The sequence below is a fragment of the Pecten maximus genome, chromosome 1 (assembly GCF_902652985.1).
Source record: "Pecten maximus chromosome 1, xPecMax1.1, whole genome shotgun sequence".
Lineage (NCBI taxonomy): Eukaryota > Metazoa > Mollusca > Bivalvia > Pectinida > Pectinidae > Pecten > Pecten maximus.
Window position 1 is genome coordinate 8,713,649 of NC_047015.1, and position 140,377 is coordinate 8,854,025.

General features: G+C 38.1%; 7 protein-coding genes and 1 long non-coding RNA gene across 12 annotated transcripts; 5 read left to right on the forward strand and 3 right to left on the reverse strand.

Moving 5' to 3' along the window:
• Positions 1–3,548: 3,548 nt before the first annotated feature.
• On the reverse strand, positions 3,549–4,277 carry LOC117343784 (vegetative cell wall protein gp1-like). Its single transcript, XM_033906673.1, has one exon. The coding sequence runs from the start codon at positions 4,275–4,277 to the stop codon at positions 3,549–3,551; it is 729 nt and encodes a 242-aa protein (XP_033762564.1).
• A 774-nt stretch (positions 4,278–5,051) lies between these two features.
• Positions 5,052–21,749, forward strand: LOC117344611 (chymotrypsin-like elastase family member 2A). The gene is made up of 7 exons (XM_033907768.1): positions 5,052–5,195; positions 6,710–7,103; positions 9,877–10,012; positions 10,737–10,743; positions 10,966–11,109; positions 15,698–15,858; positions 21,214–21,749. Exons 1-7 carry the CDS (start codon positions 5,066–5,068, stop codon positions 21,397–21,399), a joined length of 1,158 nt encoding a protein of 385 aa, XP_033763659.1. The 5' UTR covers positions 5,052–5,065; the 3' UTR covers positions 21,400–21,749.
• A 1,048-nt stretch (positions 21,750–22,797) lies between these two features.
• LOC117324021 (germ cell-less protein-like 1) lies at positions 22,798–59,438 on the reverse strand. Of its 2 annotated transcripts, XM_033879620.1 has the most exons (14): positions 59,228–59,438; positions 58,360–58,483; positions 57,251–57,347; positions 56,543–56,640; positions 53,218–53,264; positions 45,009–45,140; positions 44,272–44,356; positions 43,893–43,989; positions 43,282–43,425; positions 36,284–36,353; positions 34,946–35,024; positions 31,731–31,876; positions 26,969–27,056; positions 22,798–24,075 (listed from the first exon to the last, which is right to left on the reverse strand). In XM_033879620.1, exons 1-14 carry the CDS (start codon positions 59,365–59,367, stop codon positions 23,773–23,775), a joined length of 1,650 nt encoding a protein of 549 aa, XP_033735511.1. In that variant the 5' UTR covers positions 59,368–59,438; the 3' UTR covers positions 22,798–23,772. The 2 variants fall into 2 exon arrangements, with proteins under 2 accessions (XP_033735511.1, XP_033735521.1); XM_033879630.1 differs by lacking the exons at positions 58,360–58,483; positions 59,228–59,438 and adding an exon at positions 57,011–57,134 and having other exon boundaries at positions 57,251–57,337.
• A 1,011-nt stretch (positions 59,439–60,449) lies between these two features.
• On the forward strand, positions 60,450–64,545 carry LOC117325950. Its single transcript, XR_004532401.1, has 3 exons — positions 60,450–60,553; positions 61,123–61,220; positions 64,499–64,545. It is a non-coding gene; the product is annotated as an uncharacterized LOC117325950 (long non-coding RNA).
• A 14,621-nt stretch (positions 64,546–79,166) lies between these two features.
• Positions 79,167–88,208, forward strand: LOC117324033 (nodal homolog 3-C-like). Its single transcript, XM_033879643.1, has 2 exons — positions 79,167–79,495; positions 87,030–88,208. Exons 1-2 carry the CDS (start codon positions 79,240–79,242, stop codon positions 87,863–87,865), a joined length of 1,092 nt encoding a protein of 363 aa, XP_033735534.1. The 5' UTR covers positions 79,167–79,239; the 3' UTR covers positions 87,866–88,208.
• Positions 88,209–88,582: 374 nt separating this feature from the next.
• Positions 88,583–89,155, forward strand: LOC117314532 (nodal homolog). Its single transcript, XM_033868944.1, has one exon. It carries the CDS (start codon positions 88,583–88,585, stop codon positions 89,153–89,155), a length of 573 nt encoding a protein of 190 aa, XP_033724835.1.
• Positions 89,156–95,886: 6,731 nt separating this feature from the next.
• LOC117324040 lies at positions 95,887–133,164 on the reverse strand. 4 transcript variants are annotated; one of them, XM_033879655.1, is made up of 16 exons: positions 133,071–133,164; positions 129,541–129,582; positions 111,654–111,813; positions 111,387–111,520; positions 109,543–110,043; positions 109,005–109,145; positions 107,487–107,639; positions 105,382–105,423; positions 103,462–103,659; positions 103,202–103,315; positions 102,011–102,097; positions 100,550–100,696; positions 100,281–100,364; positions 99,923–100,169; positions 99,277–99,426; positions 95,887–99,010 (listed from the first exon to the last, which is right to left on the reverse strand). In XM_033879655.1, exons 3-16 carry the CDS (start codon positions 111,781–111,783, stop codon positions 98,910–98,912), a joined length of 2,229 nt encoding a protein of 742 aa, XP_033735546.1. In that variant the 5' UTR covers positions 111,784–111,813; positions 129,541–129,582; positions 133,071–133,164; the 3' UTR covers positions 95,887–98,909. The 4 variants fall into 4 exon arrangements, with proteins under 4 accessions (XP_033735546.1, XP_033735553.1, XP_033735561.1 ...); XM_033879662.1 differs by lacking the exons at positions 129,541–129,582; positions 133,071–133,164 and adding exons at positions 114,868–114,897; positions 120,753–120,818; XM_033879670.1 differs by lacking the exons at positions 129,541–129,582; positions 133,071–133,164 and adding an exon at positions 120,753–120,844.
• A 4,357-nt stretch (positions 133,165–137,521) lies between these two features.
• On the forward strand, positions 137,522–139,592 carry LOC117315432. Its single transcript, XM_033870014.1, has one exon. It carries the CDS (start codon positions 137,676–137,678, stop codon positions 139,590–139,592), a length of 1,917 nt encoding a protein of 638 aa, XP_033725905.1. The 5' UTR covers positions 137,522–137,675.
• Positions 139,593–140,377: the final 785 nt, after the last annotated feature.

Genomic DNA, 140,377 nt, shown 5'->3' on the forward strand with positions numbered 1-140,377 from the left:
AAACCTTTATGCCAAACCCTGTCAAACGCTTTAGAAATATCACAGAAAACTAAACAAGAATGTGTTTTTTCTTCTAGATCAAGGCAAATGTTATGATATAAATCAATTAATTGATATACGGTCGAGTGACCCGGCATAAATCCTGATTGATACTGATAGAAAAGTGAATTTTCAAGAAAATAATTATGTAAATACTTGAAGATAACTCTTTCAAATGTTTTACCAACAGAGGACAAAAGTGATATAGGTCTATAATAAGAAGGAGAATGCCTATCACCCTTCTTAAAAAGAGGTATCACTTTAGCAAATTTCCAAGTATCGGGATAAATACCAGTTGATAACGACAAATTAAAAAGCAATTCAAGTGGTCTACATACAGTTTTAGCAGTATACCTCAACATATAGTGGCTAATTTCATCAGAGCCAGAAGCTTTACCAAGTTTTAAATTCATCAAAACATCAGATATGTCATTTTGACTTATTACAGGTAACTCAAAAGAACTCTCTGTTTTAGGTTCTAACAAAGGAACATCGTTATTGTTGTCATCTATGCTAGAGATACTGCAAAAATAGTCGTTCAATGCATTACATTTGGCCTTATCATCGACTAATAAACGTTCCGAAATTGGATCAGCTAAAGTAGGGATAGGACGTGATGTCTCCGAATTCCCCATCAACCTTTTGACAAGTCGCCAATAGTTTTTAGGATCAGACGAATGAAAAAACTCAATAAGATTTCCAACATTTTCATAAAAAGACTGTCGTGCATACTTTTTCATATTATTCACTTTATTTCGCCGATTTTTGAATTTAGCTATGTCCCGTGGATGATTGGTACGTTTGGCTATTTTCCTAAATCTATCACGAGCTCTCATATTTTTTCTTAGGTCTGAAGACATCCAGGGCTTATCGGCTTGAATAATTCGCATGCGTGACAATCAATTTGTAAACAACAGGTAGCTAGCTCCTACAATGCTTGATATGATCAGAGGGAATTCGAGCCGAGTTACTATGGATATGATTATTAATTTAAATTACATTTAAAAACGCATAACAGCCCTGGCCCCAAGGTAAACAGAAACTTCAGTTAACGACATGTTAAAAAAAGTCACACCTACCATTTACACCTGTACACTAATCACTGATAGTTAAAAAGTCACACCTACCATTTACACCTGTACACTAATCACTGATAGTTAAAAAGTCACACCTACCATTTACACCTGTACACTAATCACTGATAGTTAAAAAGTCACACCTACCATTTACACCTGTACAATAATTACTGATAGTTAAAAAGTCACACCTACCATTTACACCTGTAAAATAATCACTGATAGTTAAAAAGTCACACCTACCATTTCACCTGTACACTAATCACTGATAGTTAAAAAGTCACACCTACCATTTACACCTGTACACTAATCACTGATAGTTAAAAAGTCACACCTACCATTTACACCTGTACAATAATTACTGATAGTTAAAAAGTCACACCTACCATTTACACCTGTAAAATAATCACTGATAGTTAAAAAGTCACACCTACCATTTACACCTGTACACTAATCACTGATAGTTAAAAAGTCACACCTACCATTTACACCTATACACTAATCATAGTGTTGCTGCCATATTTTCCTTACAATCTTTTTTAACTATTGACTTAGTCATGCATTCACATTTGCGTTTTAATGATATTTTGAAACCCCATTTTTTTCTACAAGTTTCAATTACATAAGTTTTCTTTTGTGCTTTTTTTTTTTATAAAAATTCTAAATTTCTTGGCATCGCTGGGTACCCTATTGAAGCCACGTCGACCACCTATGATAATAACACCCTGGTATTGTGAGGACATTATACAACACCACTTATTTCTCTGAAACCCAGAAAATAATGACAATTATTTCCTCTTTTTTTTTTAGATCATTAACTGCTATTACTCCCTTTGTATACCATCTTTAGAAAAACATTGCTGTTATAGACTTATTGTTTTTGATAATTTATATCTGGATAATAACTCTTCTATTTCGACCAAGTTTGTCTTAATTAAATGAATCATTCCAAAAATTATTTTTACTGCTGTTATGACAAAACGTAATTCTGTCAATACAAGAGATCAAAACAGTTTGCCATGTTCCTGGTGTAAATAATCTCTGTGAGAGTCTCCGAGTCCCTTTACATGTTTTTTAATGATTATATCTGTGTTCGTTTAATTAAACTTTATGTTCTAGAGGAAGTTACATATTTCTGTGTTTTATCCCGTTATTTTGCAGCTTCTCTCATTTTTGTCAGAACAACGTTTACAGCCTCCATTGACTATCTAGACGGTAGGACATCAACAGGCATCCCAGCCACTTTTCATGTTCATAGATCGTATACGTAATGTTTCTGGGTCTGCTATCAATCCACTACTTATGATTGAACTCTCACCAATATTAACAATATGAGTTGATCATTAATGGGTAAACAACAGCTGTTGCGGACAAGTAGGTGTGTAAGCTTGATAAAAAGAAGTGCGCATTGCCTATAGACGGTCAGCATGTCAGGGAGCGGCACATGATGGTTCTGGCAGATCGACAGATCAAGGGAGCATCTCCCGCCAAAGCTAGTATGTTTATCGGTAAACATGGTAAGAAACAACACCTAACCAGTGGAGGGGAAACTGATAAAAACCACTGGTCTTACGTGCCTTTATACTTTTATGTACAATGGGTGTGACAGAATGGAAGTTATTAAACTAAGGTATAGAGAGAAGGGGAAACTCTCCTGGATGGAATAAAGGAGAGCTCCCCTGGATAGGGAAGGAGGAGAGAGAACGTCGATGGATGGATAAAGGGAATCTCCACTGGAGGGAGCAAATGAGAGCTCCCCTAGACTGGACGGTGAAGGGAGAACCCCCCCAGAGGGAGTAAAGGAAGGCTCCTTTGGTGAGGGGGGATAAACAGCACACTTGGACGGGGAAGGGAAAACTCTCCTGGATGGAGAAAGGAGAACTTTCCTGGAAGAAGTAAAGGAGAGATCCCATGGATGGGGAGTAGAGAAAGCTCCCCTTGATGGGAAAGGAAGGAGAGAGGTTTTCCATTGAAGAAGTAAAGGAGAGTCGCTATAGATGGGGTAGTAAAGGGGGCTCCCCTGGATATAGAAGGGAGAACTCGCCTGGAGGAAGTAAAGGATTGCTCCTATGGATGGGGGAGTAAAGACAGCTCAAATGGACGGGGAAGGGGGAAACTCCCCTGGATATAGAAGGGAGAACTCATCCCGGGGAAGTAAAGGAGAGCTCCTCTGGACGGAGAAGAGGGAAACTCCCATGAAAAGAGAAGGAAGAACTCCCCTTGAGGAAGTAAATGATTACTCCTATGGATGGAAGAGTAAAGATAGCCCCTCTAGACGGGGAAGGGAGAAACTCCTATGGATATAGAAGGGAGAACTCCCCTGGAAGAATGAAAGGATTGCTCCTATGGATGGGGGAGTCTAGACAGCTCAAATGGGATCTTCCCTGGATGGAGAGGGGAGGGATAACTCCCACTGGATGGAGAGGGGAGGGATTACTCCCACTGGATGGAGAGGGGAGGGATAACTCCCACTGGATGGAGAGGGGAGAGATAACTCCCACTGGATGGAGAGGGGAAGGATAACTCCCACTGGATGGAGAGGGCAGGGATAACTCCCACTGGATGGAGAGGGCAGGGATAACTCCCACTGGATGGAGAGGGCAGGGATAACTCCCACTGGATGGAGAGGGCAGGGATTACTCCCACTGGATGGAGAGGGCTGGGATAACTCCCACTGGATGGAGAGGGCAGGGATAACTCCCACTGGATGGAGAGGGCAGGGATAACTCCCACTGGATGGAGAGGGCAGGGATAACTCCCACTGGATGGAGAGGGCAGGGATAACTCCCACTGGATGGAGAGGGCAGGGATAACTCCCACTGGATGGAGAGGGGAGAGATAACTCCCACTGGATGGAGAGGGGAGGGATAACTCCCACTGGACGGAGAGGGGAGGGATAAGTCCCACTGGACGGAGAGGGGAGGGATAACTCCCACTGGACGGAGAGGGGAGGGATAACTCCCACTGGACGGAGAGGGGAGGGCTAACTCCCACTGGATGGAGAGGGGAGGGATAACTCCCACTGGACGGAGAGGGGAGGGATAACTCCCACTGGATGGAGAGGGGAGGGATAACTCCCACTGGATGGAGAGGGGAGGGATAACTCCCACTGGATGGAGAGGGGAGAGATAACTCCGTTTGGAGAGCGTAAAGAGTTGCCATCGATAGGGGAACATAGAGAGTTCCCTAGTATTGTAAGTGTGAGCTATTTAAAATCAAAAGAACTTTGGAGCATTCTGAGAGAACACAAAATAATAGCAAAGACAGAACAATATCGGGAAGAGACGGCACGAGATGAGAGATTGTAAGTACAAATAAACTATCAACAAATACAAACGGGTGGTTAACTTCATCACGTACATGTTAGTTGCCTTGCACCTATACAATCGGACAGTTGTCCATCTTATTGACAATGAAATATCAAAAATTGGGGGGGGGGGGGGGGGGGGGGCGGTCCTTAGCATTCAGTAAATAGGTGTTCGAAAGTTCTCACCAAAGTAATGTTAGACTCAATTGGAGTGATATACATATACGATACACAAGGGTCACACGATCGGTATATATACTTGCATACTAGTTACTGTGATGACAAATCCAGAGGCTTTGCTGTAAAATATGGTATTTATCTACTGTAATTGCTGAACAATCATTAGTAATGATGGCATGCATTTCATCACATACATCAATTATCCAAAACAACTATTAGTAGCTGTTTAGATAAGACATTATCAGTCGTTTGGATAATGACGAATGAATGATCTAATTAAGTGACCCTGTTGACAACAAGTGTACATGTTATAAAATGTCAGTTGCTGCATTTTGAATATTCACTATACCACGGAAGGAAACCTAACACTCCATTCCAATCGGAGTGACCTTAAACAAAGGGGCGTTCCCGAACATGGATCGTCATTCATACCGTAAGTGAAGATATAGTTGGGATCATTTACATGTATTATAAAATGTCAGTTGTTGCAGTTTCGATATTTACTGCATCAGTGCAGGAAACCTTACACTCCATGCCAGTTGGACTGACATTAAACAAAGGAGTGTTCCCGAACATGGATCGTCATTCATACCGTAAGTAAGGATGTAGTGCGGGCCTATATCATACCGTATGTAACAATCAAGCTTGGAAATGTTTGTGACACGCATGATTTTCTGTCTTCTTCTTAATCAGTTATTTCTGTACGAAAAGGGGGACTTCCTTGCTTATCAATATATCTATAGGTATAAGCTTTGGCATGCGAACACTGTAGATTGGGTTAGGAGAAATGGAAAATTAGCCGAAAAATACCGTTAGTATATTGTAGCAGAGGAGGGGATGTTACTGTCTAGAAATGGGAAATTAACCGACAAATACCGTTATTACATTGAAGGAGAGGAGGGGGTGTTACTATCTAGAAATGAAAAATGAACCGATAAATACCGTTAGTATAATACTTTAAGTATTGTATAAGAGGAGGGGATGCTACTATCTAGAAATAGAAAATTAACCGATAGATGCCATTAGTATATTGTAGGAGAGGAGGGGATTTTACTATCTAGAAATGGATAGATACCGTTAGTATAGTGTAGGAGAGGGTGGGATGTTACTATCTAGAAATGGAAAATTAACCGATAAATATCGTTAGTGTATTATAGGAGAGGTGGGCATGTTACTATCTAGAAATGGGAAATTAGCCGATGTGAATTTTCGATTTCTATATAGTAACATCCCCGCTAATTTCACATTCGTTTTTTTTTTACATATTAGAGTTGAGTCTACAGTATATCTAAGGATTTATTACTACATGTATTTTCACGATTTCCGGGACGGATGTTGACTATAGGAGGAAAAATGAACTACACATTTTTTCGAGATGCAGATTGACAAAAACAACGGGTATATGGTCGATATCAAGATATTTCTATTTCATGCGCAATATGAAGTCAGGCGTGTTCGATGTCATCACAATAGTCGTTTTTTTGAAAATGTGACTTAACCCGTATTGACCAGGAATTGCATGGTGGGCGTCGTCGATGAAGCAAGAATACGTACATGTATACCCTTCGAGGACTTTGTTAGGGATAAAGAATGTGGAACTCCAGAATGGGTTGGAAAAACCAAGATACGGTCCTGAACCCATGTTAAAAGTAGCAGTTACCTTCCAATCGCAACATCTCGGGGAAATTTCCGGCAACACTCGGAAATCTACTCGGAGTAGATTTCCGAGTGTTGCCGGATATTTCCCCGAGATGTTGCGATTGAGTTACCTTCATGATTTATTAAAACCTGCCTGACCACGTGGGTTTTCCCCGGGTCCGGTTTCCTCCCACAGCCAGACCCCTCGCACGCTTTCATCAGGGCCAAAAAGCGTGATTAATATAAGTTGATATATAACTTGTTTCGCGAGTGTTGAGGAATAAATAAACAAAAACAATAAACTTATGAAGCAAGTTATAAACAATGTATCACTCTTGTTGGACGGATGGTAGCTAAAAAGGGTCTTTATATCATCAGTGGTGCAGCATTTTTATGACAATGTAACTACACAGCTGACCTTTTCAGAAATGAAGATTGAGATGACCATAAATTTTATTAACTTTTTCAGTGGTGGCATTCATAGTCCTAGTTCTCGGATGTAAGGCCAACTATGTTAACTCTGTAGATGGTATTCGGCGAATGGAGAGACGACTACAAAAGATCCTAACAAAAGAAGTAGACAATGCCTTAAAAAGAGATGAAACCCCATTAGGTATGAGGCGCGAAGCGGTATGGACACGGATGGCGGACACAGCATCACACGACACCAGCAATGCCGGGAAGGCTGTAAAGCGTGTGGTGGGGGGCACACCAATGGAGCGTGACCAATGGCCATGGTTGGTATCGCTTCATTTCTTACGTCCGATCGAGTTTACAGAGAAAACAGGCATGCGTCACGTATGTGGTGGTACCATCATCAGCACAGCTCCCGTGTGGGTCCTCACCGCAGGACACTGCTTCAGGTAATCTCGCTAGGGTCCTCACCGCAGGACACTGCTTCAGGTAATCTCGCTAGGGTCCTCACCGCAGGACACTGCTTCAGATAATCTCGCTAGGGTCCTCACCGCAGGACACTGCTTCAGGTAATCTCGCTAGGGTCCTCACGGCAGGACACCGCTTCAGGTAATCTCGCTAGGGTCCTCACCGCAGGACACCGCTTCAGGTAATCTCGCTAGGGTCCTCACCGCAGGACACCGCTTCAGGTAATCTCGCTAGGGTCCTCACCGCAGGCACTACTTCAGGTAATCTCGCTAGGGTCCTCACCGCAGGACACCGCTTCAGGTAATCTCGCTAGTGTCCTCACCGCAGGACACTGCTTCAGGTAATCTCGCTAGGGTCCTCACCGCAGGACACTGCTTCAGGTAATCCCGCTAGGGTCCTCAAGCGAGGGTCCTCACCGCAGGACACTGCTTCAGGTAATCTCGCTAGGGTCCTCACCGCAGGACACTACTTCAGGTAATCTCGCTAGGGTCCTCATCGCAGGACACTGCTTCAGGTAATCTCGCTAGGGTCCTCACCGCAGGACACGCTTCAGGTAATCTCGCTAGGGTCCTCACCGCAGGACACTGCTTCAGGTAATCTCGCTAGGGTCCTCACCGCAGGACACTGCTTCAGGTAATCTCGCTAGGGTCCTCACCGCTAGGCTTTGTCACTTCTGTTGTGAGTGCCATTGAGTTTCTCAATTGTTGCCCATGGGCGCGGACCATTTGGATAAATGTTAAGGTTATCTCAATTGGGATGGGCCACTTATTTTATGTATCGCCAATGGAGATTCGGACACTGTATTCAATTACTAACAAAGTGGCTACACCCATTCTGATATTTTAGCCCACCATCTGATGTCGGTGGGTTATCTAAAGTACTCTTCGTCCGTCTATTGTTTCCCCCACAATTTATCGTTTGATCTCCATGAGCACGTACTGTTTTAGTGACGGAATGAACCCAAAGAGGTATGGTCGTTTTCCGCCTATCCTGACCTAGGCCACGTACAGCGATAGTCTGGGCTAAAAATACAGATAAAAATATCATGTGACCACAGTGATTCCCACAGTACCAAAATAGATCGTCATGGTCCATTGGCGCGTGGTGTGTTGTGAACGGATTACATGCATGTAGTTAATCAATACCATATGAATTAAAGTAAAATTGACATGTTAAATAGGAATTTTGCACTACTCATCCATGTAATAATTATATGCCTGTTGTCGAAGCTGGAGTTCATTTATATTTTACTTTGAATGATACGGAGTAAATCGGTTATTATTTCAATCAGGCTTTTTTTAATCAAAGTGCTTTTTTTTATCTCAACATTTCCGTCTTTATACTAAATATTTCATATCAAATATGCATTTATTGTTGAAAATATCTTTCAAATACGATAAAAAAAAAATGGTATTATTTTTAGAAACATAACAAAATATGAACATGATACATCTTGGTGAAAGCAATGGTTCTACCATATGAGCTATGCGGACTTACGGCAATGTGAAGTTTATGTTATCAGTTATAGTCAGTCTAGCAATGCTAGAATTAAAATATTTTATCAACTACGTTTTTTCAATTTTTCGATAACAGCGCATCGGAGGACCACTTTTTAAGAATAGGATTTTAGTTGTCTTTTGGTACATAGAATGAAATAAGACATTGTAAAAGTTGGTCTTCCGATGCGCTCTATGTAAAAAAAATTATACGAATGCGGGAAAACCCCCATCGAAAGTTGCAAATAGCCCGATGATGCAACTTTACGGTCATTTAATGAAATATTCATTGCAATGAACAAACAATAATAATTTGTATATATTATAGATTTAAGGTTTGTATTCAAAAACTGAGTTTTAAACATTTATTTTTTTGATTTTGAAAACGGTCACCGTTAGGTCGAAACAGGCCAATATGCGCCATACCTCTTAAAGCGAAGTGCGTTGAACCTCACAAATCAGGGTTCAAAAGGAATATAGCCCATCAATCAATTCTTGTTATCATTTCACTCTTCTTAAGAAGTACCGGAAGGATTATTTCATCAAATTTTATAACTATATATATACGTGGGTTTGCTTTGTGCCTAGTTGTACCCATTAGATTCTAAGTATATTCCAGAAAACAAAATGGCAGATACTCTAAGTTTAGTATTGATATTTCTAACTAATAGAAAGTTCTTTTTAGATTTCTGGTTCCCCTTGTTATCAAATTATCAAAAAAAATCCACTTGGTCCCTTGTTGTGTCAATTTATTCTGATTTTTGAACAGAAAAACAAAATGGCTGACAGGCGCCCATATTGAATTTTGAGAATTGAAGTTTGTTATCGTTATTTCTTGAAAAATGCTAGACGGATATCCCTTAAACTTCGGGTATAGATTCCACCTGACCTTGTTATCAGATTATTAAGAGAAAAACAGAAAGAAGGAAAAAATAGAGAGAAGACCAGTCTTACATAGAACAAATTAAGACATTCATAGTGGGCGCGGAGATTCCTCTGGGATCACTTTGAAGTTGAAAGATTAAAATCAGTTCTACAATAGTACGGTTTTATCTATACACTGTGGTAAATTCTGAGGTTCGAGAGTGAACGAGAAACTATGAGGAGTTGAGTAGGGAATAACAAGGTGTAGCCCGGGGAGAGTAACGGCTACGGGTACGGCCACTTGACAAGTCACATTAGAGGTATGGACACTCACAGTTTTAGTAAATGTATGTGATTATGGTATGTAAGAAACCTTCTTTTTTTTCCACTGCAGTGAAGACGCCCATGTCGGCTTCAGCAATCCCAACAACTGGCGTGTCGTGATAGGTGAATACAATCAGTACCGGATGGACGCTGGGGAATTTATAGCAAACATAGACGAAATACACCTTCATATAGAAACTTTACAGGTATGTCATCAATATAATCGATTTTATCATCAATTTTACATCCCAGATCGTTTCTCTGTACACGTCATAGTAAATGTGTATGTTTTAGTTTACTATCTCTACACGTTAAAGTATATCTGTACACATTGTAGTATATATCTGTACACGTTGTAGTATATCTGTACATATTGTAGTATATCTGTACACGTTGTAGTATATCTGTACACGTTGTAGTATATCTGTACACATTGTAGTATATATCTGTACACGTTGTAGTATATATCTGTACACATTGTAGTATATATCTGTACACATTGTAGTATATATCTGTACACATTGTAGTATATCTGTACACGTTATAGTATATCTGTACACGTTGTAGTATATCTGTACACGTTGTAGTATATCTGAACACATTGTAGTATATATCTGTACACGTTGTAGTATATCTGTACACGTTGTAGTATATCTGTACACATTGTAGTATATCTGTACACATTGTAGTATATATCTGTACACGTTGTAGTATATATCTGTACACATTGTAGTATATCTGTACACGTTGTAGTATATCTGTACACGTTGTAGTATATCTGTACACATTGTAGTATATCTGTACATGTTGTAGTATATGTACACGTAGTATATCTGTACACGTTGTAGTATATCTGTACACATTGTAGTATATATCTGTACACGTTGTAGTATATCTGTACATGTTGTAGTATATCTGTACACGTTGTAGTTTATCTGTACACGTTATAGTATATCTGTACACGTTGTAGTATATCTGTACACGTTGTAGTATATTTGTACACATTGTAGTATATATCTGTACATGTTGTAGTACATCTGTACACGTTGTAGTATATCTGTACACGTTGTAGTATATCTGTACACGTTGTAGTATATCTGTACACGTTGTAGCATATGTGTATGTTTTGGTTGACATTATATCTCTGTACATGTTGTAGTTAGGCCCCTACGTAATGACATAGCTCTACTGAAGTTGAATCCGATCCCACAGCTACAACTTGAAGACATCGCTGATCTAGATGAAGGAGAGTTCCAACCTGGTCATCAATGTTCTGTCGCGGGGTGGGGCCAAGTGTCTTATCGTAAGTTGTTGCTGTCGGGGTGTGAGGTGTTTATTATTAATCTGGCTTTGTCAGAATAGACACGATCTTCATTGTATGTAAAATAACATTTCGAAAACTGAAAAATTCTGCTCTAGTTTGTTCACAAGGAAATAAAAATGTAACTAACTAATATAATGCTGAAAGTTTAACATAATGGTAATATCAATATCTAGCTTAAAACAGTTTAAAGAACAATTGATTATTTTATTGAGCGGATGTATTTTCATTATGATTATTTAACATGAGATATAGCTTGATAGAACAACGTTTTGTATACGATTATTATATTCCACTGTACTCTAAAACCACTAAAAGTTGGTTCGACCTGTCGTGTGTTCCTTTATCGGGTTCGTACCAGTTGTACTGAATTGGTACGATAAAATCAAATGGGTCGCAATTGAATCTCAAGTGAGCTCCAAAGATGGCGGTCGTTGCTGGCTTCAAACATAAAAACTAATATTTTCCATTTTGTTTACAACATAACGGATGTAAAATCAATACCTGAATGGTTCCATCAAACATGGATATTCACAAAATGTATCATTTATAAGATTACATTGTTAATGAAGAGTTCCCATCTCGTTACAACAAAAAGTACGATTGCGTGACATATGAAGAAGGACACTTCCGTCATCTTGGATCCAAGTGGTACTTGAGAATCAACAAGGACCAATTCGGTTCTGATGGTAGAGAGTGTTCCATCATTAATACAGAGTGTTCCGTCATTAGTACAGAGTGTTCCATAATTAATACAGAGTGTTCCGTCATTAGTACAGAGAGTTCCATCATTAGTAGTGTTCCATCATTAGTACAGTGTTCCATCATTAGTACAGAGTGTTCCATCATTAGTACAGTGTTCCATCATTAGTACAGTGTTCCATCATTAGTACAGAGTGTCTCGTCATTAGTAGTGTTCCTACAGAGTGTTCCGTCATTAGTAGAGTGTTGCATCATTAGTACAGAGTGTTCCATCATTAGTACAGAGTGTTCCATCATTAGTACAGAGTGTTCCATCATTAGTACAGAGTGTCTCGTCATTAGTAGTGTTCCTACAGAGTGTTCCGTCATTAGTACAGAGTGTTCCGTCATTAGTACAGTGTTCCTACAGAGTGTTCCGTCATTAGTACAGAGTGTTCCGTCATTAGTAGTGTTCCATCATTAGTAGTGTTCTATCATTAGTACAGAGTGTTCCGTCATTAGTACAGTGTTCCTACAGAGTGTTCCATCATTAGTACAGAGTGTTCCGTCATTAGTACAGTGTTCCATCATTAGTACAGAGTATTCCATCATTAGTACAGAGTGTTCAATCATTAGTACAGAGTGATTTATCATTAGTACAGTGTTCCGTCATTAGTACAGAGTGTTCCATCATTAGTACAGAGTGATTTATCATTAGTACAGTGTTCCATCATTAGTACAGAGTGTTCCATCAATAGTACAGAGTGTTCCATCATTAGTACAGTGTTCCATCATTATTACAGTGTTCCATCATTAGTACAGTGTTCCATCATTAGTACAGAGTGTTCCATCATTAGTACATTGTTCCATCATTAGTACAGAGTGTTCCATCATTATACAGAGTATTCCATCATTAGTACAGAGTGATTTATCATTAGTACAGTGTTCCATCATTAGTACAGAGTGTTCCGTCATTAGTACAGAGTGTTCCGTCATTAGTACAGAGTGTTCCATCATTAGTACAGAGTGTTCCGTCATTAGTACAGAGTGTTCCGTCATTAGTACAGTGTTTCATCATTAGTACAGAGTGTTCCGTCATTAGTACAGAGTGTTCCGTCATTAGTACAGTGTTCCATCATTAGTACAGAGTGTTCCGTCATTAGTACAGAGTGTTCCGTCATTAGTACAGTGTTCCGTCATTACTACAGAGTGTTCCGTCATTAGTACAGTGTTCCATCATTAGTACAGTGTTCCATCATTAGTACAGAGTGTTCCGTCATTAGTACAGAGTGTTCCATCATTAGTAGAGTGTTTCATCATTAGTACAGAGTGTTCCATCATTATTACAGAGTGTTCCATCATTATTACAGAGTGTTCCATCATTAGTACAGAGTGTTCCATCATTAGTACAGAGTGTTCCATCATTAGCACAGTGTTCCATCATTAGTACAATGTTCCATCATTAGTACAGAGTGTTCCGTCATTAGTACAGTGTTCCGTCATTAGTACAGTGTTCCATCATTAGTACAGAGTGTTCCATCATTAGCAGTGTTCCATCATTAGTACAATGTTCCATCATTAGTACAGAGTGTTCCGTCATTAGTACAGAGTGTTCCATCATTAGTACAGTGTTCCATCATTAGTACAGTGTTCCGTCATTAGTACAGAGTGTTCCATCATTAGTACACAGTGTTCCGTCATTAGTACAGAGTGTTCCGTCATTAGAACAGTGTTCCGTCATTAGTACAGAGTGTTCCATCATTATACAGTGTTCCATCATTAGTACAGAGTGTTCCATCATTAGTACAGTGTTCCGTCATTAGTACAGTGTTCCGTCATTAGTACAGAGTGTTCCATCATTAGTACAGAGTGTTCCGTCATTAGTACAGAGTGTTCCGTCATTAGTACAGTGTTTCATCATTAGTACAGAGTGTTCCGTCATTAGTACAGAGTGTTCCGTCATAAGTACAGAGTGTTCCGTCATTAGTACAGAGTGTTCCGTCATTAGTACAGTGTTCCATCATTAGTAAAGAGTGTTCCATCATTAGGACAGAGTGTTCCGTCATTATTACAGTGTTCCATCATTAGTACAGATTGTTCCATCATTAGTACTGAGTGTTCCATCATTAGTACAGAGTGTACCATCATTAGTACAGAGTGTTCCATCATTAGTACAGTGTTACATCATTAGTACAGAGTGTTCCATCATTAGTACAGAGTGTTCCATCATTAGTACAGAGTGTTCCGTCATTAGTACAGAGTGTTCCGTCATTAGTACAGTGTTCCATCATTAGTACAGAGTGTTCCATCATTAGTACAGAGTGTTCCATCATTATACAGAGTGATTTATCATTAGTACAGTGTTCCATCATTAGTACAGTGTTCCGTCATTAGTACAGAGTGTTCCATCATTAGTACAGAGTGTTCTGTCATTATTACAGAGTGTTACATCATTAGTACAAAGTGTTCCATCATTAGTAAAGAGTGTTCCATCATTAGGACAGTGTTCCGTCATTATTACAGTGTTCCATCATTAGTACAGAGTGTTCCATCATTAGTACTGAGTGTTCCATCATTAGTACAGAGTGTTCCATCATTAGTACAGAGTGTTCCATCATTAGTACAGTGTTACATCATTAGTACAGTGTTCCGTCATTAGTACAGAGTGTTCCGTCATTAGTGCAGAATGTTCCATCATTAGTACAGAGTGTTCCATCATTAGTACAGAGTGTTCCATCATTAGTACAGTGTTCCATCATTAGTACAGAGTGTTCCATCATTAGTACAGTGTTCCATCATTAGTACAGAGTGTTCCATCATTAGTACAGAGTGTTCCATCATTAGTACAGAGTGTTCCATCATTAGTACAGTGTTCCATCATTATTACAGTGTTCTATCATTATTACAGAGTGTTCCATCATTAGTACAGAGTGTTCCATCATTAGTAGTGTTCCATCATTAGAACAGAGTATTCCATCATTTATACAGTGTTCCATCATTAGTACAGTGTTCCATCATTAGTACAGAGTGTTCCATCATTAGCACAGTGTTCCATCATTAGTACAATGTTCCATCATTAGTACAGTGTTCCGTCATTAGTACAGAGTGTTCCATCATTAGTACAGTGTTCCATCATTAGTACAGAGTGTTCCATCATTAGCACAGTGTTCCATCATTAGTACAATGTTCTGTCATTAGTACAGAGTGTTCCGTCATTAGTACAGTGTTCCGTCATTAGTACAGTGTTCCATCATTAGTACAGTGTTCCGTCATTAGTACAGAGTGTTCCGTCATTAGTACAAAGTGTTCCATCATTAGTACAGAGTGTTCCATCATTAGTACAGTGTTCCGTCATTAGTAAAGAGTGTTCTGTCATTATTACAGAGTGTTCCATCATTAGTACAAAGTGTTCCATCATTAGTACAGAGTGTTCCGTCATTAGTACAGAGTGTTCCATCATTAGTAAAGAGTGTTCCATCATTATTGCAGTGTTCCATCATTAGTACAGTGTTCCTTCATTAGTACAGAGTGTTCCATCATTAGTACAGTGTTCCGTCATTAGTACAGAGTGTTCCATTATTAGTACAGTGTTCCATCATTAGTACAGTGTTCCATCATTAGTAGTGTTCCATCAAAACTGCAATCTCCGCTAAGTCTGAATAACTAAGTGCTTTAGCTGTTCGTTTTACTGCCCTTTCACTCACTAATTGAATGTCTGAAAACAAACAACCTTCAATGAAGTATTAATTAATCTGTCGCTTTATCATCTCATTCATATAATTTTTTTTCTCATTTGTACAATTTTTTTATCTCATTCATGCGACTTTTTATCTCGTTTGTACGACTTTATAACTGTACCATTGTCATTGTACTCCTTCTAACTTTTCAGATCCCTCCGGTTTTGGTAATTTCATTCCTCTCATGGCCTCTGTCTATTTGGTTGACAATGACCAATGCAGTGACTTGTACACAGCTTCAATACCATACACCTTCTACATCGCCCAGTCAAACATCTGTGCAGGTTCAGACGAAGGACATGATTCATGCATGGTAAGGTGACGTTAGTTATATTGTAGGGTTGTTCTGCTGGTGATAATGAAAACAGGATTGGTAAGGTGGTGATAATGAAAACAGGATTGGTAAGGTGGTGATAATGAAAACATAGGATTGGTAAGGTGGTGATAATGAAAACACAGGATTGGTAAGGTGGTGATAATGAAAACACAGAATTGGTAAGGTGGTGATAAGGATGACATAGGATTGACAAGGTGGTGATAATGAAAACATAGGATTGATAAGGTGTTGATAAGGATGACATAGGATTGGTAAGGTGGTGATAATGAAAACACAGAATTGGTAAGGTGGTGATAAGGATGACATAGGATTGGTAAGGTGGTGATAATGAAAACAGGATTGGTAAGGTGGTGATAATGAAAACATAGGATTGGTAAGGTGGTGATAATGAAAACATAGGATAGGTAAGGTGGTGACCAGGGTGACATAGGATTGGTAAGGTGGTGGTAATGAAAACAGGATTGGTAAGGTGGTGATAATGAAAACAGAATTGGTAAGGTGGTGATAATGAAAACAGGATTGGTAAGGTGGTGATAATGAAAACAGAATTGGTAAGGTGGTGATAATGAAAACAGAATTGGTAAGGTGGTGATAATGAAAACATAGGATTGGTAAGGTGGTGATAATGAAAACAGAATTGGTAAGGTGGTGATAATGAAAACAGGATTGGTAAGGTGGTGATAATGAAAACATAGGATTGGTAAGGTGGTGATAATGAAAACATAGGATAGGTAAGGTGGTGACCAGGGTGACATAGGATTGGTAAGGTGGTGGTAATGAAAACAGGATTGGTAAGGTGGTGATAATGAAAACAGAATTGGTAAGGTGGTGATAATGAAAACAGGATTGGTAAGGTGGTGATAATGAAAACAGAATTGGTAAGGTGGTGATAATGAAAACAGAATTGGTAAGGTGGTGATAATGAAAACATAGGATTGGTAAGGTGGTGATAATGAAAACAGAATTGGTAAGGTGGTGATAATGAAAACAGGATTGGTAAGGTGGTGATAATGAAAACATAGGATTGGTAAGGTGGTGGTAATGAAAGCATAGGATTGGTAAGGTGGTGATAATGAAAACATAGGATTGGTAAGGTGGTGATAATGAAAATATAGGATTGGTAAGGTGGTGATAATGAAAACATAGGATTGGTTAGGTGGTGATAATGAAAACAGAATTGGAAAGGTGGTGATAATGAAAACAGGATTGGTAAGGTGGTGATAATGAAAGCATAGGATTGGTAAGGTGGTGGTTAGGGTGACATAGGATTGGTAAGGTGGTGATCAGGGTGACATAGGATTGGTAAGGTGGTGACCAGGGTGACATAGGATAGATAAGGTGGTGATAAGGATGACATAGGATTGGTAAGGTGGTGATAAGGATGACATAGGATTGGTAAGGTGGTGATAAGGATGACATAGGATTGGTAAGGTGGTGGTAAGGATGACATAGGATTGGTAAGGTGGTGATAATGAAAACAGGATTGGTAAGGTGGTGATAATGACAACATAGGATTGGTAAGGTGGTGATAAGGATGATATAGGATTGGTAAGGTGGTGATAATGAAAATATAGGATTGGTAAGGTGGTGATAATGAAAACATAGGATTGGTAAGGTGGTGATAATGAAAACATAGGATTGGTAAGGTGGTGATAATGAAAATATAGGATTGGTAAGGTGGTGATAATGAAAACAGGATTGGTAAGGTGGTGATAATGAAAACAGGATTGGTAAGGTGGTGATAAGGATGATATAGGATTGGTAAGGTGGTGATAATGAAAATATAGGATTGGTAAGGTGGTGATAATGAAAACATAGGATTGGTAAGGTGGTGATAATGAAAACATAGGATTGGTAAGGTGGTGATAATGAAAATATAGGATTGGTAAGGTGGTGATAATGAAAACAGGATTGGTAAGGTGGTGATAATGAAAACATAGGATTGGTAAGGTGGTGGTAATGAAAGCATAGGATTGGTAAGGTGGTGATAATGAAAACATAGGATTGGTAAGGTGGTGATAATGAAAATATAGGATTGGTAAGGTGGTGATAATGAAAACATAGGATTGGTTAGGTGGTGATAATGAAAACAGAATTGGTAAGGTGGTGATAATGAAAACAGGATTGGTAAGGTGGTGATAATGAAAGCATAGGATTGGTAAGGTGGTGGTTAGGGTGACATAGGATTGGTAAGGTGGTGATCAGGGTGACATAGGATTGGTAAGGTGGTGACCAGGGTGACATAGGATAGATAAGGTGGTGATAAGGATGACATAGGATTGGTAAGGTGGTGATAAGGATGACATAGGATTGGTAAGGTGGTGATAAGGATGACATAGGATTGGTAAGGTGGTGGTAAGGATGACATAGGATTGGTAAGGTGGTGATAATGAAAACAGGATTGGTAAGGTGGTGATAATGACAACATAGGATTGGTAAGGTGGTGATAAGGATGATATAGGATTGGTAAGGTGGTGATAATGAAAATATAGGATTGGTAAGGTGGTGATAATGAAAACATAGGATTGGTAAGGTGGTGATAATGAAAACATAGGATTGGTAAGGTGGTGATAATGAAAATATAGGATTGGTAAGGTGGTGATAATGAAAACAGGATTGGTAAGGTGGTGATAATGAAAACAGGATTGGTAAGGTGGTGATAAGGATGATATAGGATTGGTAAGGTGGTGATAATGAAAATATAGGATTGGTAAGGTGGTGATAATGAAAACATAGGATTGGTAAGGTGGTGATAATGAAAACATAGGATTGGTAAGGTGGTGATAATGAAAATATAGGATTGGTAAGGTGGTGATAATGAAAACAGGATTGGTAAGGTGGTGATAATGAAAACATAGGATTGGTAAGGTGGTGGTAATGAAAGCATAGGATTGGTAAGGTGGTGATAATGAAAACATAGGATTGGTAAGGTGGTGATAATGAAAATATAGGATTGGTAAGGTGGTGATAATGAAAACATAGGATTGGTTAGGTGGTGATAATGAAAACAGAATTGGTAAGGTGGTGATAATGAAAACAGGATTGGTAAGGTGGTGATAATGAAAGCATAGGATTGGTAAGGTGGTGGTTAGGGTGACATAGGATTGGTAAGGTGGTGATCAGGGTGACCTAGGATTGGTAAGGTGGTGACCAGGGTGACATAGGATAGATAAGGTGGTGATAAGGATGACATAGGATTGGTAAGGTGGTGATAAGGATGACATAGGATTGGTAAGGTGGTGATAAGGATGACATAGGATTGGTAAGGTGGTGGTAAGGATGACATAGGATTGGTAAGGTGGTGATAATGAAAACAGGATTGGTAAGGTGGTGATAATGACAACATAGGATTGGTAAGGTGGTGATAAGGATGATATAGGATTGGTAAGGTGGTGATAATGAAAATATAGGATTGGTAAGGTGGTGATAATGAAAACATAGGATTGGTAAGGTGGTGATAATGAAAACATAGGATTGGTAAGGTGGTGATAATGAAAATATAGGATTGGTAAGGTGGTGATAATGAAAACAGGATTGGTAAGGTGGTGATAATGAAAACAGGATTGGTAAGGTGGTGATAAGGATGATATAGGATTGGTAAGGTGGTGATAATGAAAATATAGGATTGGTAAGGTGGTGATAATGAAAACATAGGATTGGTAAGGTGGTGATAATGAAAATATAGGATTGGTAAGGTGGTGATAATGAAAACAGGATTGGTAAGGTGGTGATAATGAAAACAGGATTGGTAAGGTGGTGATAAGGATGATATAGGATTGGTAAGGTGGTGATAATGAAAACAGGATTGGTAAGGTGGTGATAATGAAAACAGGATTGGTAAGGTGGTGATAATGAAAACATAGGATTGGTAAGGTGGTGATAATGACAACATAGGATTAGTAAGGTGGTGATAAGGATGACATAGGATTGGTAAGGTGGTGATAATGAAAACATAGGATTGGTAAGGTGGTGATAATGAAAACATAGGATTGGTAAAGTAGTGTTATATTGAGAGGGAAGGGTAAGTAAATTGCTGATAGTGATGAAGTATGTTAGGTAATCTGTTGATAGTGATGATGTATGTTAGGTAATATGTTGATAGTGATGATGTATGTTAGATAAGCTGTTGATAGTGATGATGTATGTTAGGTAATCTGTAAATAGTGATGATGTATGTTAGGTAAGCTGTTGATAATGATGATGTATGTTAGATAATCTGTTGATAGTGATGATGTATGTTAGGTAATCTGTTGATAATGATGATGTATGTTAGGTAAGCTGTTGATAGTGATGATGTATGTTAGGTAATCTGTTGATAGTGATGATGTATGTTAGGTAAGCTGCTGATAGTGATGATGTATGTTAGGTAATCTGTTGATAGTGATGATGTATGTTAGGTAATCTGTTGATGTATGTTAGGTAAGCTGTTGATAGTGATGATGTATGTTAGGTAATCTGTTGATAGTGATGATGTATGTTAGGTAAGCTGTTGATAGTGATGATGTATGTTAGGTAATCTGTTGATGTATGTTAGGTAAGCTGTTGATAGTGATGACGTATGTTAGGTAATCTGTTGATAGTGATGATGTATGTTAGGTAAGCTGTTGATAGTGATGATGTATGTTGGGTAATGTGTTGATAGTGATGATGTATGTTAGGTAAGCTGTTGATAGTGATGATGTATGTTAGGTAATCTGTTGATAGTGCTGATGTATGTTAGGTAAGCTGTTGATAGTGATGATGTATGTTAGGTAAGCTGTTGATAGTGATGATGTATGTTAGGTAAGCTGTTGATAGTGATGATGTATGTTAGGTAATCTGTTTATAGTGATGTATGTTAGATAATCTGTTAAAAGTGATGATGTATGTTAGGTAATCTGTTGATAGTGATGATGTATGTTAGGTAAGCTGCTGATAATGATGTATGTTAGGTAGGCTGTTGATAGTGATGATGTATGTTAGGTAATCTGTAAATAGTGATGATGTATGTTAGGTAAGCTGTTGATAATGATAATGTATGTTAGGTAAGCTGCTGATAGTGATGATGTATGTTAGGTAAGCTGTTGATAGTGATGATGTATGTTAGGTAATATGCTGATAATGATGATGTATGTTAGGTAATATGCTGATAATGATGATGTATGTGAGGTAATGTGTTGATGTAGCTTCTGTAACGTTTCTAACATTCTATATATCAGTCATTTTAGACATTGTATTGAAGTTTGAATCATATTCAAGGAATACATATACATGTACAGTAGTTAATATTAATGTTTAGTAAAGATTTGTGAGTTTTGAATAGCAATACTGACAATCAGCTGTACTTTACAGGGTGATTCTGGCGGACCGCTGATGTGTCAGAGTCCAGAGGATAATCGCTGGAAACTGGTAGGGGTTGTATCCACAGGGTATGAATGTGGGAGGGAGGACTTTCCTGGGATTTACACACGTGTAACCTACTACCAAAGCTGGATCGACAGTGTAATGGGGCCGTCAAATGGTCACTTGGAGGTGTAGAACGACACAAGAGTTGTAAGACCAGGGCACTTATTAACCAACCAGACCTTGGTTACATGCCCACAATTAACTGTTAAAAAAAGGAGTATTTAAATATAATACATTACTGTACAAGCAGAATTTATCATTATGTGGTGTGTTGACAGCTTTTAAAAAATCTTACAAAATAACAAAATCACGTTGATATCTTTTAAAATTTCATTTTTTATTTATTCATTTTTTTTTTTATTTCAAATAAAACTTGGGAGTACAAATTCGTAAAAAGTTTTCCTGAGTGTACATTATTAAATGTGGACATTTCATATTAATCCATTCTGCACTCATTATGAATTAAAAAAACCACAAGTGACTCAGTGAATGTATTTTTTTATCACACCCCAGGTTGATTTACACAAGACAATGTACACCTATATCATACTCCAGGTTGACTGACACAAGATAATGTACACCTATATCATACCCCATGTTGACTGACACAAGACAATGTACACCTATATCATACCCCATGTTGACTGACACAAGATAATGTACACCTATATCATACCCTAGGTTGACTGACACAAGACAATGTACACCTATATCATACTCCAGGTTGACTGACACAAGATAATGTACATCTATATCATTTTGGTTTGTTTGTTTTTGTTTAACGTCCTATTAACACCCAGGGTCATTTAAGGACGTGCCAGGTTTTGGAGGTGGAGGGAAGCCGGAGTACCAGGAGAAAAACCACCGGCCTACGGTCAGTACCTGGCAACTGCCCCACGTAGGTTTCGAACTCGCAACCCAGAGGTGGAGGGCTAGTGATAAAGTGTCGGTACACCTTAACCACTCAGCCACCCCGGCCCCACACCTTTATCATACCCCAGGTTGACTGAATCAAAATAATGTACACCTTTATCATACCAGGTTGACTGACACAAGATTTCATATAAAATTGACCTTGACGTTTTGATCTTACGACCTTGATTTTTGACATCAGAAGGTATTTTATGAACTTAATTTCATATGAATAAGCAACCAGTGGCCTAGCAAGCCTCCATTGCTCACCTGGATATTTCATACAAGTTAAATTACAATAATTTTCCTACTGCTATTGCTGCCTCTTTATCTTTATCATACCACTTGTTATCTGACCACAAGATTTCATTCCTTTATCATACCACATGCTATCTGACCACAAGATTTCATTCCTTTATCATACCACATGCTATCTGACCACAAGATTTCATTCCTTTATCATACCACATGCTATCTGACCACAAGATTTCATTCCTTTATCATACCACATGCTATCTGACCACAAGATTTCATTCCTTTATCATACCACATGCTATCTGACCACAAGATTTCATTCCTTTATCATACCACATGTTATCTGACCACAAGATTTCATTCCTTTATCATACCACATGTTATCTGACCACAAGATTTCATTCCTTTATCATACCACATGTTATCTGACCACAAGATTTCATTCCTTTATCATACCACATGTTATCTGACCACAAGATTTCATTCCTTTATCATACCACGCTATCTGACTACAAGATTTCATTCCTTTATCATACCACGCTATCTGACCACAAGATTTCATTCCTTTATCATACCACATGTTATCTGACCACAAGATTTCATTCCTTTATCATACCACGCTATCTGACCACAAGATTTCATTCCTTTATCATACCACATGTTATCTGACCACAAGATTTCATTCCTTTATCATACCACGTTATCTGACCACAAGATTTCATTCCTTTATCATACCACATGTTATCTGACCACAAGATTTCATTCCTTTATCATACCACGCTATCTGACCACAAGATTTCATTCCTTTATCATACCACATATTATCTGACCACAAGATTTCATTCCTTTATCATACCACATGTTATCTGACCACAAGATTTCATTCTTTTATCATACCACATGTTATCTGACCACAAGATTTCATTCCTTTATCATACCACATGTTATCTGACCACAAGATTTTATTCTTTTATCATACCACATGTTATCTCACCACAAGATTTCATTCTTTTATCATACCACATGTTATCTGACCACAAGATTTCATTCCTTTATCATACCACGCTATCTGACCACAAGATTTCATTCCTTTATCATACCACGCTATCTGACCACAAGATTTTATTCCTTTATCATACCACATGTTATCTGACCACAAGATTTCATTCCTTTATCATACCACGTTATCTGACCACAAGATTTCATTCCTTTATCATACCACATGTTATCTGACCACTAGATTGTCTCCCTTGTCAAAAGTCTACAAATGCACTAGTTGGCCAATTGACAAAGTTTGTATTCTGTATTGTATGACCGACAGAGGATGATGTAGACCTATCATACCACATGTTGACTGGCACAAGAGATTGTCTGTACTCCCTTATCATGTACCAGATGTCCTATAGATGAGATAGTTTGTACTCCCATATCACACAGTCTCACTTGCTGTTCATATACAGTCTGTACACCAGTGTCACAGTGACTGTCCACCTCTCTGTCCCCTCGGAGTCCTGCCTTTATTGTGGCACAGTCCATGTTGATGGCAGGATAGCCAGAATCTGGCGGTGTGGTCAGCAACAAGTTAACCGTGATGTGAAGGGGGAAGATAAAATCACGACCAACAGTCATCACCACTGTCTCCTGTAAACAATGATATAGTTTATAAAAGGTTCAGTGTAAACTGGCTCTCATTATATGTGAACATGTAGACAAAACAGTATCATGAACATGTAATATCTTTAGACCCTTATTAAATGTCTGTACACATTCGTCATTTCATAAACTGATATCTGTATTCTTTCTGGTCATCCACACACTTTCCTATCTCTTCCTGGTCACTGACACACTTTCCTATCTCTTCCTGGTCACCGACACACTTTCCTATCTCTTCCTGGTCACCGACACACTTTCCTATCTCTTCCTGATCACCGACACACTTTCCTATCTCTTCCTGATCGTCCACACACTTTCCTATCTCTTTCTGATCACCGACACACTTTCTATCTCTTCCTGATCACCGACACACTTTCCTATCTCTTCCTGATCGCGGACACACTTTCCTATCTCTTCCTGGTCACCGACACTCCTATCTATCTTTTCCTGATCGTCCACACACTTTCCTATCTCTTCCTGATCGTCCACACACTTTCCTATCTCTTCCTGATCACCGACACACTTTCTATCTCTTCCTGATAGTCTACACACTTTCCTATCTCTTCCTGGTCACCGACACTTTCCTATCTCTTCCTGATCGTCCACACACTTTCCTGTCTCTTCCTGATCGTCTTCACACTTTCTATCTCTTCCTGGTCACCGACACTTTCCTATCTCTTCCTGATCGTCCACACACTTTCCTATCTCTTCCTGATCGTCCACACACTTTCCTATCTCTTCCTGATCGTCTACACACTTTCCTATCTCTTCCTGATCGTCTACACACTTTCCTATCTCTTCCTGATCGTCTACACACTTTCCTATCTCTTCCTGATCACCGACACACTTTCCTGTCTCTTCCTGATCGTCCACACACTTTCCTATCTCTTCCTGATCGTCCACACACTTTCCTGTCTCTTCCTGATCGTCCACACACTTTCCTGTCTCTTCCTGATCGTCCACACACTTTCCTGTCTCTTCCTGATAACCAACACACTTTCCTATCTCTTCCTGATCGTCCACACACTTTCCTGTCTCTTCCTGATCACCGACACACTTTCCTATCTCTTCCTGATCACCGACGTACTTTCCTATCTCTTCCTGATCACCGACACACTTTCCTGTCTCTTCCTGATCACCGACACACTTTCCTATCTCTTCCTGGTCACCGACACTTTCCTATCTCTTCCTGATCGTCCACACACTTTCCTGTCTCTTCCTGATCGTCTTCACACTTTCCTATCTCTTCCTGGTCACCGACACTTTCCTATCTCTTCCTGATCGTCCACACACTTTCCTGTCTCTTCCTGATCGTCCACACACTTTCCTGTCTCTTCCTGGTCGTCCACACACTTTCTCATCTCTTCCTGATCGTCTACACACTTTCCTGTCTCTTCCTGATCGTCCTCACACTTTCCCATCTCTTCCTGATCACCAACACACTTTCTATCTCTTCCTGATCACGGACACACTTTCCTATCTCTTCCTGATAGTCTACACACTTTCCTATCTCTTCCTGGTCACCGACACTTTCCTATCTCTTCCTGATCGTCCACACACTTTCCTGTCTCTTCCTGATCGTCTACACACTTTCCTATCTCTTCCTGATAGTCTACACACTTTCTTATCTCTTCCTGATAGTCTACACACTTTCCTATCTCTTCCTGATCGTCTACACACTTTCCTATCTCTTCCTGATCGTCTACACACTTTCCTATCTCTTCCTGATAGTCTACACACTTTCCTATCTCTTCCTGGTCACCGACACTTTCCTATCTCTTCCTGATAGTCTACACACTTTCCTGTCTCTTCCTGATCACCGACACACTTTCCTATCTCTTCCTGATCACCGACACACTTTCCTATCTCTTCCTGATCACCGACGTACTTTCCTATCTCTTCCTGATCACCGACACACTTTCCTGTCTCTTCCTGATCGTCTACACACTTTCCTATCTCTTCCTGATAGTCTACACACTTTCTTATCTCTTCCTGATAACCAACACACTTTCCTATCTCTTCCTGATCACCGACACACTTTCCTGTCTCTTCCTGATCACCGACACACTTTCCTATCTCTTCCTGATCACCGACGTACTTTCCTATCTCTTCCTGATCACAGACACACTTTCCTATCTCTTCCTGGTCACTGACACACTTTCTATCTCTTCCTGATCACCGACGTACTTTCCTATCTCTTCCTGATCACCGACGTACTTTCCTATCTCTTCATGATCACTGACACACTTTCCTATCTCTTCCTGATAGTCTACACACTTTCCTATCTCTTCCTGATCACCGACACACTTTCTATCTCTTCCTGATCACCGACGTACTTTCCTATCTCTTCCTGATCACCGACGTACTTTCCTATCTCTTCCTGATCACCGACACACTTTCCTATCTCTTCCTGATCGTCCACACACTTTCCTGTCTCTTCCTGATCACCAACACACTTTCCTATCTCTTCCTGGTCACGGATACACTTTCCTATCTCTTCCTGATCACGGATACACTTTCCTATCTCTTCCTGATCACCGACACACTTTCCTGTCTCTTCCTGATCACTGACACACTTCCCTATCTCTTCCTGATCACTGACACACTTTCCTATCTTTTCCTGATCACTGACACACTTTCCTGTGTCTTCCTGATCACTGACACACTTTCCTATCTCTTCCTGATCGTCTACACACTTTCCTATTTCTTCCTGATAGTCTACACACTTCCCTGTCTCTTCCTGATCGTCCACACGTTTTCTTGCCCCTTTCTTGTCATCTACACACACACTATCCTCACTAGCCCATTTATATCATGTTTAAAGAACTATAAAATGGATAACAGGGATCATTCACTGTTATAAGTCTAAAGTCTGACTTACCTCATCTTTTCCCAAACTGATATGCTTCAAACCAGTAGACTTGGAATTCTTTATTTTACCATTCTCATCAAAACAGGCTATCTTCAACCTAAGTATTTAAGATCAGAATGATATAAAGAATACAAAACTTTCATTGTTTTACATATATACAGATGAATAAAATATAAAAAAATGTCTTAAAATCATGCTTTGTACCCCCATACACTGTTAGATAGATACAATCTTGGCCTGAAATACATTCAACTCACCTGTATGTGACATAACAGTACCTGTAACTCGCCTGTATGTGATATACCAGTACCTGTAACTCACCTGTATATGATATACCAGTACATGTAACTCGCCTGTATATGATATACCGGTACCTGTAACTCACCTGTATGTGACATACCAGTACCTGTAACTCACCTGTATATGATAAACTGGTACCTGTAACTCACCTGTATATGATATAACGGTACCTGTAACTCACCTGTATATGATATAACGGTTCCTGTAACTCGCCTGTATATGACATACCAGTACCTGTAACTCACCTGTATATGATAAACCGGTACCTGTAACTCGCCTGCATATGACATAACAGTACCTGTAACTCGCCTGTATATGACATACCAGTACCTGTAACTCACCTGTATATGACATACCAGTACCTGTAACTCACCTGTATATGATATAACGGTACCTGTAACTCACCTGTATATGACATAACAGTACCTGTAACTCGCCTGTATGTGATATACCAGTACCTGTAACTCACCTGTATATGATAAACCGGTACCTGTAACTCACCTGTATATGATATAACGGTACCTGTAACTCACCTGTATATGACATAACAGTACCTGTAACTCACCTGTATGTGATATACAAGTACATGTAACTCACCTGTATATGACATACCAGTACCTGTAACTCACCTGTATATGATAAACCGGTACCTGTAACTCACCTGTATGTGACATACCAGTACCTGTAACTCGCCTGTATGTGATATACCAGTACCTGTAACTCACCTGTATATGACATACATGTAACTCACCGGTATATGACCTACATGTAACTCACCTCTATATGACATACTTGTAACTCGCCTGTATATGACATACCAGTACCTGTAACTCACCTGTATATGACATACATGTAACTCACCTGTATATCACGTACATGTAACTCACCTGTATATCACGTACATGTAACTCACCTGTACATGACATACATGTAACTCACCGGTATATGACCTACATGTAACTCACCTCTATATGACATACTTGTTACTCGCCTGTATCTGACATACATGTGTAACTCACCTGTATATGACATACATGTAACTCACCTGTATATGACATACCTGTAACTCACCTGTATATGACATACATGTAACTCACCTGTATATGACATACCGGTACCTGTAACTCACCTGTACATGACCTACATGTAACTCACCTGTACATGACCTACATGTAACTCACCGGTATATGACATACATGTAACTCACCGGTATATGACGTACATGTAACTCACAGGTATATGACGTACATGTAACTCACAGGTATATGACGTACATGTAACTCACCTGTATATGACATACCAGTACATGTAACTCACCTGTATATGACATACCAGTACATGTAACTCGCCTGTATATGACATACATGTAACTCACCTGTATATGACATACATGTAACTCACCTGTATATCACGTACATGTAAATCACCTGTATATGACATACATGTAACTCACCGGTATATGACATACATGTAACTCACCTGTATATGACATACCTGTAACTCGCCTGTATATGACATACATGTAACTCACCTGTATATGACATACATGTAACTCACCTGTATATGACATACCTGTAACTCACCTGTATATGACATACCAGTACATGTAACTCACCTGTATGACATACCAGTACATGTAACTCACCGGTATATGACGCACATGTAACTCACCTGTATATGACATACCTGTAACTCACCGGTATATGACATACTTGTAACTCGCCTGTATATGACATACTTGTAACTCGCCTGTATATGACCTACATGTAACTCACCTGTATATGACCTACATGTAACTCACCTGTATATGACATACATGTAACTCACCTGTATATGACATACATGTAACTCACCGGTATATGACATACTTGTAACTCGCCTGTATATGACATACTTGTAACTCGCCTGTATATGACCTACATGTAACTCACCTGTATATGACGTACATGTAACTCACCTGTATATGACATACATGTAACTCACCTGTATATGACATACATGTAACTCACCTGTATATGACATACCTGTAACTCACCTGTATATGACATACCAGTACATGTAACTCACCTGTATGACATACCAGTACATGTAACTCACCGGTATATGACGTACATGTAACTCACCTGTATATGACATACCTGTAACTCACCGGTATATGACATACTTGTAACTCGCCTGTATATGACATACTTGTAACTCGCCTGTATATGACCTACATGTAACTCACCTGTATATGACGTACATGTAACTCACCTGTATATGACATACATGTAACTCACCTGTATATGACATACATGTAACTCACCGGTATATGACATACTTGTAACTCGCCTGTATATGACCTACATGTAACTCACCTGTATATGACGTACATGTAACTCACCTGTATATGACATACATGTAACTCACCTGTATATGACATACATGTAACTCACCTGTATATGACATACCTGTAACTCACCTGTATATGACATACCAGTACATGTAACTCACCTGTATGACATACCAGTACATGTAACTCACCGGTATATGATGTACATGTAACTCACCTGTATATGACATACCTGTAACTCACCGGTATATGACATACTTGTAACTCGCCTGTATATGACATACTTGTAACTCGCCTGTATATGACCTACATGTAACTCACCTGTATATGACGTACATGTAACTCACCTGTATATGACATACATGTAACTCACCTGTATATGACATACCTGTAACTCACCTGTATATGACATACCAGTACATGTAACTCACCTGTATGACATACCAGTACATGTAACTCACCGGTATATGACGTACATGTAACTCACCTGTATATGACATACCTGTAACTCACCGGTATATGACATACTTGTAACTCGCCTGTATATGACATACTTGTAACTCGCCTGTATATGACCTACATGTATCTCACTTGTATATGACATACATGTATCTCACCTGTATATGACATACCAGTACATGTAACTCACCTGTATATGACATACATGTATCTCACCTGTATATGACATACATGTATCTCACCTGTATATGACATACATGTATCTCACCTGTATATGACATACATGTAACTCACCTGTATATGACATACATGTAACTCACCAGTATATGACATACCAGTACATGTAACTCACCTGTATATGACATACCAGTACATGTAACTCACCTGTATATGACCTACATGTAACTCGCCTGTATATGACCTACATGTAACTCACCTGTATATGACGTACATGTAACTCACCTGTATATGACATACATGTAACTCACCTGTATATGACATACATGTAACTCACCTGTATATGACATACCTGTAACTCACCTGTATATGACATACCAGTACATGTAACTCACCTGTATGACATACCAGTAGATGTAACTCACCGGTATATGATGTACATGTAACTCACCTGTATATGACATACCTGTAACTCACCGGTATATGACATACTTGTAACTCGCCTGTATATGACATACTTGTAACTCGCCTGTATATGACCTACATGTAACTCACCTGTATATGACGTACATGTAACTCACCTGTATATGACATACATGTAACTCACCTGTATATGACATACATGTAACTCACCTGTATATGACATACATGTATCTCACCTGTATATGACATACATGTAACTCACCTGTATATGACATACCTGTAACTCACCTGTATATGACATACCAGTACATGTAACTCACCTGTATGACATACCAGTACATGTAACTCACCGGTATATGACGTACATGTAACTCACCTGTATATGACATACCTGTAACTCACCGGTATATGACATACTTGTAACTCGCCTGTATATGACATACTTGTAACTCGCCTGTATATGACCTACATGTAACTCACCTGTATATGACGTACATGTAACTCACCTGTATATGACATACATGTAACTCACCTGTATATGACATACATGTAACTCACCTGTATATGACATACATGTATCTCACCTGTATATGACATACATGTAACTCACCTGTATATGACATACCTGTAACTCACCTGTATATGACATACCAGTACATGTAACTCACCTGTATGACATACCAGTACATGTAACTCACCGGTATATGACGTACATGTAACTCACCTGTATATGACATACCTGTAACTCACCGGTATATGACATACTTGTAACTCGCCTGTATATGACATACTTGTAACTCGCCTGTATATGACCTACATGTATCTCACTTGTATATGACATACATGTATCTCACCTGTATATGACATACCAGTACATGTAACTCACCTGTATATGACATACATGTATCTCACCTGTATATGACATACATGTATCTCACCTGTATATGACATACATGTATCTCACCTGTATATGACATACATGTAACTCACCTGTATATGACATACATGTAACTCACCAGTATATGACATACCAGTACATGTAACTCACCTGTATATGACATACCAGTACATGTAACTCACCTGTATGCAACATGTCTCAGTGTCTGGAAGCTAACTGTAAGTGGACATGACTGACTGTGAGTGTTACGTTTGAGAGTGATGACGTTGTTCATGAAAGTCACTAGGAGATCCACACCATAATTGTATCCGACCCATCTCCAGCAGTACTGTAAAACAAAGTCAGAAAGTCATCTATCTCCAGCAGTACTGTAAAACAAAGTCAGAACTTCTGTTCATCTATCTCCAGCAGTACTGTAAAACAAAGTCATAACTTCTGTTCATCTATCTCCAGCAGTACTGTAAAACAAAGTCATAACTTCTGTTTATCTATCTCCAGCAGTACTGTAAAACAAAGTCAGAACTTCTGTTCATCTATCTCCAGCAGTACTGTAAAACAAAGTCATAACGTCTGTTCATCTATCTCCAGCAGTACTGTAAAACAAAGTCAGAACTTCTGTTCATCTATCTCCAGCAGTACTGTAAAACAAAGTCAGAACTTCTGTTCGTCTATCTCCAGCAGTAAGTACTGTACATCTATCTCCAGCAGTACTGTAAAACAAAGTCAGAACTTCTGTTCATCTATCTCCAGCAGTACTGTAAAACAAAGTCATAACGTCTGTTCATCTATCTCCAGCAGTACTGTAAAACAAAGTCAGAACTTCTGTTTATCTATCTCCAGCAGTACTGTAAAACAAAGTCAGAACTTCTGTTCATCTATCTCCAGCAATGCAATAACCCAATCCTCTCCGAAAGTGTAATAACCCAATCCTCTCCAAAAGTGTAATGACCCAACCATCTCTAGAAGTGGAATAACCCCTCAATCTCCAGGAGTACAATAACCCAACCTTCTCCGAAAGTGTAATGACCCAACCATCTCCAGTACAATAACCAACCCATCTACAGTACAATAACCAACTCATCTCCAGTACAATAACCAACCCATCTACAGTACAATAACCAACCCATCTCCAGTACAATAACCAACCAATCTCCGGTACAATAACCAACCCATCTCTAGTACAATAACCAACCCATCTACAGTACCATAACCAACCCATCTCTAGTACAACAAGATAATTCAACGAATTACAGTCCCCCACCGGGTTGTTATCTCGAGATCCAAAAGCAATGAGTGTGAATCTCGAGATGCAATAAGGTCATGTATTTTCTTCAATGTATTGAAAGGTGAAGATGTAGTTTACAGAGACCCGCTTCTATACAGGAACCATCCCATTCTCACTAAATACATGTACACTGTAGGTATACTCTATAAATGATCTCTATATAAAGGACACAAGTCTATGAAGGACACCTTTAGTTTTTCTATTGGGTATCCTTTATAGACAGGTTTTACTGCAATAGACATGAAATTGTAATAATAATAACAAGATGTTGTTTGTTATGCTTACATTGAATTCAACAGTACTGTATATTGATTAAATGGTGACCTGAGAAGAACACAGGTTTGTTTGTCACTGGGAATAATTTGGATGAGAAGACCAAGTCAAGAATTCCTCCAAGGCAATGGGTAGGCGTGGTCAGTAGTTGGTGAAGTTTACAAGATTTTTGAAGGCTGTCCATCTTTGCGAAGTCCATGTTGAAATCTCCAACAACAAGAATGTTTGTACACTTATGTAACTTTGCTTGTGTTGTGCATAGCTTGAATAACTGTAATATAGCTGAATTTAAATGGTTATAAGATGTGTTAGGAGGTATATATATGCATCCAAGTAGCAAATTGCCAGTGATGATTCCAACTGCTTCTATTTGTGGTATGTTGATTTCCAATATGGTTTGGATGGGAATTGCAGAGTAGATGACACAGTTTTGGTACGCGACACACCGCCTTCCCACAGGGAACTATACTACCAAGTATAAAGTTCTAATCCTTAATAGTGTAAGAGATAGAACCTGGACAAATTTTTCTTTCTTTAATGTAGGTCAGAGGTCAAAATATAGGTCACAGTGACCCGGTTTTGGTACGCGACACACCGCCTTCCCACGGGGAACCATACTACCAAGTATTAAGTTCTAGTGCTTTATAGTGTAGGAGATAGAGCCCGGACAAGCTTTTTCTTTAATGTAGGTCAGAGGTCAAAATATAGGTCACAGTGACCCGGTTTCTGTACGCGACACACCGCCTTCCCACAAGGAACCATACTACCAAGTATTAAGTTCTAGTCCTTTATAGTGTAGGAGATAGAGCCTGGACAAACTTTTACTTTAATGAAGGTCAGAGGTCAAAATATAGCAAAATAAAGGTCACAGTGACCCGGTTTTGGTACGCGACACACCGCCTTCCCACAAGGAACCATACTACCAAGTATTAAGTTCTAGTCCTTTATAGTGTAGGAGATAGAGCCCGGACAAACTTTTACTTTAATGTAGGTCAGAGGTAAAAAAATAGCAAAATATAGGTCACATTGACCCGGTTTTTGTACGCGACACACTGCCTTCCCACAGAGAACAATACTACTAAGTATTAAGTTCTAGTGCTTTATAGTGTAGGAGATAGAGCCCGGACAAGCTTTTTCTTTAATGTAGGTCAGAGGTCAAAATATAGGTCACAGTGACCCGGTTTTTGTATGCGACACACCGCCTTCCCACAGGGAACCCACACACTAAGTATGAAGTTCCAGTGTCTTATAGTATGGGAGATAGAGCCCGGACAAATAGTGTGCGGAAGGACGGACGGACAGACGGACGGACGGACAGACGGACAGACGGACGGACACAACGCAAACCTATAGTCCCCCCCGGATTCCGGTGGGGGACTAATAACCAACCCATCTCCAGTACAATAACCAACTCATCTCCAGTACAATAACCAACCCATCTACAGTAACATAACCAACCCATCTCCAGTACAATAACCAAACCATCTCCAGTACAATAACCAACCAATCTCCAGTACAATAACCAAACCATCTCTATTACAATAACCAACCCATCTCTGGTACAATAACCCAACCATCACCTGTAGTGCAATATCCCACCGATATCTGGTGTTTCACATACTCCCAATCCCTCACCAAAATCTATCCAAGGGTTCAAGATATCTTTTTTATTTCAAAAAAGGTCAAGTATGGCTTTTTCGTTTAACCCAAGCTGAGGACCACCAAAATCTAATCAGATGTAGGACTTGATGTTGGAATTTCATGGTATTGTTATGAACTAAATCTGTCAATACTGGTAACTTTGATCGTATCACAGTAGACAATAGTAATCCAATGTACCTCTCCATCCTTGGGTAACACCCTTCCACATCGTAGGGACAGACGGTCAAAAACAGCCTGATCAGGAACTTCTGCTGGTCTGTAATACAAAGCTTTCTGTTAGTCTCTCATAAATACTGTCCAGTGTAAACAAAGTGTAATGGAAATATCTCAAACTGACAAATGGTTGTACCAACTTATCACAGATTCTTTTACCTATATATAGACCATAACATTGGTCATTTACACTTGTTTTAGAAAGGAAAGAGGTGTTTCTGAAAACTAACAATATTGGTTTTCAAATGATGTTTATGTGCACATTACCTCATTTACCTTACACCATTCCAGGTGTTTTGAAAAATGAACATCTTTCTTTGTGACCTTGAATACAGAACAGGTTGAAGTAATATTGTATTTTAATCAAATTTCTGTGATTTTGTGGTACTGGACTCTGCATGTCATACCATCATATTATCTTATATATTATTATATATATTTGTGTTAAATGGGTTTCAAATTGGAGTTTAACAATAGTTCTTGTCTTCATTGAATATACAAGACAATAATCATCCCTGAGTCCTCCTCTAATATCAGATTTACCCTGGAGTCCTCCTCTAACATCCGATTTACCCCACGAGTCCTCCTCTAACATCAGATTTACCCCGAGTCCTCCTCTAACATCAGATTTACCCCCGAGTCCTCCTCTAACATCAGATTTACCCCGAGTCCTCCTCTAACATCAGATTTACCCCGAGTCCTCCTCTAACATCAGATTTACCCCCGAGTCCTCCTCTAACATCAGATTTACCCTCAGTCCTCCTCTAACATCAGATTTACCCCGAGTCCTCCTCTAACATCAGATTTACCCTCAGTCCTCCTGTAACATCCGATTTACCCTCAGCCCTTCTCTAACATCAGATTTACCCTCAGCCCTTCTCTAACATCAGATTTACCCTCAGCCCTTCTCTAACATCTGATTTACCCCGAGTCCTCCTCTAACATCAGATTTACCCTCAGCCCTTCTCTAACATCAGATTTACCCCGAGTCCTCCTCTAACATCAGATTTACCCTCAGTCCTCCTGTAACATCCGATTTACCCTCAGCCCTTCTCTAACATCAGATTTACCCTCAGCCCTTCTCTAACATCAGATTTACCCTCAGCCCTTCTCTAACATCTGATTTACCCCGAGTCCTCCTCTAACATCAGATTTACCCTCAGCCCTTCTCTAACATCAGATTTACCCCGAGTCCTCCTCTAATATCCGATTAACCCCGAGTCCTCTTCTAACATCAGATTTACCCCGAGTCCTCCTCTAACATCAGATTTACCCACAGTCCTCCTCTAACATCATATTTACCCCGAGTCTTGTCCCTGTTCCATTTTCAGCATTTCTTTCCAATGATGTTCATAGCTTAATCTTATCCAATCTGGAAAACAAATCATACACATCAGAAGACCTTTTTTCCCCATAAATGTCTAATAGAATTGATCTGACTTTTTTTCCCTGGCTATGCCATTCTTTATATCTGGAGATGTCTTTTGTAGGCTACCCCTGGATTTTTTTTTATACAAATGTGGGAAAATGAGGGATATATGTTATTTATTTCCTGGTTAACACACACAAATGCCACATACAAATAAAACACAAAACAAAAATACAGTTCAGTGTTCTTGGCCATATTAAATTAGATTAAAATCACAACAGCCAATATGCCAGTGGGGTTATATCAAATTACTTTTACAAAATGCTTTAAAATGTCTTATTTCCAACAGACTACACACTGGTTCAGGTAATATGTAGGAAATTACATACAGTATTCAATCCTGCGGGCTATAAACTGCTGAGGGCTATACATTGGTGGGGGCTAAACACTGGTGGGGGCTATACACTGGTGAGGGTAATACACTGGTGAGGGCTATACACTGGTGAGGGTAATACACTGGTGAGGGCTAAACACTGGTGAGGGCTGTACACTGGTGAGGGCTATACACTGGTGAGGACGAAACACTAGTGAGGGCTATACACTGGTGAGGGCTGCACACTGGTGAGGGCTGTACACTGGTGAGGGCTATACACTGTTGAGGGCTGTACACTGGTGAGGGTAATACACTGGTGAGGACTGCACACTGGTGAGGGCTGTACACTGGTGAGGGCTGTACACTGGTGAGGGCTATACACTGGTGAGGGCTATACACTGGTGAGGGCTATACACTAGTGGGGGCTATACACTAGTGAGGGCTGTACACTGGTGAGGTCTGTACACTGGCGAGGGCTATACACTGGTGAGGACTAAACACTGGTGAGGGCTGTAAACTGGTGGGGGCTATAAACTGGTGGGGGCTATACACTGGTGAGGGTTATACACTGATGAGGGCTATACACTGGTGAGGGCTATAAACTGCTGAGGGTTATACACTGGTGGGGGCTATAAACTGCTGAGGGCTATACATTGGTGGGGGCTAAACACTGGTGGGGGCTATACACTGGTGAGGGCTATAAACTGGTGAGGGTTAAACACTAGTGAGGGCTATACACTGGTGAGGGCTATACACTGGTGAGGGCTATACACTGGTGAGGGCTATACACTAGTGAGGGCTATACACTGGTGCGGGTAATACACTGGTGAGGGCTATACACTGATGGGGGCTGTACACTGGTGAGGGTAATACACTGGTGAGGGCTATACACTGGTGAGGGCTATACACAGGTGAGGGCTATACACTGGTGAGGGCTATACACAGGTGAGGGCTATACACTGGTGAGGGTAATACACTGGTGAGGGTAATACACTGGTGAGGGTAATACACTGTTGAGGCTTATACACTGGTGGGGGCTATACACTGGTGAGGGGTAATACACTGGTGAGGGCTATACACTGGTGAGGGCTATAAACTGCTGAGGGGTTATACACTGGTGGGGGCTATAAACTGCTGAGGGCTATACATTGGTGGGGGCTAAACACTGGTGGCGGCTATACACTCGTGAGGGTAATACACTGGTGAGGGCTATACACTGGTTAGGGCTATACACAGGTGAGGGCTGTACACTGGTGAGGGCTATACACTGTTGAGGGCATACATTTTAGGGTGTCAGGGGTGGGGCTATACACGGGGGGGCTTACACTGGGAGGGCTATACATTTTGAGGGCTGACAGGGTGGGGGTTTATAAATGGGTAGGGCTATCACTTGATGGCAACACGGTGAGTCTGTACAGGTGAGGGCTTTTTACAGGGGTGGGGGCTATCACGGGTGAGGGGAACGGTGATGGCTATACAGGTGGGGTCTGTACATGGGGGGGCTTACATGGGTGAGGGCTATACACTGGTGATGGCTATACACTGGTGAGGGTTATACACTGGCAGGGACTAAACACTAGTGAGGACTAAACACTAGTGAGGACTGTACACTGGTGAGGGCTGTACACTGGTGTGGGTTATACACTGATGAGGGCTATAAACTGGTGAGGGCTATACACAGGTGAGGGCTGTACACTGGTGAGGGCTGTACACTGGTGAGGAGGAAACACTAGTGAGGGCTATACACTGGTGAGGGCTGTACACTGGTGAGGGTTATACACTGGTGGGGGCTATACACTGGCAGGGGCTAAACACTAGTGAGGACTGTACACTGGTGAGGGCTGTACACTGGTGTGGGTTATACACTGGTGAGGGCTATACACTGGTGAGGGCTATAGACTGGTGAGGGCTATACACAGGTGAGGGCTGTACACTGGTGAGGGCTATAGACTGGTGAGGGTTATACACAGGTGAGGGCTGTACACTGGTGAGGGCTATACACTGGTGAGAGCTATACACTGGTGAGGGTTATACACTGGTGAGGGCTATAGACTGGTGAGGGCTATACACAGGTGAGGGCTGTACACTGGTGAGGGCTGTACACTGGTGTGGGTTATACACAGGTGAGGGCTGTACACTGGTGAGGGCTATACACTGGTGAGGTCTGTACACTGGTGAGGCCGAAACATTAGTGAGGGCTATACACTGGTGATGGCAATACACTGGTGAGGGCTATACACTGGTGGGGGCTAAGCACTAGTGAGGGCTATACACTGGTGAGGGCTATACACTGGTGAGGGCTGTACACTGGTGAGGGTTATACACTGGTGGGGGCTATACACTGGTGCGGGTAATATACTGGTGAGGGCTATACACTGGTGAGGGTTATACACTGGTGAGGGCTATACACTGGCAGGGGCTTAACACTAGTGAGGGCTGTACACTAGTGAGGACTAAACACTAGAGAGGACTGTACACTGGTGAGGGCTGTACACTGGTGTGGGTTATACACTGGTGAGGGCTATACACAGGTGAGGGCTGTACACTGGTGAGGGCTATACACTGTTGAGGGCTGTACACTGGTGAGGGCTATACACTGGTGAGGGCTGTACACTGGTGAGGGCTATACACTGTTGAGGGCTGTACACTGGTGAGGGCTATACACTGGTGAGGGCTGTACACTGGTGAGGGTTATACACTGGTGGGGGCTATACACTGGTGCGGGTAATATACTGGTGAGGGCTATACACTGGTGAGGGTTATACACTGGTGAGGGCTATACACTGGCAGGGGCTTAACACTAGTGAGGGCTGTACACTAGTGAGGACTAAACACTAGAGAGGACTGTACACTGGTGAGGGCTGTACACTGGTGTGGGTTATACACTGGTGAGGGCTATACACAGGTGAGGGCTGTACACTGGTGAGGGCTATACACTGTTGAGGGCTATACACTGGTGAGGGCTGTACACTGGTGAGGGCTATACACTGTTGAGGGCTGTACACTGGTGAGGGCTATACATGGGTGAGGGCTATACACTGGTGATGGCTGTACACTGGTGAGGGCTATACATGGGTGAGGGCTATACACTGGTGAGGGCTATACACTGTTGAGGGCTGTACACTGGTGAGGGCTATACACTGGTGAGGACTGTACACTGGTGAGGGCTATACACTGTTGAGGGCTATACACTGGTGAGGGCTATACATGGGTGAGGGCTATACACTGGTGATGGCTATACACTGGTGAGGTCTGTACACTGGTGAGGGCTATACATGGGTGAGGGCTATACACTGGTGAGGGCTGTACACTGGTGAGGGCTATACACTGTTGAGGGCTGTACACTGGTGAGGGCTATACATGGGTGAGGGCTATACACTGGTGATGGCTATACACTGGTGAGGGCTATACACTGGTGAGGTCTGTACACTGGTGAGGGCTATACATGGGTGAGGGCTGTACACTGGTGAGGACTGTACACTGGTGAGGGCTATACACTGGTGAAGGCTATACACTGGTGCAGGTAATATGTAGGAAATAACATTGATGCTTTTTGAGAAACAGAGCTAAACACAAAACAAGTCCAGATTGCCAACATCTCTAATTTCTGTAGTCACTGAACCCTTCATTCTGTATGATATTCTGTAAATGAAGGCTGTGTGGAGGATCTAACTACTGTATACCTGGTAATTTTCGCCCCGTTTAATTTTCGACATTTTCGCCCTTTGAAGATATTCTTTGTTTGACACCTGATCACATTTTACATCTCATGCTGTTAAGACAATTGGGGAACTCGATAAGTCCCGAGTGGTCCGAGTGCAACTTGTATTGATAATTCCGAATGCAATTTTCCGATTTTACAAACGAGGAAAAGCAAATATGTTTTGTGTTGCTCAAGGGCGAAAATAATCTGGGGCAAAAATAACCTGGGGCGAAAATTACCAGGTATACAGTATATACATTGTACCAAGTGTCGTGTTTGGGAATTTAGCAATCTCTCCCTTCTGGTTGAGATCCCCTATCTCACCCCAAAATGGGTGAAAGGCTGCCACGTCAAAGTTTTTGCAAGACTGAAAATTATGAACGCTTTATTGGCCACCCTTCCTTAATATCCTTACCAATTTTCAGGTCATTGGCACCAATGAAACTAGTGAAGTGTTTGAAATGTAAAATTAGGATGGCTGCCATCTTAAGACCGACATGAATATTAACAACACTTGGTTGGGACCATCTCAGGATCATATCAGGTAAGTAAGAATTGAATCCCACTTGTTGAAGTTGAGAAGAAGTTTGAAATAGGTGATGTTCAGAAAAACCATGACTGTACATGTTACATAATAGTAGCCACAGCTATCATGTCAAAGTTTTTTTACAAGGCTGAAAAATAACAGCACTTTGTCGGATTCCATTCCTTAACATGACAACCAATTTAAGCTTAATTGCACCAGTGAAACTTGAGAAGAAGTTTAAAATGTGTTTTCCAAGATGGGGGCCATAGTGGCTATCTTAGATTTCAGATACACGAGAAAAAAAAAAAAAAAAACTTGGTCAGGACCATCCCAGGATCAATTCAGGTAAGAAGACCCCTTAGCAAGGTTTACGTGACATTGAGTACTACATGTCACACACTGTATGGGTCGGACCCCTTACCAAGGTTTACGTGACATTGAGTGTACTACATGTAACACACTGTATGGGTCGGACCCCTTACCAAGGTTTACGTGACAGTGAGTGTACTACATGTCACACATTGTATGTGTCGGACTCCTTACCAAGGTTTACGTGACATTGAGTGTACTACATGTAACACACTGTATGGGTCGGACCCCTTACCAAGGTTTACGTGACATTGAGTCACACATTGTATGGGTCGGACCCCTTACCAAGATTTACGTGACAGTGAGTGTACTACATGTCACACACTGTATGGGTCGGACCCCTTACCAAGGTTTAAGTGACATTGAGTGTACTACATGTCACACACTGTATGGGTCGGACCCCTTCCCAAGGTTTACGTGACAGTGAGTGTACTACATGTCACACACTGTATGGGTCGGACCCCTTACCAAGGTTTACGTGACATTGAGTGTACTACATGTAACACACTGTATGGGTCGGACCCCTTACCAAGGTTTACGTGACATTGAGTCACACATTGTATGGGTCGGACCCCTTACCAAGATTTACGTGACAGTGAGTGTACTACATGTCACACACTGTATGGGTCGGACCCCTTACCAAGGTTTAAGTGACATTGAGTGTACTACATGTCACACACTGTATGGGTCGGACCCCTTCCCAAGGTTTACGTGACAGTGAGTGTACTACATGTCACACACTGTATGGGTCGGACCCCTTACCAAGGTTTACGTGACATTGAGTGTACTACATGTAACACACTGTATGGGTCGGACCCCTTACCAAGGTTTACGTGACATTGAGTGTACTACATGTAACACACTGTATGGGTCGGACCCCTTACCAAGGTTTACGTGACAGTGAGTGTACTACATGTCACACATTGTATGTGTCGGACTCCTTACCAAGGTTTACGTGACATTGAGTGTACTACATGTAACACACTGTATGGGTCGGACCCCTTACCAAGGTTTACGTGACATTGAGTCACACATTGTATGGGTCGGACCCCTTACCAAGATTTACGTGACAGTGAGTGTACTACATGTCACACACTGTATGGGTCGGACCCCTTACCAAGGTTTAAGTGACATTGAGTGTACTACATGTCACACACTGTATGGGTCGGACCCCTTCCCAAGGTTTACGTGACAGTGAGTGTACTACATGTCACACACTGTATGGGTCGGACCCCTTACCAAGGTTTACGTGACATTGAGTGTACTACATGTAACACACTGTATGGGTCGGACCCCTTACCAAGGTTTACGTGACATTGAGTGTACTACATGTCACACACTGTATGGGTCGGACCCCTTACCAAGGTTTACGTGACAGTGAGTGTACTACATGTCACACACTGTATGGGTCGGACCCCTTACCAAGGTTTACGTGACATTGAGTGTACTACATGTCACACACTGTATGGGTCGGACCCCTTACCAAGGTTTACGTGACATTGAGTGTACTACATGTCACACACTGTATGGGTCGGACCCCTTACCAAGGTTTACGTGACATTGAGTGTACTACATGTAACACACTGTATGGGTCGGACCCCTTACCAAGGTTTACGTGACATTGAGTGTACTACATGTCACACACTGTATGAGTCGGATCCCTTCCCAAGGTTTACGTGACATTGAGTGTACTACATGTCACACACTGTATGGGTCGGACCCCTTACCAAGGTTTACGTGACATTGAGTGTACTACATGTAACACACTGTATGGGTCGGACCCCTTACCAAGGTTTACGTGACAGTGAGTGTACTACATGTCACACACTGTATGGGTCGGACCCCTTACCAAGGTTTACGTGACATTGAGTGTACTACATGTAACACACTGTATGGGTCGGACCCCTTACCAAGGTTTACGTGACATTGAGTCACACATTCTATAGGTCAGACTCCTTACCAAGGTCAATGATACAGTCCTTCTCCAGGATTTTCAGTGAAGACAGATCAGTCAGAATGTGGTGCCATCGGACTTTACAATAAGGAAGTAAAAATTGTTGCCCATCTGATGTTGTTAAGAAAGCCAACTTCTTTTCATCTGTCCCTTCAATAAGAATAGTAACAAAGTTTATTCAGGTAAAAAGTCAAAAAGTAATTTGGTAAACATGATATCACATATCAAACAATCACAGCTAACAGACAGTACTGTCACCTAGACTTTGGAACTTCGTTTTTTACTAGGATTTATGTCTTACATCAAAAATCCTCGTCATCTCTGATATTTATTCTGCCATTTTAAAATGTTTCCCTACTCGGGACTATTGTAGGGAGGAATGTTTCCCTACTCGGGACTATTGTAGGGAGGAATGTTTCCCTACTCGGGACTATTGTAGGGAGGAATGTTTCCCTACTCGGGACTATTGTAGGGAGGAATGTTTCCCTACTCGGGACTATTGTAGGGAGGAATGTTTCCCTACTCGGGACTATTGTAGGGAGGAATGTTTCCCTACTCGGGACTATTGTAGAGAGGAATGTTTCCCTACTCGGGACTATTGTAGGGAGGAAATGTACCTGTTGAAGTAACGAGGCCTCTGAAGAAGTTGTCACAATCTTTTGTAAGGTCCTTGTTGTTTCCTGACCAGGTGGGCTTCAGTCTCACAAATATCCACTATGTCAAATGGACAAAAGTGACACAATAAAAGCAAATAACCAACTGTGTCAAATAGATAAGACAAAATCAAAGACTTAGTTAACACATGTACGGAACATTTAAGTTTTCAATGAAATATCATCATACATTTACGTATCTGAGTTCAAAATGTCCAATGTAATGGATGGTAATATCACATATTACCTGATGTACCAGGTATGTCATGAGAGACTTCATATCATCTTAATGACAACTGTTACAATCTTTGGTTAAGTGACCATAACACTGCAATCAAAATACCTTTTTCAACAGATTGTAGACATCCATCTCAACCTGCATCACAGACAGATCAGGGGAGGCAATCAAGTCTGTCATCATCTCAATGCTGGTCCAATTAACAACAAGAGTAATATCTTAAAATATGTGATCACCAAGAACTAGAAGAAAATAGCTCACTAATGCTCCCCAATCCACCCTGATTCCCACTCTGCCCAAAACACCTTTAAATAAAAACATAAACAGGGAAAATAGTAGGTCAAAACAGTTAGCAAAGATTAAATAGTGTACATTATCATGTGTGTTTTGAGAAGTTGGATGAAACTGAGTGTTTAAAGAATTTACTTCTATTTCCCTTAATGGGCCCAAAGGGCCTCATCCTCTGTTTATACAACACCGGATCTTCTATGCCTAAAATTACTCCAGAAAAACAAAGTCATCAAAATCCATTCAGGAATTCAGAACTAGTACTGATTTAAAGAAAAACTTGTCGTCAGATGACAGACCTTCAGACCAGGTGAGCTAAAAATTAAAATCCATGTAATCTGTAGGATGTGTTGAGATCTCCATACTTCCATGCTACTATATGCTCTCTAACTTTGTTTGGGGGTGGTGGTTAATTAAGTGAAATAACATTTACCTGGAAGCTTTTCCAGATTACAAGTGTTTGAATTATGACAAGAAATACTGTCACAAAGCATACGCTTATTTACCTCTTTCAGGCAGACAAGCTTAATTACTTAGAGATATGCAAAATATACCTTATACCCTGCAGGAGAAATGGGCTTTCATTGGCTATCAGGTTATAGAGGAGCCAGTTACGACAATCCTTGGTGATGGTCTGGAGGGCATATCTACTACTGGCAATGTAGTATGAGCACACAGTCTGGCCACTATAAAGAGAACCTTCATGTCAATACACTATCAACAAATTAACCGAAACTAGATACATTGTCTGTCCACAAACCTAATATAGATACACTGTCTGTCCACAAACCTAATATAGATACACTGTCTGTCCACAAACCTAATATAGATACACTGTCTGTCCACAAACCTAATATAGATACACTGTCTGTCCACAAACCTAATATAGATACATTGTCTGTCCACAAACCTAATATAGATACACTGTCTGTCCACAAACCTAATATAGATACACTGTCTGTCCACAAACCTAATATAGATACATTGTCTGTCCACAAACCTAATATAGATACACTGTCTGTCCACAAACCTAATATAGATACACTGTCTGTCCACAAACCTAATATAGATACACTGTCTGTCCACAAACCTAATATAGATACACTGTCTGTCCACAAACCTAATATAGATACACTGTCTGTCCACAAACCTAATATAGATACACTGTCTGTCCACAAACCTAATATAGATACACTGTCTGTCCACAAACCTAATATAGATACACTGTCTGTCCACAAACCTAATATAGATACACTGTCTGTCCACAAACCTAATATAGATACACTGTCTGTCCACAAACCTAATATAGATACACTGTCTGTCCACAAACCTAATATAGATACACTGTCTGTCCACAAACCTAATATAGATACATTGTCTGTCTACAAACCTAATGTAAATACACTGTCTGTCCACAAACCTAATATAGATACACTGTCTGTCCACAAACCTAATATAGATACATTGTCTGTCCACAAACCTAATATAGATACATTGTCTGTCCACAAACCTAATATAGATACTGTCTGTCCACAAACTTAATATAGATACATTGTCTGTCCACTAACCTAATATAGATACACTGTCTGTCCACAAACCTAATATAGATACACTGTCTGTCTACAAACCTAATATAGATACATTGTCTGTCCACAAACCTAATATAGATACATTGTCTGTCCACAAACCTAATGTAGATACACTGTCTGTCCACAAACCTAATGTAAATACACTGTCTGTCCACAAACCTAATATAGATACACTGTCTGTCCACAAACCTAATATAATACACTGTCTGTCCACAAACCTAATATAGATACACTGTCTGTCTACAAACCTAATATAAATACACTGTCTGTCCACAAACCTAATATAGATACACTGTCTGTCCACACATCTAATGTAAATACATCGTCTGTCCACAAACCTAATATAGATACTGTCTGTCCACAAACCTAATATAGATACTGTCTGTCCACAAACCTAATATAGATACACTGTCTGTCCACAAACCTAATATAGATACACTGTCTGTCCACAAACCTAATATAGATACTGTCTGTCCACAAACCTAATATAGATACACTGTCTGTCCACAAACCTAATATAAATACACTGTCTGTCCACAAACCTAATATAGATACACTGTCTGTCCACAAACCTAATGTAAATACACTGTCTGTCTACAAACCTAATATAAATACACTGTCTGTCCACAAACCTAATATAGATACACTGTCTGTCCACAAACCTAATATAGATACATTGTCTGTCCACAAACCTAATATAGATACATTGTCTGTCCACAAACCTAATATAGATACATTGTCTGTCCACAAACCTAATATAGATACACTGTCTGTCCACAAACCTAATATAGATACACTGTCTGTCCACAAACCTAATATAGATACACTGTCTGTCCACAAACCTAATATAGATACACTGTCTGTCCACAAACCTAATATAGATACACTTGTCTGTCCACAAACCTAATATAGATACACTGTCTGTCCACAAACCTAATATAGATACACTGTCTGTCCACAAACCTAATATAGATACATTGTCTGTCCACAAACCTAATATAGATACACTGTCTGTCCACAAACCTAATATAGATACACTGTCTGTCCACAAACCTAATATAGATACACTGTCTGTCCACAAACCTAATATAGATACACTGTCTGTCCACAAACCTAATATAGATACATTGTCTGTCCACAAACCTAATATAGATACACTGTCTGTCCACAAACCTAATATAGATACATGTCTGTCCACAAACCTAATATAGATACACTGTCTGTCCACAAACCTAATATAGATACACTGTCTGTCCACAAACCTAATATAGATACACTGTCTGTCCACAAACCTAATATAGATACATTGTCTGTCCACAAACCTAATATAGATACACTGTCTGTCCACAAACCTAATATAGATACACTGTCTGTCCACAAACCTAATATAGATACACTGTCTGTCCACAAACCTAATATAGATACACTGTCTGTCCACAAACCTAATATAGATACACTGTCTGTCCACAAACCTAATATAGATACACTGTCTGTCCACAAACCTAATATAGATACACTGTCTGTCCACAAACCTAATATAGATACACTGTCTGTCCACAAACCTAATATAGATACACTGTCTGTCCACAAACCTAATATAGATACACTGTCTGTCCACAAACCTAATATAGATACACTGTCTGTCCACAAACCTAATATAGATACACTGTCTGTCCACAAACCTAATATAGATACACTGTCTGTCCACAAACCTAATATAGATACATTGTCTGTCCACAAACCTAATATAGATACACTGTCTGTCCACAAACCTAATATAGATACACTGTCTGTCCACAAACCTAATATAGATACACTGTCTGTCCACAAACCTAATATAGATACACTGTCTGTCCACAAACCTAATATAGATACACTGTCTGTCCACAAACCTAATATAGATACACTGTCTGTCCACAAACCTAATATAGATACACTGTCTGTCCACAAACCTAATATAGATACACTGTCTGTCCACAAACCTAATATAGATACACTGTCTGTCCACAAACCTAATATAGATACACTGTCTGTCCACAAACCTAATATAGATACACTGTCTGTCCACAAACCTAATATAGATACACTGTCTGTCCACAAACCTAATATAGATACACTGTCTGTCCACAAACCTAATATAGATACATTGTCTGTCCACAAACCTAATATAGATACACTGTCTGTCCACAAACCTAATATAGATACACTGTCTGTCCACAAACCTAATATAGATACACTTGTCTGTCCACAAACCTAATATAGATACACTGTCTGTCCACAAACCTAATATAGATACACTGTCTGTCCACAAACCTAATATAGATACACTGTCTGTCCACAACCTAATATAGATACACTGTCTGTCCACAAACCTAATATAGATACATTGTCTGTCCACAAACCTAATATAGATACACTTGTCTGTCCACAACCTAATATAAGATACACTGTCTGTCCACAAACCTAATATAGATACACTGTCTGTCCACAAACCTAATATAGATACACTGTCTGTCACAAACCTAATATAGATACACTTGTCTGTCCACAAACCTAATATAGATACACTGTCTGTCCACAAACCTAATATAGATACACTGTCTGTCCACAAACCTAATATAGATACATTGTCTGTCCACAAACCTAATAGATACATTGTCTGTCCACAAACCTAATATAGATACACTGTCTGTCCACAAACCTAATATAGATACATGTCTGTCCACAACCTAGATACACTGTCTGTCCACAAACCTAATATAGATACACTGTCTGTCCACAAACCTAATATAGATACACTGTCTGTCCACAAACCTAATATAGATACACTGTCTGTCCACAAACCTAATATAGATACATTGTCTGTCCACAAACCTAATATAGATACACTGTCTGTCCACAAACCTAATATAGATACACTTGTCTGTCCACAAACCTAATATAGATACACTGTCTGTCCACAAACCTAATATAGATACACTGTCTGTCCACAAACCTAATATAGATACACTGTCTGTCCACAAACCTAATATAGATACACTGTCTGTCCACAAACCTAATATAGATACATTGTCTGTCCACAAACCTAATATAGATACACTGTCCACAAACCTAATATAGATACACTGTCTGTCCACAAACCTAATATAGATACACTGTCTGTCCACAAACCTAATATAGATACACTGTCTGTCCACAAACCTAATATAGATACACTGTCTGTCCACAAACCTAATATAGATACACTGTCTGTCCACAAACCTAATATAGATACACTGTCTGTCCACAAACCTAATATAGATACACTGTCTGTCCACAAACCTAATATAATACACTGTCTGTCCACAAACCTAATATAGATACACTTGTCTGTCCACAAACCTAATATAGATACATGTCTGTCCACAAACCTAATATAGATACACTGTCTGTCCACAAACCTAATATAGATACACTGTCTGTCCACAAACCTAATATAGATACATTGTCTGTCCACAAACCTAATATAGATACATTGTCTGTCCACAAACCTAATATAGATACACTGTCTGTCCACAAACCTAATATAGATACACTGTCTGTCCACAAACCTAATATAGATACACTGTCTGTCCACAAACCTAATATAGATACACTGTCCACAAACCTAATATAGATACACTGTCTGTCCACAAACCTAATATAGATACATTGTCTGTCCACAAACCTAATATAGATACACTGTCTGTCCACAAACCTAATATAGATACACTGTCTGTCCACAAACCTAATATAATACACTGTCTGTCCACAAACCTAATATAGATACACTGTCTGTCCACAAACCTAATATAGATACACTGTCTGTCCACAAACCTAATATAGATACACTGTCTGTCCACAAACCTAATATAATACACTGTCTGTCCACAAACCTAATATAGATACACTGTCTGTCCACAAACCTAATTTAATACACTGTCTGTCCACAAACCTAATATAGATACACTGTCTGTCCACAAACCTAATATAGATACACTGTCTGTCCACAAACCTAATATAGATACATGTCTGTCCACAAACCTAATATAGATACACTGTCTGTCCACAAACCTAATATAGATACATTGTCTGTCCACAAACCTAATATAGATACACTGTCTGTCCACAAACCTAATATAGATACACTGTCTGTCCACAAACCTAATATAGATACACTGTCTGTCCACAAACCTAATATAGATACATTGTCTGTCCACAAACCTAATATAGATACATTGTCTGTCCACAAACCTAATATAGATACACTGTCTGTCCACAAACCTAATATAGATACACTTGTCTGTCCACAAACCTAATATAGATACACTGTCTGTCCACAAACCTAATATAGATACACTGTCTGTCCACAAACCTAATATAGATACACTGTCTGTCCACAAACCTAATATAGATACACTGTCTGTCCACAAACCTAATATAGATACACTGTCTGTCCACAAACCTAATATAGATACACTGTCTGTCCACAAACCTAATATAGATACACTGTCTGTCCACAAACCTAATATAGATACATTGTCTGTCCACAAACCTAATATAGATACACTGTCTGTCCACAAACCTAATATAGATACATTGTCTGTCCACAAACCTAATATAGATACACTGTCTGTCCACAAACCTAATATAGATACACTGTCTGTCCACAAACCTAATATAGATACACTGTCTGTCCACAAACCTAATATAGATACACTGTCTGTCCACAAACCTAATGTAAATACACTGTCTGTCCACAAACCTAATATAGATACATTGTCTGTCCACAAACCTAATATAGATACACTGTCTGTCCACAAACCTAATATAGATACACTGTCTGTCCACAAACCTAATATAGATACACTGTCTGTCCACAAACCTAATATAGATACACTGTCTGTCCACAAACCTAATATAGATACACTGTCTGTCCACAAACCTAATATAAATACACTGTCTGTCCACAAACCTAATATAGATACACTGTCTGTCCACAAACCTAATATAGATACACTGTCTGTCCACAAACCTAATATAGATACACTGTCTGTCCACAAACCTAATATAGATACACTGTCTGTCCACAAACCTAATATAATACACTGTCTGTCCACAAACCTAATATAGATACACTGTCTGTCCACAAACCTAATATAAATACACTGTCTGTCCACAAACCTAATATAGATACACTGTCTGTCCACAAACCTAATATAGATACACTGTCTGTCCACAAACCTAATATAGATACACTGTCTGTCCACAAACCTAATATAGATACACTGTCTGTCCACAAACCTAATATAGATACACTGTCTGTCCACAAACCTAATATAGATACACTGTCTGTCCACAAACCTAATATAGATACACTGTCTGTCCACAAACCTAATATAGATACACTGTCTGTCCACAAACCTAATATAGATACACTGTCTGTCCACAAACCTAATATAGATACACTGTCTGTCCACAAACCTAATATAGATACACTGTCTGTCCACAAACCTAATATAGATACACTGTCTGTCCACAAACCTAATATAGATACACTGTCTGTCCACAAACCTAATATAGATACACTGTCTGTCCACAAACCTAATATAGATACACTGTCTGTCCACAAACCTAATATAAATACACTGTCTGTCCACAAACCTAATATAGATACACTGTCTGTCCACAAACCTAATATAGATACACTGTCTGTCCACAAACCTAATATAGATACACTGTCTGTCCACAAACCTAATATAGATACACTGTCTGTCCACAAACCTAATATAGATACACTGTCTGTCCACAAACCTAATATAGATACACTGTCTGTCCACAAACCTAATATAGATACACTGTCTGTCCACAAACCTAATATAGATACACTGTCTGTCCACAAACCTAATATAGATACACTGTCTGTCCACAAACCTAATATAGATACACTGTCTGTCCACAAACCTAATGTAAATACACTGTCTGTCCACAAACCTAATATAGATACACTGTCTGTCCACAAACCCTAATATAGATACACTGCCTGTCCACAAAACAAATGTAAATATGCTGTTTGTCCACAATTCTAATGTAAATATGCTTTCTGCCCAAAAACCTAAGGAAAACGAGGCTGCAGAAGTTTTAAGTGATTATAGCAATGATGATTTTCTTAAAATAGGAGCCTTGACCTTGAAACCCTGAAACATGAACTTGTTCTAGGTATTCTAATACTTGACCAATACATGAAGTTTGATCAAAATCAGTTCAAAAATGAATTCACTAGAGTGGTGACAAAAAGCGAACATACTATGTAATATGAATGACTAAGAAGGGGATCCAGAAAATAACCTGGTCGCCAGGGGATCCAGATAATAACCTGGTCGCCAGGGGATCCAGATAATAACCTGGTCACCAGGGGATCCAGATAATAACCTGGTCGCCAGAGGACCTGGTCGCCAGGGATCCAGATAATAACCTGGTCGCCAGGGGATCCAGATAATAACCTGGTCGCCAGGGGATCCAGATAATAACCTGGTCGCCAGGGGATCCAGATAATAACCTGGTCGCCAGGGGATCCAGATAATAACCAGGTCGCCAGGGGATCCAGATAATAACCTGGTCGCCAGGGGATCCAGATAATAACCTGGTCGCCAGGGGATCCAGATAATAACCTGGTCGCCAGGGGATCCAGATAATAACCTGGTCGCCAGGGGATCCAGATGATAGCCCGGTCACCAGGGGATCCAGATGATAGCCTGGTCGCCAGGGGATCCAGATAATAACCTGGTCGCCAGGGGATCCAGATAATAACTTGGTCGCCAGGGGATCCAGATAATAACTTGGTCGCCAGGGGATCCAGATAATAACCTGGTCGCCAGGGGATCCAGATAATAACCAGGTCACCAGGGGATCAAGATAATAACCTGGTTGCCAGGGGAACCAGATAATAACCAGGTCACCAGATGATCCACATAATAACCAGGTCGCCAGGGGATCCAGATGATAGCCTGGTCGCCATGGGATCCAGATAATAAAATATTAAGCATGAAGTTCAATTCACTTTCACATTGATGACATTACATAATTTTATATATATTCCATTACATTATTTCATATATATACCATTACAATATCTTATATCTCTCTCATATAATACCTGATTGTTTCTTTCATCATAGACTCACACTGGTCAATCAATCCTTCCTAAAAAAAAGGAAGAAAAACAAATACCGTATATGAATATTCTGTGAAAAGACTTACATGACAAGTTCCATTGGTCAGACAGTAGAATATTCTGTGTAAAGACCAACATGACAAGTTCCTGTGGTCAGATAGTAGAATATTCTATGTAAAGACTAACATGACAAGTTCCTGTGGTCAGACAGTAGAATATTCTATGTAAAGACCAACATGACAAGTTCCTGTGGTCAGACAGTAGAATATTCTATGTAAAGACCTACGTGACAAGTTCCTGTGGTCTGATAGTAGAATATTCTGTGTAAAAACTAACGTGACAAGTTCCTGTGGTCTGATAGTAGAATATTCTGTGTAACAAGAGATCCCAGAGGGATCTTGGCGCCCACCATTGAATGATCTTCATAGGTTCCATGTCAGATTGATCTTTTCCCTACTTTTCCCTTCATTTTACTAATCTGTGCAAATTGAGACATCCCTCCAGTACTTTTCAAGAGAATCCTAGCTATATAAGAAATTTGAGATTTAACGATAATGGCTGTTTGTTTGCCAGGTTGTTTTCAGGACAGACTGGTCCAAAAATGCAATACAAGGGACCAAGGGGAACCTACTTATGAAATTTGAGAAAGATCCATTCAGTACTTTGAGAAATAGAGATAACAAACTTCATTTGTCAAAATCCAAGATGGCGGTCTGTCGGCCATATTGTTTTCCAATTGATCTCAAAATGCAATAAGCATAACGAGGCACCAAGGGGAACCTCCATATGAAATTTCAGAAAGATCCATTCAGTACATTCTCAGAAATAGTGATAACAAACTTAAATTGTCAAAATCCAAGATGGCTGCCTGTCAGCCATGTTGTTTTCTGATTGGTCTCAAAACGAAATATGCATAACTAGGCACCAAGGGAAACTTACATATGAAATTTGAGAAAGATCCCTTAAACACTTTCTCAGAAACAGTGATAACAAACTTCAATTGTCAAAATCCAAGATGGCTGCCTGTCGGCCATGTTGTTTTCAGATTGGTCTCAAAACGCAATATGCATAACTAGGCACCAAGGGAAACCTACATATGAAATTTCAGAAAGATCCATTCCGTACATTCTCAGAAATAGCGATAACAAACTTCAATTGTCAAAATCCAAGATGGCTGCCTGTCAGCCATGTTGTTTTCGGATTGGTCTCAAAACGCAATATGCATAATTAGGCACCAAGGGGAACCTACATATGAAATTTCAGAAAGATCCATTCAGTACTTTCTCAGAAATAGTGATAACAAACTTCAATTGTCAAAATCCAAGATGGCTGCCTGACGGCCATGTTGTTTTCCGATTGGTCTCAAAACGAAATATGCATAACTAGGCACCAAGGGGAACCTACATATGAAATTTGAGAAAGATCCCTTCAGTACTTCCTCAGAAATAGCGATAACAAACTTCAATTGTCAAAATCCAAGATGGCTGCCTGTCGGCCATGTTGTTTTCAGATTGGTCTCAAAACGCAATATGCATAACTAGGCACCAAGGGGAACCTACATATGAAATTTGAGAAAGATCCCTTCAGTACTTTCTGAGAAATAGCGATAACAAACGTCAATTGTCAAAATCCAAGATGGCTGCCTGTCGGCCATGTTTTTATCCGATTGGTCTCAAAACGCAATATGCATAACAAAGCACCAAGGGGAACCTTCATATGAAATTTGAGAAAGATCCCTTCAGTACTTTCTCAGAAATAGCGATAAAAAACTTCAATTGTCAAAATCCAAGATGGCTGCCTGACGGCCATGTTGTTTTCCGATTGGTCTCAAAACAAAATATGCATAACTAGGCACCAAGGGGAACCTTCATATGAAATTTGAGAAAGATCCCTTCAGTACTTTCTCAGAAATAGCGATAACAAACTTCAATTGTCAAAATCCAAGATGGCTGCCTGTCGGCCATGTTGTTTTCAGATTGGTCTCAAAACGCAATATGCATAACTAGGCACCAAGGGGAACCTACATATGAAATTTGAGAAAGATCCCTTCAGTACTTTCTGAGAAATAGCGATAACAAGAATTGTTTACGGACGGAGGGACGGAGGGACGGACGGACGGACGGACGACGGACGCAGGGCGATTTGAATAGCCCACCATCTGATGATGGTGGGCTAAAAACTAACATGACAAGTTCCAGTGGTCAGACAGTAGAATATTCTGTGTAAAGACCAACATGACAAGTTCCTGTGGTCTGATAGTAGAATATTCTATGTAAAGACCTACGTGACAAGTTCCTGTGGTCTGATAGTAGAATATTCTGTGTAAAGACTAACGTGACAAGTTCCTGTGGTCTGATAGTAGAATATTCTATGTAAAGACTAACATGACAAGTTCCTGTGGTCTGATAGTAGAATATTCTGTGTAAAGACTAACATGACACGACCCTGTGATCTGATAGTAGAATATTCTGTGTAAAAACTAACGTGACAAGTTCCTGTGGTCTGATAGTAGAATATTCTGTGTAAAAACTAACGTGACAAGTTCCTGTGGTCTGATAGTAGAATATTCTGTGTAAAGACTAATGTGACAAGTTCCTGTGGTCAGACAGTAGAATATTCTGTGTAAAGACCAACATGACAAGTTCCTGTGGTCAGACAGTAGAATATTCTATGTAAAGACCAACATGACAAGTTCCTGTGGTCAGATAGTAGAATATTCTATGTAAAGACCAACATGACAAGTTCCTGTGGTCTGATAGTAGAATATTCTGTGTAAAGACTAACGTGACAAGTTCCTGTGGTCTGATAGTAGAATATTCTGTGTAAAAACTAACGTGACAAGTTCCTGTGGTCTGATAGTAGAATATTCTGTGTAAAAACTAACGTGACAAGTTCCTGTGGTCTGATAGTAGAATATTCTGTGTAAAAACTAACGTGACAAGTTCCTGTGGTCTGATAGTAGAATATTCTGTGTAAAGACTAACATGACAAGTTCCTGTGGTCTGATAGTAGAATATTCTGTGTAAAGACTAACATGACAAGTTCCTGTGGTCTGATAGTAGAATATTCTATGTAAAGACTAACATGACAAGTTCCTGTGGTCAGATAGTAGAATATTCTATGTAAAGACCAACATGACAAGTTCCTGTGGTCTGATAGTAGAATATTCTATGTAAAGACTAACGTGACATGACCCTGTGATCTGATTATTGTATATAGAGCTAAGGTTAACAAAGGTAAACATAATAACTGCTGTTAAAATTTAAAAGCAGCGTACTCATCCCTACACCACATTTAGAGTACATACCAACTGTAGTAACATAGCAGCTGCCAAAACACTCACAACCTGTACAGGTTTGATGAAAACATAGTCTTTATACAGGGAGCCAAATGCTATCTTCAAAGCTGAAATACAACACATATTTAATGTTAAAGCCAAAAATGAAATGTTTTATGTTTTTGTTTCTATGACCAGTAATATGTCTATTCCATATGGCTACATTAGAATGATATACAGTTAATGCAAGCTACAATATATATATATATATTACAGCCTGGAATGTTATGTACAGTTAATGCAATTTACCATATTACATCTGAGAATACTATATATGTACAGTTAATGCAAGCTACCATATATTACACCTGGGAATGTTATGTACATAATGCAAGCTACCATATTACACCCGGGAATGTTGGGCATAGTTCTAAACTACAACAATTGCTAAACAAGTTAAATTAGTGTACGGTATATTAATCGCTCTTTTGTACCTACCCAAATGGAAGGAGTGAGGGGTTTTACTGTGGGCGGAAACCAGGGTACCCGGGGAAAACCCACGTGGTCGGGCAGGTGACCCCATACTGTTTCATGTCCGATTGGTGCATCGAACCCCGGCCGTCTGGGTGAAAAGTAAGTGTGTTACCAATGTGCCACCTGACCACCCATCTTCTACATTAATTTACCATATTTCTCTACCTAATACTAGTACTTACTAAACACAATCCTTGTACTCACCTTCCTCGTTTATATTCACATCCGTTACATCAACTGAGATCTCTGACTGGAACGACTCCTTCCAAGACCCACTGAACATACAGGAAAAGTAAGGTGACTGTAAAAACAATGGTTTCATATAATTTACTACACTCTTTGTTCACCACTTAACGGCACAAGGCGCATGGCGGGTGACGGACAGAGCATGATTGCTAGATTAAAATACCACTTGTCCAACAGCTAAATGCACAAGTCCGAAGTTGTTTTTATTTGAACCTTGCAGTAGAATCGGGAAAGGAAATGTTATTGATAACAAGAGGCCCATGGGCCTTAACAGTCATCTAACAAACACTTACAGCAGGGACACACCCCTCAATCCAGCATCATTACCATAAATTGTCAATACGCAGCCAGTTTTGTTTCAAATCATATTTGGTTTTTATCCATTTTGGCTTAAAGGAGTAGAGGAGCAGCATCTTTAAGTAAAATTTCAGCCAAGTTCCTATTTTTGGGCCATGCCTCTGTGTCCCCGACTCCCTATGGGCCGGACCAGCCTCATTTATATCAATTAGGATTGCCCTTCCCCAATGATGTTTCTTACTAATTATGATTATAATCAATAAGGCATTTTGGAAGAGTAGCATTTTAAAGCAACATTTAACATAAGTGCTCCTTTTGGGGGCCCACCCTTCTTTCCTTATTTATATAAAATATGTTTGCCCTCCCCAAATGATGTTTCACATGACATAACAGACATTACATTGGGACCAAATCCAAAATTTGACTGTCATAGTTTGATCTCTTCTGTAACAAACAGCAGTGAGGAATGCATTTTATTATTTATTTTTCATTTTTAAAAGCATGTTTCAGCTAAAACTCACTGGTCCAGTCGGACAAGTGAATGGTAAAATGTACTTGTTCGACAAAGATTTGTAGTGTTACTGACAAATCGGACAAGTCTGAATGTAGAGCCTTGAGTGATTGTGTAGAGATGAAAGGGTTGACCATGCGTGAGAAGGTCGATTTCAGCAGCCAACCACGATATTGATAGGCTGACAATGTTGAGTGTAGTATATACAGAGTATCATATATCATGTAGGCCTACATCTGGAAGCATATTTAAATTATACCTGTGACAGGTAAAGTTTATGGAGCTTCCATTCCTTTCCTAAGGCATTGATAGTAATGTCACTGTCTTCACCATCAAGAAACAAGGTCTGATAGATGTAGTTTGATGTTGATTTTATCCTTTTTCTGAAAAACATAAAAGTAAAAATGAATACCAATTCCTGTACTTATGTATTAGGTCAACCTAACAAGGGTGGTTTTTTTTTGGAAAATCTGGCAATAAACATCACAATCTAATTAAAATCTAGATCCTCGCTCTTACTCTGTTACATAAACATCTAACAACAACCCATAAGCGATCACGTTCTGATGACCTTGAGTTATGTGTATTTCACTTTCAGGGCGAATTGTGAATTGTCAATTTGTCGATGTCCTTGAAGCAAACCATTTCATCATGATCACAGCATGCATGTATTAATATGCTTTGTGGGATGAAATGACTTGAAACAAATTGACAGATTATGCAAGCTATGCACTCTAGTCATACTAATTTGCACATATTAAATTCACTTCCAAGATTCTGGGAGTAGTCATTTGATCGATTGGCTAATCAAAAATGTCATCCTGACGTGACCCCCTTATGGGATGTTGCAGAGAATGAGGATCTAGATTTCAATTAGATTGTAAACATCACAAAATCACATCCACTTCTCAAATCTTTCTCGTCACAAGTCTAACTGATCATGAAGCACCTAAACTTTGGTCCTATGGTTGGCTAGCAAATGTCTTCGGTTTTCCCGTTCTGCCGTCGCGATTTTATACGGCAATTTATACGTTACTGTTTGGAAGGACTAAAAGAACAAATAAATAACTGAAAAAAAACAACAGTAAGTATAGTCTATCCTACGTTCAGCAGAAAGATCATAGTACCGTTTTGGTGTATGCAAAATGTCTCGTGTTGCTGCTCCTGGCACAGGACCTATAGCCGTCTGAGTTAGGTTGTCAGTCTCATCAATTTTCCGTTTTTTCCCTCTGTTTTTTCCGAATGGATACGTCAAATAATTACCCATATTTTACCCAATATCGCTCTAACAAGTTTAATATTCCCCGCCTCATAGTTTCATAAACTTCCGGTTTTAGAAAATTCTAATATACGATGCAAGTACGGTGTGGGATAATTTCCGGATGCGTTAGGATGAATAAATACGTTTTGAGTCACGCCGTGCACGTTAAAGATCCTCTGCTGGTATTCGAACAAGAGTAGGCTAATTGCTAGCCGCCACAAAGTATAGGTTCACATAGGTCTAGATTAGGATAATGTAGGCATTTAGGTGATGAGGAAGTGCGGTATGGCGCGGGAAGCATGTCATAATTAAATATTTTTGCCTAGGCAAAAATAAAATATTGCCTAGGCAAAATTATTTCTGCCTAGGCAAAAATCGAATATTGCTGAGGCAAAAATATTTCAGCCTAGGCAATATTCGATTTATGCTTAGGCAAAATTATTGTAAATTTTTTAAAACTGTCTGTTATGTCATGTGAAACATCATTTGGGGAGGGCAAACATATTTTATATAAATAAGGAAAGAAGGGTGGGCCCCCAAAAGGAGCACTTATGTTAAATGTTGCTTTAAAATGCTACTCTTCCAAAATGCCTTATTGATTATAATCATAATTAGTAAGAAACATCATTGGGGAAGGGCAATCCTAATTGATATAAATGAGGCTGGTCCGGCCCATAGGGAGTCAGGGACAGAGGCATGGCCCAAAAATAGGAACTTGGCTGAAATTTTACTTAAAGATGCTGCTCCTCTACTCCTTTAAGCCAAAATGGATAAAAACCAAATATGATTTGAAACAAAACTGGCTGCGTATTGACAATTTATGGTAATGATGCTGGATTGAGGGGTGTGTCCCTGCTGTAAGTGTTTGTTAGATGACTGTTAAGGCCCATGGGCCTCTTGTTATCAATAACATTTCCTTTCCCGATTCTACTGCAAGGTTCAAATAAAAACAACTTCGGACTTGTGCATTTAGCTGTTGGACAAGTGGTATTTTAATCTAGCAATCATGCTCTGTCCGTCATCCGCCATGCGCCTTGTGCCGTTAAGTGGTGAACAAAGAGTGTAGTAAATTATATGAAACCATTGTTTTTACAGTCACCTTACTTTTCCTGTATGTTCAGTGGGTCTTGGAAGGAGTCGTTCCAGTCAGAGATCTCAGTTGATGTAACGGATGTGAATATAAACGAGGAAGGTGAGTACAAGGATTGTGTTTAGTAAGTACTAGTATTAGGTAGAGAAATATGGTAAATTAATGTAGAAGATGGGTGGTCAGGTGGCACATTGGTAACACACTTACTTTTCACCCAGACGACCGGGGTTCGATGCACCAATCGGACATGAAACAGTATGGGGTCACCTGCCGGACCACGTGGGTTTTCCCCAGGTACCCTGGTTTCCTCCCACAGTAAGACCCCTCACTCCTTCCATTTGGGTAGGTACAATAGAGCGATTAATATACCGTACACTAATTTAACTTGTTTTGCAATTGTTGTAGTTTAGAACTATGCCCAACATTCCCGGGTGTAATATATGGTAGCTTTCATTAACTGTACATATATAGTATTCTCAGATGTAATATGGTAAATTGCATTAACTGTACATAACATTCCAGGCTGTAATTTATATATATATATTGTAGCTTGCATTAACTGTATATCATTCTAATGTAGCCATATGGAATAGACATATTACTGGTCATAGAAACAAAAACATACAACATTTCATTTTTGGCTTTAACATTAAATATGTGTTGTATTTCAGCTTTGAAGATAGCATTTGGCTCCCTGTATAAAGACTATGTTTTCATCAAACCTGTACAGGTTGTGAGTGTTTTGGCAGCTGCTATGTTACTACAGTTGGTATGTACTCTAAATGTGATGTAGGGATGAGTACGCTGCTTTTAAATTTTAACAGCAGTTATTATGTTTACCTTTGTTAACCTTAGCTCTATATACAATAATCAGATCACAGGGTCATGTCATGTTAGTATTTACATAGAATATTCTACCATCAGACCACAGGAACTTGTCACGTTAGTTTTTACACAGAATATTCTACTATCTGACCACAGGAACTTGTCATGTTAGTTTTTACACAGAATATTCTACTATCAGACCACAGGAACTTGTCACGTTAGTCTTTACACAGAATATTCTACTATCAGACCACAGGAACTTGTCACGTTAGTTTTTACACAGAATATTCTACTATCAGACCACAGGAACTTGTCACGTTAGTTTTTACACAGAATATTCTACTATCAGACCACAGGAACTTGTCACGTTAGTTTTTACACAGAATATTCTACTATCAGACCACAGGAACTTGTCACGTTAGTTTTTACACAGAATATTCTACTATCAGACCACAGGAACTTGTCACGTTAGTTTTTACACAGAATATTCTACTATCAGACCACAGGAACTTGTCATGTTGGTCTTTACATAGAATATTCTACTATCTGACCACAGGAACTTGTCATGTTGGTCTTTACATAGAATATTCTACTGTCTGACCACAGGAACTTGTCATGTTGGTCTTTACATAGAATATTCTACTGTCTGACCACAGGAACTTGTCACATTAGTTTTTACACAGAATATTCTACTATCAGACCACAGGAACTTGTCACGTTAGTTTTTACACAGAATATTCTACTATCAGACCACAGGAACTTGTCACGTTAGTCTTTACATAGAATATTCTACTATCAGATCACAGGGTCGTGTCATGTTAGTCTTTACACAGAATATTCTACTATCAGACCACAGGAACTTGTCATGTTAGTATTTACATAGAATATTCTACTATCAGACCACAGGAACTTGTCACGTTAGTTTTTACACAGAATATTCTACTATCAGACCACAGGAACTTGTCACGTAGGTCTTTACATAGAATATTCTACTATCAGACCACAGGAACTTGTCATGTTGGTCTTTACACAGAATATTCTACTGTCTGACCACTGGAACTTGTCATGTTAGTTTTTAGCCCACCATCATCAGATGGTGGGCTATTCAAATCGCCCTGCGTCCGTCGTCCGTCCGTCCGTCCGTCCCTCCGTCCCTCCGTCCGTAAACAATTCTTGTTATCGCTATTTCTCAGAAAGTACTGAAGGGATCTTTCTCAAATTTCATATGTAGGTTCCCCTTGGTGCCTAGTTATGCATATTGCGTTTTGAGACCAATCTGAAAACAACATGGCCGACAGGCAGCCATCTTGGATTTTGACAATTGAAGTTTGTTATCGCTATTTCTGAGAAAGTACTGAAGGGATCTTTCTCAAATTTCATATGAAGGTTCCCCTTGGTGCCTAGTTATGCATATTTTGTTTTGAGACCAATCGGAAAACAACATGGCCGTCAGGCAGCCATCTTGGATTTTGACAATTGAAGTTTTTTATCGCTATTTCTGAGAAAGTACTGAAGGGATCTTTCTCAAATTTCATATGAAGGTTCCCCTTGGTGCTTTGTTATGCATATTGCGTTTTGAGACCAATCGGATAAAAACATGGCCGACAGGCAGCCATCTTGGATTTTGACAATTGACGTTTGTTATCGCTATTTCTCAGAAAGTACTGAAGGGATCTTTCTCAAATTTCATATGTAGGTTCCCCTTGGTGCCTAGTTATGCATATTGCGTTTTGAGACCAATCTGAAAACAACATGGCCGACAGGCAGCCATCTTGGATTTTGACAATTGAAGTTTGTTATCGCTATTTCTGAGGAAGTACTGAAGGGATCTTTCTCAAATTTCATATGTAGGTTCCCCTTGGTGCCTAGTTATGCATATTTCGTTTTGAGACCAATCGGAAAACAACATGGCCGTCAGGCAGCCATCTTGGATTTTGACAATTGAAGTTTGTTATCACTATTTCTGAGAAAGTACTGAATGGATCTTTCTGAAATTTCATATGTAGGTTCCCCTTGGTGCCTAATTATGCATATTGCGTTTTGAGACCAATCCGAAAACAACATGGCTGACAGGCAGCCATCTTGGATTTTGACAATTGAAGTTTGTTATCGCTATTTCTGAGAATGTACGGAATGGATCTTTCTGAAATTTCATATGTAGGTTTCCCTTGGTGCCTAGTTATGCATATTGCGTTTTGAGACCAATCTGAAAACAACATGGCCGACAGGCAGCCATCTTGGATTTTGACAATTGAAGTTTGTTATCACTGTTTCTGAGAAAGTGTTTAAGGGATCTTTCTCAAATTTCATATGTAAGTTTCCCTTGGTGCCTAGTTATGCATATTTCGTTTTGAGACCAATCAGAAAACAACATGGCTGACAGGCAGCCATCTTGGATTTTGACAATTTAAGTTTGTTATCACTATTTCTGAGAATGTACTGAATGGATCTTTCTGAAATTTCATATGGAGGTTCCCCTTGGTGCCTCGTTATGCTTATTGCATTTTGAGATCAATTGGAAAACAATATGGCCGACAGACCGCCATCTTGGATTTTGACAAATGAAGTTTGTTATCTCTATTTCTCAAAGTACTGAATGGATCTTTCTCAAATTTCATAAGTAGGTTCCCCTTGGTCCCTTGTATTGCATTTTTGGACCAGTCTGTCCTGAAAACAACCTGGCAAACAAACAGCCATTATCGTTAAATCTCAAATTTCTTATATAGCTAGGATTCTCTTGAAAAGTACTGGAGGGATGTCTCAATTTGCACAGATTAGTAAAATGAAGGGAAAAGTAGGGAAAAGATCAATCTGACATGGAACCTATGAAGATCATTCAATGGTGGGCGCCAAGATCCCTCTGGGATCTCTTGTTACACAGAATATTCTACTATCAGACCACAGGAACTTGTCACGTTAGTTTTTACACAGAATATTCTACTATCTGACCACAGGAACTTGTCATGTTGGTCTTTACATAGAATATTCTACTGTCTGACCACAGGAACTTGTCATGTTGGTCTTTACATAGAATATTCTACTGTCTGACCACTGGAACTTGTCATGTTAGTCTTTACATAGAATATTCTACTATCTGACCACAGGAACTTGTCATGTTGGTCTTTACACAGAATATTCTACTGTCTGACCACAGGAACTTGTCACGTTAGTCTTTTCACAGAATATTCATATACGGTATTTGTTTTTCTTCCTTTTTTGTAGGAAGGATTGATTGACCAGTGTGAGTCTATGATGAAAGAAACAATCAGGTATTATATGAGAGATATATAAGATATTGTAATGGTATATATATGAAATAATGTAATGGAATATATATAAAATTATGTAATGTCATCAATGTGAAAGTGAATTGAACTTCATGCTTAATATTTTATTATCTGGATCCCATGGCGACCAGGCTATCATCTGGATCCCCTGGCGACCTGGTTATTATGTGGATCATCTGGTGACCTGGTTATTATCTGGTTCCCCTGGCAACCAGGTTATTATCTTGATCCCCTGGTGACCTGGTTATTATCTGGATCCCCTGGCGACCAGGTTATTATCTGGATCCCCTGGCGACCAAGTTATTATCTGGATCCCCTGGCGACCAAGTTATTATCTGGATCCCCTGGCGACCAGGTTATTATCTGGATCCCCTGGTGACCAGGTTATTATCTGGATCCCCTGGCGACCAGGTTATTATCTGGATCCCCTGGCGACTAGGTTATTATCTTGATCCCCTGGTGACCTGGTTATTATCTTGATCCCCTGGTGACCAGGCTATCATCTGGATCCCCTGGTGACCGGGCTATCATCTGGATCCCCTGGCGACCAGGTTATTATCTGGATCCCCTGGCGACCAGGTTATTATCTGGATCCCCTGGCGACCAGGTTATTATCTGGATCCCCTGGCGACCAGGTTATTATCTGGATCCCCTGGCGACCTGGTTATTATCTGGATCCCCTGGCGACCAGGTTATTATCTGGATCCCCTGGCGACCAGGTTATTATCTGGATCCCCTGGCGACCAGGTTATTATCTGGATCCCCTGGCGACCAGGTTATTATCTGGATCCCCTGGCGACCAGGTTATTATCTGGATCCCCTGGTGACCAGGTTATTATCTGTATCCCCTGGCGACCAGGTTATTATCTGGATCCCCTGGCGACCAGGTTATTTTCTGGATCCCCTTCTTGGTCATTCATATTACATAGTATGTTCGCTTTTTGTCACCACTCTAGTGAATTCATTTTTGAACTGATTTTGATCAAACTTCATGTATTGGTCAAGTATTAGAATACCTAGAACAAGTTCATGTTTCAGGGTTTCAAGGTCAAGGCTCCTATTTTAAGAAAATCATCATTGCTATAATCACTTAAAACTTCTGCAGCCTCGTTTTCCTTAGGTTTTTGGGCAGAAAGCATATTTACATTAGAATTGTGGACAAACAGCATATTTACATTTGTTTTGTGGACAGGCAGTGTATCTATATTAGGTTTGTGGACAGACAGTGTATCTATATTAGGTTTGTGGACAGACAGTGTATTTACATTAGGTTTGTGGACAGACAGTGTATCTATATTAGGTTTGTGGACAGACAGTGTTCCTATATTAGGTTTGTGGACAGACAGTGTATTTACATTAGGTTTGTGGACAGACAGTGTATCTATATTAGGTTTGTGGACAGACAGTGTATCTATATTAGGTTTGTGGACAGACACTGTATCTATATTAGGTTTGTGGACAGACAATGTATCTATATTAGGTTTGTGGACAGACAGTGTATCTATATTAGGTTTGTGGACAGACAGTGTATCTATATTAGGTTTGTGGACAGACAGTGTATTCTACTGATTTACTCCTAAACAAAGGGTCGGTCTCCATACGGCTGTCATATCAACTGTAGCTATGGAATAAGTGACCGAATGCCAAGTCACTCAGAGGTTTGGATAACATATGAATGGCCTGGATTTCAAAAATAACACATTTAGGACAAACTGATCAAGTTATTAGTACAAAACACACGCGAACACGTACAGAACACAGCTACTGTATACGATCACTCTCCAGTCACCATCACTACTGTATACGATCACTCTCCAATCACCATCACTACTGTATACGGTCACTCTCCAGTCACCATCACTACTGTATACGGTCACTCTCCAGTCACCATCACTACTGTATACGATCACTCTCCAGTCACCGTCACTACTGTATACGATCACTCTCCAGTCACCGTCACTACTGTATACGATCACTCTCCAATCACCATCACTACTGTATACGGTCACTCTCCAGTCACCGTCACTACTGTATACGATCACTCTCCAGTCACCGTCACTACTGTATACGATCACTCTCCAGTCACCGTCACTACTGTATACGGTCACTCTCCAGTCACCGTCACTACTGTATACGGTCACTCTCCAGTCACCGTCACTACTGTATACGATCACTCTCCAGTCACCATCACTACTGTATACGATCACTCTCCAGTCACCATCACTACTCTATACGATCACTCTCCAGTCACCATCACTACTGTATACGATCACTCTCCAGTCACCATCACTACTGTATACGGCCACTCTCCAGTCACCAACACTACTGTATACGATCACTCTCCAGTCACCATCACTACTGTATACGGTCACTCTCCAGTCACCATCACTACTGTATACGGTCACTCTCCAGTCGCCGTCACTACTGTATACGGTCACTCTCCAGTCACCATCACTACTGTATACGGTCACTCTCCAGTCACCATCACTACTGTATACGATCACTCTCCAGTCACCATCACTACTGTATACAATCACCATCACTACTGTATACGGTCACTCTCCAGTCACCGTCACTACTGTATACGGTCACTCTCCAGTCACCGTCACTACTGTATACGATCACTCTCCAGTCACCGTCACTACTTTATACGGTCACTCTCCAGTCACCGTCACTACTGTATACGGTCACTCTCCAGTCACCGTCACTACTGTATACGATCACTCTCCAGTCACCGTCACTACTGTATACGGTCACTCTCCAGTCACCGTCACTACTGTATACGGTCACTCTCCAGTCACCGTCACTACTGTATACGGTCACTCTCCAGTCACCGTCACTACTGTATACGGTCACTCTCCAGTCACCATCACTACTGTATACGGTCACTCTCCAGTCGCCGTCACTACTGTATACGGTCACTCTCCAGTCACCATCTGTATACGATCACTCTCCAGTCACCGTCACTACTGTATACGGTCACTCTCCAGTCACCATCACTACTGTATACGATCACTCTCCAGTCACCATCACTACTGTATACGGTCACTCTCCAGTCACCGTCACTACTGTATACGGTCACTCTCCAGTCACCGTCACTACTGTATACGGTCACTCTCCAGTCACCGTCACTACTGTATACGGTCACTCTCCAGTCACCGTCAATACTGTATACGATCACTCTCCAGTCACCATCACTACTGTATACGGTCACTCTCCAGTCACCGTCACTACTGTATACGATCACTCTCCAGTCACCGTCACTACTGTATACGGTCACTCTCCAGTCGCCGTCACTACTGTATACGGTCACTCTCCAGTCGCCGTCACTACTGTATACGGTCAGTCTCCAGTCACCGTCACTACTGTATACGGTCACTCTCCAGTCACCATCACTACTGTATACGGTCACTCTCCAGTCACCATCACTACTGTATACGGTCACTCTCCAGTCACCATCACTACTGTATACGATCACTCTCCAGTCACCGTCACTACTGTATACGATCACTCTCCAGTCACCGTCACTACTTTATACGGTCACTCTCCAGTCACCATCACTACTGTATACGATCACTCTCCAGTCACCGTCACTACTGTATAGTATAGATCGCCAACTGTCCGTACAGATCGTCAACTGTCCGTGTAGATCGTCAACTGTCCGTACAGATCGTCAAATGACCGTATAGAATGTCAACTGACCGTATACATTGTAGAATGTCAACTGTCCGTGTAGATCGTCAACTGTCCGTATAGATCGTCAACTGTCCGTACAGATCGTCAAATGACCGTATAGAATGTCTACTGACCGTATACATTGTAGAATGTCAACTGTCCGTACAGATCGTCAACTGTCCGTACAGATCGTCAACTGTCCGTAGATAGTCGATGGTGTCAACATGAAGTGTCCGTATAGATTTGCGGCGACAGTTAACAACGTAAGTTCTTGAAGAAAAAAGGCATCGTAGAAAATTTGATTTTGTTGTTAAAATTTTAATTTCTTCAAACAAATGCAACGGAAAATCACTTGAAGTTTATGTTAGGGATATGTTGATTCAAAGTACAAAGTTTGTTAGACTTATCCATGAACATCAACATTATGAGCTTCTCTTGAACAACAAATGTATTACAATGTACACAGACAAATGGTTGCCGTGTACATTACGTTTAGATTTCCCAAATGTCACATTCCGAATGATATAAATAGAGATTCAACGGTGTTTTTATTGCGTTTATGGTGGTATGAACGAAATGGATACACGCATATTCAATATATAGCGCGTTATAAAAACACCGACCAATGCATATATTTACAAAAAAATCGTTAAAATACCGTATGAAGAAAATAAAAGTCGTGATGTGTTGCGACGTTGGTGTTCTACGGCAGTCAAACAGTCGTGGTAATATAGTTCCCGTGAATGTACGTAAAGACACCAGTATTGTTAACATAAATACCTTTTACGTTTTAAATTTATTCATATATTCACAATCCACAATTTCCTTTTCGCATTAACTATGGTTGTCAAGCACAGCGGGTATTGACACAGATATAGTAGTGACGATTGTTCTATAGGAACTGTACGTTTCAGCCATTTGTTGTTAGCTTACCTCGCGGAGAAGTTAAATATTCCCTCATTTCCGCAATATTCAGTTTAGTTTTTGACAAAATACTCACTTGGTATTGGTTTTTTGTACAGAGATTATCGGGTAACAGGAGAAAGCGCTAAAATTGCGTTGACCAATCCTTTGAAAATAGCAAGGTCTAGTTGACGTTCCGGTAACGTCACAAATAGACGACGTCATCATTATGTTACCGATTCCCGCGCTTCTTAATCCGCTGGGCCTTATTTCACTGCTTTACGCTAATTTTAACGCAGTCAGAGAATACTAAGCTGAAGATGGGAAAGATGTAAACATATATCATTACTTTACAAATAGCGGGAATTCATTGAAAAAATTCTATAAACTTCCTTTTAGTATTCGGTCTCTCGGTATCAATTAAGTCAATGTACCTATTTTATCGATCTGAGTGTAAAACACCCCAGACTCTCTATTAACCATGTCAATGTACCTATTTTATCGATCTGAGTGTCAAACATCCCAAACCATGTCAATGTACCTATTTTATCGATCTGAGTGCAGTCAAACATCCCAGACTCTCTATGTAAACCATGTCAATGTACCTATTTTATCGATCTGAGCTCTGTTCTACAAGCTCTGTTCTACAAGCTCTGTTCTACAAGCTCTGTTCTACAAGCTCTGTGCTACAAGCTCTGTTCTACAAGCTCTGTTCTACAAGCTCTGTTCTACAAGCTCTGTGCTACAAGCTCTGTTCCCTTGCCGGTATCGACATCGTAATTAAAACCTTAGGAGTTCCTATAACATAACTTATTGCTCTGAATGACAGAGTGACGTTTTGTGATTTTAAACTGCGTACAACGCCAGGTCATATCTCGATCTTCGGAGTCTAATCATGCAAAATGTTAGATAATCCCGTAAATCGACGAGGATAAAAAAAACAACGCCAAACGTCTGGGTGTGGGAACGGGTGAAGTAGACAGACAGGGCGCCGACCTAGCCTACCTCGTTACTCCGTTCTCACCCCCCTGTTTTAATATCTAATTAATCGCACTCCTCGAGAGTAAGTATGTTTATACAGCGCGCTAGCCTATCATAACATCGTTAATGGTCATTTCATGGTCAGATGTCATCGATCATCGTACGCAAAATAGAGTTATTTCTTGTTGATCGACGATTATGTAGGTAATATGTTTATCTAATTATTGTTGCTATACTTAAACATTTGACGAGAATTTAAGGTAACATACACGACACCAGCGGTCTGTGTTTTGACGCCTTGGTTGTATTTTTTACACTGCTGTTTACTAAAATGATAACAGATTAAAATGTTCCGTGGAAAGCTTCTTTAAAAATATGTCATATTAACGTAGACATGAAATACAATACAACTGTTTACCTAAACAACATACTAATGTAAACTAACAAACAACTCCTCATTTGTGAAGGAAATAAATATCAACAAAATATAACTTAACGCTCAAGGCTGGTCAACAAGTCTTGTCATACATTTTCCATTACAAGAAATTAATTGACAATGGATTTTGTCTATCGCTGTATTGACCGAAAATCGAAATGCACTTTGACTGACCATGAACCGCGAATCGTTAAGGATAAACGTTTGTTTGTTTGCTTGCTTTGCAAAAACAGCTTAATTCACAACCGCAAAAATATTTGGTCCATCGCAATGTGTTGACACTTCGTGTTTCTTGTGCGCCAGCCACTTGGAGCTAGTACATTTCAGTTTAAATTCATAACTTGTTTTTTTCTTATTTATTTAATATTTTGTGTGTGTGTGTGTGTGTGTGTGTGTGTGAAAATCTAGTAGTTTGCTATGAAATAATCAAGCACGCGCTTATTTTTTTGGCCTATCAATTGATGGATAGAATAGTTAATACGTTTTACACTCAATACATACAGACTGATATATTGCAGTCACAGATTTGTCTCCTATAATTCACAGATTTGTCTCCTATAATTCACAGATTTGTCTCCTATAATTCACAGATTTGTCTCCTATCATTCACAGATTTGTCTCCCATCATTCACAGATTTGTCCCCCATAATTCACAGATTTGTCTCCCATAATTCACAGATGGCAGCTTAATTATCTTACCCCGAGGGTTTAGATTCCCCTGTCTCACTTCCACAGAGGGGAATGATTATTTTTCTCTTATTCTGTTTACCCTCTTATGTATTTTTAAAATATTGACGTTACATCAATACAAGGAAATGTTGACGTGGCGTGATTGAATTGTCGCCGTGACGTCATTGTACTGTTGCCGTGAATTTAGAAATTTATTAACTGATAAAACTTTTTTTTACTGCCGCGATGAGCAGTGAAAATATAAGTTTTGCAGTGGAAATATATATATATATTTAGTTTGTGACCAATCTGAGCAAACCATTGTATTCACTACAGTATTGGAGTAACGTCACTACTGTATACGGTCACTCTCCAGTCACCGTCACTACTGTATACGATCACTCTCCAGTCACCGTCACTACTGTATACGGTCACTCTCCAGTCACCGTCACTACTGTATACGGTCACTCTCCAGTCACCGTCACTACTGTATACGGTCACTCTCCAGTCACCGTCACTACTGCATACGGTCACTCTCCAGTCACCGTCACTACTGTATACGGTCACTCTCCAGTCGCCGTCACTACTGTATACGGTCACTCTCCAGTCACCTTCACTACTGTATACGGTCACTCTCCAGTCACCATCACTACTGTATACGGTCACTCTCCAGTCACCATCACTACTGTATACGATCACTCTCCAGTCACCGTCACTACTGTATACGGTCACTCTCCAGTCACCATCTGTATACGGTCACTCTCCAGTCACCATCACTACTGTATACGGTCACTCTCCAGTCACCATCACTACTGTATACGATCACTCTCCAGTCACCGTCACTACTGTATACGATCACTCTCCAGTCACCATCTGTATACGGTCACTCTCCAGTCACCGTCACTACTGTATACGGTCACTCTCCAGTCACCGTCACTACTGTATACGGTCACTCTCCAGTCACCATCTGTATACGGTCACTCTCCAGTCACCATCACTACTGTATACGGTCACTCTCCAGTCACCATCACTACTGTATCTAGACAATGTGTTCGTTCAACTGACGTTACATCAGGAATCAGTAAAAATATTAAAGTTGAATGAGACAAAATCCGATGATTGACAGCTTACTAATGATCCCATTAGTTTCCTGGCTAACGTGTCCATGAATTCACAGCTCGATTTAACGCTTTCTGCTCCAAAACAATCGTAGTTCAAAACAATAAAAAAAAATATTATTCAAATTCAAATTCTTTATTTTTTGCATTAAAGCTTTATATCACATCTGGTACATACTACACGTGTCAAAAATTGAAAGTCAAAAGGTCCCCTCATGGCTTGCGTACATTTTTGTTACTCTATATATATGTTACGTGGACGTATACCACGCTAAGAGACACGTACAGACGTGGTGATGACGCGAATAAAACCATGATTAACAGAGTAACTAATTAATGTGACAACTGATACTACAACATGCCGTTATGTCTACATGTCAATTTAGTGTAAAATCATGACTGTAGGTGTCTAAAATCTCACAACAGATGATATCGATGGGTAGCAGACACGATAACACGTGGTGTCACATCGTTACAACATTAAAGCTGATTAATAGCACCGGTAGTGGGCAGTTACTCCTTTATCCAGCTCGCTTTTTACATCTAATATGTTTGGACAGTGGCTAGGCATATCACAACATCGTTTAAGAGTCGGTATGCGATTGTGGATTTCAATATTTCAATGGAAATATTACTTAGCTATGGAATACACAATAAAGGTGCCAACGTCGGTGATCATTACATTTTAAAAAAATTGTCCGTATAGATCATCAACTGTCCGTATAGATCGTCAACTGTCCGTATAGATCGTCAACTGTCCGTATAGATCGTCAACTGCCCGTATATATCATCAACTGCCCGTATAGATCGTCAACTGTCCGTATAGATCGTCAACTGTCCGTATATATCATCAACTGTCCGTATAGATCGTCAACTGTCCGTACAGATCGTCAACTGACCGTATAGAATGTCAACTGTCCGTATATATCGCCAACTGTCCGTACAGATCGTCAACTGTCCGTACAGATCGTCAAATGACCGTATAGATCGTCAACTGCCCGTATATATCATCAACTGTCCGTACAGATCGTCAACTGTCCGTATAGATCGTCAACTGTCCGTATATATCATCAACTGTCCGTATAGATTATCAACTGTCCGTATAGATCGTCAACTGTCCGTATAGATCGTCAACTGCCCGTACAGATCGTCAACTGCCCGTATAGATCGTCAACTGTCCGTATAGATCATCAACTGTCCGTATAGATTGTCAACTGTCCGTATAGATCGTCAACTGTCCGTATAGATCGTCAACTGTCCGTATAGATCGTCAACTGTCCGTATAGATCGTCAACTGTCCGTATAGATTGTCAACTGTCCGTACAGATCGTCAACTGTCCGTATAGATCGTCAACTGTCCGTATATATCATCAACTGTCTGTATAGATCGTCAACTGTCCGTACAGATCGTCAACTGACCGTATAGAATGTCAACTGTCCGTATATATCGTCAAATGTTCGTATGGAATGTCAACTGTCCGTATAGATCGCCAACTGTCCGTACAGATCGTCAACTGTCCGTACAGATCGTCAAATGACCGTATTAGATCGTCAACTGTCCGTATAGATCGTCAACTGTCCGTATAGATCGTCAACTGTCGATACAGATCGTCAACTGTCGATACAGATCGTCAACTGCCCGTATAGATCGTCAACTGTCCGTATAGATCGTCAACTGTCCGTGCAGATTGTCAACTGTCCGTATAGATCGTCAACTGTCCGTATAGATCGTCAACTGTCCGTATAGATCGTCAACTGCCCTTATAGATCGTCAACTGTCCGTATATATCATCAACTGTCCGTATAGATCGTCAACTGTCGATACAGATCGTCAACTGACCGTATAGATCGCCAACTGTCGATACAGATCGTCAACTGTCCGTATAGATTGTCAACTGTCGATACAGATCGTCAACTGTCCGTATAGATCGTCAACTGTCCGTGCAGATTGTCAACTGTCCGTATAGATCGTCAACTGTCCGTATAGATCGTCAACTGTCCGTATAGATCGTCAACTGCCCTTATAGATCGTCAACTGTCCCGTATATATCATCAACTGTCCGTATAGATCGCAAACTGTCGATACAGATTGTCAACTGTCCGTATAGATCGCCAACTGTCCGTATAGATTGTCAACTGTCCGTATATATCATCAACTGTCCGTATAGATCGTCAACTGTCCATATAGATTGTCGACTGTCCGTATATATCATCAACTGTCCGTATAGATCGCCAACTGTCCGTATAGATTGTCAACTGTCCGTATAGATCGTCAACTGTCCGTATAGATTGTCAACTGTCCGTATAGATCGTCAACTGTCCGTATAGATCGTCAACTGTCCGTATAGATCGTCAACTGTCCTTAGAGATCGTCAACTGTCCGTAGAGATCGTCAACTGTCCGTGTAGATCTTCAATTGTCCGTATATATCATCAAATGTCCGTACAGATCGTCAACTGTCCGTATAGAATGTCAACTGACCGTATAGAATGTCAACTGTCCGTACAGATCGTCAACTGTTCGTATGGAATGTCAACTGACCGTATAGAATGTCAACTGTCCGTACAGATCGTCAACTGTTCGTATGGAATGTCAACTGGCCGTATAGATCGCCAACTGCCCTTATAGATCGTCAGCTGTCCGTATATATCATCAACTGTCCGTACAGATCGTCAACTGTTCGTATGGAATGTCAACTGGCCGTATAGATCGCCAACTGTCCGTACAGATCGTCAACTGTCCGTGTAGATCGTCAACTGTCCGTATAGATCGTCAACTGTCCGTACAGATCGTCAAATGACCGTATAGAATGTCAACTGACCGTATACATTGTAGAATGTCAACTGTCCGTACAGATTGTCAACTGTCCGTACAGATCGTCAACTGTCCGTATAGATCGTCAACTGTCCGTAGATAGTCGATGGTGTCAACATGAAGTGTCCGTATAGATTTGCGGCGACAGTTAACAACGTAAGTTCTTGAAGAAAAAAGGCATCGTAGAAAATTTGATTTTGTTGTTAAAATTTTAATTTCTTCAAACAAATGCAACGGAAAATCACTTGAAGTTTATGTTAGGGATATGTTGATTCAAAGTACAAAGTTTGTTAGACTTATCCATGAACATCAACATTATGAGCTTCTCTTGAACAACAAATGTATTACAATGTACACAGACAAATGGTTGCCGTGTGCATTAGTATAGATTTCCCAAATGTCACATTCCGAATGATATAAATAGAGATTCAACGGTGTTTTTATTGCGTTTATGGTGGTATGAACGAAATGGATACACGCATATTCAATATATAGCGCGTTATAAAAACACCGACCAATGCATATATTTACAAAAAAATCGTTAAAATACCGTATGAAGAAAATAAAAGTCGTGATGTGTTGCGACGTTGGTGTTCTACGGCAGTCAAACAGTCGTGGTAATATAGTTCTAGTGAATCTACGTAAAGACACCAGTATTGTTAACAAAATTAAAAGAAACAACGCAACATTTGTGTTTAATACCTTTTACGTTTTCAATTTATTCATATATTCACAATCTACAATTTCCTTTTCGCATTAACTATGGTTGTCAAGCACAGCGGGTATTGTCAGGGATATAGTAGTGTCGACGTGGTCGATTGTTCTATAGGAACTGTACGTTTCAGCCATTTGTTGTTAGCTTACCTCGCGGAGAAGTTAAATATTCCCTCATTTCCGCAATATTCAGTTTAGTTTTTGACAAAATACTCACTTGGTATTGGCTTTTTGTACAGAGATTATCGGGTAACAGGAGAAAGCGCTAAAATTGCGTTGACCAATCCTTTGAAAATAGCAAGGTCTAGTTGACGTTCCGGTAACGTCACAAATAGACGACGTCATCATTATGTTACCGATTCCCGCGCTTCTTAATCCGCTGAACCTTTTTTCACTGCTTTACGCTAATTTTAACGCAGTCAGAGAATACTAAGCTGAAGATGGGAAAGATGTAAACATATATCATTACTTTACAAATAGCGGGAATTCATTGAAAACATTCTATAAACTTCCTTTTAGTATTCGATCTCTCGGTATCAATTAAGTCAATGTACCTATTTTATCGATCTGAGTGTAAAACACCCCAGACTCTCTATTAACCATGTCAATGTACCTATTTTTATCGATCTGAGTGTCAAACATCCCAAACCATGTCAATGTACCTATTTTATCGATCTGAGTGCAGTCACTAACATCCCAGACTCTCTATGTAAACCATGTCAATGTACCTATTTTATCGATCTGAGTGCAGTCAAACATCCCAGACTCTCTATGTAAACCATGTCAATGTACCTATTTTATCGATCTGAGCTCTGTTCTACAAGCTCTGTTCTACAAGCTCTGTGCTACAAGCTCTGTTCCCTTGCCGGTATCGACATCGTAATTAAAACCTTAGGAGTTCCTATAACATAACTTATTGCTCTGAATGACAGAGTGACGTTTTGTGATTTTAAACTGCGTACAACGCCAGGTCATATCTCGATCTTCGGAGTCTAATCATGCAAAATGTTAGATAATCCCGTAAATCGACGAGGATAAAAAAAACAACGCCAAACGTCTGGGTGTGGGAACGGGTGGAGTAGACAGACAGGGCGCCGACCTAGCCTACCTCGTTACTCCGTTCTCACCCCCCCTGTTTTAATATCTAATTAATCGCACTCCTCGAGAGTAAGTATGTTTATACAGCGCGCTAGCCTATCATAACATCGTTAATGGTCATTTCATGGTCAGATGTCATCGATCATCGTACGCGAAATAGAGTTATTTCTTGTTGATCGACGATTATGTAGGTAATATGTTTATCTAATTATTGTTGCTATACTTAAACATTTGACGAGAATTTAAGGTAACATACACGACACCAGCGGTCTGTTTTGACGCCTTGGTTGTATTTTTTACACTGCTGTTTACTTAAATGATAACAGATTAAAATGTTCCGTGGAAAGCTTCTTTAAAAATATGTCATATTAACGTAGACATGAAATACAATACAACTGTTTACCTAAACAACATACTAATGTAAACTAACAACAACTCCTCATTTGTGAAGGAAATAAATATAAACAAAATATAACTTAACGCTCAAGGCTGGTCAACAAGTCTTACATTTTCCTCTACAAGAAATTAATTGACAATGGATTTTGTCTATCGCTGTATTGACCGAAAATCGAAATGCACTTTGACTGACCATGAACCGCGAATCGTTAAGGATAAACGTTTGTTTGTTTGTTTGTTTGCTTGCTTTGCAAAAACAGCTTAATTCACAACCGCAAAAATATTTGGTCCATCGCAATGTGTTGACACTTCGTGTTTCTTGTGCGCCAGCCACTTGGAACTAGTACATTTCAGTTTAAATTCATAACTTGTTTTTTTCTTATTTATTTAATATTTTGTGTGTGTGTGTGAAAATCTAGTAGTTTGCTATGAAATAATCAAGCACGCGCTTATTTTTTTGGCCTATCAATTGATGGATAGAATAGTTAAACAATACGTTTTACACTTAATACATACAGACTGATATATTGCAGTCACAGATTTGTCTCCTATAATTCACAGATTTGTCTCCTATAATTCACAGATTTGTCTCCTATAATTCACAGATGTGTCTCCATAATTCACGAGGCTATTCACAGATTTGTCTCCTATCATTCACAGATTTGTCTCCCATCATTCACAGATTTGTCCCCCATAATTCACAGATTTGTCTCCCATAATTCACAGATGGCAGCTTAATTATCTTACCCCGAGGGTTTAGATTCCCCTGTCTCACTTCCACAGAGGGGAATGATTATTTTTCTCTTATTCTGTTTACCCTCTTATGTATTTTTAAAATATTGACGTTACATCAATGCAAGGAAATGTTGACGTGGCGTGATTGAATTGTCGCCGTGACGTCATTGTACTGTTGCCGTGAATTTAGAAATTTATTAACTGATAAAACTTTTTTTTTACTGCCGCGATGAGCAGTGAAAATATAAGTTTTGCAGTGGAAATATATATATATATTTAGTTTGTGACCAATCTGAGCAAACCATTGTATTCACTACAGTATTGGAGTAACGTCACAAAGGGATGACGTCATGAATTATTTCACTTATTTCCGCACTTTTTGACACTATTAATTTTTCGATGTTTTTAATTTTGTTTTTAAGTATATAAAATGCAATAAAAAGAAAATTGGATGGTTTCCCGTTTAATATTACATATATTTCACTTGTATCACAGAATATTTCGATATTTTTCACTCTATATCTAAAGGTAAAAATAATATTGTATAAATTAGGTTTTAGATTGTAAAAGGCATTGAAATTATTATTATCATGAAACATGTTTGGCTCCGGAAACCCTACAACAACTCCAGTACACATGCACCAGAAACTTAACGTATATAAACCAACGCTGACGTCGGGGTGATAACATAAGTTCCTCCTCTCTTCGAGAAGCGCATTAAAAATGATTTTAATTCGGGAAACCCACCCTCGGAAGTTGCACCTGTACGGTCATATACTGAAATATCCATTGCATTTAACATTTATATATTATAGATTTAAGGTTTGCATTCAGAAACTCAGTAAGCATTTTTGTTTTTAAACAGTCACCGTTAGGTCGATCTTTTTACACCCCATGCTTCACATTAGCGGTAATCTGCGGACGTGGCAAATGTCGTGACGTGAATGTGAGAACTAAGTGATCGGGATTAATTAAAAGGTCTGTGGCTAGGTTTGAGTAATGTCGCCACAAAAGGCACACGCCGGCCGACTCTTCTCACAAAGCTGGTAATCGTACAGGTGAGAAGTCGCCGCTCTACCGAGGAACGTGTACATCCAACTTTTACTGCCTCTTTCTGCGTTTCAATTATTTAGTTTTATGGCTTTAAAAGAAATGTTTCGTTCTAGTTATAATGTCATACTTGGACTGTTATATATTTATGGAGTTACATGTATCAGTGAGGAATTTGTTAACGATAATCAAATACCTGGAGGAGGGTCCGAGTCTCGAGGTTTCCTGTTGGGGGTCTACAGACGTCTGCTCGGAGGAGGATCACTAGAGAATGCGTCGGGTTACAGGAGGAGGACGCTGGGGATAGAATTATCGGACACCATACGGACTGTACAAGCGGAAGGTAACACATTCAAATTCATATTGAAATTTACTTATTAAAGTGTTCCACATCAGGATACACTGATTAAAATATAAGTAAACATGTACTAACGTACCGTTAACCACACATACCCACCAACACCTTTCTGATGGCCATGCAACAGTTTGAATTATAAGACATACATAGAAAACTTTTTAAAACGCAGCGCGAGACGTTAGTAAAGAGGTAGTTTACCAATATACAGGCTGGTCGGTATAAAAAAAAAACACCTGAGCCTATAGAAGTTTTAATATATCGAGTGCTTATGTTTTAGGAAACTAAATACGTTTTATATTAATATCTTATTTGATAGAGCGTTGTTTTTAATGGACAATTTCCAAGTTTTGAGCCCAATCGATATAATCATATCTTATGATTGAATCTCTCCCTTAGATTAACAAAAACAGCATATCTTTTATGCATATGTTTAAAAGAAAACGGTTAGTGTTAGAATGAGAGAGCGTTTAATCTACAATATCTGTTTTACTTATGAATACTAGTTCTATTTTATCGTAGTGTATCGTAAGTCAACAGTGATTGGGCAATATATATATATATATAACAAAGTAACACAAATGACGAAGGAAGACAATTTTATGACTCTTGCCCCGAACCGTCATGGAACTCGCGATCTACGGCACCTAATCGCCTAGCCTGAAATACCCGCAGCTTCGTATGTAGAACATTTGAATACATCTACACTAACATCACATTACACTGTACATGATATCGGACAATTCAGAAGATAACTATGCACCAATTATACATAAAATGTCGACATTAAACACGGATGTGCCAGTTTTTGGGTGACAGTTAATTGTTTATTGTAATCGCACCGTTATTTATGTGGCAATCCTATTTTTCGTGACATTTTACATTTTTATAAATAAATGGGGAAAGTACTTTTTGGCCCTCTGAATTTTCTTTTATTTTCTTTCAATATGGTGCGGAAAACAAGAAAAATCACGATTCGTAATGCTCTCTAACGTTAAATTACTTGTACTTCATTGGAATTTTCCACATGACACAAATGTTCTTATATATTTTCATTTTATCTCGGAAAAGGGTATACCACTGAAAGGGAATCCCACAGAAAGGGTATACCACAGAAAGGGTATACCACAGAAAGGGTATACCACAGAAAGGGAATCCCACAGAAAGGGTATACCACAGAAAGGGTATACCACAGAAAGGGAATCCCACAGAAAGGGTATACCACAGAAAGGGTATACCACAGAAAGGGAATCCCACAGAAAGGGAATCCCACAGAAAGGGTATACCACAGAAAGGGAATCCCACAGAAAGGGTATACCACAGAAAGGGAATCCCACAGAAAGGGTATACCACAGAAAGGGAATCCCACAGAAAGGGAATACCACAGAAAGGGAATCCCACAGAAAGGGAATCCTAGTTATTGACTCTGTTTCTTATTTAAAATATCGTCTTTTTAACGTTGAATATGTCATTTAATGGCAAAAACGCCTCGGCATCTATATTCCCGACCCAATCGTGGACCATCTTTTACATAACCTCCCGTAATGTTTTAACCTCCGATCAAATATATCTTCAAAAACTTCTCCAAACTGTGAGCAAACGAATCATCACTCACTCAGCGAAGAGTACAAGCATATATCCCCTCAGTTTGTTCTTCAGTTAAAACCAAACGACGAAAATGCAGTTTTTTCAGCTTGTTTGAAATAAATGAGAATTAAGTTTGGAATACGACTTAAACAACTGCTATATAATTTAACTAAAATTAAGTTATATTGCTATCTTCTGTCAATATGCGTGAAACTCATTTCATTAGGGGTGTGGGGTAGCCGGATGTCCTTTTTTTCATTACGCAATAACACGAGACTACCCTCTCTCCCTAATCAATACAAACACTTTTTTTACCTTCTCTCCCTAATCAATACAAGCGCTCTTTTTACCCTCTCTCCCTAACAATACAAGCGCTCTTTTTACCCTCTCTCCCTAATCAATAAAAGCGCTCTTTTTACCCTCTCTCCCTAATCAATACAAGGGCCCTTTTTACCCTCTCTCCCTAATCAATACAAGCGCTCTTTTACCCTCTCTCCCCTAATCAATACAAGCGCTCTTTTTACCCTCTCTCCCTAATCAATAAAAGCGCTCTTTTTACCCTCTCTCCCTAATCAATACAAGCGCTCTTTTTACCCTCTCTCCCTAATCAATACAAGCGCTCTTTTTACCCTCTCTCCCTAATCAATACAAGGGCTCTTTTTACCCTCTCTCCCTAATCAATACAAGCGCTCTTTTTACCCTCTCTCCCTAATCAATACAAGGGCCCTTTTTTACCCTCTCTCCCTAATCAATACAAGGGCCCTTTTTACCCTCTCTCCCTAATCAATACAAGCGCTCTTTTTACCCTCTCTCCCTAATCAATACAAGCGCTCTTTTTACCCTCTCTCCCTAATCAATACAAGCGCTCTTTTTACCCTCTCTCCCTAATCAATACAAGGGCTCTTTTTACCCTCTCTCCCTAATCAATACAAGGGCTCTTTTACCCTCTCTCCCTAATCAATACAAGCGCTCTTTTTACCCTCTCTCCCTAATCAATACAAGCGCTCTTTTTACCCTCTCTCCCTAATCAATACAAGCGCCCTTTTTACCCTCTCTCCCTAATCAATACAAGGGCTCTTTTTACCCTCTCTCCCTAATCAATATAAGGGCTCTTTTTACCCTCTCTCCCTAATCAATACAAGGGCTCTTTTTACCCTCTCTCCCTAATCAATACAAGCACTTTTTTTACCCTCTCTCCCTATTCAATACAAGGGACCTTTTTACCCTCTCTCCTTAATCAATAAAAGCGCTCTTTTTACCCTCTCTCCTTAATCAATAAAAGCGCTCTTTTTACCCTCTCTCCCTATTCAATACAAGGGCCCTTTACCCTCTCTCTCTTTTTTTACCCTCTCTCCCTAATCAATACAAGGGCCCTTTTTACCCCCTCTCCCTAATCAATACAAGGGCCCTTTTTACCCTCTCTCCCTAATCAATACAAGGGCTCTTTTTACCCTCTCTCCCTAATCAATACAAGCGCTCTTTTTACCCTCTCTCCCTAATCAATACAAGCGCTCTTTTTACCCTCTCTCCCTAATCAATACAAGCGCTCTTTTTACCCTCTCTCCCTAATCAATACAAGGGCCCTTTTTACCCTCTCTCCTTAATCAATAAAAGCGCTCTTTTTACCCTCTCTCCCTAATCAATACAAGCGCTCTTTTTACCCTCTCTCCCTAATCAATACAAGCGCTCTTTTTACCCTCTCTCCCTAATCAATACAAGCGCTCTTCGTCTCCTAATTTCCCTCCTACACACTCGATACAGGGAAATTTGAATCCATGATGGTCTAAACTAACTGTCAAACAGATTTTGTTCGATCAGGTTTTGCAAATTGGAATAGTGATGTTTCTAATTCTTCAAAATCTGCGTGTTAAAGAATTAATAAAAAAAATATTGCAATTTTTAAACATAAAAAAAGAAAGGAAGAAAACAAATGATAATGAAAAAATAATATTTTGTAAGTTAAGAACAATTTACAGTGGAAACTGGCAGATGTAATAATGTGGAACGTCAAAATAGAATATTCCGTACTGTGATACTGAATACGTGACGAATATCAGTATTTGTTATGATGTCCTTTTTTGACTATTGAAAGAAAGTTATTTTTAGAAAAATATTACTGTACATGGCCAAATATTCTTAAGTTTTCAGAGCTAAAGAATACTGCTAACATCAAAATCCTGCAAGTTTACAAAAAATAGTCTTATAATTTGTCCTAATTGATACACTATTATTTATTGATCTACTTGTTGAATATTATATAATATGGTTCCTCTGTAGATCAAATTTTTGCAATGAGAATACACACAGTTGGTTTTCTATGAATACTCTCATACACACAGTTGTTTTTCTGTGAATACACTCATACAGACAGCTGTTTTTCTGTGAATAGTCTCATACAAACAGTTGTTTTTCTGTGAACACTCTCATACACACAGTTGTTTTTCGCATCCACACCAGTTTAAAGACATGCCGATTAAATGTGGATTCCCGTTTATGATAGCATTATTGGAAATGAGTCCGTACCGCTGGTAAGGCAGATTTTAAACTACAACGAAATGATATGAAACTGCCTCATTTCGATTTCGGTGCAGTAAATAAAACTGCAAGAAAAAATTCCCGAACCTACCTCAAGCAAGACTTTATATTTTTTTATTTTACAAACGGAAAATGAGCCCCTTTGTCAAGCACGTGCTCAAACTTTTACTGTCAGACGTTTTATGATTGAGTGCGTTTAAGAAACGTATGTTTTACAATCGGCTCATTTGTATTGAATAATATTTAGAATTTTACTTTTCAAGGGTTGATGTATTTCTGTTTGTGAACGTCTTTTGATGTTTGTGAACGTCGTTTGGTGTTTGTGAACGTCGTTTGGTGTTTGTGAACGTCGTTTGGTGTTTGTGAACGTCTTTTGATGTTTGTTGGTTTTTTTTATGATTGTGAACGTCTATTGATGTTTGTGTGATTTTTTTGGTGTTTGTGAACGTCTTTTGGTGTTTGTGAACGTCGTTTGATGTTTGTGAACGTCGTTTGGTGTTTGTGAATGTCTTTTGATGTTTGTGAACGTCGTTTGGTGTTTGTGAACGTCTATTGATGTTTGTGAACGTCGTTTGGTGTTTGTGAACGTCTTTTGATATTTGTGAACGTCTACTGATGTTTGTGAACGTCTATTGATGTTTTTGTGAATGTTTTTTGGTGTTTGTGAACGTCGTTTGGTGTTTGTGAACGTCTTTTGATGTTTGTGAACGTCTACTGATGTTTGTGAACGTCTATTGATGTTTTTGTGAATGTTTTTTTGGTGTTTGTGGGCGTCTTTTGATGTTTGTGAACGTATTTTGATGTTTGTGAACGTCTTTTGATGTTTGTGTAAATTGTTTTGGTGTTTGTGAACGTCTTTTGGTGTTTGTGAACGTCTTTTGATGTTAGTGAACGTCGTTTGATGTTTGTGAACGTCGTTTGATGTTTGTGAACGTCGTTTGGTTATTGTGAATGTCTTTTGATGTTTGTGAACGTCTTTTGGTGTTTGTGAACGTCGTTTGATGTTTGTGAACGTCGTTTGGTGTTTGTGAACGTCTATTGATGTTTGTGGACGTCTATTGATGTTTGTGAACGTCGTTTGGTGTTTGTGAACGTCTTTTGATGTTTGTGAACGTCTACTGATGTTTGTGAACGTCTATTGATGTTTGTGTGAATGTTTTTTGATGTTTGTGAACGTCATTTGGTGTTTTAGACGTCGTTTGATGTTTATTAACGTCTTTTGTAAAGAGAAACATCATTTTACCGCTTACATATGTATATAGAGGAGTTTTATCTTTCCACACATTAATCAGTTTATCTTCTGATTAACAACATGTACATTGGTACTGGATTCAGTTAATAGATTAAGTCTAGTTACGATGTGATAATGTTTGTGATGCCACAAAATATATGACGAGTGTGAAGCCAAAATACAGAATAATAACCATTGTTTTGAGTACCTAAGTTCCTTTAAGAACATTTTTTATGGAAACGGATTTCTTTTTTATGTTCGCTTCAAAGTTCAAGTGGTATTCCCTTATGTCGATTCCACATTTCAAACGTCCCAAGAAACAAGAGTACGCCGCACTATTTACAGAACAATAACTACATTAGGACGTATCCAGCAGGCCGTCAACATTTGTAAATTGTCATGCAGGAGGTGGGCCCCGAGTTGTGAACAAGTGTATGTAGTCTGAGCGATAACATCGGTCATCTCGCTACATCACACGATATGTTTGTACTTATTAGAGCCCCGTGTATCCCCCAGCATTATTACCTCAGTCCACATGATATGTTTGGCAAACGTTATATCCGGGGTATCAATATCGGAGCTAAAGGTGCTTACCGAGTCGTCTAGTGGCCAGGACAACAAGCTTAGTACCGGGAGATAAGGGATGCGATGGTAGTGGGTGTGGGAGTAAGGGATTACCCCGTCCTCGGGGCCCATAAAGGCTATCATATCTCACCAGTACGTTTATCTTTTACAGATAATACATCTTTAATTACTCCGTCGTAAAATAAAAATGAAGGTAGATCACTTCCGTCTAAAGTGTTTATACCTTTTCAATAATGTCTATACTTGGTTATTGTCTGGTTACCCGACGTCTGATAAACGGATAAGCTAAACCAATCTAGGTGTCATTTACGGTATGACCATATTTAGGATACGATAAGGTGTCATTTACGGTATGACCATATTTAGGATTCAAGAAGGAGTGACACGTCCATTAGAGCGACTTTTTATTTCTACAGACTTTTGTATGTCTGTTTCCTGACAATTGTTTTACTGCGAAAAAATTGTAGATCAATTACGTTTAATTTTGACATATCTTATTGCTTCTTAAAACCAAGTAAGAGAATTGGGCACAGGTTAAGGCAACTGATAGAAGCCCTCTCCTCCAGTTTAATTAAACAATAAAAGCAACAAAAACATATGTACATTGTATACGAAGAGACAGATTGGAAGTGCAGGGAAATGGCAATAATATTTTATAGTGATGTAAACTCACGGTACAGAAGCTTCTGACGATTCAGTGGATTATTTCACTAAATTCTAGTTATTTCACAGGAAATGTCGACTGCAGAACAAATGATTGATATATTGTTATTTTCACTGCAATATATATATCTCTTCATTAGTTCATATAATTCAATAATACCATTTCAACACTCCAGTATGTCACGGAGATCTATTTACAATAATACCATTTCAACACTCCAGTATGTCACGGAGATCTGTTTACAATAATACCATTTCAACACTCCAGTATGTCACGGAGATCTGTTTACAGTTGGTGTGGCCAAATTCGCTAGAATATATAAGCATATGAAGTGCAATCATGAAGGTTCAAGTTACTAACCACCACGCCGTGTAGTAAACTAGATGGACACCCAAATTCATAGTTTAAGTATTAAGTATTAAACGGGTACAGTTTTTTCCAAACCTGAGAAACACATTAGGAACTTGGTTGAGATAAAACAGCAGCTGGTTGGCTGAATTAGTTGTGTTATTAATATCAAGTCAGTACAGCCTCCAAACAATCGACACAACACCCTGCCACAGTTTTAACTTATATATTTATTATTTATTTATCTATCTACCGTCACTCTCATTCAAATCTACCGCCCTTTAAGTTACCGCCCTTTAAGTTAATACCACTTTCCTGTTTTCTGATTGGAGGAAACGAGCAATCTAACACCCCCCAAGCAAAAAAAACAAACCCTTTCCAGCCACACTAATTCATTTTTAGGAGTCCAAATGATGCTTTTCTTTAAAAATACCATTGACTTACTTAGATACTTACTCAAATTACGTTAAACATGTCGAATAACCAAGATAATTTATATAAATAATGTCCTATACTAGATTTATTTTTTTTTTCTACAAAATTACTTACTGTCCAAACATTGTATATTGCAGGTGTGATATCAAGGGGGGAAAACCAGGAAATATACTTCCGGATCCCGAAACGAGAACATGTAGAACAGTTCCACCAAGTGGAAATACGGATAAAAACGAACCAGCTGCGATCATTTAAGAAGGAAATGTCACTGCAGATACGGAAGAATAGAAGAAACATAAGAAAGACGGCCTTCAGACATAAGGCCTTCATTGACGGCGCGGACACCGTGTGGGACGTTACTTCACTTGTCAGGCCATGGATCAATGGCCTACGTGGAACAATGGACATCAGGCTTGGATACGAGGTTCCGGGAACAGCGTCATTAAAAAACAGAGTAAACATCCTTAAAGGACTAACAGGCCATGCCCATATCAAAGCTGTTCTGGTTTTGTTTTCAAAAGACAAAGACATTTTGAATACACGTTTTAAGCAGGATGGCCTTAGCCCAATTAACAATACAGAAAACAATGGTTTAGGAGCCAGGCGCACGCGGCGTTCAACAAAGAAGTCGAACCGAACCAACAGAAAAAGAAAAGTGTGTCAAGTAAAAGATTTCAAAGTTGACTTTAATACAATCGGCTGGGGTAAATGGATAGTGCATCCGAAACATTTTAACGCAAAGGTGTGTGTAGGAATTTGTCCATCACCAATCAAAGACAGTCTGTCGCCAAGCAACCACGCGATGCTACAAGGCATGATGAGGGCCAACACTCGCGGCAAGAAAAGGAAGGTCTCTATGCCGTGTTGTGTTCCTACAAAACTGAAACCACAAAGTATGCTGTATTACGAAGGAAACGAACTTGTTGTCCGCCATCACCATGACATGGTCGTGGATGAGTGCGGGTGTCGGTAACGGATTTCAGTTAATAACGGTTTCTTGAAAAATATTCTTCACTTTCTGGGCCACAATGACATTTAGTAATTGTACACATTATTTGCATTATTTTAAACATAACTCTTTAAACATTTAAATTGTATTATCAATAACAGAAAACAAACAGCAAATTAAGAAATTAAAAATATAAGAGAAAAGAAAAAAACAACCCAAAATGGAGCACACATTTAACATCAATTTCATCCTTATTGTGAATGACACTGTAACTTCTGTCCAAATAACTGCTTATGTCTTCTTAATACCAAAACAATAATCAAAGCAGGGTTTTAAAACCATGCTAGAATGTGTATTTCTCTACAAACTAAAATGAGGTTGGTTTTTGAACCCTCCCTCTCATTGTAAGATTACTTCCTTTTAATCCTTACCCTGAAGTACATCGACAAGCACACCAACCAACGGTCTATATGTAAGTATTCTAATATCACTTTAATATTACATATATATGGACCGTGGGTTGGGAATTCGTGTCAAGTCTCTGGGCCCTGAAGGCATGACAAACTGATCATCTGCCTTGGCATGTTTTTCAAAGACGGATGACCAGACGGACGAACGCACACACATAGAAGAAACATAAGAAAGACGGCCTTCAGACATAAGGCCTTCATTGACGGCGCGGACACCGTGTGGGACGTTACTTCACTTGTCAGGCCATGGATCAATGGCCTACGTGGAACAATGGACATCAGGCTTGGATACGAGGTTCCGGGAACAGCGTCATTAAAAAACAGAGTAAACATCCTTAAAGGACTGACAGGCCATGCCCATATCAAAGCTGTTCTGGTTTTGTTTTCAAAAGACAAAGACATTTTGAATACACGTTTTAAGCAGGATGGCCTTAGCCCAATTAACAATACAGAAAACAATGGTTTAGGAGCCAGGCGCACGCGGCGTTCAACAAAGAAGTCGAACCGAACCAACAGAAAAAGAAAAGTGTGTCAAGTAAAAGATTTTAAAGTTGACTTTAATACAATCGGCTGGGGTAAATGGATAGTGCATCCGAAACATTTTAACGCAAAGGTGTGTGTAGGAATTTGTCCATCACCAAGCAAAGACAGTCTGTCGCCAAGCAACCACGCGATGCTACAAGGCATGATGAGGGCCAACACTCGCGGCAAGAAAAGGAAGGTCTCTATGCCGTGTTGTGTTCCTACAAAACTGAAACCACAAAGTATGCTGTATTACGAAGGAAACGAACTTGTTGTCCGCCATCACCATGACATGGTCGTGGATGAGTGCGGGTGTCGGTAACGGATTTCAGTTAATAACGGTCTAGCCCGAGTTTTCTCTGGCCCTGTTACCATGTCTGGTGTAGGGCCAGAGCGCACTACTATATGAAAACGTGGAATTATCCGACACCGTTTGGTGTCGCTAAGAATTTGGTGAAATACAATAAAATCGGGTGTGACATAACACCTACCTTACATATATGGATAAATGAGATATCTATTTACCCCAAAACACCCCTTTAGTCCCACTTAGGTGTTTTATTTCGTCTGTATAGACCCTCGTTGTACACTAGCCAAAATTTCATACTTGACTCGGCGCCATATTGCTAACCATGTAGGTCGCGGTCGGCCGAATTACCCTAATCAGTGCGCGATGGAGCGAAAAGAAAAAAAATACAACATTTATTTTTATATATTTTACCGCTTATAATTCATAAATAATGAATTTTTAAATTGGATATAACAGGTTTTGGGAAATAATAAGCTTAGATTTCTTATTTTAAACAATGTAAGACGAAAAACACAATAAATGATACGTGGTCTTTTCGGTCCATTGCGTTCCGATTCGGGTGGTTAGTCGTACTGTCACTTACAAAATGGCGGGTCAGCAGTACGAAATTTTGACTAGCGTAAAGCGAGGGTCTATACGGGCGGAATAAACCACATAGATTGGACTAAATGGGTGTTCCAGGGTAAATAAATATCTCATTTATCCATATATGTAAGGTAGGTGTTATGTCACACCCGATTTTATTGTATATCCACCAAATTCTTAGCGACACCAAACGGTGTCGGATAATTCCACGTTTTCATATAGTAGTGCGCTCTGGCCCTACACCAGACATGGTAACAGGGCCAGAGAAAACTCGGGCTAATAACGGTCGTGAAAGAGCGGTTGTCGTAACTGTTCATAAAGGAGTGCGGATGTCGTTACTAGTTGCAAAAAGAGTGCGGTTGTCGTTACTGGTCGTAAAGGAGTGCGGTTGTCGTTACTGGTCATAAAGGAGTGCGGTTGTCGTTACTGGTCATAAAGGAGTGCGGTTGTCGTAACTGGTCGTAAAGGAGTGCGGTTGTCGTTACTGGTCATAAAGGAGTGCGGTTGCTGTTACAGGTCGTAAAGGAGTGCGGTTGTCATTACTGGTTGTAAAAGGAGTGCCGTTGTCGTTACTGGTTGTAAAAGGAGTGCAGTTGCTGTTACAGGTCGTAAAGGAGTGCGGTTGTCGTTATGGTTGTAAAAGGAGTGCAGTTGTCGTTACTGGTTGTAAAAGGAGTGCGGTTGCTGCTATAGATCGTAAAGGAGTGCTGTTAATTGTCGTTACTGGTCATAAAGGAGTGCAGGTGTCGTTGGCTATTTTTTTGTATTTTTATGGAGCGCAGCTAGGAGTCTAGTAGAGGAGTGCAGTAATAGTGTGAGTAGAGGAGTGCAGTGATAGAGTGAGAAAAAGAGTGCAGTGATAGAGTGAGAAGAGGAGTGCAATGGTAGATTGAGTAGAGGAGTGCAGTGATAGAGGGAGTAGAGGAGTGCAATGGTAGATTGAGTAGAAGTGCAGTGATAGAGTGAGTAGAGGAGTGCAGTGATAAAATGAGTAGAGGAGTGAAGTGATAGAGTGAGTAGAGGAGTGCAATGATAGAGTGAGAAGAGGAGTGCAGCGATAGAGTGAGAAGAGGAGTGCAGCGATAGGGTGAGAAGAGGAGTGCTGTAATAGGATGAGTAGAGGAGTGCAGTGATAGAGTGAGAAGAGGAGTGCTGTAATAGGGTGTAGTTTTCAGAAATACCATTATAGAGACGAGTGCTTTGTCAGTTATGATAGAGCGTCCAGCGGAGTGAGTGTGGATGTAGCGGAGTTCGGATGTTGAGTAGAGTTTCGGGTGTCAATAATGAAGTTTTTAGGAATGGTTGTATGTAGAAACACGTTTAGTATTAAGGAAGTAGAGAATAGCCAACGGTTAAATGCAATTACCTACCTAAATCAGTGCCACGAGCTTAACCTGTGGAACCTTAACACAGATCACGACCAGCAGGCTGGTTAGACGATTTTTATATTCTTTATTTAACTCCGTGTTGAGCTCTTATTACGCTTTCGTGACCAGCGGGCTGATCTACGATATATCAATTCTCAGTATCTTAGTGCAAGTTATGCACATTTTATTTGTTATTTATTAAATTCAAAACTTATATTTTTGTTTACGAGTGTGTTGTTTGTTTTTATTTGGCGACATTATCCCAGGTAATATGTACAATGCTCTAAACTTAAAGGATCTTTCAGTAGCGTATAAAGCCTTTTTAACAAGTTAAATAAATTCTATATTATATTGACTATCACATCACTCATATTCATAAACAATAGATCTTAGAGGGATCTTGGCGCCCACCATTTTTTTCCTGTTACTACTCTGACAACATGAACACATGGAACCTACATGTGAAGTTTGAGGAACATCCCTACTTATATTCACGAAATATTGATGACAAACTTTAATTTTTAAAATCCAAGATGGCCTCCTGTCGGCCATTTTGTTTTTCTGATAAAGAATCTTAATGCGAATGGCACAACTTGGGACCAAAGGGAACTTACCTAAGAAGTTTGAGGAGTATCCCTCCAGTACTTTTCAAGAAATGGCGATAACAAAGATTGTTTATGGATGGACGGACGATTAACCATGGACGTAAGGGCGATTTGAATAGCCCACCATCTAATGATAAATAGTGTAAATTTATATGTTTCCGTCTAAGACCAAAGAATTTTGACAAGGTACGTTATTTACTATCGAGACACTCTGTGACATTTCTAATCCACATTCAGAAAGATTTCAAACTTCAACAATATTACTGACTGATTCAGTTTGATCTGTATATGCAACATTCTAATCCAGATTGTCAGCGACTAGTTAGTTTTTGTGTACTCGATATCATAATCAACATTAACAATGACTAGTTAAAATTATCGGTGTTCAAGATAGTTTGATCCACATTAACAACGACTGCAGTGATTGTTTCTGTGTACGCGATATTCCTATCCATGTAAACAATGACTAGTTAATTTTCTGTGTACGCGATATTCCTATCCATGTAAACAATGACTAGTTAATTTTCTGTGTACGCGATATTCCTATCCATGTAAACAATGACTAGTTAATTTTCTGTGTACACAATATTTCTATCCACATTAAAACGACTGGTTAATTTTCTGTGTATGCGAAATTCCTATCCACATCAACATTCACTAGTTAATTTTCTTTGTACACAATATTCCTTTTCACGTTATAAATGATAGTTAATTTTATCTTTGTGAAAGTAAATGACATAACCAATTTCCAAATAAGCACGGCTTTAATCACATAAACATATACATATTTACATATAAGACATCAATTACATCAATATTGTCATCTTGTTCATCATTTTCCTTTATCAAAACCATTTTAATTAAACTAAGTATCTGAAATCTATTATCGATCATATTATTTAAAAAATTATTTTGCAAAATAGCATTTAATAGGTTATACATAAAACAGGATTAGATATTTGATAATTAAGTATACACCTAATTTAATCCTAGAATTAGGATTATATACACATCAGTAAACAACACAATTAAAAAAACTATAAAACATCAAATACCAACATTGAAGGAATAACAACAATGCATTAGGAAACAAACGACTACCAAATAATTTGAAATAAACCTGTTTACACAATTGAATTGATAAACCCAAATAGTCTTAAAATTCCTTTGAAAAAATAAACTGTTTCACGCTACAAACCAGAAATCTAGACCCAAATCATATTAGCTATTCAGAGCTAATGTAAAAATTGAAAGAGATTTAAGAAATCAAATAACATCTACAATTCTGTGTTATTTGAGTAAGTTGCTATTTCAAAGTCACCCAGGAGGAACCAGATTAGTTAGAGTAAGTTATTCTACAGCCACAAACAATATTTTGTCAAACTACACTGTGCTAAACTTCGTCACATATAGATGTGTTTGTAGAAATAAATAAATGTTGTTTACTTGATTTATAGATTATCAATCATTTTAATCAGAATCATCTTAATACAATGCTACATGTACTTTGTTGAAAGATTATTAAGAACAACTTTAATACAATGTTACTTGTTTCAAGGATTATCATTAAGAATCAATTTAATACAATGTTACTTGGTTCAGGGATTATCATTAAGAACCATTTTAATAAAATGTTACTTGGTTCAGGGATTCTCATTAAGAACTATATATAATTAATAAAATGTTACTTGTTTCAAGGATTATCATTAAAAAACATTTTAATAAAATGTAACTTGTTATGTCAAAATATATGATACTGATAAACTGCGAGATTTATAGTGATTTCGAAAGCAGATTTTGCTGTGAATTTAAACTTATAATTCGTGGATCTTTGGTCATACCCATCCACACTGTGGGTGACTTAGTAAAAAGAAGAAAAAGAAGAAAAAGAAGAAAACAATTGATGGTGGTGTTTTCAATCCCATCTTCCGTGTTTATTTTCTAAAGGAATTATCATTGCCCAGTAAATACTAGTATATTACACAATATAAATATTAAGCTACTACATAAAGCAAACATTTTCAAGTCCTTCTTTTTTCAGTTTTATTATCTGTTTGGACATTCTCTTTCAATCAAATTCCATCTAAAAATAGACGTGACCGTTGGGACAGTTTCTTGAAAAATATTCTTCACTTTCTGGGCCACGATGACATTTAGTAATGATACATTGTCAGAGCAATGTCTTTATGTACACATTATTTGCACTATTTTACACATAACTCTTTAAACATTTTAATTGTGTTATCAATAACAGAAAACAAACAGCAAATTAAGAAATTAAAAATATAAGAGAAAAAAAACCAAACACCCAAAATGGAGCACACATTTAACATCAATTTCATCCTTATTGTGAATGACACTGTAGCTTCTGTCCAAATAACTGCTTATGTCTTCTTAATACCAAAACAATAATCAAAGCAGGGTTTTAAAACCATGCTAGAATGTGTATTTCCCTACAAACTAAAATGAGGTTGGTTTTTGAACCCTCCCTCTCATTGTAAGATTACTTCCTTTTAATCCTTACCCTGAAGTACATGGACACACATTACCAACCAACGGTCTATATGTAAGTATTCTAATATCACTTTAATATTACATATATATGGACCGTGGGTTGGGAATTCGTGTCAAGTCTCTGGGGCCTGAAGGCATGACAAACTGATCATCCGCATTGGCATGTTTTTCAAAGACGGATGACCAGACGGACGAACGCACACACGGGTGTACGTGGTGTTTAAATCAACATCAACAATGACTGTAGATATTTCTATCTGTGTGCGATATTCTGATCCATTTCAACAGTGACTGCCATTAATCTTATCATTGTACGCAATGTTTTAATTGAGGAAAGGTGACACTCAAGGGGGTCTAGATTTAAAATATAAATACCTTCCACTCATAAATGTAACCGGCAAATACATACTGTACATATTTGCCATATTCATCCCCTGATGCTAATCATCATGGACAGGCGTCCATGTCGCTAGAACTCCCCCGCTATTCATTGGCAGCAGAATCATACAAAAAACTCATCCATAGAAAAAACGAAAGGTCGCAATACAGGATTCTAACCTGTTAATAATAAAATATAAATATTGTACATAAAAAAACTAACATCTTTGTATAATCTTCAGGCAAATATAAGATACAGTTTAATATTTACACCACAGATCCTATACTTAGATATAGGAGAATGACAAGTATCCCACCACATAAAGCAGCGCTGCTTGCAAAGTTGTCAGCACAATAGTTTTTGCTTAAAATTGTCATTTGTGGTACTTCGAAAATTGGTAGGATTAATACTACGAATATGAAGGGAAGGGGATAAATAATATTTGGAGGAATACGGGATATTCGAAGAATAGTGGTTTGAATTATCCGGCGTTAATTTACCAAAAATATAAAAGAAGCGGTCAGGATCTAGAGAACACTTTGACAGGCTATTTGAGTAATGCAGGTTTGATTGTGGGGTTTTTAATGTTGATTACTCCTGTCGAAATTTCCATTGCAGTGAATGTAGATCCAAAAACAATAGTCAAGTGTTTTCTGTTTTACACGGAGACTATTTTCTTACGAAATATTCCTGGAAATTAATAACCAAAACAACCCCAACCTAGCACAAGTCTGATGAAACTCCCTAAAATAAAATAAAACACCCGGTCAGCTATCCTACCACAGAAGTCTGATGAAACTCCATAAAAATAAAATAAAACACCCGGTCAGCTATCCTACCACAGAAGTCTGATGAAACTCCCTAAAATAAAATAAAACACCCGGTCAGCTATCCTACCACAGAAGTCTGATGAAACTCCCTAAAAATAAAATAAAACACCCGGTCAGCTATCCTACCACAGAAGTCTGATGAAACTCCCTAAAATAAAATAAAACACCCGGTCAGCTATCCTACCACAGGAGAAACCCTGTAACATTATTAATACATATCAAATCTGGCATTTTATGGGGCCAATATCAAAAGTGTAACACCATGGAAGTTGATGATAAAAGATACGATTTACCCATGACGTACCGCAACCATTGTAGGATCAGAGGATTTCCCAACCATAGTTACACGTATCAAGGAATTCCCTCGCGCAGCAAACATGTACACATGTAATGTGTCTACGGCGAAATTGTATCTGTGAATTCCCTCGCGCATCAAACATGTAAATCACAATAGAAGATTACATACATTTACGGCCTTTAATTGATTTCTTTTATACTGTAGATATGCCGTTCATATATATAATTAATTATATACACACCGATGTTCATTATCTCCTAGCCAAAGTGTCTTTTACATCTACCTCCTTAACAGTACCAATAACTGATGACCCTTGATACTTACCAACAACACTACTGTGTCTGTTATACTCATAAGTAGTGCGTACTGTTACCATTTATATGTATTTAAATCTCTGTAGTTCTGTTTAGGACTCGACAATTTTACTTTTATAATGGAACACTTCACTTACACCGGAAGTTTCCTTATTTGGGTTCTATTTGTGGAAAATGCAGATTCTGCAGCCAAAATTTGACGAGCTCTATATAAATTACACATTTATATTATTATGTTATTCTTCATAAATACTACATCTATACAAGTATATGTAGTACTACATATTAAATACTATATTTATATAAAAATTATGTAGTTCTACATAAACACCACATTTATATATGTATATGTAATTCTACATAAACACCACATTTATATGTTTATGGAGTTCTATATAAATACCACATTTATATATGTAGTTCTATATAAATACCACATTTATATATGGAGTTCTATATAAATACCACATTTATATATGTAGTTCTATATAAATACCACATTTATATATGTAGTTCTATATAAATACCACATTTATATATGGAGTTCTATATAAATACCACATTTATATATGTAGTTCTACATAAACACCATATTTATATATGTTTTTTTTTATTGTATTTAGATAAAGCCAACTATAAGACAAAATGGAGAAATCGTGATCAATTTGTATAATCCAACAGCTTGGATTTTGTTGGCTACATTATCCATTAATTTAGACATCGTAATATAATGAATATTTAAGCACCATCCCTCATTCATTTTCTTGAGATAAGTTGATCACCATTTCTCCATTTACACTCGGCCTGGGTCTATATAAGAGACAGGTGGCCCTCAAATATATACTGCTGGTTTATTTGCCCATGTGATAAATCTCTTAACATTTGACTGCTGTTTGATACACGACAAAGAGAGAACACCATTTGTACCTTTCCCACTGTACAAGGAATTGTGTTGATAACGAAAGTAATACATAGGAATCATCTAGAGCATACATTCTTTAATTCACTGTTCTTGAGCTCTCCAGCATATTCAACACACAAGATATTCCCAATGGGATAGTGGCAAAAGAACTAGGCATAGGCCTATACATGTATATGTAAAATGTCTTGACTATGTCCCCATAATTTACTTGTAAGCACTAAAGGTGATATGTTATCACTTCTGTGCTGAACTTTGAATCAACCTCCTAAATGACAGATGTTTTGCTGCGTACTGTACCCTCTTCTTGAATGTGTATGGACTGAACGCTGACACAGCAACTCACAGCACCATACTGGAGTTATGATCTAATCTTCAATTTACAGGCTGGTTTTCAATACTTTTTATATTAATGACAAATTCTCTATTTCTGGTCAAACAAAGTACACATGTTCTGAATGTTTGCTTTCATTCACAGCCTGTTGAGGTGAAATGAAAGATTCATCGAGGCTAGTTGGTACACTTTTTAATTGAAACCTGATGATCAGGAGACTGAGATACACATGTTTATAATTTACAACTACAGTATTATCACAGGGCAAATAGAAAAAACAATATATGAAAGCTCCTCCCAGTGGTGTAACGAGAAATGTAACACTCGATCAGTGTTACTATAGACAGAATGACTCAGAATTGTGTTGAATCATTTCTTTCATCTATGTCTTGTGTTTTTATTACCTGAATAAGATACTGGATTATTAATTTTAAAAAATTATAAAAAATGAATTGTTTAATTTAGAATAGCTTAGGAATATGTAATAAATCAAATAAATTAATATTATTTTGTATATAGGAATAATTTCGTGGAACTGTTCTGAGGACGGCCTATGTTATATTTACGTTAATACACGTTAGTGATCAAAATTAATTTCTTCAGTTTTTGAAGATTAGTAACTTTATTATTATGAGCATATATTCCTACAGGAAAATATTCACAAATGTATTTCTAATGCTTACTATTCTTGGCTTCTATCAATGTATTTTGATCTTTTTGTTACATTTCTATGTTATCATATGATAAAAACCCATCCTTTTTTGTCAATAATGATTAGGAAAACTGCAGCTCTTTGTGGATTGGGAATGTACCTTTTTTTTTAGAATAAGAGAGCAGACTCCCTTAGTGATCCAATGAGACACAAGTGTGATACTTTGACCCCTTAGTGATCCAATGAGACACAAGTGTGATACTTTGACCCCTTAGTGATCCAATGAGACACACGTGCGATACTTTGACAGCTGTTCTACAGTATGATGCTCAGTTTATAAACACGGTTTTTAGCTGTATGTGTTTCTAATAGATTGCAAATATGTAATAAAACACAGGTTGATACCAGTAATTAAATGATGTTATCAGGAACTACCTATCCACATTTTACTACATACCTAGATATCCTCACAAGAGAGATATCCTCACTAGAGAGATATCCTCTCTAGACAGACATCCTCTCTAGACAGATATCCTCTCTAGACAGATGTTTTCACTAGATAGATATCCTCACTAGACAGATATCCTCTCTAGACAGATGTTTTCACTAGACAGATGTTTTCACTAGATAGATATCCTCACTAGACAGATATCCTCTCTAGACAGATATTTTCACTAGATAGATATCCTCACCAGATATCCTCACTTGGATGTTCATTTCCATGGCCATAATAATAGTTTTATATTTTAATAATAAAATCAATCCGTTGATAAACAATCTTCCCATTACATGTTTTTTAAACTACATTGTATTACAAAACACAAGAGGACATTTTAACTAATAACATAACATAGCCTTAATTAGCATTTCACATTGTATATAAGATATAGCTATACCTTTTAATAAACTGAAACAGTTTTATCAGAGTATAACACTTGGTTATTTTGTGATCACAAACATGTCAAAAGTTTAGCTGTGAGCCAGATCTCCGGTGTCTGTTGACAGATCTCCACTTTCACACGGTTCCATCTGGTCCCCGATGTATCCTTTCCTGTAGACTGGGACACCTCCTACAAACCACACATCAAATCTTACATCCTCTTTGTTGGTTCTACATCTACAGAGGTAGGCTTAACACATTCAGATATTAATGGAATATGAAACCAATGCGGAAACGTCTTTCATTTTGGAATAAGAAATTATTGGCTCTAAACTTGCTTTTTTATCCCAATTTAATTTTGTTTGTATATAAAATGGATGATCCAATAAAATGTTTAAATAAAGCATATCAAGTAGTGTTTCCTTCCTGTCTTCTAATTTCTATAGTGAGACCTACCTTGTCTTTGCTGTGTGTGTCCACACACCTCACAGATTGTCCGAGTTGGGTGATTATTATATGTACACCTCTCGCACTGCCATTCCCCAGAATGAGAAGGGTCAGCCCTTTGGAAATTGAAGTCTTGTGGCGGTTGTGTGACACCAGAGGCTACAATACAAGTGATATTTCTTAATTTAGAAAAAAAAGAATAAATGAGTTACATGTAATTATATGAATACTCCCGTCCCGACTTGTCAGTATGGTTTAAGCAAAATCCAAATTTACGAAAATAAAACACAGAATTTTGAAGCATACATTCCCAGGATCCCTAATTTCCAGATTCACTGGACCATAAAATCTGGATGAAATTCTGCAATCGAGGCTGGGTTGAGATGCTCACAATGTGAACGAATTATATACCACTTTTGGTTAAAGTTGGACTTATAATTTTTGAGCAACAGATCTACTCGGTAGGCCCAAAACTTAAGAGTGATATGTTGACGACGATGTTGTCCCCAGAACAGTAACACTGTAGTCTCGCTTCACTACTTTCAATGGGGAGACAAAAATAAGTACAATTTCCTCACAACACTGACTACATTCATATTGTGAGCGAAATCATTCAAACTTTCCCAGTTTAAATGTATGGTACACTTGTTTATACCTGACGATCTCTGATGGGTGTTGACCATATAAGGAGGTACAGGCTGGGCAAAAGGGTCAGTCTGTGGCTGGGCAGCAACTCTACTGGGCTCAATATGAGGTGAGCCGTTGGTCAAAGGTCCAGGGTGATTCAGATGTTGTGGAACTGGTTGGTGATTAAGGTAACCAGGATGTTGTGGACCTGGTTGGAACTGCATTGGGAAAGGCCTCTGTAAGTGCATTGCATTGGCTTCTTTTTCTCTCCTTAGCTGAAATCAAACATTAATTCATAATTTTTTCATCATAAGAAAACGTATTAATATATCACAGATTATATATCCACCAAACTATATATATAAGTAAGGTCTTGTGAAAACTACCGTATTTTTAAGCTCTGTTATCTGCTGTCGGAGTTTGTCTTTTTCACGATGGGCTTCTTGACAGTTATTTTCGGCAAGCCTCGTCTGTCAACAGAAAGACATCAAGTAAAGTCAGTTAAACAGGTAATGGCAACAACAATGGAATGCTATTTTTCAGATAATGTTTAGCACCAAGGACATAACCTTTAGATTTCAAGCATAGAAATTATTTAATATATTGATTCCTACATTTCCAGTGAGTAGAATTTGATCCTGTTGTCTTTACATACCTGTCTTTCATTTTGCTTCAACTGATTCCTGGTGAAGTTGAGTTCCTGTTTTACGGACTCCAGTTGTTCTTTCAGGCTCTCTTTAGCAGCCTGTGCTTGTGCTCTGTCATTCCTCTCCCTGTCAAAGTCTTCTTGGAACACGGTCAGCTGATAAAAAACATGCATTTCAAAATGTCTGAGGTAATTGTGGAAGTGGAGCCTGTACATCTCTTGATGTCCGTGAAGTCACTCCACATTACAAAGTCTTGTAATGTAACATTAATTTGTTCTATTTTCTAATAACTTCCACTGTTTCTACATTCAGAGCCCATATGTGACCAACTGATCCAACTCTATTCATTTCTCAGTACAATATGCCCCCTTTTCCTGTGTATCAATATACATGTATCTTAATATTGGTGAACTTCCTTCCACACACCATCAGTACTAACAAACAACATGCCTTTATTTTAAAACTAAAATCACATCATTTCTTCAATAAATACTCAGACTGTAAAATTGTTCTAATAAACTATTGCGATATTTATTGAAATGCAGTAATTTTTTCTTCTGCAGTCACTTAAAAAGTGCAAGGGGTTATAGTCAACAGCATTTACTACTTGATATTGTGCTGGATAAACTTGATGCCAAAACAGTTTTGAAAGTAGATCACACAGGTAAATGTTTGTAACTGACCTTTTGAATATCAATATACATGTATTTTAAAGAAAATATTTCAAATAAAAGTACAATATTAACATTTAATTTTGTTTAATTAATGAGATAACGAATTTAATGGAGCAGTTAGTAAGTTATTCGTAAACATGCTTGTAAATGGTTCACGTTTACACAATTTACCTTATGTTTGTAACCTGGGTATATATTATATATTCAGGTCATGGGGTCACCGGTAGGTGTAGTAATACATGTATCGTGAGCATGTGAGCGTGCGATTGGCTAAACCACCCCATTCTTCTTTTCCCGCCACCTGTCCAACATTTACCTGTACAGGTATCACTCTTGCGATACTGCCCAGGTGAATGGACATGAAATCATTAACACTCGCAGGATCCCTGGTAAGTCACTCTTATTTTCCTCTAACATATTTTATCTATTTATGATCAATTGTAAGATAATGTGTGTGAGAGGAATGTTAGTAAGAGTGTAATCGTATTTTATTATATTGTTTTAGGTCTCTGACCGGAGAATAAAAGAATCGTAACAAACCAAATACTTGTCATCGTTGTATTGGTTACATGTTCAAATGAATTTACGATCTCATAAACTACTGTAAAAACTCATGTCACATTCGCAGTTGAACAAAATAAAAGCTTAATCCTTTATTGATTACAGAAGTTGCCATTTATTACCTGGATATATATGTTATAGATCTGACAATGATACATTACAGGACATGATAGTGTCTCCAATTGGTGTTTGTAAAGAATAATATTAGGACTTAGTTGACAAATTACGACTTACCTGGCATCTAAGAGTGTCAATCTCCACTTGTAGTTCATGTAAGGACCTGCCATTGGTTATGTTGAATTCAGGGGGCCCAGCAGTTCCCTGTAACAACATTTCTTTAATGACATAATGGAAGATGATTCTCCATAAACAATTTACTGTACACAGTAGGTACACTGAGAGCAGCTTGTCATAAACTATATACTGTAGGTACACTGAGAGCAGCTTGTCATAAACTATATACTGTAGGTACATGGAGTAGGACAACTTTCCCCGTAAACTATATACTGTAGGTACATTGAGTAGGACAACTTTCCCCATAAACTATATACTGTAGGTACATTGAGTAGGACAACTTTCCCCGTAAACTATATACTGTAGGTACATTGAGTAGGACAACTTTCCCCATAAACTATATACTGTAGGTACATTGAGTAGGACAACTTTCCCCGTAAACTATATACTGTAGGTACATTGAGGAGGACAACTTTCCCCGTAAACTATATACTGTAGGTACATTGAGTAGGACAACTTTCCCCGTAAACTATATACTGTAGGTACATTGTGTAGGACAACTTTCCCCGTAAACTATATACTGTAGGTACATTGAGTAGGACAACTTTCCCCATAAACTATATACTGTAGGTACATTGAGTAGGACAACTTTCCCCGTAAACTATATACTGTAGGTACATGGAGTAGGACAACTTTCCCCATAAACTATATACTGTAGGTACATGGAGTAGGACAACTTTCCCCGTAAACTATATACTGTAGGTACATTGTGTAGGACAACTTTCCCCGTAAACTATATACTGTAGGTACATGGAGTAGGACAACTTTCCTCATAAACTATATACTGTAGGTACATTGAGTAGGACAACTTTCCCTGTAAACTATATACTGTAGGTACATGGAGTAGGACAACTTTCCCCGTAAACTATATACTGTAGGTACATTGTGTAGGAAAACTTTCCCCATAAACCATATACTGTAGGTACATTGCAGAGGACAACTTTCCCTGTAGGTACTGTAGGTACATTGAGTAAGACAACATGTTGTCAAACTTCACACTTTCCTGTTACCTATATTTCACAAACTGTTTTAATCCTTAATCTATTAAAGCAGTAAATTAAAGTGAAATTCTTGGTATGTAATTGTTTAAAAAATCCAAGTTACTAAAGAAATAAAACTATTATGACATACTGCGATATGTAGGGCATTCATATTGCCTTGTAGGATGCCTGGTCGAATCTGTTCCAGCTGTCGCTCTAAAGACTCCACTTTGGATTTATAGTGCTGTAGCTCCTCCTTCAGTGCCTGTCAAACAGAGGAAGTCATCAGTGGGAGGAGGAACATTGGATAGCATACCAATACCTTATGCTTCATTTAAACACTAGATTGATATATCTTGCTACACTGTTTCCTATGGTATACAGGGGACAGTATCTTTATAAACATCTCACCTCTTCATCAATCTGTTTCTGTTTTGCTTCAAATAACATTTTCTGGAATTCTGCTCTCTTTTGCTCATCTTGGACTTTCATCTTGTTGATCTCCTGGGTCATCCCTGCAAACTGTTCCTTGTAGTAGTTGGCCGTCTTCTGTTGCTCTGTCTGTCTCTTTTCATAGAAAGCTTGCCAGCTCCTATTTGCGTCCGCAAGCTAAGTAATGAAAAAGAAGCTATGACGCAAAATCAACAAATCATGAAATAAAACAGCCAACCCCTTAACATCTAACAATTCAACAAAAAAGGGTGATAATGAAGTATTTGTAATCTCACTGAACATTACCAAATCAGGCGTATCATTCATAAATCATGTCACACAAGATTAACAGGAAGAATACAAAACTATACACCTACTTAATCACTCATTAAATAATTTTAAAACAAGGATTAGGAACCATAGTACAACATACAGAGGTATAGGAACCACAGGAAACACATACAACATACAGAGGTATAGGACCCACAGGAAACACATACAACATACAGAGGTATAGGAACCACAGGAAACACGTACAACATACAGAGGTATAGGAACCACAGGAAACACGTACAACATACAGAGGTATAGGAACCACAGGAAACACATACAACATACAGAGGTATAGGAACCACAGGAAACACAACATACAGAGGTATAGGAACCACAGGAAACACAACATACAGAGGTATAGGAACCACAGGAAACACATACAACATACAAAGGTATAGGAACCACAGGAAACACAACATACAGAGGTATAGGAATCACAGGAAACACATACAACATACAGAGGTATAGGAACCACAGGAAACACAACATACAGAGGTATAGGAACCACAGGAAACACAACATACAGAGGTATAGGAGCCACAGGAAACACATACAACATACAGAGGTATAGGAACCACAGGAAACACATACAACATACAGAGGTATAGGAACCACAGGAAACACATACAACATACAGAGGTATAGGAACCACAGGAAACACATACAACATACAGAGGTATAGGAACCACAGGAAACACAACATACAGAGGTATAGGAACCAAAGGAAACACAACATACAGAGGTATAGGAACCACAGGAAACACATACAACATACAGAGGTATAGGAACCACAGGAAACACATACAACATACAGAGGTATAGGAACCACAGGAAACACATACAACATACAGAGGTATAGGAACCACAGGAAACACATACAACATACAGAGGTATAGGAACCACAGGAAACACAACATACAGAGGTATAGGAACCACAGGAAACACAACATACAGAGGTATAGGAATCACAGGAAACACAACATACAGAGGTATAGGAACCACAGGAAACACAACATACAGAGGTATAGGAACCACAGGAAACACAAACATACAGAGGTATAGGAACCACAGGAAACACATACAACATACAGAGGTATAGGAACCACAGGAAACACGTACAACATACAGAGGTATAGGAACCACAGGAAACACGTACAACATACAGAGGTATAGGAACCACAGGAAACACATACAACATACAGAGGTATAGGAACCACAGGAAATACGTACAATGTTGAGGTATAGGGACCACAGGAAACACGTACAACATACAGAGGTATAGGAACCACAGGAAACACATACAACATACAGAGGTATAGGAACCACAGGAAACACGTACAATGTTGAGGTATAGGAACCACAGGAAACACGTACAATGTTGAGGTATAGGAACCACAGGAAACACAACATACAGAGGTATAGGAACCACAGGAAACACAACATACAGAGGTATAGGAACCACAGGAAACACAACATACAGAGGTGTAGGAACCACAGGAAACACAACATACAGAGGTATAGGAACCACAGGAAACACGTACAATGTTGAGGTATTTGAGCCATTACCTGCTTATTATGCTCTTCCAACATTTTCACATCACTAGGCTTCTGTAAATATAAACAATTATTAAAGTACAAGCATTTTCTAGTATTTTAGACTGTTTTATAAAACATTATGAAATAACTACATTAGGCATCAAATTGACATTATTCTATCTGAAACAAATTAATAATTCTTCCAATGCTGGTACAGTTGCCTTTGCCTGTGTTCTCTGTACGACATTCCACCCTGACACCTGGTTCTGTGTGACTTACCATCACCTCAGTTCTCTGTACGACATTCCACCCTGACACCTGGTTCTGTGTGACTTACCATCACCTCAGTTCTCTGTACGACATTCCACCCTGACATCTGGTTCTGTGTGACTTACCATCACCTCAGTTCTCTGTACGACATTCCACCCTGACACCTGGTTCTGTGTGACTTACCATCACCTCACTTCTCTGTACGACATTCCACCCTGACACCTGGTTCTGTGTGACTTACCATCACCTCGGTTCTCTGTACGACATTCCATCCTGACACCTGGTTCTGTATGACTTACCATCACCTCAGTTTTCTGTATGACATTCCACCCTGACACCTGGTTCTGTATGACTTACCATCACCTCAGTTCTCTGTACGACATTCCACCCTGACATCTGGTTGTGTGTGACTTACCATCACCTCAGTTCTCTGTACGACATTCCATCCTGACACCTGGTTCTGTGTGACTTACCATCACCTCAGTTCTCTGTACGACATTCCACCCTGACATCTGGTTCTGTGTGACTTACCATCACCTCAGTTCTCTGTACGACATTCCACTCTGACATCTGGTTCTGTGTGACTTACCGTCACCTCAGTTCTCTGTACGACATTCCACCCTGACACCTGGTTCTGTGTGACTTACCATCACCTCGGTTCTCTGTACGACATTCCACCCTGACACCTGGTTCTGTGTGACTTACCATCACCTCGGTTCTCTGTACGACATTCCACCCTGATATCTGGTTCTGTGTGACTTACCATCACCTCAGTTCTCTGTACGACATTCCACCCTGACACCTGGTTCTGTGTGACTTACCATCACCTCGGTTCTCTGTACGACATTCCACCCTGACACCTGGTTGTGTGTGACTTACCATCACCTCAGTTCTCTGTATGACATTCCACCCTGACACCTGGTTGTGTGTGACTTACCATCACCTCAGTTCTCTGTACGACATTCCACCCTGACATCTGGTTCTGTGTGACTTACCATCACCTCGGTTCTCTGTACGACATTCCATCCTGACACCTGGTTCTGTGTGACTTACCATCACCTCAGTTCTCTGTACGACATTCCACCCTGACATCTGGTTCTGTGTGACTTACCATCACCTCGGTTCTCTGTACGACATTCCATCCTGACATCTGGTTCTGTGTGACTTACCATCACCTCAGTTCTCTGTACGACATTCCACCCTGACACCTGGTTCTGTGTGACTTACCATCACCTCAGTTCTCTGTACGACATTCCACCCTGACATCTGGTTCTGTGTGACTTACCATCACCTCGGTTCTCTGTACGACATTCCATCCTGACATCTGGTTGTGTGTGACTTACCATCACCTCAGTTTTCTGTATGACATTCCACCCTGACACCTGGTTCTGTGTGACTTACCATCACCTCAGTTCTCTGTACGACATTCCACCCTGACATCTGGTTCTGTGTGACTTACCATCACCTCGGTTCTCTGTACGACATTCCATCCTGACACCTGGTTCTGTGTGACTTACCATCACCTCAGTTCTCTGTACGACATTCCACCCTGACACCTGGTTCTGTGTGACTTACCATCACCTCAGTTCTCTGTACGACATTCCACCCTGACACCTGGTTGTGTGTGACTTACCATCACCTCAGTTCTCTGTACGACATTCCACCCTGACACCTAGTTCTGTGTGACTTACCGTCACCTCAGTTCTCTGTACGACATTCCACCCTGACACCTGGTTCTGTGTGACTTACCATCACCTCAGTTCTCTGTACGACTTTCCACCCTGACATCTGGTTCTGTGTGACTTACCGTCACCTCAGTTCTCTGTACGACATTCCCCCCTGACACCTGGTTCTGTGTGACTTACCATCACCTCAGTTCTCTGTACGACATTCCACCCTGACATCTGGTTCTCTGAAAATGATTGGCTTGGTGTCTGATTTTTACTCTGGCCTATTTCCATTTGTTGAATCTTTTCAAGAAGTGTGGTCTTTTCACCATTCCATTGTTCTTCTTTTCTCTGAAAATAATAAAACAACTCCAAGTTTTCACTTCAATAATAGACCTCAATACTCAATGAACCCTGAATTCAAACACAGAAGATCATCTATTTTTTTATAATTTTTATGAAAGGGAAATAATAAACCAATTGATGCAAGCAAATTTATGGAATTGATCCCCCCCCCCCCCCCCCCCTCCCGCTTACCTGACATATTGTAGGTAAACATGTTTGAGGTTAGGAGTCAATCTAATTAAAATAAGACTTGTCTTTTCCACTCCTCTGCAAAACACTGCAATAAAATATCTAATAATACCCAGTGGGAGGTCATCTTGGCATGACCTTTGCTCTCAGCAACTCGGTGCACCCCCTATGAAATTGTCGGTGTGATTTCATTCATCAAAAGTACACATACTTCTTAACATTCTCAAGGTATTTCGATAGTCGATAGCAACGGTACACAATGTGGCTTTGACTGCGTGCTCCAGCACACCAAAAATACCTCCAACAATTTGAGAGTTTAATAAAAGTGCGCTCTCTTTGTTGTGTTGATCGTACAAGAGACAGACAGTGAAGGCAACAGCGTTTAGAAAAAAATATTTAGCTTGAAAGGCAATAATAGGTACGGTAGCGATTTATAAATCCAGCTGGCAACACAATCCATCCTGTCAACGAGACATTGTCTAATTGTTTTCTGTTCTTCTTTCAATGTAACGTCCAGAGGGTTAGCACCTTTTGTTGTTTCCATAGCCATTAAGATAGTCTGCCAATAATGTTGTGAAATTTCGCGTATTTCAAATCAAATGTTGAGTCATAAATACTAAGGAGATGCAACCGATGGCTTGCATAAGACTCTTTGTCATTGGTTGATTAATTACATCATTGACCAGTTTTCATTGACTTATATTTGAAGCTCAAAGGTCATGCTAAGATGACCTCCTGCGGGGTATTGTTAGATCTTGTTTTGCAGTGTATCATAGAGGAACTGAAATTACAAGTTTAATTAATCAGATTGAGTTAGAGTAAACATGCCATTATAGCTTGATAGAATGATAAACAATGGTTTTACTTTATCAAGGGGCCATAACTCCTGCATATAAAGTCTGACAAAAGTGGCAATCAAAGTTTGCTGAATCCTTAAGGCAGTTAACTTTTTACCAAGTTTGAAGAAAATCCATTGACATTTGTTTCAGTTATTACATGGAAACAAAGTATGACAGATGGATGACAAACCAAAATCAATATCTCCCACTTCGATGAAAGCAGGGGATAGAAATGACTACAAAAAAAGCAAGCTAAGTTATGCCTTATATTTATGTCTAGGCTAATTTGCTAAATACAATCATCAATATTCTTGACACATTTCCAAAGTATGATAGCCCTCACCTTGTTTTCCTCCTCCATTTTCTGTATCATAGGCAGCAGGTGATCCTCCACATACTTCTTAATGTTCTGTGTGGGTCCATCCGTAGCTAGGTCTGCTCGCACCTGTATGCTGATGAGCTGATCTACAGCATGGTCATCAACCTACACACATTATATCTAAGTCTGAGCAGAATGCCAATGGTCAAAACTATAATGATGCATAAAACAGGTTAAGATCAGATATCATGAAAGATATATCTGTATTGCAAATTCCATCTCTATATTTGAAAAGTACATTGAAGGTGAAATTATACATTGTCTTATATTGGTACAAAATGTAGGAAATTTGATCAAATATCCTATGTCTATTGTGATACCATAAATTGCACCATGAAAAGTGACCTTTGACATTTTCTTGTATCCTTGACCTTTGGTCTGAGGTCACTAAAGTATTACAGGTGTTTTAAGAGTTTGTATTTTCGAGTTTTATCATTATATTCAGTATAATGGAATGTTTTTAAAAACTTGCAAGATAAAGCAGGTAAGTTATGTAACCAACCTTCCCACCAGTTGGAGGATACAAAATGTTGTCTTCAAAGTTCATCAAGTTGAGACTGCCTATGTTTGGTACATCATAGCTTGTCAGCTCTTTCTGAGTTGCTGGACTACCTTTAGTTGGTCCATCAATCTCATCCTTACTATTAATATCAATGGGATGGGATAATTCATGATTCTGGAATGCTTCACTCTCGCGTCTGACAAAAGTTGGAGGGTAGGTCACACCTTCCACAGGAGGCCCATATACAGCTGGCTTTATTCCACTGGGAAACAGCCGATTTGTTTCAACAGCTGTGTGATTTGATAACATGTTGACATGAACTGTTGGCTTGCCCTTCCCCTCTGGGGGAAACAGACAGTCATCAGTAATGAGGTTAGGGTTTTCTTGCTTTGGTGCACTTCCAAAGAGATCTGTAGAGTTAGTGGATAACTGATTGCTACGTACATTGGAGGTATGTGTGTGACGATAATCATTAAGAAGATGAAGGCTTGTCTGTATTGTCTGAAAAAAACAACCCAATAAAATTAGAACACTGATAAGTCATTCAGGTCATGTGGCAATATATCTCAGTCATCAAAGGTTAAGGAACAATCTGCCCATATCCCTGAGATTGAGGTTTGACATTTGGACTTCAAAAACAATTACAAGGAAGCAAAACTTACATTGTACATGTAACATTATACATGTACTATGATGTGACACTTTGTTTCCATCCACCTCCATATTTGCTGGGCTAATGGAAATGAAAATATGTGTACTGCTATTATACTAATTTGTTAGCTTTGATTTGTTCTACTTAAAAACCCCCATTACTGAGAACCATGGTCATAGTCAGAAATCCAATTGTCCTTGACCTTTAATATAGACCCAAATGATCTTGACCTTTGACCTTGATCTTTCGTCAGTTGACTTTTTGTTCAATTCAGGCCTTCTTTGATTCTTAATGTCATAACATAATGTTCATCCCTGAAAAATACTAAATTTGACCACAAACTTGAACCTTTGGACCAAGTGTCCTTGACCTCTGGTCAGTTGACTCATTGTCTAATTCCAACCAATTTCTGTTTGTTATATACCATACTTTATCCGGTTACATGTATATTGGATCTCTGTTCAACTGATCTTTTCTCTAATTATCTCTTCTTCCTTTCAATCACTTGATATCAAGTGGAACCTTACATATAAAATCTAAGAAAGATCAATCATGAAATTGAGCAAGGATCCATGAATAATTTTCAGAGAAATAGCGATAATAATCTTCAACAGTCAAAATTCCAAAAGACCACCTGTCATTCAGCTTGTTTACTAATCAGTCAAAGAATAGGACATGCGCAACTAGGGACAAAGGGGAACCTACATATGAATTTTGAGAAAGATCAATAAACAGCTTTCTGAGAAATAGTGATAACAATTTAAACCTCATATGTCAAAATTCAAAATGCTATCAGAAACAGTTGAAGAGGAGCAAATTCCTTGCTTCTTTGAAGTTATATTGTATTTGTTGTCTAGCCATGGATACCTTCAGGTATACAAGGGGATTTAGGTTAGAGTTAGGATAAGAATGTTCAAAAAAAAAAAAAAAAGTCTTTAAAAGAATTACCCCCTACTCTGTACAACATAATCTCTGAGATCTCAGAACTCTGAAATAATCATTAATGTGGATAATACAATATCTTTACAATATACTTGTGTGAAGTTTCATATAAATCTTTTTGAATAACAGCATAACTGAGCATTGAAATTTGTGGCAGAGTTATGTGTACACATCCGATTTCAAGACTGCTGAAATGTTGAAATGAATTTACAGCAATGAAGGATAAAGTTTGGTACTATTGTAGACTTACTTTATTTGACGTTATATAATCATTCTGTGGAGAATCAGAGTGACTATCTGTGTTTTGATGCGAGTTTTGGGTGACTTCTGCTAACTTTTGCTTTAACAGTCGACACTCTTCATCCTTTTCTCTGAGTCTGTTTCCTACAATAAAACACAACACTGGTCGTATCACTCTTCAGCAATTTCTAGTGATAAGCTTTGTTTTTTCCTGCTCTTAAGTAGAGTTACAAATATTATTACAATTGTGACTGAACATAATATAACAGAAAATTACCAAGAAAACTGTAGCCTTGTATTTTTCCTTCCAATGTCTTCTTATGGGCTCGCAACTGTTCCAATTCTGCTTTACATTCCTTAACGTCCACGCCTTGTCCATCACTGCTTTGTACATGCTTTGACATCATATCTCAACTCAAACATTATTGATCATTCCACTGAAATACAATGTACAACATTTTAAGATTTATTGGTGCAAAGGTTCAACACAAAATAATGTTTACAATACTACCCGGTAGTCCCAGTATGATAATCTATCCACCTTACACTACTGTAGCGGAATTAAAATTACCATACATGTACATCATCTAGCTATGTAATTAAAGGGAATATAAACTATTTTAACTACTAACACTACAAGGTACATCACATGTGTCTGCTATATCATGATCATATAGTGGATACTATCCCAGAATTATTGCATCATTACTGAAAATAACCTGTATAATCACTGAATATAGAACAGGTACTGTACATTTCTATTCTTACAGCTTAATAATAAAACTTTATTTCACATATTTAGGAGTGACCAATTCTAATCAACAAAGCATACAAAATAACAGATATTATATATATACAGAGAGGTGTCTGGATAGTGTATGGTATTTCATCACACATGTAAGATAATACTGGCGGATGAACAACTAGATAAAACTGCACATAGATATTTTAATGTTATGCCAGAGGGTATAACAAAGGCTTGTCTAGATTGTTCGACTAGTTTAACAATAACACCATTGGAATTACAATGATTAAGATATAAGTAAATATAACACTGGATTGGAATGATATAATAATCATTTATAAACAGATGAAAGGCTCGTGTATCTATGTAACCTTATAGCTACAGTAGTAGGCCGTACTACTGTTACTTAGTACTGTACAGACAGAAACTATTCATATCTACGAAGTCATCAGTCTTAACAACTAACTAGTTACAATATATTCACTTAGTGACTTACTGAACAGAACGTGTGAGGCGGACTCAAACACTGGCTAAAATAGAGATTTGCAACTTATGAACAGTTATCTTACCAAAACAATTGACGTTTTTTTAAGTAAAACTAAATTTGAGGAATGTCCCATACAAACGAAACAACTTTTAGATAAAAGTAATTTATTCCTTGTGGAAACTTCCCCTACCACTTTTAATTTATTTATCATATGTATATTTTACATGGGCTGGAAAGTTACACAATACTTAAATAATTTTTTCGAAATTGCCATATTTTGAAATGTTATTACACAGGGCAATATATCACAACGTAAATATTGGAAATCCCCTAGTATTCGGACGTGTTCGGTTACTTCCGGACTCGGCCAAGAGGCCAACATGGGGTAAATATTGAGGCAATATTAGGTCTGCATTAATTGTTGGCTTAGGAAACCCCATATACAAATTCTACCAGTTACAAAGTAATAAATGTTTTGGTACAATTAAACCTAAACGATTGTTCTGGAACACAGCCATAGATGTTTCTTTTGAAGTGATCAACCCGTCGTAGTTCGATTCGAAAGTCAACTAGCACAGCCTAGCGGAAAGAAATAGTACCAAGGCAGGTAATTCAATCGACAAGGATAAGGGCTATAGGCTTTGTTCAGCATCAAGCGATAGACCGAAACCTATTTGCTATCTTTCCTATTTTGTTGAAATAAGACGTTATGCATCAAAATTCACAAATTAAAGTTGCCAAGTAACAATTTAAACAAAATCAGATTATATCACGAGAGAAGACACTGATTCGGAAATGATTGAGTAAATTAAGTGAAAAATAATCATTATTTTCCATTCTGAAAATAGCAAGCCGTTTTCGAAAAAGCGACGTATAAATCACAAATATATATACTGTTATATCTATACTGTATACGTCTCTGCAGAGACCCTTTTTATAATAGATAGTTATATACCCGCGTAATCTGTTTTGGACTTAACTAGTTTATATGTTTGTAAAAATACCTACAAATAAGTTTTAGTAATTATTGTTAACGTTATATTCACAATGATAAAATTTCACTTCTTGAGGTTATCTTTTTTATCATGGTGAGTGTTGTGTTTGATGACACAAATAAACGTGACTAATTCAACCTCCATATACATGTTAGCGATAATGTTAGTCCTTTTTTCACATACAAGTTCAGTGAGGAATACTGTATGGCTGTCTAAGAAAAAAATACTATCGTAAGATACGATATAAATTTACAACAATACTATCGTAAGATACAATATAAATTTACAACAATACTATCGTAAGATACAATATAAATTTACAACAATACTATCGTAAGATACAATATAAATTTACAACTATGCTATTTACAGAATTAGTACCTTTACAGGAACATAAAGATTCCAACGAATCTACTGTTATATGGTGATCCATATCTTTACTTGTCATTATTGTATAAAAGGACTTTTAAATGACCAGACTTTTGTTGGACCTTATCCACCAAATGAATTATGTCGTTGCTGTCTTCTTCCCGCCAAAACTTAATAACACAACGTATTGTGATAGAAATATCATTGCTAGAGATTCCTGAAATTTGATCGGTAACTTGATACAATTCATGATTGTCTTCTCTAATGGAATGTGACGTTTCAAAATTTGTAACCTACAACGTGTAGTTTTCATTGAAAATGTTCATTTGAATATACAATGTGTTCTATGTTGGAAACCGATCATCAGATACTGAAACAGTTTACGTCATTAAGATGACAATTTTCTTTCAAACTGATACTCTTCATTGCAGATGGTCCGCTTAGATGTGAAAACAACACAGTTAAGTAAAATTTAATCTTCTGCATACATCTGTCAATTTCTGCATGCAGATTTTAAAGTCATTTTCTGAATATGCGTGTACTGAACAGCCCATCAACTTTTTGTGTAGTGATTTTTCCTGTGAGAACAGAAAGGTTGTAAGCCATTCTCGTTACAGTGATCTTTAAATGGTTATTTCCAGAAATATATACAGAAGTTGTCTCATTTTTGTGTGTGCTTATCTTTACAAAGACAGAATCAACACTGGACTGAATGACCATTGACTTTTAAGAAAGGTCGACTTCTGGAATGAATGCATTTGGGCATTTTGAAATGACCAAGTGGATTTTTTGTTTTTGTTTTTTGTTTTCATTGATATGCTTTCTATCTTAATTCTGAACCAAGCATGGATGTTATACGTACATCCTAAACATTAGGAGTGAATATACGACTCACCAGATGCCTTTATGCCATCCATGTCCATTTCTGAAATGACAGATATGTTATATAGTGACTGACAGACATGTACAACAGTTCCTGCCTTTAGTAATACTATGTAACGTTGTTGCCATCAATAACATCACTTTTTATAATGCTGGAAATATCCTTTATATATCAGTGGATATATCCGTTGTTTTTATGAATCCCTCATATACTGGTGGATATATCCGTTGTTTTTATACATCCTTCATGTATCGGTGGAGATATCCGTTGGTTTTATACATCCTTCATATATCGGTGGATATCTGCTGTTTTTTTTTTTATAAATCCTTCATATATCGATGGAGATAGGTTTTTTTTATGAATCCTTCATATATCGGTGGAGATATCTGTTGTTTTTTTAATCCTTCATAAACTGATGGATATAATTGTTTTTATAAATCCTTCTTATATCGGCGGAGATATCCGTTATCTGAATTATCCCTCATAAATCGATGGAGATATCCGTTATTTTTATACATCCCTCAGTAATCGGTGAAGATATCCATATTTTAATATCCCTGAGTTATCGGCGAGATACCCGTTATATCTATACATTTCTCAATAATTGACGGACATATGTTATTTTTATACAACTTTTTCATATTGGTGGAGATATCGGTAATTTTTAAAAATCCCTCATATATCGATGGATATATCCGTTATTTATGAATATCCCTGATACATCGGTGGAAATATCCGCTATATTTATACATCCTTCATATACCGGTAGGGGATATCCATTGTTTTTATACATCCTTCATGTATCGGTGGAGATATCCATTGTTTTTATACATCCTTCATGTATCGGTGGATATCTCAGTTGTTTTTTATACATCCTTCATGTATCGGTGGAGATATCCATTGTTTTTATACATCCTTCATGTATCGGTGGAGATATCCATTGTTTTTATACATCCTTCATGTATCGGTGGAGATATCCATTGTTTTTATACATCCTTCATGTATCGGTGGAGATATCCATTGTTTTTATACATCCTTCATGTATCGGTGGAGATATCCATTGTTTTTATACATCCTTCATGTATCGGTGGAGATATCCATTGTTTTTATACATCCTTCATGTATCGGTGGAGATATCCATTGTTTTTGATACATCCTTCATGTATCGGTGGAGATATCCATTGTTTTTATACATCCTTCATGTATCGGTGGAGATATCCATTGTTTTTATACATCCTTCATGTATCGGTGGAGATATCCATTGTTTTTATACATCCTTCATGTATCGGTGGATATCTCAGTTGTTTTTTTATACATCCTTCATGTATCGGTGGAGATATCCACTGTTTTTATACATCCTTCATGTATCGGTGGAGATATCCATTGTTTTTTATACATCCTTCATGTATCGGTGGAGATATCCATTGTTTTTATACATCCTTCATGTATCGGTGGAGATATCCATTGTTTTTATACATCCTTCATGTATCGGTGGAGATATCCATTGTTTTTATACATCCTTCATGTATCGGTGGAGATATCCATTGTTTTTATACATCCTTCATGTATCGGTGGAGATATCCATTGTTTTTGATACATCCTTCATGTATCGGTGGATATCTCAGTTGTTTTTTTATACATCCTTCATGTATCGGTGGATATCTCAGTTGTTTTTTTATACATCCTTCATGTATCGGTGGAGATATCCATTGTTTTTATACATCCTTCATGTATCGGTGGAGATATCCATTGTTTTTATACATCCTTCATGTATCGGTGGAGATATCCATTGTTTTTATACATCCTTCATGTATCGGTGGATATCTCAGTTGTTTTTTATACATCCTTCATGTATCGGTGGAGATATCCATTGTTTTTTATACATCCTTCATGTATCGGTGGAGATATCCATTGTTTTTATACATCCTTCATGTATCGGTGGAGATATCCACTGTTTTTATACATCCTTCATGTATCGGTGGATATCTCAGTTGTTTTTGATACATCCTTCATGTATCGGTGGATATCTCAGTTGTTTTTTTATACATCCTTCATGTATCGGTGGAGATATCCATTGTTTTTATACATCCTTCATGTATCGGTGGAGATATCCATTGTTTTTTATACATCCTTCATGTATCGGTGGAGATATCCATTGTTTTTATACATCCTTCATGTATCGGTGGATATCTCAGTTGTTTTTTATACATCCTTCATGTATCGGTGGAGATATCCATTGTTTTTATACATCCTTCATGTATCGGTGGAGATATCCATTGTTTTTATACATCCTTCATGTATCGGTGGAGATATCCATTGTTTTTATACATCCTTCATGTATCGGTGGAGATATCCATTGTTTTTATACATCCTTCATGTATCGGTGGAGATATCCATTGTTTTTATACATCCTTCATGTATCGGTGGAGATATCCATTGTTTTTATACATCCTTCATGTATCGGTGGAGATATCCATTGTTTTTATACATCCTTCATGTATCGGTGGAGATATCCATTGTTTTTATACATCCTTCATGTATCGGTGGAGATATCCATTGTTTTTATACATCCTTCATGTATCGGGGGAGATATCCATTGTTTTTATACATCCTTCATGTATCGGTGGAGATATCCATTGTTTTTTTTATACATCCTTCATGTATCGGTGGAGATATCCATTGTTTTTTATACATCCTTCATGTATCGGTGGAGATATCCATTGTTTTTTTTATACATCCTTCATGTATCGGTGGAGATATCCATTGTTTTTATACATCCTTCATGTATCGGTGGAGATATCCATTGTTTTTTTTATACATCCTTCATGTATCGGTGGAGATATCCATTGTTTTTATACATCCTTCATGTATCGGTGGATATCTCAGTTGTTTTTTTATACATCCTTCATGTATCGGTGGATATCTCAGTTGTTTTTTTATACACCCTTCGTATACCGGTAGGATATATCCATTGTTTTTACACATAATTCATATAATGATGAATCTCTCATATATCGGATGATATCTCCGTTGTTTTTATGAATCCTTCATACAGCGGATGAGATATCCGTTGTATTTATAAATCCTAATAAATCGGTGGAGATATCTGTTGTTTTCATACATCCTTCAAATATAGGTTTAGATATCCGTGGTTTTTATGCATCCTTCAAATACTGGTGAAAATATGCGTTGTTTTTATGAATCCTTCTTATACAGCTGGAGATATGAGTTGTTTTTAAACACCCTTCATATACCGGTGAAGATATTTCTTTTTAAAACATCCCTAATATATCATTGGAGATATCCGTTATATTTATATATATCCCTCACACATTATATATTGTTGGAGACTTGCTTTATTTTTGGAAATCCCTCATTTTATATATCTCTGATATATTGGTGGAGATATCCGTTATATTTATATATATCCCTGATATATTGGTGGAGATATCCGTTATATTTATATATATCCCTGATATATTGGTGGAGATATCCGTTATATTTATATATATCCCTGATATATTGGTGGAGATATCCGTTATATTTATATATATCCCTGATATATTGATGGAGATATCCGTTATATTTATATATATCCCCGATATAATGGTGGAGATATCCGTTATATTTATATATATCCCTGATATATTGGTGGAGATATCCGTTATATTTATATATATCCCTAATATATTGGTGGACATATCCGTTATATTTATATATATCCCTGATAGATTGGTGGACATATCCGTTATATTTATATATATCCCCGATATAATGGTGGAGATATCCGTTATATTTATATATATCCCCGATATAATGGTGGAGATATCCGTTATATTTATATATATACCTGATATATTGGTGGACATATCCGTTATATTTATATATATCCCCGATATAATGGTGGAGATATCCGTTATATTTATGTATATCCCCGATATAATGGTGGAGATATCCGTTATATTTATATATATCCCTGATATATTGGTGGAGATATCCGTTATATTTATATATATCCCTAATATATTGGTGGACATATCCGTTATATTTATATATATCCCCGATATAATGGTGGTGATATCTGTTATATTTATATATATCCCTAATATATTGGTGGACATATCCGTTATATTTATATATATCCCTAATATATTGGTGGACATATCCGTTATATTTATATATATCCCTGATATATTGGTGGACATATCCGTTATATTTATATATATCCCTGATATATTGGCGGACATATCCGTTATATTTATATATATCCCTAATATATTGGTGGACATATCCGTTATATTTATATATATCCCCTGATATATTGGTGGACATATCCGTTATATTTATATATATCCCTGATATATTGGCAGACATATCCGTTATATTTATATATATCCCTAATATATTGCTGGACATATCCGTTATATTTATATATATCCCTGATATATTGGTGGACATATCCGTTATATTTATATATATCCCTGATATATTGGCAGACATATCCGTTATATTTATATATATCCCTAATATATTGCTGGACATATCCGTTATATTTATATATATCCCTGATATATTGGCGGACATATCCGTTATATTTATATATATCCCTAATATATTGGTGGACATATCCGTTATATTTATATATATCCCTGATATATTGGTGGACATATCCGTTATATTTATATATATCCCCGATATAATGGTGGAGATATCCGTTATATTTATATTTATACCTGATATATTGGTGGACATATCGGTTATATTTATATATATACTGATATATTGGTGGAGATATCCGTTATATTTATATATATCCCTGATATATTGGTGGACATATCCGTTATATTTATATATATCCCTGATATATTGGTGGAGATATCCGTTATATTTATATATATCCCTGATATATTGGTGGACATATCCGTTATATTTATATATATCCCTGATATATTGGTGGACATATCCGTTATATTTATATATATCCCTGATATATTGGTGGACATATCCGTTATATTTATATATATCCCCGATATAATAGTGGAGATATCCGTTATATTTATATATATCCCTAATATATTGGTGGACATATCCGTTATATTTATATATATCCCTGATATATTGGTGGAGATATCCGTTATATTTATATATATACCTGATATATTGATGGAGATATCCGTTTTATTTATATATATCCCTGAAATATTGGTGGACATATCCGTTATATTTATATATATCCCTAATATATTGGTGGACATATCCGTTATATTTATATATATATACCTTATATTTAATAGATAATTAATCACATCCAGAAGAAATCCTACTCTCTCTAGAGACTATATTCAGTTTCTAAATTTTGGTCTTAAAATCGATCTTCTTCATTGGTTTGGTGATGATTACAATTATTTCTTTACCGTGGATGTGTGGTGTCGGGGATGTTAGATAGGACTGGTAAATCAAACAACAACCCTATAGTATTTAAATAATCTTTTGATACAGATGTAGAAAGTCAATACCATAGCTCCCTATAGAAACAGATACGTTCCTTACATCACCATCTAAAACGGAATTGCCTCGCCCTGGTACATATTACATCATGTGAACTCTGAGTTATAACTATTGTTGTATAGGACACACAGTGAGGATGGTGCTCGGACTATGTTTTACAAATGGATTTACTATTGACACTGACCATATTATAGATTAGTTAAATGATATACTGCGTATTTATGTAAGTCTGTGATATGTGAGGGAGCCCGTGGTATCACCCTGTCGGTCAATCAGCCCCGTTTAATCATGAATACCGTGTTATATAGTATAAAGGGTATTAAGAGTTGTACTTTCTCGACAGAAATGATATACAAAAAGATTTAAAACATAAAGTGAGCAATCCCTACCTCAACATCCAACTGGAGTGAACGACTGATACAGTCAACGTTGTCAATATACTGGGGTTTTCCTTGTAGGGAATTCCCCCTTCCTCTTCATTTCAGAATTAATTTTGGCTCTAAGTAGGATATACTGGAAGGCTTTCTACTGCACGTCAAATTAGTATAAGCTATTTTGTGCAAATATAACTTGTATTTCTAACATATGAGGAAGGGGGGTGTGTGTGTGTGTGTGTGTGTGTGTGTGTGTGTGTGTGTGTGTAAAAGTTATTTGATCTGAACGAACGTTCGCCAGCCAAACTATCCACTGTGTCATTTAATGTATTGTAGTGAACCATATCTAAATAGTATGTACGTCATAAATTTCGATTTGTGATTTGGAATTGGTTATTGGAGGTAATACCACTAACTCTATCTGGAGGGAAATAACCGTAGTATACGAGAATGGTTCTGATTGGTCAGGTCAATCTCCAGGATATTATACAGTCACGTCCTTGTTGTTTAGCATTAATGATTAGACTACAGAACAGGATCGCCCATCGATACTGATTTATGTGAGATAGCTACACTGTAGGCTTATCCATCGATAACGAACACAACCATTAATGATGGTGGAGCATAAATAATGCCTGGTTTTCTGGTTTTAGTGTTAATATCAAACGTTGTCGGTAGTGTCGTATGCTGTTATAATTGTAGGTATATCACGTGAATCGAAAGTAGATTTAAATTTCAGGAATGACATCGAATAATAACGGACATCGAATGGAAATGTAATTTTTCTTCGACATACATGTAGAACAGGAAATGGTGACTGCCGTTAGGAGGTCATATATAGATATTGAGTCTAGATGCGCATGCGTCTATTTAACATTTCAAAAATAATGTGCAAATTAGATAATAAAAAAAACATAAAAAAATACTCTGTAAGGGACAAGTTTTTGTGAATCATAGCTTGGAAATTGACTCGTCGTTATCAATAATCTTATGATGCTATATTTATCTTATATGATATAAAATATGAAATACTCATGTAATATATGAGTCATCTGAAATGGAAATTAACAAGCTATATCCAAGTTTCGTATGGACGATATTTGAAACAACATGTCTGATAAAACATCTTTGATACAACATGTCTGATACAACATGTCTGACACAACATATACATGTATGATACAACATCTGATTTACGCTATTACACAATTTCACAAAAAGCGTACGAGGAAATGTTAAATCACTAAACGGAAACAATGCCATCACGTGTCAGTTTATGACTCAGTGGTAATAACCAGTCACATGACATGCACGGTTTCATTTTCCTCAAGTTTTCATCGCTCTTAACACGCTCATTGATCCAATACTGACTCAATCCATTTTTATATACGAACTCGTAATCACCAAATAGATGATCTAATATCACAATAAATTATAACAGCACAATAGATTCGATGTAAACTGATTTTTATAAACGAACTCGTTATCGCCACATGATAATTATTATAATAATTTGCGACAATCAGATTTTTATATAACATTATCGCCACATGATAATTATTATAATAATTTGCGATAATCAGATTTTTATATAACATTATCGCCACTGAATTTTAATTTGCAGCTGTTAGGTATATTTTCTAGTTTTGTTAAATCTCTTGAAATTGAAATTGAAGTAAACTTAGGTAAACATTAAAACTACCATAATACAATCGAACAGGACATGCAGATGTACTTATTCATTACCAAACAATGTACTTGGGAAACTATGAAATGTTTCAGTTATATTTGTTTCTATCACAATCAAGGGAAAGAGTTTGTAAACAATAATTGTATAGTGAAAGGATGTTCCAATGTTCCAATAAGGCCTTCTGTATACTAATGTACGATATCAACCCTGCTGTATATAATAACTACAAACCAAGTATGCCATACTAACTACAAACCAAGTATGCCGTACTAACTACAAACCAAGTATGCCGTACTAACTACAAACCAAGTATGCCGTACTAACTACAAACCAAGTATGATGTAATAACTACAAACCAAGTATGATGTACTAACTACAAACCAAGTATGATGTACTAACTACAAACCAAGTATGATGTACTAACTACAAACCAACTATGCGGGAGTAACTACAAACCAACTATGCCGTACTAACTACAAACCAAATATGATGTACTAACTACAAACCAACTATGCGGGAGTAACTACAAACCAACTATGATGTACTAACTACAAACCAACTGATGTACTAACTACAAACCAAGTATGATGTACTAACTACAAACCAACTATGCCGTACTAACTACAAATCAAGTATGATGTACTAACTACAAACCAACTATGCCGTACTAACTACAAACCAACTGATGTACTAACTACAAACCAACTATGATGTACTAACTACAAACCAACTGATGTACTAACTACAAACCAACTATGATGTACTAACTACAAACCAACTATGATGTACTAACTACAAACCAACTATGATGTACTAACTACAAACCAACTATGATGTACTAACTACAAACCAACTATGATGTACTAACTACAAACCAAGTATGATGTACTAACTACAAACCAAGTATGATGTACTAACTACAAACCAAGTATGATATACTAACTACAAACCAACTATGATGTACTAACTACAAACCAAGCATGATGTAGTAACTACAAACCAACTATGATGTACTAACTACAAACCAAGTATGATGTACTAACTACAAACCAACTATGATGTAGTAACTACAAACCAACTATGATGTACTAACTATAAACCAACTATGATGTAGTAACTACAAACCAAGTATGATGTACTAACTACAAACTAACTATGATGTACTAACTACAAACCAAGTATGATGTACTAACTACAAACAAAGTATGATGTACTAACTACAAACCAAGTATGATGTACTAACTACAAACCAAGTATGATGTACTAACTACAAACCAACTATGATGTACTAACTACAAACCAACTATTGACGCTATATTTGCATTACAGTCCTTAATTAATCGAAGTCTAAAACATAAGAAACGATTATATTGTTGTTTTATTGATTATACAAAGGCATTTGACTTTATTAATCGACAAAACATGTGGTTCAAATTAATTAGAGAAGGAATTGACGGAAAGTTGTTAGTGTTAATTAGGTCATTGTATAACGATGTAAAATGTTGTGTTAAGCATAATGGCTCACTATCTAATTATTTCAATTGTAATAACGGATTGTTTCAAGGGGAAATTTTATCTCCTTTATTGTTTTCATTATATGTAAATGACTGCAAGATGCAATTTTTAATTGACAACTGTCCATCGATAGAAATTCAAACTTTAAATCTGTTTCTACTGATGTATGTAGATGACATGGTGATTTTTTCAGAAACACCAGAAGGCCTACAAGATATGTTAAATTCATTAGAAGTATATACAAAAAAGTGGGATCTAACAGTCAATACAAATAAAACAAAAGTACTTGTATTTAGAAATGGTGGTATTTTGAGGAACAACGAAAATTGGACATATAACGGATGTCATTTGGAAATTGTAAACGAATTCAATTATCTGGGTATTTTGCTAAATTACAATGGGACTTTTAGAAAAACACAGCAAAAAGTAGCAGATCAAGGGAAAAAAGCTTTATTTTCAATTTTGAATGTGTGTCGTAAAAATTATTTTAATATTGAAACTCAACTATCAGTTTTTGATACATATGTTAACAGTATTTTAAGTTATGATTCAGAAATATGGGGCTTTCATAAAGCGCCTGATGTTGAAAAATTACATACTTCATTCTGTAAACAATTACTCGGTGTACGGAAAAATACTTGTAATGCTATGGTTTATTTAGAGCTAGGTAGATATCCATTGACATTATTAAGGAAATTAAGAATTTTTAAATATTGGATAAAAATAATAAACACTGATAATTGTATTTTAAGATCATGTTATAAAGACATGTTAGAGCATAATGATAAATGGGTATCAAATATCAAGAACGAATTATATAGAATAGGCCTAGGCTATATATGGCAAACAGAAAATATTGACAATATTTCTTACATTGTAATTAAAGACAGACTTTTAGATATTAACAGACAGGATTGCATAGAACAAATTAGAACATCTTCAAAGGGATTTTTTATACATGTCTTAACAATGAATTTGGTATTCAGGGTTATTTGAGAAAACCATTAGGGAAAGGGTACTTAAAAGAAATTACAAAAATTCGACTGTCAGCTCATGATTTAAATGTAGAAAAAGGTCTTTATCAAAATATCCAGCGACACTTGAGAATTTGTTCTGTGTGTAATTTAAATGATGTCGAGGATGAATTTCATTTTATTTTAAAATGCCCATGTTATTCTGATATTCGTAAGAAATATTTGAAAAGTTACTATTTAAAAAACCAAGTATGTTGAAATTGATACAATTATTTAACGGGCAAAATACCAAAGAATTAGAAAAATTGGCCAAATACATCAAAGTGGCAAATGTCAAAAGAGCTTCTTTAACATAGTTATGCTCTCCGAGTATATTGTCTCTGGCACGAATTTATGTTTTTTGTGTGTTTTGTCTGATATTGGCAATGTTATGTAAAATTTGTATATTACAATGCATGTACATGTATATGATACTGATGAGTCGGAAGACTCAAAGTCAATAAAGAACTTGAACTTGAACTATGCCGTACTAACTACAAATCAAGTATGCCGTACTAACTACAAACCAAGTATGCCGTACTAACTACAAACCAAGTATGATGTACTAACTACAAACCAAGTATGATGTACTAACTACAAACCAAGTATGCCGTACTAACTACAAACCAAGTATGCCGTACTAACTACAAACCAAGTATGCCGTACTAACTACAAACCAAGTATGCCGTACTAACTACAAACCAAGTATGATGTACTAACTACAAACCAAGTATGATGTACTAACTACAAACCAAGTATGATGTACTAACTACAAACCAAGTATACCGTACTTATTACAAACCAAATATGCTGTACTAACTACAAACCAAGTATGCCGTACTAAGTACAAATCAAATAACAAGTATGCTGTAGTAGTAATGTGACGAATAAGGGCTTGCAGTGTGATGTGGTTTTCGACTTGTTAATGAAGACTTGGCCACGATATTGTAACATTTGATGCTAAAGTACAATATAACTGTTATTATATATTTCATTGAAAATACGCATTGTTAACCGGAGAGCAAGACAGACAATTTAAACCGATTCCCTTCGGTCATATCAAGAAATTCCAAGAACTAAAGGTTGGGAAAAAAGTATTGTTAATTATGGCAAACCAAGTTGTCATTTATTCACGGAGCAACGTTGATCCAGAATTTTACCAAATTATAAAAGATATCTAAAATAATTAAAGAAGATATCTTATAAACTTTTTAAGATATCTTATATAATAAATGAGATATTTTAAATACTTTTCTTTATAAGATATCTCATAAAAGATATGATATAAAGAAAATTAATAAGATATATATATTTTATAAGATATCTTAAATATTATACGAGATATCTTAAATATTATACGAGATATCTTAAATATTATACGAGATATCTTATGTTTTATATCAGATATCTTAAATATTATATGAGATATCTTAAATATTATACGAGATATCTTATGTTTTATATCAGATATCGTATAAAGGAAATTATATAAGATATTTTATATAATTCGATTGTAAGATATCTTATAAAGAACGAGATTTGAATTTGAGATAATAAATTCTCCTCCACTCGATAAAGTATCCGATATGAAGCTGACACTAAATATAATGGTTTGAAGCAGATTGATAATTGCCATACATGCTCCGTGCCTGGCCGTTCGTGGTCGCGACAGAGGGTTGATTGTGTATGTTCCGCGTGCCTTCCAACAAAACGGAGGGAGCAGTCATTCTCTCTAACTTTCAGGTTTTGCCGGTCTCAGGAGAGTCTCGTTTTTTATAAGATATCTTATAAACTTTTCTTTATAAGATATATTATATAAAATATCTTATATATTATAAAAAAAATATCTTAAAAAGAAAAGTTGAAAAGATATCTTATAAAGAAAAGTTTAAAAGATATCTTATAAAGATATAAGATATCTTATATCTTTTATGAGATATTTTATATATCATATAAGATATTTTATAAACTTTAGATAAGATATCTCATAAACATATAGGATATCTATATAATATATAAGATATCTTATACAATTTGATAAAATACTGGATCTACATTGCTCCGCGAATAAATGACAACCTGGCTTGAATTGCCATACAGACTCGAGGCCGACCCAGACTTCTACAGATTCAAAAGTATACATAACAAGTATCGTACTTTACATCTATTGAAGATCCCAACAAACGTATACATAACAAGTATCGTACTTTTCATCTATTGAAGGTCTCAACAAACGTATACATAACAAGTATCGTACTTTACATCTATTGAAGGTCTCAACAAACGTATACATAACAAATATCGTACTTTACATCTATTGAAGGTCCCAACAAACGTATACATAACAAGTATCGTACTTTACATCTATTGAAGGTCTCAACAAACGTATACATAACAAGTATCGTACTTTACATCTATTGAAGGTCCCAACAAACGTATACACAACAAGTATCGTACTTTACATCTATTGAAGCCCCCAACAAACGTATACATAACAAGTATCGTACTTTACATCTATTGAAGGTCTCAACAAACGTATACATAACAAGTATCGTACTTTACATCTATTGAAGGTCCCAACAAACGTATACACAACAAGTATCGTACTTTACATCTATTGAAGCCCCCAACAAACGTATACATAACAAGTATCGTACTTTACATCTATTGAAGCCCCCAACAAACGTATACATAACAAGTATCGTACTTTACATCTATTGAAGGCCCCAACAAACGTATACACAACAAGTATCGTACTTTACATCTATTGAAGGTCCCAACAAACGTATACATAACAAGTATCGTACTTTACATCTATTGAAGGTCTCAACAAACGTATACATAACAAGTATCGTACTTTACATCTATTGAAGGTCCCAACAAACGTATACATAACAAGTATCGTACTTTACATCTATTGAAGCCCCCAACAAACGTATACATAACAGTATCGTACTTTACATCTATTGAAGGTCCCAACAAACGTATAAATAACAAGTATCGTACTTTACATCTATTGAAGCCCCCAACAAACGTATACATAACAAGTATCGTACTTTACATCTATTGAAGCCCCCAACAAACGTATACATAACAAGTATCGTACTTTACATCTATTGAAGGTCTCAACAAACGTATACACAACAAGTATCGTACTTTACATCTATTGAAGGTCCCAACAAACGTATACATAACAGTATCGTACTTTACATCTATTGAAGCCCCCAACAAACGTATACATAACAAGTATCGTACTTTACATCTATTGAAGGTCCCAACAAACGTATACACAACAAGTATCGTACTTTACATCTATTGAAGCCCCCAACAAACGTATACATAACAAGTATCGTACTTTACATCTATTGAAGGTCCCAACAAACGTATACACAACAAGTATCGTACTTTACATCTATTGAAGCCCCCAACAAACGTATACATAACAAGTATCGTACTTTACATCTATTGAAGGTCCCAACAAACGTATACATAACAAGTATCGTACTTTACATCTATTGAAGGTCTCAACAAACGTATACACAACAAGTATCGTACTTTACATCTATAGAAGCCCCCAACAAACGTATACATAACAAGTATCGTACTTTACATCTATTGAAGGTCTCAACAAACGTATACATAACAAGTATCGTACTTTACATCTATTGAAGCCCCCAACAAACGTATACACAACAAGTATCGTACTTTACATCTATTGAAGCCCCCAACAAACGTATACATAACAAGTATCGTACTTTACATCTATTGAAGGTCCCAACAAACGTATACATAACAAGTATCGTACTTTACATCTTTTGAAGGTCCCAACAAACGTATACATAACAAGTATCGTACTTTACATCTATTGAAGCCCCCAACAAACGTATACATAACAAGTATCGTACTTTACATCTATTGAAGATCCCAACAAACGTATACACAACAAGTATCGTACTTTACATCTATTGAAGGTCTCAACAAACGTATACACAACAAGTATCGTACTTTACATCTATTGAAGGTCCCAACAAAGGTATACATAACAAGTATCGTACTTTACATCTATTGAAGGTCCCAACAAACGTATACATAACAAGTATCGTACTTTACATCTATTGAAGGTCCCAACAAACGTATACATAACAGTATCGTACATTACATCTATTGAAGGTCCCAACAAACGTTTACATAACAAGTATCGTACTTTACATCTATTGAAGGTCCCAACAAACGTTAAACAGACGAGAGACGTATATTTAGTCAGCAAACTTATTACTTCTGTGCCAAATGCCACGACGTCGCTTCGTCACCGATGTCAGAACCCAAACGGTTGACGTAAAGTGCACTTTGTTACCTAGTGAACGATCAAACTTCATGTTTGAATTGCTTGAGAGCTTTGGCTGTGATTACTGCCTGTTCTTACAGAACATGGAAAATGTTCCCCAGAACCTCTCTTCACTTGCTACAGAATAGAGAATTCTAGTGTAACTGTAACTTATCTGTCTATTGATGTTAACAACATTTTTATTGTTTGAGACAGACATGTATTTGCAATTTACATCTTAAGTAGAATAAGTATATCTACCTTTAGTTGGATTCCTTAGTGCAGGTGCCAAATGTCATTAACCTGAAAATATCAGAGTGATATAACCCAAAGTAGACAATCGAAATTCTAACTCAAACTCGAAAAGGTCAAAATATCAACAAAATAAAGGATTTCAAAAAGTACAACGTGTAAGTAGTATGTATCAAACCGTAATTAAACTCATATACACACCGTACTTATACTCAAATACACACCGTACTTATACTCAAATACACACCGTACTTATACTCAAATACAAACCGTACTTATACTCAAATACAAACCGTACTTATACTCATATACACACCGTACTTATACTCAAATACACACCGTACTTATACTCATATACAAACCGTACTCATACTTAAATAAACACCGTACTCATACTAAAATACAAACCGTACTCATACTCAAATACAAACCTTTCTTATACTCATATACAAACCGTACTCATACTTAAATATAAAACCGTACTCATACTCAAATACAAACCTTTCTTATACTCATATACAAACCGTACTTATACTCAAATATAAAACCGTACTTATACTCAAATACACACCGTAATTATACTCAAATACACACCGTACTTATACTCAAATAAATGCGTACTTATACTCAAATACCCACCGTACTTATACTCAAATACAAACCGTACTTATACTCAAATATAAAACCGTACTTATACTCAAATACACACCGTAATTATACTCAAATACCCACCGTACTTATACTCAAATAAAACCGTACTTATACTCAAATACACACCATACTTATACTCATATATACACCGTACTTATACTCAAATAAAACCGTACTTATACTCAAATACACACCGTAATTATACTCAAATACCCACCGTACTTATACTCAAATAAAACCGTACTTATACTCAAATACACACCATACTTATACTCATATATACACCGTACTTATACTCAAATAAAACCGTACTTATACTCAAATACACACCGTAATTATACTCAAATACAAACCGTAATTATACTCAAATATAAAACCGTACTTATACTCAAATACACACCGTAATTATACTCAAATACCCACCGTACTTATACTCAAATAAAACCGTACTTATACTCAAATACACACCGTACTTATACTCAAATACACACCGTACTTATACTCATATATACACCGTACTTATACTCAAATACACACCGTACTTATACTCATATACACACCGTACTTATACTCAAATACACACTGTACTTATACTCAAATACCCACCGTACTTATACTCATATACACACCGTACTTATACTCAAATACACACCGTACTTATACTCAAATACACATCCTACTTATACTCAAATACCCACCGTACTTATACTCATATACACACCGTACTTATACTCAAATACACACCGTACTTATACTCAAATACACACCGTACTTATACTCATATACCCACCGTACTTATACTCAAATACACATCCTACTTATACTCAAATACACATCCTACTTATACTCAAATACACACCGTACTTATACTCAAATACACACCGTACTTATACTCAAATACACACCATACTTATACTCATATACCCACCGTACTTATACTCATATACACACCGTACTTATACTCAAATACACACCGTACTTATACTCATATATACACCGTACTTATACTCAAATACCCACCGTACTTATACTCAAATACCCACCGTACTTATACTCATATACACACCGTACTTATACTCAAATACACACCGTACTTATACTCAAATACACACCGTACTTATACTCAAATACCCACCGTACTTATACTCAAATACACACCATACTTATACTCATATACACACCATACTTATACTCAAATACACATCCTACTTATACTCAAATACCCACCGTACTCATACTAAAATACAAACCGTACTCATACTCATATATACACCGTACTTATACTCAAATACACATCCTACTTATACTCAAATACCCACCGTACTCATACTAAAATACAAACCGTACTCATACTCAAATACACACCGTACTTATACTCATATATACACCGTACTTATACTCAAATATCAAATCGTACTTATACTCAAATACACACCGTACTTATACTCAAATACACACCGTACTTATACTCAAATACACACCGTAATTATACTCAAATACACACCGTACTTATACTCAAATACACATCCTACTTATACTCAAATACACACCGTACTTATACTCAAATACACATCCTACTTATACTCAAATACACATCCTACTTATACTCAAATACACACCGTAATTATACTCAAATACCCACCGTACTTATACTCATATACACACCGTACTTATACTCATATACCCACCGTACTCATACTAAAATACAAACCGTACTCATACTCATATATACACCGTACTTATACTCAAATATCAAATCGTACTTATACTCAAATACCCACCGTACTCATACTAAAATACAAACCGTACTTATACTCATATACACACCGTACTTATACTCATATATACATCCTACTTATACTCAAATACCCACCGTACTCATACTAAAATACAAACCGTACTCATACTCATATATACACCGTACTTATACTCAAATACACATCCTACTTATACTCAAATACCCACCGTACTCATACTAAAATACAAACCGTACTTATACTCATATACACACCGTACTTATACTCAAATACACATCCTACTTATACTCAAATACCCACCGTACTCATACTAAAATACAAACCGTACTCATACTCAAATACACACCGTACTTATACTCATATACACACCGTACTTATACTCAAATACACACCGTACTTATACTCAAATACAAACCGTACTTATACTCATATACACACCGTACTTATAATCAAATACACATCCTACTTATACTCAAATACATACAGTACTTATAATCAAATACACATCCTACTTATACTCAAATACACATCTTACTCATACTCAAATACATACCGTACTCATACTCAAATATAACGTGCTCATACTCAAATATTTTCTCTTACGTGGTATTGTCACTATAATATACGTTTTTATTATATCTGTTTTGCCGAAATTAACAGGTCATTAACAGGTAGATTAACAAATTAAATGTCAAAATTAAGACCTATGGATAGCCATGATACATATGTTAACAATTGGTCAAGTTACATCTGTTTAATTGCAACAGAAGTGATTTTTAATCTGGATAAATATCAATTGATTAACTACTTACATGAACCTTAAGTACCATGCATCACTTTTATTATCAATATAAGTAAATAAGACCTCAATAATGTCCGCTAACCTGTCGTTTTGGCCCCTCTACTAAATGTTTATGTCTTACGACTTCGGTTTTTGCACAGGTCCTAGCCTCGTCTGTCAATACACCCAATATATAATCAAGCTTGATTATATATTGGGTGTATTGACAGACGAGGCTAGGACCTGTGGTTTTTGTAACACATCGGATTTGGCTATCATTTGTTGCCGCGAGTTCGATTTCAGAAAAATAAATAAATAAATGTACAAATTCTGGCTTGCTAAATACTTACTATAAGTTATCCAAACCCGGTATAAAATCCACTGAAATACCTCAATAAAACGTTCAACGTACAAATATGTTCTATAACCAGTACAATTAGCTTCTATTGGGGATCCCACAAAGTCTATAAATAGATCCCACTGTATTTCCGCACACTGAAAAAATCCCCACGCCAATCGGAACACTTATCCAATCGGAACACCTCGCCTCCGTCTGCGAACGTAGTTTCGGAGAAAATGACGAGGGGTTCCGATTGAACACTTATCGTGTATCAGTATGGATACGCTCCGAGTGTATCCGGGTGTTAATGGTACATGGAAAACGCACTGGTAAAGAGAAAAGCATCGGTGGTTGTTTCAAAGCCGGACTGTTGTTCTGCAAAGCACAGACTGTAGTCTAAATGGCGACAGATCGAAAGAAAAGTTAAGGTAAGTCATTATTTGAGGTGGTTTCCTCATTTCTGTATGTTTTCTGATATCGCGAATAGTCACACGGAATGCCGGATGAACTAATTATCATTCACATTTGACAATTTATTTACATGTAAATACCCACAATTCAGTTCCAAACCGAAATATGTTGCTGGGAACAGCGGACGAAATAGCAAATTGGAACCGTCTACTAAATTGATCCGCTCTCGAAATAGTCACAAGAGTGCCGCTTGTTCTTGAAGCCATGTACATACTCCCAAACAACCTAAAATTCTAGTTTCACATATGTATTAATGGCAATCCAAGATACTCATTCATGCTCTCCCAACATTAAAATGACACTGGCCTGGACGCTTGACCGGGGGAGTCCTTGAGACATCAGTGTATAAAAATAACTCGCCGCATTTATATTTATAGCGAGATTTGTCACGGAGCTAATAATGCTTTCATTTAAACATATTAACAGAATATTCGCGTAATACCCAGGTAAGTGAACAAAATAAACAAACATAGTTTACATTTAAATACTTAATTTTAAAATGTAGCAATATGCATACAACAAAACATCGATAAAATCTTAGATCTGTGAAGTTTTATGTTCAAAAGCTAACCAGCAATCCAATAGACGTCCGGAAAAATCGGAATTCGAGTCTATTCCTTTTTCTTCTCTCGTTAAGTTCCAACGAATCATTTCCTTTCCTAAAGAAATACTCGGATTTTGCCGATTCTACACACTTTTATGTCCTTTTTTTTTGGCAGAATATATGTCTGCATTTTCGTAGTTCCACGCTTGCGGCGTTCCGCCATTTTGTATGGACTGTAAAACCCGCCGTTGCATTGTGGGATCAATTTTCAGAGAAACTTTGTCTTTGTATTTTTGGGAATTCCTCGTATGCTTTCATAAATACACATTTTCTTTCAGTTTTTTTGATTGACGATAATCTGTTAGGTATGTATCAAGTCATTGGTGATTCTAATTAGTGGTCATGCATCGCCAACGAGCCGGACTGCTATTCATTTCCAAAGCACCGCCTGTTATCAAAAACAGGGTTTCCATCCAAACACGGATTCATAAGTATGCCTTCTACAAACACTAAATAGAAATATATAGACCGCTATACCAAAACAACACGTGCGTTTTGCTTTCAGAGATCTAGTAGGTTCAAGTCGTAAAGAACGCTAAAGTGTCTTTTCAGCTGAAGTAGTTAATGGAAAATAAAACACTGGAAATCAAGGTAATTACACGTCTATGACAAGAGGCCCAATGGAGTTGATTGAGGTCATTTCTACAGATACTATGCTGATAACCAGTTTATTCAAATATCGGTGTAAGCTAGGTTTATTTATGTCAATACATTTTCAAGTCCTTCATTCCAGCATACTATAGGCCTAATATCAGGTCTTGTTGACACTTGGCTGTCGCATAATCATTGTTTAAAGATTTAAGCATATTTCACCCTGTGACCTTGAATGTAGGTCAAGGTCATTTATTTGAACAAACTTGGTAGCCTTTCACAACAGCATGCTACAGGTCCAATATCATTCCTCTGGGCCTCTTGGTTATAGCCTATTTGACCCGTGTGACCTTAAATAAAGGTCAATGTCATTCATTTGAACAAAGTTGGTAGCCCTTCACCCCAGCATGCTACAGGCCCTATATCAAGTCCTGGGCCTCTTGGTTATCGAGAAGAAGTTCGTTGAAGATTGTAGCCTATTTGACCCATGTGACCTTGAATGAAGGTCAAGGTCATTCATTTTAACAAACTGTGTAAACCTTCAGTCTAGGATTCTACAGGCCCAATATCAAGTCCCTGGGCCTCTTGGTTGTTTAAATGAAAAATTTGACGCCGGACGGACGGACGACGGACGCCGCACCACGTCTAAAGCTCACTTGCCTTTCGAGCAGGTGAGCTTGAATGATATAGCAAACGCAGATGTATAGGTGCTTATCACGTGTATATAGAGGATATTGAATGGTTTCCCGTTTAATATAACATATATTTCATGAGTATGACAGAATATCGATATTTTCACGAGTGCGAAATTTTCTTTTATTGCATGTTGCATACTTAAAAACAAAATCAAAAACATTGAAAAATTAATAGTAAAAAAGTGCGGGAATCAGAAAAATATTTCTTGACGTCATCTCTTTGTGACGTTACTCCACGTCAACTTGACAGCGCCACCAGAAAGGACTGATCATCGCAATTTAAGAGTTTCCTGCTGTTATCGCATAATCTATATGCATGATTGCATAGCTAACGTCAAGTTAGAATTTTGACAAAAACTAGTCTGAATATATCAGAAATACAACAAAATAACCAATTCATCTATCATCACTTCGATTGGAAAAATCGGCAAGTTTCAATGTGGTGAATACAAAGGTTCGCTCTGATTGGTCAAAAACCAAAAACTTATATTTTCACTGCAAAATCTTATATTTTCACTGCAAAATTTTATATTTTCACAGCTCATCGCTGCAGTGAAAATATTTTATTAGTTTGATAAATTTGGCAAAAATGCAATAAAGGCTAATATGTTTTAGTATATAATCAATCTTTATATAGAAGTATAGACGGTGCTATCCGTACATACACATTTCGAACACAATGCGTCCGTTATATATCTTTACCAAACCATTGCATTGGAGTGTCGGCGTTGTTGAAATTCTCTCTGGGCACTATATATAACTGAAGTTAACACAAAACAGTACACATGCACCTAACACGTCACATGAATAGCCGAAGGAGTTGCTTAAATACACTTGTACATGACATTTGTATTTTCCGTTGGATTATTTTTGATACCAAAAACACTTGAAGCTACTAGATCTCTGAAAGTAAAACGTATGTGTTATTTTGTATATCAGTCTATATATATCTATTTCCTGCTGGTGAAAGGCAAACTGACTTTACATGATACATGTGTTTGGATGGAAACCATGCTTTTGTTTACAGTCGGTGCTTTGGAAATGAATAACAGTCCGGCTCGTTGGCGATAAAATTACTGATCACTAATTAATGGGAGGGTAATTAGAACCATCAATGTGTTTATCCCGTGTACAAGTGTTCATAGAACAGGTGACTTTCTTGTGACTGTTTCGAGAGGGAATCAATTTAGTAGACGGGTCCAATTTGTCATTTCGTCCGGTGTTCCCAGCAACAAATTTCGGTTTGGAATTGAATTGTGGATATCTACCTATAAAACAATAGTCAATTGTGAATAATGTGTTCGTCCGACATATCATGTGACTATTCAAGTTTGTCAGAAAACATCCAGAAATACAGAAACCACCTCAAATACATGACTTACCATCACTTTTCTTTCGATCTGTCGCCATTTGACCAGTCTGTGCTTTGCAAAGTAACAGTCCGACTTTGGAACAACAAACGGTGCTTTCCCCTCTAGCAGTATGGAAACTAGGAGTTTCGTCTTTTTACCAGTATGGAAACTAGGAGTTTCGTCTTAGTATAAAAGCGGCCGAAATGATTAATGCTCATGTTCTACTATGTAAGATTGATTTGTTCTCCGTCTGTGAATTAACTTTGTTATACTTTGTGGATTGCCTGGAAATTTTGAAAACTACTTTACCGTTGATATGGATTATATTCCTGCTTGTTATTCATGAATAGGCAGCAATGCGTTTGTGTATGTAAAGAAAGACAAAGTAGACACTGGTGTACATACATACATACATACATACATACATACATACGTACGTACGTACGTACGTACATACATACATACATACATACATACATACATACATACATACATACATACATCATACGTACGTACATACATACATACATACATACATACATACATACACACACACACACACACATACATACATACATACATACATACATACATACATACACACACACACACACACACACACACACACACACACACACACACACACACACACACACACACACACACACACATACATACATACATACATACATACATACATACATACATACATACATACATACATACATAAATATATACATACATACATACATACATACATAACAGAATGTTGCTGTGCTCATATAAAGGTTAGTATTTACTGCAGATATCTGAGTATTAATCATTTCTCCCTCAGTTCACCAGATTATATTCAGTTTTAGACGCGAGCAATTTCTCTGTTAACCCCTAACGTATGTTACATCATGTTACGTCAACAAAGTACATCCATGATTGTGCCAGTATGGATATCAACCGATGATACCCCAACTCAAGAAATATTAACTTACGCGTTGTTAGAGACGCAAAGTGACACCACATTCATTCTTGATGACACTGCAGCAGCTCTGAAAGTAAGTAACCAACCTGCAAAACTGAGCTTATCAACGATGACCTCTCAAAACACCATTATTGATAGTACCAGGATATCCAATCTACGAGTTAGGGGTTTCTATTCACCTGATAATCATGCTGTGCATATCAATCAAGCGTACACCAGAAGTTTTATTCCAGCTGATCGTTCCCACATCCCCGAAAGGAAGACTGTTACTAGCTGGCCTCACCTTCATTCAGTTTCTGATCGTATACCACCGCTTCAGTCATGTGATATTGGTCTACTAATCGGATACGACTGCCCACAAGCTCTTGTACCGAGGAAAATATTGGTGGGTCAGACAAACGAGCCATACGCAGTACAAACAATATTGGGATGGAGTGTTGTCGGCTATTCAGAGACTACTTCAGGGACGCCTGTTGCTGCTGGTATTAGCTGCCGTACATCAGTTAAGGAAGTACCCTGTACACCCAGAGATGTAATAAGAGTGTTAGAATATGACTTTGCACTTGAGAAGAAAACTTACAAGGAATTCTCCCAGGAGGATATTCATTTTCTGAATATTATGGAAGAAAATATTCGTCAACGAGATGATAAGCACCTAGAGATGCCACTTTCTTTTAAGGAACGACCCAATTTGCCTAACGACAAACTGCTTGCCTTGATGCGTTTAAAACACCTGAAAAACAAATTTAAGCGGGATCAAAGGTATTTTGAACATTACAAACTTTTCATGAATGAGATGATACAACGGGGTGATGCAGAGCCTGTAAATGCCGATGGACCGGAAGGAGGCCTGTGGTATATCCCACACCATGGAGTTTATCACGTAAAGAAACCCGACAAGCTCCGAGTTGTCTTTGATTGTTCAGCGAGGTATCTCAACGCATCCCTAAACGACCATTTACTTACAGGCCCTGATCTCACAAACGGACTTGCTGGTGTCCTCTGCAGATTTAGAACATTCCCCATCGCCATCATGTGTGACGTAGAGAAAATGTTCCACCAATTTGTTGTGAAAGATACAGACAGAGACTATCTTCGGTTTCTATGGTGGGAGGATGGCGACATCGACAAAGAGCCAGTAGAATATCGTATGCGTGTGCATTTGTTTGGCGCAGCATCCTCACCTGGATGTGCAAACTACGGACTTAAACATCTTGCCAGGACCCAAGTGACCGAGCTTCCTCGTGCCCCCTCTTTCATACAAAATGATTTCTATGTTGATGATGGCTTGACGAGTGTGGAAACCGAAGATGAAGCCATTCAGCTGGTATCCGACGCTCAGCAACTCTGCGCAAGTGGTGGACTACGTTTGCACAAATTCATCTCCAATAGTAAACGTGTGATAGACTCTATTCAGGTGTCAGAGAGAGCAACAGATATAAAGAATCTAGACTTGTCACAGGAACGACTACCTGTTGAGTGTGCACTCGGAGTGGAGTGGTGTGTTGAAGAGGATGTCTTTAGATTCAACGTCACTGTAAAGGACATTACTCCTACAAGGCGAAACATGTTGTCCATTGTATCGTCCATATTTGATCCGTTAGGATTCCTTTCACCATTCACTCTTAGAGGAAAGAAAATTCTTCAAGAACTGTGTCAAAATGGTATTGACTGGGACGAACCTCTCCAAACCTATTTACAGCCTCAATGGGAAAGTTGGATTGCTGACATCCATAATCTTCGTCTCATAACCATTCCAATGTGTCTCAAGATTATTGTCATATGTTTTGTTGGTGCGACTCTTGCCTTGGACAACACAATCTCCCACCATCCTCAAATATGAACACTGGCCATAGCCATAGGTGCTGGCATCAGAAAAATGGTGAAGCTCAATCGTGGGGTTCTCGTTGAGGTCAGGTCCTAGATTGGAGCTAACTGCGGCCGTGCTCTCTGTGAAGATGAGCACCTTTCTACGGGAAGAGCTCAATATGAAGATAGACAAGGAATAATTTTGGACCGATTCACGAGTTGTTTTAGGTTACATAAACAACGAGGCGCGTCGATTCCATGTCTTCGTAGCGAATCGTGTGCAAATGATCAGAGATGCTACAGAGCCCCAACAGTGGTTTTATGTAAACACAAAGAACAACCCAGCTGATCATGCATCTAGAGGTCTTGCTGTCTCCGAGACTGTGAATTCAACGTGGTTTACTGGTCCATCGTTCTTATGGCAGCGTAATATCCAATTAGAGAATATAGATACCAACTTACCACTGGGAGACCCGGAAGTCAGGCCAGCAAGGACACTGAACAGTGAAGACATCCTTTCCTGACGTCCTTGGTCGTCTTGATCGATTTTCCTGTTGGAATACAGCAGTATCAGCGATAGAGAGAATACAGAGATTATAAAATGGAGTCAAGGGAACACATTTGACCTCTGTAGAAGAAAGAGAAAAGGCCAAGCAATTTATCATTGGTCTTGTTCAACGTTGGGCATTTAAAGACTCCATAGATACCATAAAAACCCGCGGAACGCTTCCAAAGACAAGTCATCTCTACCCCCTTGATCCAGTTCTCCAGGAATGAGTTCTCCGAGTTGGTGGACGTTTTAGGAACGCGGAATGTACT

Excerpts from the sequence above, each read along its gene's own strand:
- LOC117315432 (XM_033870014.1), top strand. The coding sequence starts at position 137,676 with ATGTTACGTCAACAAAGTACATCCATGATTGTGCCAGTATGGATATCA.
- LOC117324033 (XM_033879643.1), top strand. The coding sequence starts at position 79,240 with ATGGCTTTAAAAGAAATGTTTCGTTCTAGTTATAATGTCATACTTGGA. Across the intron at positions 79,496-87,029 it reads ACGGACTGTACAAGCGGAAG|GTGTGATATCAAGGGGGGAA; the intron begins GTAACACATTCA and ends TGTATATTGCAG.
- LOC117324040 (XM_033879655.1), bottom strand. The coding sequence starts at position 111,783 with ATGATGTCAAAGCATGTACAAAGCAGTGATGGACAAGGCGTGGACGTT. Across the intron at positions 107,640-109,004 it reads AAATGGAGGAGGAAAACAAG|AGAAAAGAAGAACAATGGAA; the intron begins GTGAGGGCTATC and ends TATTATTTTCAG. Across the intron at positions 105,424-107,486 it reads TACAGAGAACTGAGGTGATG|AAGCCTAGTGATGTGAAAAT; the intron begins GTAAGTCACACA and ends TTATATTTACAG.
- LOC117314532 (XM_033868944.1), top strand. The coding sequence starts at position 88,583 with ATGGACATCAGGCTTGGATACGAGGTTCCGGGAACAGCGTCATTAAAA.
- LOC117343784 (XM_033906673.1), bottom strand. The coding sequence starts at position 4,277 with ATGGCAACTCTTTACGCTCTCCAAACGGAGTTATCTCTCCCCTCTCCA.
- LOC117344611 (XM_033907768.1), top strand. The coding sequence starts at position 5,066 with ATGTATTATAAAATGTCAGTTGTTGCAGTTTCGATATTTACTGCATCA. Across the intron at positions 11,110-15,697 it reads GTGGGGCCAAGTGTCTTATC|ATCCCTCCGGTTTTGGTAAT; the intron begins GTAAGTTGTTGC and ends CTAACTTTTCAG. Across the intron at positions 15,859-21,213 it reads AAGGACATGATTCATGCATG|GGTGATTCTGGCGGACCGCT; the intron begins GTAAGGTGACGT and ends TGTACTTTACAG.
- LOC117324021 (XM_033879620.1), bottom strand. The coding sequence starts at position 59,367 with ATGGGTAATTATTTGACGTATCCATTCGGAAAAAACAGAGGGAAAAAA. Across the intron at positions 57,348-58,359 it reads ATAAACTTTACCTGTCACAG|TCACCTTACTTTTCCTGTAT; the intron begins GTATAATTTAAA and ends TTGTTTTTACAG. Across the intron at positions 24,076-26,968 it reads TCAGTTTGGGAAAAGATGAG|GAGACAGTGGTGATGACTGT; the intron begins GTAAGTCAGACT and ends CATTGTTTACAG.